Source organism: Mobula hypostoma, chromosome 4 (assembly GCF_963921235.1).
Source record: "Mobula hypostoma chromosome 4, sMobHyp1.1, whole genome shotgun sequence".
Classification (NCBI taxonomy): Eukaryota; Metazoa; Chordata; class Chondrichthyes; order Myliobatiformes; family Myliobatidae; genus Mobula; species Mobula hypostoma.
The window spans coordinates 201,644,797-201,765,912 of NC_086100.1; the positions used below are offsets into that span (position 1 = coordinate 201,644,797).

General features: G+C 44.6%; 1 protein-coding gene and 1 long non-coding RNA gene across 2 annotated transcripts; both read left to right on the top strand.

Moving 5' to 3' along the window:
- Positions 1 to 816: 816 nt before the first annotated feature.
- Positions 817 to 80,205, top strand: mogs (mannosyl-oligosaccharide glucosidase). The gene is made up of 5 exons (XM_063047233.1): positions 817 to 944; positions 35,135 to 35,509; positions 51,924 to 52,144; positions 58,482 to 58,675; positions 75,793 to 80,205. The coding sequence occupies exons 2-5, from the start codon at positions 35,143 to 35,145 to the stop codon at positions 77,534 to 77,536; spliced, it is 2,526 nt and encodes an 841-aa protein (XP_062903303.1). The 5' UTR covers positions 817 to 944; positions 35,135 to 35,142; the 3' UTR covers positions 77,537 to 80,205.
- Positions 80,206 to 83,884: 3,679 nt separating this feature from the next.
- Positions 83,885 to 110,831, top strand: LOC134345035 (uncharacterized). The gene is made up of 3 exons (XR_010017598.1): positions 83,885 to 83,905; positions 108,966 to 109,055; positions 110,793 to 110,831. It is a non-coding gene; the product is annotated as an uncharacterized LOC134345035 (long non-coding RNA).
- Positions 110,832 to 121,116: the final 10,285 nt, after the last annotated feature.

Sequence of the window (121,116 nt, forward strand, 5' to 3'; positions counted from 1 at the left end):
ACCAAGGGAGAGCAAGAGAGCGCAAGAAAGTGTGCGAGAGAGTGAGAGAGAGAGATTGTGAGAGAGAGCAAGAGTGAGTGCAAGAGATAGTGAGAGAAAGAGCGAGAGAGCGAGCAAGAGAGAAAGAGTATGAGAGAGTGCGAAAGAGCAAGGGGCAGTGTGAGAGTGAGAGAGAGAGCGCCATGGCAGAGTGTTCCAAAAAAAGAAATTATAAAACGTATTTTACCCCAGACTACACTAAAGTGTACCCCTGCCTAACAGGGATCAAAAATAATGACGGTGTTGCTCGCTGCACTGTTTGCAACAGTGACTTTTCTATTGCCCATGGTGGGTTAAGACAGTAAAAGACATGTTGAGGTGAGTTTAACAGGTGTCATTCGTTCATTAGCATCGCTAACGTTATTTAAACTAGCTGGCTAGCTGCTAAGGAGCTACTCTATTGCAGACATCCCACCTCTCCCGGAATCTCCCGCAAATTGTTGGTGCTACCTCCCTGAAATGAGTTTCTGCAGGGTGGGATGTCTGAAATCGGAAGTGGCCAGCTGAAGCTGTAGCAGACGACGAGTCGAATGGTCGGGTTTATTGTGCAGGAAAGTGCTGTCGAGCTCCATTCTTCCTGATTTTGTTAAATAGCTTGCTCCTGCTCCTAGTTTGGCCCTACTCCTCGCTGAATGGATTTCACTGCTGCCTCGCGGCTTTCCCGGATCAAGGCTTTCTCTGCATTTCTCCGAACACGCCGCTGCCCTGCCCTCGGCGCTTGACTCGGAGTGCGAGTCCTCCTAACAGCGGCTCTTGCCGACGCTGCTCTTGTCGGCAGTGAAGTGCCACTGGCTGCTTTGTGATTGGTGGAGTGAATGCTGCCTGGCCTGCGCTTACTCCGTGGGTCAGTGGGCTGCGATCCAGGCACCTGTCTGCATGAGGGCAACGCTCCGTCAGGGCAGGGGGTAAGTGCGGCACCAAAAACAGGGGCTCACAGGTCTACTTTACAACGGACGGTGTATGCTTGCAGTCCTTGGCCATCGCTGGGCTTTAGTCATCTCATCTGACATTTCACTTACTCGTAGATTACATTCCGGATACCTGTACCTATCAATCCCTTATTGAAAAAGGTGCTGGGAACATCTACAACACATGGATTTCTGTATCCATTGTCAGATAGTTTCCATTCTTTGGAGTACAGTCGTTGCATACCAATTCACATGGACTTTGATAAAGCTTTCGAGAAGGTCCCTCAAGGTAGGCTGTACCAAGACACCAAGACAGATTTTAAATTGGCATGGTCAGGGTAGTGGTTATGTCTGTGCCCACTGGTGTTCTGCAAGGATTGGTACTGGGCCCTTTAAACGAAAATGTACTGTGCTAATCAAAACCCACCTTATTTTCACTGACTTACAGTGCAAAGGCAGAATTACTGTAAATTGCAAAATAATTATTGCAAAAAAAAGGATGAATCATTCAGAAATCTGGAGGAATGAAGCTGTTCCTAAATTGTTGAGAATGGGTCAACAACTTAGCCTGCTGTACCTCCTGCCTGATGGTCATAACAAGAGTAAGGACACAAACATTGGTGGAGTTGTTGACAGTGAGTTGAGGAAGTTGTCAAACAATTCAATGAGATAGAGACCAGTTGGAAATATCAGCAGTTAAAAATAGCAGGTGCTGTTTAAGAACGGTACAGCACAGGAACAAGTACTTCAACCCACGATGTTATACTGAATTAGTTAAAGCAATAACTCCTGACGAGCTCATGCCACTTCCCTGCACATTGACCATATGCTTCCCTTGTCTGCTTATTCATGTGCCCGTCTAAGAGTCTCTTAATCACCCTGATATTAGCAGCCTCTTCCACTACTCCATCAGGGTGGGGGCATTCCAGGCCCCCATCACTCACTGAGTAAAATAATCACCTTCATACTTTTTCCCCCTCTCACCTTAAACACATGCCCTCCAATACGAGACATTTCAACCCTTGAGGAAAACTGGCAGTCTTCTCTATCTATGCCTTGCATAACTTTATAAATTTCCATCAAACCTCCCCTCTCCTTGGCCTCTGCCACTCTCAAAAAAAAACAGCCCAGCTTGTCCAACCTCTCATAGCACAGCATCCTGGTTAACCTCCAAAACCTCCATGAGGCCACCAAAACTCAATACAATAGCCTAACCAGAGCTTTATAAAGCAGTGATATAATTTTCCATCTCTTGAACTTAATCCCTCAACTAATAAAGGGAAGAATCCTGTCAACCTGTGCAGCCACTTTTATGGAGCTACCTACCTGGACACATGATGCCTCTGTTCAGGATCCTGACATTAACTGTGTACTCTTCCTTTATGTTTGACCTCCTGAAGTGTAGCACATCACAGTTGCCTGGATTAAACTCCATCTGTCATTCTCCACCCATACCTGCAAATACCTGCTGAATCGCTTAGCGATTCTTTAATCCACAAATTTTTGTGTCATCTAAACTTTCTGAGCCACCTTACCATATTTTCATATGACAAACAAGAGGCCCCAATACAAATCCCTGCAGAACACCTCTAGTCACAGACCACTATCCAGAACACCTCTGTTTTCCATGGAAAAAATACCAATATTGAATCCAATCAACCGAGTCACTATAGATCCTATGCATCCTAATGTCCTGGATGAGCCTACCGTGTGAGACCCTATCATATGCCTTACAAAAATCTATGTAGACAACATCCACTGCTCTGTCTTCATCAATCACCTTTGTCATGTCTTTGATGAAATGTCTCAGATTGGTCAGGCATGATCTGTCCTGCACAAAGTCATGCCAACTGTCCTTAATTACACCATGCTTTTACAAATGTCTATAAACCTGATCCCTAAGAATCCTCTCAGTTGTGGGAAAGTTATTGGAAGGCAGTCTAAGGGACCAGATACAAATATATATTTGGATAGATATGGACTGATTAAGGATGGTCAGCATGGCTTTGTGAGTGTTAGGTCAAGTCCAACCAATCTTCAAAAGTTATTCTGGGGAAGTTACCAGGAAAGTAGATGAAGGCAAGGCAGTGGATGTTGTCTACATGGACCTTTGTAAGACATTTGACAAGGTCACACATGGGAGGTTGGTCAACAAGGTTCAGCTGCTTGGCATTTAAGGTGAGTTAGTAAGTTGGATTAGACATTGGCTTTGGGGGAGAAGCCAGATTGTAGTAGATGGTTGCCTGTCTGAGTGGAGGCCTGTGATTAGTGGAGTGCCACAGGAATTGATGCTGGCTCCGTTTAGTGTATCATCTGTATCAATGATCTGGATGGTAATGTGGTTAACTGGATCAGCAAATTTGCAGATGACACCAAGATTGGAGGTGTAGTGAACAGTGAGGAAGGCTATCCTGCCTTGCGGAGGCATCTGGACCAGCTGGGAAAATGGGCTGAAAAATGACAGATGGAAATTAATACAGACGAGTGCAAGGTGTTCACTTTGGTCTTGTGCAGTGAATGGTAGAGCACTGAGGGATGTGGTAGAACAAAGGCATCTGGGAATACAGGTCCATAGTTCAGTGGCATCACAGTTAGGAGGGTCGCAAAGAAAGCTTTTGGAACATTGACCCTCATAAATCCAAGTATTGGATACAGGAGACGGGATGTTATGTTGAAGTTGTATAAGATGTTGGTCTATCCTAATTTAGATTATTGTGTGCAGATTTTGGTCACCTGCCTACAGAAAAGATGTAAACAAGGTTGACAGTGCAGAAAAAAATTACAAGGATGTTGCCGGGTCTGGAGGACCTGAGTTATTAGATTAGATTCAACTTTATTGTCATTGTGCCGAGTACAGATACAAAGCCAATAAGATGCAGTTAGCATCTAACTAGAAATGCAAAGAATAGTGTTATTTACAAAATAACTGCGAATAAAAAGTAAGTGCTACAGCACACAAATATAAAAGTACTGATTCAGTACAATACAGATGCAATACTGCTTAGCGCTGTGATGTGAGGTTCAGCAGCGTCACAGCCTCAGGGAAGAAACTCTTCCTTTGCCTGCTGGTGTGGGAGCGGAGGCTCCTGTAGCACCTACTGGATGGGAGGAGAGTAAAAAGTCCATGGTTAGGGTGAGATGCATCCTTGATAATGCTTTTCGCCCTGCCCAGGCAGCGTTTATGGTAAATGTTCTCAATGGTGGGCAGTTGGGTGCCAATAATCCGCTGGGCAGTTTTCACCACACGCTGGAGTGCTTTGTGGTCCGATACGGGACAATTGCCGTACCACACTGAGATGCAGTTGGTGAGTATGCTCTCAGTGGTACAGCAGTAAAAGTCCGTCAGTATCCTGGGACAGAGGTGAGCTTTTTTTTGATCAGGATGGAGGAGTTCGGGGACCAGGCCTCGGAAATGTGGACACTAAGGAATTTGAAGCTTGATACACGCTCCACTACAGCTCTGTTGATGTAGATGGGGACGTGAGTGTGGCTCCTAGCATGCCTGAAGTCCACAATGATCTCCTCGGTCTTCTGGGTGTTAAAGGCCAGGTTGTTGTCAGCACACTACGTGGCTAGGTGCTGGACCTCGTCCCTGTAGGCCGTCTCGTCATCCCCTCTGATCAGGCCAACCACTGTGGTGTTGTCTGCGAACTTGATTATGGAGTTAGAACCGTCTACAGGAACGCAGTCATAAGTGAAAAGGGAGTACAGAAGAGGGCTCAGCACACAGCCTTGAAGCACACTGGTGTTCACGGTGAGAGTGGAGGAGGAGAGGTTGTCTAACTTAACTGATTGGGGTCTGTTGGTCAGAAAGTCCAAGGTCCAATTGCAGAGGGAAGAGCTGATACCAAGCTGGTGAAGTTTGGCGATCACAGTATTGAATGCCGAACTAAAGTCAATGAACAACATTCTGATGTAAGAGTTGGGGCTGTCCAGGTGGGTCAGGGCAGAGTGAAGTGCCGTGGAGATGGCATCCTCTGATGACCTGTTGGTGCAATAGGCAAATTGATGGGGGTCCAGGGTGGTGGACAGACAGGATTTCAGATGTCATAGAACCAGTCTCTCAAAGCACTTTGCAATGATTGGGGTAAGTGCAACTGGACGTAAGTCATTCAGGCCCGTGGCAATTAAAAGGAAATATTGAATAGGTTGGGACTATTCTTTAGAAGTAGAAGATTGAGAGGCGATTTGATAGAGGTATACAAAATTATGAGGGGTATATGTAAGGTAAATGCAAACAGGCTTTTTCCACTGAGGTTGGGTCATGGGTTAAGAGTGAAAGGTGAAATGTTTAAGGGGAACATGAGGGGAAACTTGTTTTCTCGGGGTGTGAGTGTGAAATGACCTGCCAGCACAAGTGTTCCATGCAAGCTCGATTTCAACATTTATGAGAAGTTTAGATAGCTACATGGATAGTAGGGACATGGAGAGCTATGGTCCAGGTGCAGGTCATTGGGAGCAGGCAGTTTAAATAGTTTTGGCGTGGACTAAAGGGGCCGAAGGGCCTATTTTTGTGCTGTACTTCTCTATGACTCTCAATTAGTCTCCCTACCACTGACGTGTCATTCACTAGTCTATAAAACATAGCGCACTACCACACTGAAACAGTCCCTGCTGAACTCATACTTTGCCTTGTCCCATCAACCACACCTGGACTATAGCCATCCATTCCCTACCCATCCAAATATTTATCCAAATATCTCTTATATTTTCATAGAACATAGAAAATCTACAGCACATTACAGGCCCTCAGCCCACAATGTTGTGCCGACTATGTAACCTACTCTCGAAACTGCCTAGGATTTTCCTACTGCATAGCCCTCTATTTTTCTAAGCTCCATGTACCTATCTAAGAGTCTCTTAAAAGACCCTATTGTATCCACCTCTACCGTCTTCGGTGGCAGTGCATTCCACACACCTACCACTCTCTCTATAGCATTCACATAATTCCCGTAATGTGACCAGAACTGAATAAGTTTATCCCTATTTCCCTTGAGCGAGAAAACAATAAAAACAATATTAGTGACCAACCAGTCTTCCAGCACCATCCATTAGTGGTGAAGATGTGAAGAAGTTTGTCAAGGGCCCAGCAGTCTCACCTCTCACCTCTCTTAATAACCTGAGGTATCTCCCATGGGGATGTAGCCATCTTAATATTTTTCAAAACATCCAACACTATCAGAATCAAGTTTATTATCACCGGCGTGTGATGTGAAATTTGTTAATTTGCGGCAGCAGTTCAATGCAATACATAATCTAGCAGAGAGAGAAAATAATAATAATAAAATAAAACCTAATAAATAAACAAGTAAATCAATCACATATATTGAATAGATTTTTTAAAAATGTGCAAAAACAGAAATACTGTATATTTAAAAAAAGTGAGATAGTGTCCAAAACTTCAATGTCCATTTAGGAATCAGATGGCAGAGGGGAAGAAGCTGTTCCTGAATGGCTGAGTGTGTGCCTTCAGGCTTCTGTATCTCCTACCTGATGGTAACGGTGAGAAAAGGGCATGGCCTGGGTGCTGGAGGTCCTTAATAATGGACGCTGCCTTTCTGAGACCCTGCTCCCTAAAGATGTCCTGGGTACTTTGTAGGCTAGTGCCCAAGATGGAGCTGACTAGCTTTACAACCTTCTTTCTTTATCTTGTAATGCCCTAGCATCAACGTTCCCTCTAATTTTTTTTTACAGCTGGCATGGACCAACCATTGCTCTGAGCAGGAAATTTTTACATGGTCCAAAAACTGCGCAGCTGACTTTTTTTGTAATATGCATACTATGGATAGATGAGGAGCAGAGTTAGAAGGTGGGAGAAGGAAGGGAGAAACATAAGGTGATAGGTGAAACTGGGAGGGAGAGATGAAATAGAGCTTTGAGAAGTTGACTGGTATAAGAGATACCGGGCTCTAATAGGAGAGGAAGAAGGAAAGGGGGGGGGGGGGGAAGGAGCACCAGAGAGCGGCAACAGGTCCTATACTCAATACGTTGGTTTATGAAAGCCAGTGTACCAAAAGCTTTCTTTACAACTATCTACCTATTTCATGACTTTCAAGGAATTATGGATCTGTATCCCCAGATCCCACTGCAGTGTCTTACTAATCACTGTATAAGTCCTTCCTTGGTTTATCCTCCCAAAGTGCAATGCCTCATTTGTGAGACCATTTTTCCATTTGGTCCAGATCCCACTGCAAGCTTTGATAGTCTTCCTCATTGTCTACAACATTCTGAATCTTATCATCATCTGCAAATTTGCTGGTCCTGTTTACCACATTATGATCTAAATCATTAATATCGGATGACAAACAACAATGGACCTTGTACTGACACCTATGGCACACCACTAATCACCGACTTCAAGTCAGTGGGGCAACCAACTGCTACAACTCTGGCTGATCCCACTAAGCCAGGGTTGCATCAAGTTCACTACTTCACCCTGAATGCCATGCGACTTAACCTTCCGGAGCAGTCTCCCATGACTAGGGGTCATGGGTTAAGGATGAAAAGTGAAATGTTTAAAGGAAACATGAAGGGGTAACTTCACTCTGAGGGTGTTGTGAATGTGGAACGAACTGCCAGCGGTAATGGTGGATGCAGTTTCAATTTCAACATTTTAAGAGGATTGGATAGGTAAGTGGATGGGAGGGTTGTGGAGGGCTATGGTCAAGGAGCAGGTTGATGGAACTAGACAGTTTAATAGTTCGCTGCTTTAGTGCTCTATGACTCTTGTGACTTTTTGCATAAATGTAGAAATCGTCCACCACCTTTTCTTCATCAACTTTCCTGGTGACCTCCTTGAAAAACTACATAAGTATTGTTTAGACTCAACCTACCACGCACAGAGCCATAAACAAGGGAAAATCTGCAGATGCTGGAAATCTGAGCAACACAGACAAAATGCTGGAGGAGCTCAGCAGGCCAGGCAGCATCTATGGAAAAAAGTACAGTCGACGTTTTGGGCCAAAACCCTCCAACAGGACCAGAGAAAAAAAGCTGAGGAGTAGATTTAAAAGGTGGGGAGGGGGAGAGAGAAAGAGAGAAACAGCAGGGGTCAGGTGAAGGGATGAAGCAAAGAGCTGGGAAGTTGATTGGTGAAAGAGACAGAAGGCCATAGAGGAAAGAAAAAAGGGGAGAAGCACCAGAGTGAGGTGATTGGCAGGCAAGAAGATAAGGTGAGAGAGGGAAAGGGGGATGTGAAATGTTTAAGGGGTGGGGTGGGGGGCATTACTGGAAGTTTGAGAAACCGATGTTCATGCCGTCAGGTTGGAGGCTACCCAAACGGAATATAAAGTGTTGTTCCTTCAGCCTAAGTGTGGTCTCATCACGACAGTGGAGGAGGCCAAGGATTGACATATCGGAATGGGAATGGAAAGTGGAATTAAAATGGGTGGCCACTGGGAGATCCCACTTGTTCTGGCGAATGGAGTGATCTCCCACAAAACAATGTTGACTATCCCTCATCAGGTCCTGTCTATCCAATACTTACACATATATCTTGTCCCTTAAAATGCTTTCCAATAATCTACCTATTGCAATAACAGGCTCACCAGCCTAAAATTTCCCAGTTTATTCTTAGAACCTTTCTTGAGCAATGGAACAACATTTGCTACCCTCCAGTCTTCTGGCAACCCACTCATGACTAAGTATGTTCAAAATATCTTTGCAATTTCTGCACTAGCCTCTCAAGGTCTGAGGGGACATCTTGTCAGGCCTTAGGGAGTTATCCACCCTAATTCACTTCAAGACAGCCAGCACCACCTCTTCTGTAATCTGGATATGGTCTGTGACCTCACTATTCCTTTTCCTCAGTTCAATTGTCTGTGTCTAGCTCTAGAGTAAATACAAATGTAAAAAAAATAATTTAAAATCTTTCCCATTTCTTTTGGCTCTAAGCTAGGTGACTACACTGATCTTCAAGATGAACTTTGTCCCTTGCAATGCTTTTGCTTTTAATATTACATTAGAAACCCTTGGGATTCTCTTTGATTTATTGAGTCAATGGTAAGGAAGGCAAATGCAATATTAGCATTCATTTCAAGAGGGACAGAATATAAGAGGTTTATAAGACATTGGTCAGACTGCACTTGGAGTATTGTGGGCAATTTTGTGCCCCTTGTCTAAGAAAAGATGTACTGCCGTTGAGAGGGTCCAAAGAAAGTTCACAATAATGATTCTTTGTACGTGGCCTACCAGCGGCGTCAACAGAGCTTTACCAAGAGGGATTTCTCGCAGATCGGCGGCGGTTATTTAAAGGGAGCTTCGAGAGCATTTGTCCATTGTACGTGACCTATCAGCAGCTATAACCGGAGCACCAATCGTGAGTTAGTTAGCAGGGAAGGTTCAGGCATAAAAGGGAGACACGGCCAAGCGGAGTGGTCATCGACGGAGTGATCTGAGGCAGAGTGGTAGGGCTTTGGCTCATTCGGACTTTGCAGATAACGGTTTGAGGTGAGGTAAGTTACCTGTGAGTAATAGAAACAGGAATAATGTCTGTGAGGCCGGTGTTTTGTACTGGGTGTCAGATGTGGGATGTCCGGGAGACTCCCAGCCTTCCCGATGGCCACCTCTGCGCCAGGTGCGTAGAGCTGCAGCTCCTTCAGGACCGGGTTAGGGAATTGGAGCTGCAGTTTGATGACCTTCCTCTGGTCAGGGAAAGTGAGGAGGTGATAGAAAGGAGCTATAGGAAAGTAGTCACACCGGGGACTTGGGAGACAGATAAGTGGGTAACAGTCAGGAGAGGGAAGGGCAGGAGTCAGGTACTAGAGAGTACCCCTGTGGCTGTCCCCTTTAACAATAGGTACTCCTGTTTGAGTACTTTTGGGGGGGACGGCCTACTTAGGGAAAGCAACAGTGGCCGCGACTCTGGCACAGAGTCTGGCCCTGAGGCTCAGAAGGGTAGGGAAAGGAAGAGGAAGGCAGTAGTGAAAGGGACTCTATGGTTAGGGGGTCAGACAGGCGATTCTGTGGACGCAGGAAAGGAACACAGATGGTAGTTTGCATCCTAGGTGCCAGGGTCTAGGACGTTTCTGATCACATCCACGATATCCTGAAGTGGAAAGGTGAACAGCCAGAGGTTGGTACATGTTGGTACCAATGACATAGGTAGGAAAAGGGAGGAGGTTCTGAAAACAGACTACAGGGAGTTAGGAAGGAAGTTGAGAAGCAGGACCTCAAAGATAGTAATCTCTGGATTACTGCCTGTGCCACGCAACAGTGAGTATAGGAATAGAGTGAAATGGAGGATAAGTGCGTGGCTGAGGGATTAGAGCAGGGGACAGGGATTCAGATTTCTGGATCATTGGGACCTCCGTTGGGGTTGACATGACGTGTACAAAAAGAACGGGTTGCACTTGAATCCGAGGGGGACCAATATACTACCAGGGAGGTTTGCTAAGTCAATTGGGGAGAGTTTAAACTAGAATCGCTGGGGGGTGAGAATCGAACTGAAGAGACAGAGGAAGGGGCAGTTGGCTCACAATTAAAGAAAGCTTGGAGGCAGTGTGAGAGAGAAGATAGGCAGGTGATAGAAAAGGGATACACTCAGACTGATGGTTTGAGATGTGTATTTTAACACAAGAAGCACCTTGAACAAAACGGATGAGCGTAGAGCGTGGATCAGCACTTGGAGCTATGATGTTGTGGTCATTACTGAGACTTGGATGGTTCGGGGCAGTAATGGTTACTGAGAGTGCCAGGCTTTAGATGTTTCAGAAAAGACAGGGAGGGAGGCAAAAGAGGTGGGGGCATGGCACTGCTGATCAAAGATAGTGTCACAGCTGTAGAAAAGGAGGAAGTCATGGAGGAGTTATCTTCGGAGTCTCTGTGGGTAGAAGTTAGAAACAGGAGGGGGTCAATAACTCTACTAAGTGTTTTTTATAGGCCACCCAATAGAAACAGGGGCATCAAGGAGCAGATTGGGAGACAGATTCTGGAAAGGTGCAATAATAACAGGGTTGTCGTGGTGGGAGGTTTTAATTTCCCAAATATTGATTGGCATTTCCCTAGAGCAAGGGCTTAGACGGGGTGGAGTTTGTTAGGTGTATTCAGGAAGGTTTCCTGACAAAATATGTAGATAAGCCTACAAGAGGAAAGGCCATACTTGATCTGGTATTGGGAAATGAACCTGGTCAGGTGTCAGGTCTCTCAGTGAGAGAGCATTTTGGAGATAGTGATCACAATTCTATCTTTAATTGGGGTAAGAGGGTTTATGAGGCTATCAGGCAGGAACTTGGAAGCATAAATTGGGAACAGATATTCTCAGGAAAATGTATGGCAGAAATGTGGCAAGTGTTCAGGGATTGTTTGCGTGGCGTTTTGCATAGCTACATTCCAATGAAACAGAAAGAATGGTAGGGTACAGGAACCATCGTGTACTTCAGTATTCACTGCTGAAAAGGATCTTGGCGATTGTAGGGATGATTTACAGCGGACTGAAAAGCTTGAGCATGTAGACATTAAGATAGAGTATGTGCTGGAGTTTTTGGAAAACATCAAGTGGGATAAGTCTTCTGAACCGGAGGGGATGTACCCCAGGCAACTGTGGGAGGCAAGGGAGGAGATTGCTGAGCCTCTGGCAATGATCCTTGTATCATCAATGGGGACGGGAGAGGTTCCAGAGGATTGGAGGGTTGCAGATATTGTTCCCTTGTTCAAGAAAGGGAGTATAGATAGCCCAAGAAATTATAGACCAGTGAGTCTTGGTAAGTTGATGGAGAAGATTCTGAAAGACAGGATTTATGAGCATTTGGAGAGGCATAATATGATTAGGAACTGTCAGCATGGCTTTGTCAAAGGCAGGTCGTGCCTTTTGAGACTGATTGAATTTTTTGAGCATGTGAGCAAATACATTGATGAAGGAAGAGCAGTAGATGTAGTGTGTATGGATTTCAGCAAGGCATTTGATAAGGTACCCCATACAAGGCTTATTGAGAAAGTAAGGAGGCATGGGATCCAAGGGGATATTGTTTTGTGAATCCAGAACTGGCTTGTTCACAGAAGGCAAAGAGTGGTTGTAGATGTGTCATATTCTGCATGGAGTTCAGTGACCAGTGGTGTGCCTCAGGGATCTGTTCTGGGACCCCTACTCTTCGTGATTTTTATAAATGACCTGGATGAGGAAGTGGAGGGATGGGTTAGTAAATTTGCTGATGACACCAAGGTTGGGGGTGTTGTGGATAGTGTGGAGGGCTGTCAGAGGTTACAGCAGGACATTGATAGGATGCAAAACTGGGCAGAGAACTGGGAGATGGAGTTCAACCCAGATAAGTGTGAGGTGGTTCATTTTGGGAGGTCAAATATGGCAGAATATAGTATTAATGGTAAGACTTTTGTCAGTGTGGTGGATCAGAGGGATCTTGGGGTCTAAGTCCATAGGACACTCAAAGCTGCTACACAGGTTGATTCTATGGTTAAGAAGGCATACAGTGCATTGGCCTTCATCGACCTTGGGATTGAGTTTAAGAGCTGAGATGTAATGTTACAGCTACATAGGGCCCTTGTCGGAACCCACTTGGATTACTGTGCTCAGTTCTGGTCACCTCACTACAGGAAGGATGTAGAAACCATAGAGAGGGTGCAGAGGAGATTTACAAGGATATTGTCTGGATTGGGGAGCATGCCTTCTGAGAATAGGTTGAGTGAACTCGGCCTTTTCTCCTTGGAGTGGCAGAGGATGACAGGTGACCTGATAGAGGTGTATAAGATGATGAGAGGCATTGATCGTGTGGATAGTCAGAGGCTTTTTCCTGGGGCTGAAACGGCTAACGTGAGAGGGCACAGTTTTAAGGTGCTTGGAAGTAGGTACAGAGGAGATGTCGGGGGTAGGTTTTTTACTCAGAGAGTGGTGAGTGCTTGGAATGCACTTGCCTTCCTTACTCAAGCTGCAAGTTAACCTTTAGGGAATCCTGCAAAAGGACTCCCAAGTCCCTTTGCAGTTCTGATTTTTGAATTTTCTATGACTGTTTAGAAAACAGTCATAGAACATGACAGCACAGAAATAAGTCATTCAGCTCATCTAGTCTGTGCCAAACCACTAATCTGCCTCTTCCCATCGGTCTGCACCTGGGCCATAGCTTCTATAACCCTCCTCCCCGTGTGCTTGCCCAAACCTCTCTTAGATGTTGAAATTGAACCAGCACTTGGTCTGGCAGCTCGTTTCACACTCTCACTTCCTCCTGAGTAAAGAAGTTCCTCCTCATGTTTCCCTTAAACATTTCACCTTTTACCCTTAACCCATAACTTCTTGTTGTAGTCTCACCCAACTTCAGAGGGAAAATGCAAGCAGGGTTTTTCCAATCTATACCCCTCATAATTTTGTAGACCTCTATCAAATCTCTCATCAATCTTCTACATCCTAGGGAATAAAGTCCTGATCTATTCAGCCTTTCCCTATAACTCAGGTCCTCCAGTCCTGGCAACATCCACGTAAATTTTCTCTGTAATCTTTCAGCCTTATTGACATCTTTCCTCTAGGTAGGAGACAATATTGCAAATTAGGCCTCATATATAACTTCAACATAACAACCCAACTCCTGCTCTCCTTTTGACACCCTTTTCAAGGAATTATGGATCTATATTCCCAGATCCCTCTATTCTACTACAGTCTTCAGTGCCCTACCACTCACTGTGTAAGACTTACCCTGGTTGGTCTTCCCAAAGTACAACACCTCTCACCTGTTTACATTAAATCCCATCTATTATTTTTCAGCCCATTTTTCCAGCTGGTCCAGATCTTGCTGCAAGAATTGGTAGTCTTTCTTGCAGTCTACTATACCCCCAGTCTTGGTGCCATCTGCAAATTTGCTGATCCAATTTACCTCATTATGATGCAGATCGTTGATGTACGTTTGTAGATGACAAACTACAACAGACCCAGCACTGACCCCTGTGGTATATCACTAGTCACAGCCCTCCAGTCAGAGAGGCAACCATCTTACTACCCCTCTCTGGCTTCTACCGCAAAGCCAAAGTATAATTCAATTTGCTACCTTATCTTGAGTGCCAAGCAACTAAGCCACCTTGACCAGCCTCCCATGCGGGACTTTATCAAAGGCCTTACTAAAGTCCATGAAGACAACATCCATGCCTTGCCTTCATCTTATTTTGGCAATTTCCTCATAAAAGTTTATAAGATTGGTTAGATGCGACTTACCATGGACAAAGTCATGTTGACTATCCTGAATCAGTCCGTGCCTCTATCCAAATACTTACATATTGGGTCCCTTGGAATACCTTCCAATAGCTTTCAAAGTTCAAAGTACATTTATTATCAAAATATGTATACTATATACAATCAATGCACACAGAACGCTGGAGGAACTCAGCAGGCCAGGCAGCATCTATGGAAAAGAGTACAGTCAACATTTCAGGCAGACACCCTTCAGCAGGACTGGAGAAAAAAAGATGAGGAGTCAGAGTAAGAAAGTGGGGAAAGGAAAGGAAGAACCACAAGGTGATACGTAAACTGGGAAGTGGGGAGTGAAGTAAAGAGCTGGGAAGTTGATTGGTGAAAGAGATACCGGGCTGGAGAATGGGGAAACTGGTACAGGTGTCTCCCGCTGTACAAACATTCGCTTTTACGAAACATTAGTACCTGTTTTTGCTAGCTGAAAGAGGATTTTCACATTTACAAAAAGAGATGCCAGCTTTAAACTTATGTTTACCCCAAGAAAGACTACCATGACCATGAAGCCTTGCCCGGGCAGGTGTGTACGCATGTGTGCACGTGCCGATTTTTTTCTGTAAATCGGTTTTGGCTAACTCTTCCCAATTCTGTTAAGTGAAACTACACTGCACATACATTATTTCTACTTTGTATAGGTTGTGTATTTATCGTATCATTCCTGCTTTTACTATATGTTAGTGTTATCTTAGGTTTTATGTGCCATTTGGTAGGTTTTTTTTGGGTCTGGGAACACTCAAAAATTTTTCCCATATAAATTAATGGTAATTGCTTCTTTGCTTTACGCCATTTCGGCTTACGAACGGTTTCATAGGAACGCTCTACCTTTGGATAGCGGGGGAAACCTGTAGAGGATATAAGGCCATGGAAGAAAGAAAAGGGGAGGAGCTCCAGAGTGAGGTGATAAGGTGAGAGAGGGAAATTATAATGGAGAAGGGGGGAGGGGCATTACCAGTAGTTTAAGAAATCGAAGTTCATGCCATATGGCTGGAAGCTACCCAGACAGGATATAGGTGTTGCTCCTCCAACTTGAGTGTAGTCTCATCATGACAGTAGAGGGGGCCATGGTCTGACATGTCGGAATGGGAAGTGGAATTAAATGGATGATCACTGGGAGCTCCCTCTGTTTCAGGCGGACAGCGTAGGTGCTCAGCGGATTTGTATTCCAGTCTATGTCGAGTCTCACTGATATATAGGAAGCCACAACGGGAGCATTGGACACAGTATATGACCCCAGCAGACTCACAGGTGAAGTGTCACCTCACCTAGGAGGTCTGTTCAGGGCCCTGAATGGTGGTAAGGGAGGAGGTGTAGGGGCAGGTGTAGCACTTCATCTGCTTGCAAGAATAAGTGCTGTGAAGGAAATCAGTGGGGAGGGATGAATGGACAAGGAGCGATCCCTGCGGAAAGCAGAATGTGGGGAGGGGGGAAGGAAAGATGTGCTTGGTGGTGGGATCCCTCTGGAGATGGTGGAAAGTTATGGAGAATTATGTGTTAGACGTGGAGGCTGATGCGATATAGGTGAGGTCAAGAGGAACACTATCCCTGGTGGGATGGCAGAAGGATGGGGTGAGGGCAGACGCGCGAAATGGAAGGGATACAGTTGAGGACATCATTGATGGTGGAGGGAAGTCCCTTTCTTTGAAGAAGAACATCTCCTTAGTTCTGCAATGAAACACCCCATCCTGAAAGCAGATGCGGCAAAGACGGAGGAGTTGCGAGAAGGGGACAGTGTTTTTACAAGTAACAGGGTGGGAAGAGATATTGTCCAGGTAGCTGAGAGTGTCGGTGTGTTTATTATAGATTAGTAAACAGAGAGATCAAGAAAGGTGGTGTCGGAAATGGACCAGGTAAGTTTGAGGGCAAGGTGAAAGTTGGAGGCAAAATTGATGAAGTCGACGAGATCCGCATGTATGCAGGTCGCAGCACCAATGCAGTCATCGAAGTAGCATAGGAAAAGTTGGGGAACGATACCAGTGTAGGTTTGGAACATAGACTGTTCCACGTAGCCGAAAACAGGCAGGCATAGCTGGGACCCATGCGAGTGTCCATGGCTACACCTTTTGTTTGAAGGAAGTGGGAGGAGCCGAAGGAGAAATGAATAAGAGTGAGGACAAGTTCCATCAGACAGAGGAGAGTGGAGGAGAACTGGTTGGATCTGGTGTCCAGAGAGCTTTGTGACCTTTCTGGTGAGGGATGGAGGTGTATTGGGACTGGATGTCCACAGTAAAAATAAGATGATTGGGGCCAAGGAACTTGAAATCATTGAAAAGATAAGGAGCATGTGAAGTGTCATGGACGTAGGTGGGAAGCGACTGGATGGGGGGTGGGGGGGGAGATATGCAGAAGTGAGTTCAGAGGGGCAGGAACAACAGAAACAATGAGTCTTAAGTGGACAGGCAGGTTTGTGGATCTTGGGTAGGAGGTAGAAACGGGAGGTGCGGGAACCATGAGGTTGGTGACAGTGGATGGGAGATCTCCAGAGTTAATAAGGTCACTGATGGTGTGGGAGACAATGGCCTGGTGCTCCTCAGTGGGGTCCTGTTTGAGGGGTAAGAAAGAGGAGGTGTCTGACAGTTCTTGCCAGTCCACAGCAAGTTAGAGGTCTGTCCTCCAGACTACTACAGTACCCCTTTATCTGTGTGTTTGATGGTGAGGTTAGGATTATTGTGGAGAGAGTAGAGGCAAGTGCTTTTGAAAGGAGTGAGGTTGGAATTGGAGAGTTGAGATGGTTAATGTCCCATCGGCAGTTGGCAATGAAAAGATCCAGAGCAGGTAAAAGACCAGAACAGGGTGTCCAGGAAGAGGAGGAGGGCTAAAGGTGGGAGAAGAGGTCATCAGTGCAGGGTGGAGATTGTACCATATGGAATCTTGGGATTCATCTCCTTACAGGCAGCCACAAAACAAAGAAACCCAACAGAAGCAACACACATCAAAGTTGCTGGTGAACACAGCAGGCCAGGCAGCATCTCTAGGAAGAGGTACAGTCGACATTTCGGGCCGAGACCCTTCGTCAGGACTAACTGAAAGAAGAGATAGTAAGAGATTTGGAAGTGGGAGGGGGAGGGGGAGATCCAAAATGATAGGAGAAGACAGGAGGGGGAGGGATGGAGCCAAGAGCTGGATAATTGATTGGCAAAAGGGATACGAGAGGATCATGGGACAGGAGGCCCAGGGAGAAAGAAAAGGGGGAGGGAGGAAAACCCAGAGGATGGGCAAGGGGTACAGTGAGAGGGACAGAGGGAGAAAAAGGAGAGAGAGAGAAAGAATGTGTGTATATAAATAAATAACGGATGGGGTATGAGGGGGAGGTGGGGCATTAGCGGAAGTTTGAGAAGTCAATGTTCATGCCATCAGGTTGGAGGCTGCCCAGACGGAATATAAGGTGTTGTTCCTCCAATTTGAATGTGGCTTCATCTTTACAGTAGAGGAGGCCGTGGATTGACGTATCAGAATGGGAATGGGATGTGGAATTAAAATATGTGGCCACTGGGAGATCCTGCTTTCTCTGGTGGACAGAGCGTAGGTGTTTGGCGAAACGATCTCGCAGTCTGCATCGGGTCTCGCCAATATATAGAAGGCCACATCGGGAGCACCGAACGCAGTATATCACCCCAGCCGACTCACAGGTGAAGTGTCGCCTCACCTGGAAGGACTGTCTGGGGCCCTGAATAGTGGTAAGGGAGGAAGTGTAAGGGCATGTGTAGCACTTGTTCCGCTTACAAGGATAAATGCCAGGAGGGAGATCAGTGGGGAGGGATGGGGGGGGACGAATGGACAAGGGAGTCGCATAGGAAGCGATCCCTGCGGAAAGCGGTGGGGGGGGGAGGGAAAGGTGTGCTTAGTGGTGGAATCCCCCCTTGGAGGTGGCGGAAGTTACGGAGAATAATATGTTGGACCCGGAGGCTGGTGGGGTGGTAGGTGAGGACAAGGGGAACCCTGTTCCTAGTGGGGTGGCGGGAGGATGGAGTGAGAGCAGATGTGCGTGAAATGGGGGAGATTCGTTTGAGAGCAGAGTTGATGGTGGAGGAAGGGAAGCCCCTTTCTTTAAAAAAGGAGGACATCTCCTTCGTCCTGGAATGAAAAGCCTCATCCTGAGAGCAGATGCGGCGGAGACGGAGGAATTGCGAGAAGGGGATGGCATTTTTGCAAGAGACAGGGTGAGAAGAGGAATAGTCCAGATAGCTGTGAGAGTCAGTAGGCTTATAGTAAACATCAGTAGATAAGCTGTCTCCAGAGATAGAGATAGAAAGATCAAGAAAGTGGAGGGAGGTGTCGGAAATGGACCAGGTAAACCTGAGGGCAGGGTGAAAGTTGGAGGCAAAGTTAATGAAGTCAACAAGCTCAGCATGCGTGCAGGAAGCAGCACGAATGCGGTCGTCGATGTAGCGAAGGAAAAGTGGGGGACAGATACCAGAATAGGTTTGGAACATAGATTGTTCCGGGGGGACTTCCGGGTCATCAAGGGAATGGCGGCGTAAGGAAAAGGTCTCTCAACAAAAAAGAAGGTAAACTGCCCCAAAATCGAATTTAGACAAATACTTAATATTGCATAACTATATTAATAAAAGGGGCAAGGATGATGTCTAAGAACAAGAATAAAAAGTCCGCTTCGAAGGCTGATAAACACAAAGAGATGCAGCAAGGCGACGGGCCTAGCTCCCCCACGGCAAGCCAGGACGGAGAGAATGAGGGGGAATCGGTGACTCTGTCTTTGATTCTCGGAGAGATTCGCGAGTTCCGACAAGATAACAGCAAACAGCTGGAAGATATTAAAGGAGAAATAGTAAAAACTAACTCGCGGATAGATGAAGCCGAAGCGAGGATTGTTGGAGTTGAAGAGAAGCTACAAAATGCCGAGGAAGTGATAGCAGAAATGCTGAAGCTACAAGACCAGCTCCAGTGGAAACTAATAGATCAAGAAGGCCGCTTGAGAAGGGAAAATGTGAGGATCTTCGGAGTTCCCAAAGGAACCGAAGGTAAACCCGGATTGATGATTCCCTTCGTGGAGAAGCTGCTTAGAGAGAACCTTGATATACCGGCCGCAAAAGACCTACAGATAGAAAGGGCTCACCGCGCGTTGGCACCACAGCCTCCGGCAGGCGCCCAGCCCAGATCGATTCTGATCAGATTTCTCAGTTACAGAATGAAGGAAGAGGTGCTTAAAAGAGCATGGCAAAAGAAAGGTTTCATGTGGAACAACTGCAAAATCAGTTTAGACCACGACTACGCACCGGGGATTCTTGCCAGACGGAAGGAATATATGGAAACACGGAGAGTCCTGAAGGAAAACAACATCAGATTCCAGACTCTGTATCCAGCTCGGCTGAGAGTCTTTTACGACGAAGAGACAAAAACTTACGCTACGGTGGAGGAGGCAACGTTGGACCTGGCGGACCAGGGACTACCTATTAAAGTTATCACCCAACCGGAGTCGCTACTGGAGAGGATTCGGCAGAAGTCGTGGCAGTTAGTGGGGCGAGGACGCTCCACTCGAACCAGAGTGTCAAACTACAAGGAAAAGCTGCAAATATTCAGACGCGAATGTACAGAGAATACAGATTAATTAAGAGAAATGACTGAAAAGAGTAAATCGGACTTAAAAGTAAAATGAAAACTGGTAACTGAAAATAAACTAGGCGGAATAACTTGAATGATAGCAATATGGTCGAGACATAAATAGGAGAAAATTCTCTATGATTATTCAAACTGCTGAGGGCCCTCTAACACAGGGTGAAGATAGAGGTTATCCCTCTGAACTGAGGCGGGTCGGTGCTCAGGCCTCACTGTGGGAAGTCGGGAAAAATTTTCAAATGTTATACGTTCAGAAATGTCTAGGGTGTGGTTATATGTCTTGGTTTACTGTTGAGAAGGGATTGCTTACTGTTTGGTTAGAAAAGGAGAGTGCTTTTTTTCTACTAGAGAAAAATGCAAACTGAATTGGTAAAAATAATTTCCTATAATGTTAATGGGGTTTTGAATCCAATTAAAAGAAATAAGATTATGTCTAAATTGAAAAAAGAGAGGCCACAAATAGCTTTCCTCCAGGAAACACATATGAGCCAATCTGAACATGGAAAATTAAAAAGAATGGGCTTTAAGCATGTATTTTATTCATCATATAAATTGAGTCACAAAAGAGGGGTAGCTACTTTAATATCAAGTACTCTTAATTATGAACATATTTCAGAGACTAGAGACAAAGAAGGACGGTTTGTAAAAATCACAGGAAGAATAGAAGGTACAGAAATAACATTGCTGAATGTTTATGCTCCTCCAGGTAGTGAATGGTCATTTTATAGACACATTTTTGACCTAATGGTCAGTTCTCGAGGGGTAGTAATTTGTGGAGGGGATTTTAATATTAGATTAAATCCTATATTAGATTCTTCAAGAATAGTTACTCAGAATAAACCTCTGACTCGGAAAGTGAATTTATTGATGGAGGAGTTGGGAATTATAGATGTCTGGAGGGAATTACACCCTACTAGTAAAGATTATACATATTACTCTTTCCCTCATTCAGCCTATTCAAGGATAGACTATTTCTTTATCTTTAATACAGATAGACTCAGGATAAAAAACTGTAATATTGCAACAATTGATCTGTCGGATCATAGCCCAGTCTCTATGTCTCTAATCCTGGAAAGGAAAATGAGGAAAACACTATGGAGGCTAAACTCACATATACTCAATAACCCGAAAGTAATGGAGAGATTAAGGGGAGAAATCAAAGAATATCTAGACCTTAATGACACGGGAGAAACATCACCAGTGATTTTATGGGATACATTGAAAGCTGTACTGAGAGGGAAAATTATTTCCATTACTACTCACATGAAAAAAATCAATGCACAAAAATTAGCAGACCTTCAAGGAAAATTAAAACAACTTCAAGTTGTAGATAGCAACAAAAGTAATTCAAATCGAAAACAGGAAATTAGGAAATTGCAAAGTGAAATTGATGATATTTATACGTTGGAAACTCAAAGAAATTTTCTTTACCCGAGACAAAAGAATTATGAAGTAGGAGGTAAATCAGCTAGATTATTAGCATATAAATTACGAAAACAACAAGCAGACAATACAATTCATAAAATAAAGAATCCAAAGACAAAGCTTGTGGAGAGTACAATAGGGAAAATTCAAGAGAGTTTTGAAACATATTATTGAGAGCTGTACTCCCAACCCCGGGCCCCCAGTGAGCCCTATATAGACAGTGTATTGAATTTTTTTAGATCTACCTAAACTTACAGATTTACAAAATGAAAGTTTATTAGAACCAGTAACTGTCAAAGAACTGAACGTGGCCATCTCTAGGTTAAAGGCTGGAAAGTCCCCGGGTTCTGATGGGTTTACCTCAGAGTGGTACAAGTCCCTGAAGACACAGTTAGCCCCATTACTACTTAACACCTTTAATTGGATCTTGCAGAGAGGAGAAACTCCACCTTCCTGGAGAGAAGCGATTATTTCGGTTATTCCTAAAGAGGGTAAAGATAAACTAGAATGTGGCAATTATTGGCCAATTAGTGTTCTTAATTTAGATTACAAACTATTTACATCTATATTAGCGCGCAGATTGGAAAAGCTTTTACCTGGCCTAATCCATTTAGACCAGACTGGATTTATTCAACAAAGACAAACACAGGACAACATAAGGAGAACTCTGCACATATTAGAACAGGTTAATAAGAACGAGACAGAGACAATGGTAGTAGGATTGGACGCTGAGAAAGCTTTTGATTCGGTTAGTTGGGCATTCCTATACAGAGTGTTAGGAAGATTCGGCTTTCAAGAAAGGTTTATTAAAGTAATTCAGACTCTATATGACAGCCCTACAGCCCGAATTAAGATAAATGGGGACCTCTCTGACTCCTTCATTTTAGAGAGAGGCACTAGACAGGGATGCCCAATTTCTCCTCTCCTTTTTGCGCTATATATTGAACCACTTGCCCAACTAATAAGACAGAGCGAAATCGTAAAAGGTATCAAGGTGGCGGGGATTGAACAGAAAGTGGCGTTATTCGCAGATGATGTTTTGGTCTATCTGAGTGAACCAGAAAAATCATTTATAGGATTGTTTATACTGTTGGATGACTTTGGGAAAATATCAGGTTATAAAATAAATGTAAAGAAAACGCAGGTTATGTCCCTAAATTATACACCATCCAAAAAATTGCAGGATACATACGATCTTAAGTGGGAAGCTAAATCATTAAAATATTTAGGAATAACCCTGCCGAAGGATCTTTCAACACTGTCACAGGTAAATTATGGGCCATTAATCTCAGAGATAAAAGCAGATATGCATAGATGGAATCTTATCCCCTCTTTAAGTTTAAATTCAAGGATAAATACTATAAAAATGAATATTCTTCCTCGGTTATTATATCTTTTCCGCACTTTACCAGTGGAGGTGGATGATAATCAATTCAGGGAATGGGACAAATGGATTTCCCGCTTCATTTGGCAAGGAAGGAAACCTAGAATTCGATATAACACCTTACAGTTAGGGAAGGAAGGAGGAGGTATGGTTCTTCCTTGCCTGAGAAATTATTTTTATGCCTCACAGATAACCCCTCTGTTATATTGGTGTAATAGGGACTATAAGGCTAGATGGAAGGAAATAGAATTTGGATTAGTTGACAGTTTTCCTCTTCAGGCCTCAATAGCTGACAAAGGATTGATGGCCCAGTTGGAAAAATTTAATAATGCTTGGATAAATCTTACATTAAAAGTATGGCAGAAGGTGGTTAATTCATGTGGAATTAATAACATGTTAAAACTCTTTAGATGGTGTGCATATGATACCGAATTCCTTCCCAACAGAGGAGATAAAAGATTTGAGCTATGGATAAAGAAAGGTCTTACAACCTACCTCTCATTTATAGATAAAAGAGTATTACAAAGTTTCCAAATCCTGCAGGACAAACATGGCCTAGAACATAATGACTTTTTTAGGTACCTTCAAATACGAAACTATGTTAACCAGAGTTGTAGATATACAGACCTATCAACGGTAGAATTAGAATTTTTCAAGATTCTGAATTCGGCTTGCAGTTCAATACCTAGTAAATCAGTTTCTCGCCTATATAATGCACTCTCCCATGCTAAAAATGTAAATACACTGTATATTAAAGAGAAGTGGGAGAAAGAAGCGGGGTTGGTACTTTCAGAGGAGGCTTGGGGGAAAATATGCAGCTTTCAATGGTCCTCGACTAATTCTTTGACTTGGAGAGAACATTGTTGGAAGAACATTATAAGATACTTCAAGACCCCATATCAGGAAAAATATAAAGATACAAATGTGATGTGTTGGAGAAGGTGCGGCTCCAAGGAGGCAAATCATTTTCATATTTTCTGGGATTGCCCTAAATTAAGTCTATTTTGGGAAGGTATTCATAGAATATTAGTTAAGGTACTTAGGTCCCAGATACCTCTGAACTTTGAGACGCTCTATTTGGGGCATGTGTTGTTCCTTGAACAGAAGGAAGATATAAAGTTGCTGCAGGCCCTCTTAGCGGCAAGTAAGAAATCAATCACTAGAAAATGGCTAAATCCAATACCACCTACATTAGAAGATTGGTACGAAATTATCTTGGAAATATTTAAAATGGAAAAGTTGACTTACTCCCTGAGAACTCAAAAAGAAACATTTTATCAAATCTGGAATAAATGGATGGAATATATAACCCCAATGTGAGCAGACTTTAGATGACTCTCCTAATGATTTATATTGCTCTTCTCATCAACACAGTAATATTGCTAACGTAAGCACCCCTAGTCTAAATGTTTGGTTTTTTTTTGGAAAATAGAGAATTAACACAAGTTAAGGGAAAGATTTGGGAAAGGGATAAAAAAAAATGAAAAAATTAAGTAAATAAGTACATAGGGATTGGATAATTATGTCTGCGGGCAGGAACAAGCACGAACAAATTGGGATATAAACACCTACAATGGTTGGTATATAGGCTTGTATGCAACCTTTTGGACCAGTGGAAATGGTCCAGAAGGGTTGTATGGAAACTATTATTACCATTTTTCTTAACAACTTATTTCATTACTTAGCCTAATAGGTTAGATTTACCACAGTACATAATTATCTATTTAAATGTTTATTTTCCTTTTATATCATCTCAATGTGTACTTAAGAATGTATAAATAATTGTAGTTTTATACATATAAAAAAATGGAAAAGGTTATATGTGTGAAAAAAGTGCATGTTAATTGTGAATTCCTTATCCAAATAAAAATAAAATTAAAAAAAAAAGGAACATAGATTGTTCCACAAACCCAACTAAAGGGCAGGCATAGCTAGGACCCATACGGGTACCCATGGCTACACCTTTAGATTGGAGGAAGTGGGAGGAGCCAAAGGAGAAATTATTAAGAGTAAGGACTAATTTCGCTAGATGGAGCAGAGTGGTGGTAGAGGGGAACTGGTTAGGTCTGGAATCCAAAAAGAAGCAGAGAGCTTTGAGACCTTCCTGATGGGGGATGGAAGTATATAGCGACTGGACATCCATGGTGAAAATAAAGCAGTGGGGGCCAGGAAACTTAAAATCATCGAAAAGTTTAAGAGCGTGAGAAGTGTCATGAACATAAGTAGGAAGGGATTGAACAAGGGGGGATAAAACCATGTTGAGGTATGCAGAAATGAGTTCGGTGGGGCAGGAGCAAGCTGAGACAATAGGTCTGCCAGGACAGGCAGGTTTGTGGATCTTGGGTAGGAGGTAGAAATGGGAAGTGCAAGGTGTGGGAACTATAAGGTTGGTAGCAGTGGATGGGAGATCCCCTGAGCAGATAAAGTCGGTGATGGTGTGGGAGACAATGGCCTGGTGCTCCTTAGTGGGGTCACGATTGAGGGGTAAATAAGGGGTAAATGAAACCCAACAGAACCCATTTTTAAAAAGACCATTAAAACACCCAATGTGCAGGGGGGAAAAATCCTGCGAGCAATAAAAGCAAGCAAGTACCATTCAGAATTGAAATTCACAAAAGTGAGTCCACAGCCACAAAACCAATCACAGCCGATCCAGGAGCCTGCCACAGCCTCAGTTCAGTGCAGAGATGAGTAAACCCCATGGAGCAATGAGCTAAACACTGGCCCATCCCTCATCTCCTGCCCTGACACCCCGACCTTTTCAATCTGGCCTGGCACTTAAATTGGCTAAACCTAAGTTCGTTCCTTGTTCATGGACCTGGGCCCTGCCACTTCGGTTTGGTCTATACCTGACCTTCCTAATCTGGCCCGGTGCTTAAATCTGTTAAGCCTCTGGTCACCTCTCGCTGTTGGACCTGGGCCCCACTGACTTATAGTCCATACCTGACCTTTCCAATCTGGCCTGGCACTTTAACTGGCCAAACAGCGGGTTGTTCTTGCTCTCAGCCCTGGGCCTCACTGCCTTGGTTTGGCCTGTGCATGCCACACTGCATGCCTCCTGCACATTTGAGACTTCACACTGCAAAAACGCTCGGTCAAACAGTCAGTTCAAAAGCTCAACTCCAAAAGGGAGGTTACAGGCTATTGATTGCAGTGTCAGCAAGTTTTCGCTGTACTTCACCAGCACCACCTTCCCACTACTGATGTCAGGCTCATTGGCCTATAATTTCCTGGCTTATTCTTAGAGCCTTTCTTAAACAATGGAACAATGTTAGCTGTCCTCCGATCCTCTGGTACCTCACCTATGGCTAAGAACATTTTAAATATATCTTCTAGGGACCCTGCGATTTCTGCACTAGCCTCCCACAGGGTGCAAGGGAACATGTGGTCAGGCCTTGGGGTTTACCCATTTACTTTGCCTCAAGACAGCAAACACCTCCTAGACACTAGACACTAGAATACTAGAGCACAGTACAGGCGCTTTGGCCCTCGATGTTGTGCCGACCCATGTATTCCTTAAAAAAGTACTAAACCCACACTACCCCGTAACCCTCTATTTTTCTTTCATCCATGTGCCTGTCCAAGAGGCTTTTAAATACCCCTAATGTTTTAGCCTCCACCACCATCCCTGGCAAGTCATTCCAGGCACCCACAACCCTCTATGTAAAAAAACTTACCCCTGATGTCTCCCCTAAACTTCCCTCCCTTAACTTTGTACATATGCCCTCTGGTGTTTGCTATTCATGCCCTGGGAAACAGGTACCGGCTATCCACCCTATCTATGCCTCTCAATATCTTGTAGACCTCTATCGAGTCCCCTCTCATCCTCCTACGCTCCAAAGAGAAAAGTCCCAGCTCTGCTAATCTTGCCTCATAAGACTTCTTTTCTAATCCAGGCAACATCCTGGTAAATCTCCTCTGCACCCTCTCCATAGCTTCCACATCCTTCCTATAGTGAAGTGACCAGAACTGAACACAATACTCTAAGTGTGGTCTCACCAGAGATTTGTAGAGTTGCAACATGACCTCTCTACTCTTGAACTCAGTCCCCCTATTAATGAAGTCCGACCTTGAGGGATGTATGGATTTGAACCCCATGGCCCCTCTGTTCATCCACACTCTTAAGTAACCGACCATTAACCCTGTACTCAGCCTTCTGGTTTGTCCTTCCAAAATGCATCACCTCACACTTATCCAGATTGAACTCCATCTGCCACTTTTCTGCCCAACTCTGCATCCTGTCTATATCCTGTTGTAACCTTTGACAACCTACAGCTCCATCCACAACTCCTCCAATCTTCGTGTCATCTGCAAACTTACCCGTCCTTCCGCCTCTTCATCCAGGTCATTTATGAAAATCACAAAGAGCAGGGGTCCCAGGACTGATCCTTGCGGCAACTCCACTAGTCACCGACCTCCAGGCAGAATACTTTCCTTCCACTACTACCCTCTGCTTTCTTCCCGTAAGCCAATTTTTTATCCAAACAGTCAAGGTTCCACTGATTCCATGCCTCTTGAGTTTCTGGATGAGTCTCTCCTGAGGGGGACCTTGTCAAATGCCTTGCTAAAATCCATGTAGACCACATCTACCACCCTACCCTCATCAATTTCTTTTGTTACTTCTTCAAAAAACTCACTTAGGCTCGTGAGGCACGACCTTCCCTTCACAAAGCCATGTTGACTATCCTTAAGTAGATTGTACTTATTCAAATGCTTGTAGAATCTACACTTTTCCAGTAGTTTGCAGACCACCGACGTAAGACTGACTGGTCTATATTTCCCAGGATTCTCTCTATTACCTTTTTTAAATGAGGGAACTACATTTGCCATTCTCCAATCCTCCGGCACCTCCCCTGCAGCCAAAGAGGATTCAAAGATCATAGCTACTGCTCCAGTGATCTCTTCCCTCACTTCCCACAGCAACCTGGGGTACATCACGTCCGGCCCTGGGGACTTGTCAATCTTGATGTTTTTAAGAAGATCCAACACTTCTTCTTCCTTAATCTCCACATTGTCCAGCACACAGGCCTGTTCTATTTCGACCTCACCCTGATCAAGGTCCTTTTCACTTGTGAATACTGAAGCAAAGTATTCATTTAGGACCTCCCCCACCTCTGCCTCCAGGCTCAAGTTACCTTCTTTGTCCTTTAGCGGCCCCACCTTCATTCCTGTCATCCTTCTGTTCCTCACATAGGCATAGAATGCCTGGGGTTCTCCTTAATCCTACATGCCAAGGCCTTCTCATGCCCCCTTCGAGCTCTCCTACGTCCTTTCTTAAGCTCCTTCCTGGCTACCCTATATTCCTCATGAGCCCCTCCTGCTTCCTATATCTAACATATGCTTCCTTCTTCCTCTTGACAAGTTGCCTCACGTGTTTCGTCAGCCACAGTTCCCTTTTCCTACCATTTTTTTCCTTATCTCGGTGGGACAAACCTATCCTGAACCCAACACAAGTGGTCCCTAATCTTCCCCCACATTACTTCTGTGCTTCCACCCTTGAACATCTGTTTTCAATTTACTCTTGCTAGTTCCTGCCTCACCCCTTCATAGTTAGCCCTTCCCCAGTTAAGCACTTTCCCATTTTGTCTGTTTTTATCCTTTTCCATAGCTATGCTGAAGCTAAGGGAGTTGTGGTCACTCTCACCAAAATGCACCCCCACCAAGAGGTCTGCCACCTGACCAGGTTCATTACTCAGAACTAGATCCAGTACGGCCTCTCCTCTCGTTGGTCGGTCCACATACTGTGTCAGGAATCCTTCCTGAACACAGCTGACAAATTCAGCCCCATCTATCCCCCTTGCAGTAAGGAGGTGCCAGTCAATATGAGGGAAGTTGAAATCACCCATAACTACAACCCTGCATTTCCTGCACCATTCTAAAATCTGCCTGCTTATCTGCTCTTCGGTGTCCCCAGGGCTATTTGGGGACCTATAGACTACTCCCAGCCAATGTTCCCTCTAATTTTTAGTAGTCAGTGTGTGCAAAAATCTTATGTTGTGCAAATTTTTTTTCCTGTGACAAAAGTATGTGCACACATGGCACAGTTTATGTAGGTTTACAAAATATTTGACACAAAACTGCACAGAATAACAACAAAATAACATATTTAAGTCACTCAGTTATTTTTCTCTCTCCTGTCTTTGGCATTTCAATAAGTATAAATATTAATTACTACATTATTTTAGGTAACTAACCTTTTGTGCGCACATTAATTTCCTTTGTGCGCTGGTTGAAAAATGTGTGTGCACACGCACAGCTTAGAGGGAACATAGCTCCCAGCACAGTGATTGATCCCACCTAAACCCCGGTACCTGCATCAGCCAATCCTGCTCTTCCTCCAGCCAAGTTTCAGTAATGGCCGCAACATCGTAGTTCCACATACTGATCCATGCTCTAAGCTCATCCCCTTTATTCCTAATACTCCTAGCGTTGAAATAGACACATTTCAACCCCTCTAACTGGCTACATTTATGTTTTGTCCCCTGCCTGTCCTTCCTCACCAACTCAGAACACATAGCATCATGCCTTGTCCTTCTACCCTAATCTCTGCACTCACATTCTGATTCCCACCCCCCTGCCAAACTAGTTTAAACCCTCCTCAACAGCTCTAGCAAACCTGCCTGCCAGGATATTGCTCCCTTTCCGGTTCAGGTGCAGCCCGTCCTCTTTGTACAGGTCAGACCTTCCCTCCTCCTGTGTAATCTGTATGAATTTGATGCTGCTTTGCCTCACATCGATGGACTCTGTGTCTGTCTCCCAAGTAACTATTTAAGATTGCCCCCACCCCTTTCTGCTCCATGCATAGATTATCGTTCTGATCTTCCAGAGGGTCAATTTTGTGCCTTACCATCCTTTTGCTCTTAATATATCTGTAGAATCCATTGGATTCTCCTTTACCTTGTCTACTAGAGCAACCTCTTTCTTTTAGCCCTCCCGATTTCCTTATTAAGTGTTTTCTTGTATTTCTTATACTCAAGTACCTCATTTGCCTATACCTACACCTATAATAGTCTATACTTTTACTCCTTCTACCGATTTGTATGACCATACACTTTCTTACACTGTATTCTATTTGCCACTTCTTTGCCCGTTGTCCAAATATGTCTAATTCTTTCAGACTCCCTACTTCTTCAATACTACTTGCCCCTCCGCTGATACTTCTGATTTTTCTCAAGTGTTCTTTTGCATTTTTTCTACCCCTCAAGAGACTCATTTGATTCTAACTGTCTATATCTGTGTAACCCCCTGGTTCAGCTGGCTGCATTAGTCTAGGGGAAGACAGTCTATCCCCACCAAACTAGTGAAATCTCATTTGGGTGGATGCTGTATGATGTGTTCCCCTGTTATAAATCGGTACCACGAAATAACAAACAGTACACCATATGCAATTGAAGGATTTAACTTTATAATTCTTAATTTGACTGGAGGGTTAGTAAAGAAAACAGGCTAGAGACCACCCTATGGGTGATAAGGTGTAGTCCTCGACATCTAGATTCTGAGCATGCTCAATAACTCATGTTTTGACATCTCATCCCTGATCACTGTGTATCTGCCTAGGAGCCCATAATAAATGAAATACTTCTCCCATAACACTTTGGCCACCGTGGACTCCCTCTGGTCCTTGGTAGGGAAAGCCTGCACATATCTGGTGTAGTGATCCGTGATGACTGAGACTTTCACTGTGTTGCTGGCATCTGGCTCTATTGACAGGAACTCCATACACACCATGTCCAGGGGCCCTGCACTCTGCAAGTGGGACAAGGGAGCTGTTCTCATAGGCAGCATCTCCCACTCTTCATCCCTGTCCAGTCCTTCGTGCGCACATTGGGATAGAACACCAGCATCAATGTTCCTACTTCCTGGCCGGTACTTCAGGTTGAAATCATAGGCAGACGATGCCGCCAACCACCGATGGCCTGTGGCATCCAGTTTTGCCAAGTTCAGGATATAAGTTAGGGGATTGTTGTCCATCTTCACCTCAAACTTGGCGCCATAGAAGTGGTCACTCAACTTATCCACCACAGCCCATTTCAGCACCAGAAACTCCAAGTTGTGCATGGGATAGTTTTTCTCAGGGGCGACAGACTCTGGCTGACAGATGCAACAGATCTCAACCCAGTGCCCTGATCCTGATACAGGACACTCCCTAAGCCCTCTCTGCTGGCATCAGTATGCAGTACATCTGGCAATTGGGGGTCTGCAAAAGCCAGTACAGGTGCCTGGGTCAGCATCTCCTTCAGCGACTGGAAAGCCTCTTCGCTTTTCACATCCCACCTCGCTCCAAAAGGCTCTTTACCCTCCTTTCCTTTTATCCTCCTCCCTTTCTTCCCTAAGGGAGGGTAACCACACAGAAGCTGATTTAAAGGGTGACACTTCCGCGTAGCCCTTCATGAACCTCGAATAGTAACCACAGCGCTGACAGTCTGGGGCCTTGGCCAGGTGGTCACCGCCTCTAGCTTAGCTGGATGCGTAGCTACTCCATCCCGTGAGACAAAGTGCCCAGCATAGCTGACAGACGTCTTGCAGAACTGGCACTTGTCCAGGGAAAGTTTTAACTCTACAGCTTTCAGGCAGCCTAGCACCTTCAGTAACATCTCTTCATGCTTTTCCAAGGTGGACCCAAACACTATGAGGTCATCCAGATACACCAATACCTCAAGCAAGTTCATATCCCCCATAGTTTTCTCCATAACATGCTGGAAGGTTGCAGGGGCTCCTGATATGCCCTGGAGCATACTTTTGAACTAGAAGAATCCCAGTGATGTCTTCCCTTTGTTGGCCTCACTCATGGGGATCTGATAATGTCCACTCCTCAAGTCCAGCACGCTGAACCACTTCGCACCACTCAGACAGACCAATCCTCGGGTCAGTATACTGGTCAGGGATGGTACGCCTGTTCAGAGTCCTATAGTCCACACATATCCGTACCTTCCCATTCTTCTTCCTGGCCACTACTGTTGGGGACGCATGGGGCTTCGGGACACAGTGATAGTCCCAGCTTCCTTCAATTTACACAAATGCTGCCGAACATCTGCCACCTCTGCAGGGGCTAGTCACTGTGACCTCTCTGAATGGGGTGTCTGCAGTCACCCGGATAGTGTGACGGGTGCTCTTAGAGCAATCCACACCAAACTCATCAGTGGAAAAGATACCTTCCAGCTTCAACATCTTCTCTATCAACCTCCAACCTGCAGATACCAGGAAGTCCCTGAAGTTGAATGACTCAGTGGTCAACTTTCCCCCTTTTTCCAATAGTTTCTCCCCGGCTTGTTTCACGGGGACACTGGACATTACTGTCACCGGGAAAAGATGTGCCGGGTCATCCCCCGCTTGAAGGTGTCCTCCCTCTTCGTAGTGTTCCTGGCAATCACTGCCATCCTGTTTGCCTGTACAATCAAGGGCTTCTGCAGTTCAGGCCTCACCAGTACCCCAGCAGGTAATCCAGATTCCTCCTCATGGTCTTCTGGAGCATCCACTAAGAGGGCCTTGCCCTAGGGTATTCTGGGAAATCTGGGGTTTCCCATTGCTCTCACTACTTCCCCAGGCTGTAACACGACTGGTTTTGACTGGGTGAACCACAGTTCCTTGTCTAAACTCATTATCTGGCCCAATGCAGCCATGCACTTCCTCAAAAGCAGCTGGAAACACCAGGTGAATGGACAATGATCTCAGGAAGCTTCCTCCTTGTGGGCTCCCATGGGCCTCCTCACAATAGGAGTGATGGTCCCCCATAAGAATTGAAACGCCTCTCTACTCAAAAGGGTCCGGACAAACTAGTGCTAATGTACCAAGGGCTTCGGCCACTCCCACATCAGCCTCCAAAAGCTCCAGCTTCACTGACAAATAACCATCATGTTGATAATCACCTGCACTAAGACCCCGGTTCTCTAGTGCACTGAACGGCATCAATGGTAAATGCGTCAAATACTGTTTGTGAAATGAACGGTACAGCAGAGTGACCTGCGACTCTGTGTCAAGTATGGCTCAAGCATAAATACCCTCTATCTGTAGCGATACTCTGGAGCTTGGCCCCACTAAGCCTTCAGGAATAGGGTTCTTTGATACATTGCTGGGAATAGATCCCCCCAATACGCCAGGCCATCCCCTCCCTGGGTTTCTTTTAAATTTTCTCGACGTCTCTCTTTGTTTAAATGCCCAGAGGCTCACTCTCTGAAGGGTTTCCCATCGTTCACACCCCCGCCTAAAATGTCCCTCTTCACACAGTTATAACAGACAATACCAGCAGCTCCCCTTTTCGCGTGACACTGGCTGCTAGCAGCCCTCCGCATAGTCTGTCGCCTTAGAGGATCCGCCTCCCTATCAGCTGCATCATATGGGGGGGGGGGTCACTCCTGCTGATAACAATCGGGACATCTCAGTTCTCAACTCTGCCACAGTCTCCTTTACCACTGCCGGGGGCAGGCTATCCATGGTCACCTCACTGCAGGGGACCACTACCAAGGACTGTACCCTGCTGACTGAGGCCTCCCGCGCCTCCAGCGCATTCTCCTCGTCTCCTATTCCTCTGATCAGCTCAACAAACGGGGGCGGGAGGTGTCTTACAAGACATTGAGAGACCCCAAGTGATCAGGTCCTGGGACTGGGCGCCCTTTGCTATCTGGTCTATTGTTTACTGATCCACCTTAGCGGTCTGAATGGCCCATCTGTGCCACAAGCAATTTAGCTGCCTCTCGAGCCAAAAGGTATAGGCAGAAAGCTTCTCCCCCTTCTCCTGACGCATGTTCTGAAACCCGTCATGAGCTCCATTGGGCTCCCTGTCATGCCAAATGCATTTTCCAGTGCTCCCATGTAATTGACAGCTTTAGCTAGGGGGTACCGGAACTTCACGGCTTTCACCACGTCGACAGCTTGCCCACTCAAACTTTCAACCAATCTCTGTCACGTTACATCATCAGAGCACTGCCACTCATCTAACAACTGAGAGGTCTACTCCGCCCAGGTCTCATACACCTCCTCCCCTTTAGGGGTGGGTGTTATTCCATTTATTTGCCAGAGAGGTAAGAGCAGATACTAACTCAGAGTCCTCACTCTTCCCTGGGGGGTGGGGACTAATTAGACATTCCAAATCCGACCACTCCTTCCCCTCACTTCTCAGAAATGATAGAACCCTGTCTTTGAAATATCCGACCCTAGCTACGGGAAACTCAACTTATGATTCGGCCCCCTCCACTGCCATTATGTCAGCCTAGTCTGCAGTAAAACGAGGCCTGTGCCCACCATTTAATCAAACCTCCCACCTGCAATCATAACTTTGCCGACAGCTTTAACAGTACTTAACAGGCCAATTAACAATTCATCCGGAGTACAAATAATCTACCCCACTCAACACGCACGCATTAGTTACCAGTAAGCCTCTGTGGATGAACACCACCGCTCCACCCCGGCAGCATCCATACTAGCCCAGACTTAAAACACAACCCACTGGTTCAATGTTCAGGGCAATCACACAGCATCCAACGAAATCAATTCCGGAACGATACCTCCATAATTGTAACCCCCCCAGGTTCGGTGGGCTGATCCCCCGGGTGTCATTGACTCCCTACCCCATTCCACGTCCACTCGGTCCTGCAGTCTGTGACCTCTCCGTTCCAGCATCCTCTCAGGCACACAACAAGAAAAAAAAATACTCCCTTCATTACATGGCAGAATATTCCAAAGCCCCATTATCTCCAGTCATAACCCAAACACTGCTGCTGCAGAACGACCATTACATTAGCAGTCAACACACATAAAAGTTGCTAGTGAACGCAGCAGGCCAGGCAGCATCTCTAGGAAGAGGTACAGTCGATGTTTCGGGCCGAGACCCTTCGTCGGCCCGAAACGTCAACTGTACTTCTTCTTAGAGATGCTGCCTGGCCTGCTGTGTTCACCAGCAACTTTTATGTGTGTTGCTTGAAATTCCAGCATCTGCAGATTTCCTCGTGATTACATTAGCAGTGAAACCTTTCCCAGGGCGTTAAATCTGATATATGCGACCTTCTTTTTCTTTACCAGAGCTCTCTAACCCTGTTTGTCTTGGCTTTTATTCTAACAGAAACAAAGGCCTCCCATTTACTAAGCATTCCTTTGCCAGAAAATAGCCTGCCCCAATCTACACTTGGCAGATCCCTTCTGATGCCATCAAAATTGGCCTTTCTTCAATTTAGAATCTTAACCCAAGGACCAGACTTGTCGTTCTCCATAATTATCTTGAAGCTAGTAGAATTACGATTGCTAGATCCAAAGTGTTCTACACAGACTCCTGTCATCTACCCTGTCTTGCTCTCTTAAGAGAGATCCAGTATAACGCTGTCTATTTGGGATCTCCACACATTGATTAAGGAAATTCGGATTCATTCAATTGTGATTGTTGTTCCCTAAATGTTCTCCCAGTGAATGGCCAGTCACCTGGTCAGGCTTATTCCACAGTACAAGATCTGGTATACTCTCCCCTCCAGATTTAAGAAACCTATACACAATCCCATGAACAGGCAGAAAATGGACCATGTGCTGGCAGATGTGACAGTTTAAATTGTCATTTTTGTTGGCACAGACATGGTGGGCTGAAAGGCCTTTGCTGTACTATTCTATCTTCTATATATTCTATGTTCTCTCTTCCCCCAGAGTAAAGAATGGCACGGCAGAGGCTGAAAAAAGAGAGGCTGCTTGATGCAAAAGTGGATGGTAAAAATGGAAAGAATATAGGAATTCATAAGAAGGCTCCAGCCAAGGAGAAGGAGAAGAAGAAAAAGTCCAACTTGGGGAATATCTTCATCAACATAGCAATCGTTTTGTGTACTGTGAGCTGTGTCTGGTTTTGCTATGCTATTTACATGAGATCGTGGTTTGCTAACAGAATCATAACACCTCACCCTTCATTCAGGATATTGAACAGCAACAGCTCTAGTCCCACATTGTCACCAGAAAAATACTGGGGATCGTACCGACCTCAGGTATACTTTGGAATGAAAACACGGAGTCAGAAATCCATTGTAACAGGTAGAGTGAATTTATTGTATCATGACAGGCAGTTTTTCCAAGTCTGTGTTCTTTTGTGAGTGGCTATGCTTAATTTTAAGTGACATAGGAAAGGCACACGGAAAAGCAATGTTGCGTGATCATGGGAACTTAAATATGTGGGTAGACTGAGAAAATCAGGTAGGGCTCTGAAAAAATGAATTTGTGGTATGTCTACAAGATGAATTTTTAGAGCTTGTGGTAGAGCCCAATAGGGTGGCACGATAGAATAGTGCTTAGTACAATGTAATTGCCAGTCAGGGTTCTGTTTCACTGCAGTCTGAAAGGAGTTTGTACAGTACTTTGCAGAAGTGTTAGAGCCCCTAGCTATATATATATATCGAAGAGTTTTGTACGGTACTATACCTTTCACAGAAGATGCTCCAATGATTGAGAAATCTGAAACCCTGCCCCCTAAAACAATTCCTCAGACTCACGTACATCTGCCAAATCATCCTAAATCAACTTTCAGTGGCACATGGCACACACGGCAATCAAGAGAATACTCCCTGGAGGTTCTGCTTTTCAATTTTCTATGTAACTCCCTATATTCTCTCCTCAGGACTTCCTCCCTTTTCCTACCGATGTCATTGGTGCCAATAAGAACCACAACTTCCCGCCGGTCACCCCTCCCTTTACAATGCTTCTAACCTACTTTGGATCAATCTAATCTTTTCCTCCCGCAGAGCCCTCCATTTTTCTTTCATTCATGTGCCCATAAAAGAGTCCATTAAGTATCCCTAATGTATCTGCCACAACTTCTACCCCTACCCCAGGCAGTGTGTTCCATACATTTACTACTGATGATTATATCAACAAAATACACATTTTTCTGAACTACAGCTTTTTGATACCACCACTGCAACAGATCAAAGAAGAAATGTATCAATAAACAATGGATGATTCAAAATACGTTACAATAATTCATCAACATATTTTATCAAAATAGTATACCTACACCTACCTGGCAAAGACAAATTTCCAAAGTAAATGTCTTAACTCACCAATGAATTGCAGTGTTTCTTGAGCTGAGTTGTAGTTATTCTAAATATTTTCAAGGCCATTCATTAAGCGTAGTGTATGAATATGCTTCTCAGTTACTACTTTCATTACATTAGTAAGAGGTTCCAAAAGTTGTTTTAGTTACATAAAGCATAAAAGAGAGGCTAAGGTGGAAATTGGACTGCCTGTAAATAATGCTGGAGATGTACTAATGAACTTTGAAGTACTTATTTAATTCCCCCACTATTGCTCTTGAGTTCCTCCTTCACATGTCAGAAATTTGAGAGTCAGTGGCAAAGTGCGTATTGTGGCTATTACTAAGGAGATGGTGATGGGGTTGCTGAAATGCTAAAGATGGATAAATCACCTGGACTAGATGGACATGTTACAGTTGTTTAAGATGTTGGTCAGACCTGATTTGGAGTATTGTATGCAATTCTGGTCAACTACCTGCCTGGAAAGATGTCGATAAGATTGGAAGAGTTCAGAGAAAATTTATAAGGATGTTGCTGGGATGTGAGGACCTGAGTTATAGGGAAAAATTGAATAGATTAGGACTTTATTCCCTGACATATAGGAGAATGAGGGGAGATTTGATAGAGGTATACAAAATTGAGGGGTATAGATAGGGTAAATGCAAACAGGCTTTTTCTACTGAGGTTGGGTGAAATTATATATGGAAGTCATAGGTGTGGGGTTAAACCTGAGTTGCTCTGCAAACGATCACCAGCAGGAGTAGATAAAGAGAGCTACCTTTTCAATCTAGATTTAAAAGGCACAGCTTCGCAGCAGTTCCTCAAAGAGTTGCACTGCAACCAATAAGCAAGCGGGATTCATTAGAAAGGGTGAATAAAAATAACACGTGCAAGCAGAGTGTACCGGTGTTTAGAGTTGCTTGGGCAAGGTACAGTATCTGGTCATTTTCTTTTTTCTTATTTGTTCATTCCCCCTCTGTTAGGGCACCATAGTGAAGTGAGAATCCTGGAGCAGTTTGTATTGCGTGTGAGATGTGGGAATTCTGGGAGACGTCCAGTCTCTCAGATAAATACCACTGTACCAGGTGCACTGAGCTGCAGCTCGATGACATTTGGCTCATACGGGAAAATGAGGTGATAGACGGGAGCTACAGCAAGATAGTCACCCCTAGGTTGCAGGAGACAGACAACTGAGTGACTGTCAGGAGAAGGAAGGGAAATGCACAGCCAGTACACCTGTAGCCGTTCCCTCAATAATAAGTATACCACTTTAGATACTGTTGAAGTGGTCGACCTACCAGGGGAGCTACAGTGATCAGGTCTCTAGCACTGAATCTGGTGCTGTGGCTCAGAAGAGCTGAGAATTGAAGAGGATGGCAGTGGTGATAGGAGATTCCATAGTCAGAGAAACAAACGAGATTCTGTGGGCTCGATAGAGACATCTGAATGGTATGTTGCCTTCCAGGTGCCAGGGCCAGGGATGTCTCAGATCAGGTTCATAGCATTCTTGAGGGGGAGGGTGAGCAGCAGGAAGTCTTGGTATATATTGACCCCAACGATATGGGTAGACATGGTGAGGAAATCCTGAAGAGAGATTTTAGGGAGCTAGGTAGAAAGCTGAGAAACAGGACCTTCAGGGTAGTAATTTCTGGTTTGCTGCCTGTGCTACATGCCAGTGAGGCTAAGAATAGGATGATTTGGCAGGTGAATGCATGGCTGAGGAACTGGGGCAGGGGTTCGGATTTATGGATCATTGGGATCTCTTCTGGGGAAGGTGCAACCTGTAGAGGAAGGAACAGATTACACTTGAATCTCAGGGGGACCAATATCCTTGCAGGCAGGTTTGCAAGAGTTGTTTGGGAGGATTTTTAACTATTTGGCAGGGGGGTGGGAACTGGAGTGATAGTGCTGTGGAGGAGGTAGTTGGTTTACAAACCAAGTGTGTAGCGAGGCACTGAGGAAGGGGAGGCTGATGATAGGGCAAAATTGCAGTCAACAGGGTGAGTTCCATCGTAAAAGGCGGACAAAATCAAAAAGGGTGAATATAAGACTGAAGGTGTTATATTCATGCGCAACATACGGAATAAGGTATCTGAACTTGTAGCACAGTTACAGATTGGCATGTATGCTGTTCTGGGCATCACTGAATCATGGTTGAAAGATGATTATATCTCGGAGCTTAACATCCAAGGATACAGATTGTATCGAAAGGACAAGCAGGTCAGCAGAGGGGGGTGGTGTGGCTCTGTTGGTTAAAAAAAAGTGAAATCGAATCATTAGGGGTGATATGGGGTTGCAAGGTGTTGAACTGTGTTGGGTAGATCTGAGGAACTGCAAGGGTAAAAGGACCCTGGGAGTTGTATACAGACCCCCAAACAGTGATAAGGATGTACTGTACAAAAAACAACGATAAATAGAAAATGCATGCCAAAAGGGCAATGTTACAATAGTCACGGGGGATTTCCATACACTGGAAGATTGGGAAATTCAGGTTGGTGCTGGATGCCAAAAGGGGTAATCTCTAGAAGGCCTATGTGATGTCGCTTTAGAGCAGGTTGTGGTTAAACCCACTAAGTGATCATCTATTCTAGATTGGGTCTTGTGCAATGAACCAGAATTGATTAGAAAGCTTAAGGTAAAAGAAACCTTAGGGCCAACTGATCAAAATATGATCGAATTCGCCCTGAACATAGAACATAGAAATTTACAGCACATTACAGGCCCTTCAGCCCACAATGTTGGGCTGACCATGTAACCAACTCTAGAGACTGCCTAGAATTTTCCGAGCACATAGTCCTCTATTTTTCTAAGCTCCATGTACTTATCTAAGAGGCTTCTAAAAGACCCTATTGTATTCGCCTCCACCACCGTCGCTGGCAGTGCATTCCATACACCTGCCACTCTTTGTGTGAAAAACTTAACCCCTGACCTCCCCTCGGTACCTATTTCCAAGCACCTTAATGCTATGCCCTCTCTTGTTAGCCATTTCAGCCCTGGGAAAAAGCCTCTTGCTATCCACACGATCAATGCCCCAGATCATCTTACACACCTCTATCAGGTCACCTCTCATCCTCTGTCGCTCCAAAGAGAAAAGGCCAAGTACACCTATTCTTCTCATCTGAAATTTAAGAAGGACAATTTGAAGTCAGATACATCAGTATTGCAGTGGAGTAAAGGGAATTACAGAGGCATGAGAGAGGAGTTGGCCAAAATTGATAGGAAAAGAACACTAGCAGGGGTGAGAGCGGAGCAGCAGGAATTTCTGGAAGCAATTTGGAAGGTACAGGATATATACACCCCTAAAGGAAAAATGACCCAACCTTGTCTAACAAAAGGTTAAAACCAACATTAAAGCTAAGGAGAGAACATATAATAGAGCAAAATTTAAAGGGAAGTTAGAGGATTGGAAAGCTTTTACAAACCAACAGAAGTCAACTTAAAAAGTCATTAAGAAGGAAAAGATGGGATACCAAAGTAAGCTAGCCAATAATATTAAAGCGGATCCCGTAAGTTTCTTCAGTATAAGTGTAAAAGAGAGGAAAGAGTGGATATTGGACCGCAAGAAAACGATGCTGGAGAAGTAAAGTGGCGGACAAAATGAATAAGTATTTTGCATCAGTCTTCTCTGTGGAAGACACTGGAAGTTCAAGAGTGTCAGGGGTCATGAAGTGTGTGAAATTACTAGGGAGAAGGTTCTTGGGAAACTGAAAAGTCATCTGGACCAGACAGTGTCCACCCCAGTGTTCTAAAAGATGCTGAAGAGATTGTGGAGGCATTAGTAATGATCTTTCAAGAATCACTAGGTTCAGGAATGGTTCCGAAAGACTAGAAAATTGCAAATGTCACTCCACTCTTCAAGAACGGAGAGAGGCAGAAGAAAGGAAATTATAGGCCAGTTAGTCTGACCTCAGTGGTTAGGGAGAGAGTTGGGTGACAGGAGTATCTGGTTGGCAATCAGTGGTGAGTGGTGTGCTGTCGGGGTCGGTGCTGGGCCCGCAACTGTTCATGATATACATTAACGATCTGGAAGAGGGGACTGAATGTAGTGTATCTGAGTTTGCTGATGACACTAAATTGAGTGGAAAAGCATATTGTGCAGAGGATACGGAGAGTCTGCAGAGAGATATCGATAGGTTAAGTGGGCAAGGGTCTGGCAGATGGAGTACAATGTTGGTAATGCAAGGTCATCAACTTTGGAAAGGAAAATGGAAGATCAGATTACTATTTAAATGGTAAAGGTTGCAGCATGCTGCTGTGTGGAAAGACTTAGGAGTGCTTGTGCACGAATCACAAAAGGTTGGTTTGCAGGTGCAGCAGGTTATCAAGAAGGCAAATGGAATGTGGCTAGAGGGATTGAATGTAAGAGCAGGGAGGTCATGCTGCAACTGTACAGGGTACTGGTGAGGCTGCACCTGGAGTACCGCGTGCAGTTCTGGTCTCCTTACTTGAAGGATATACTGGTTTTGGAGGTGGTGCAGAGAAGGTTCACCGGGTTGATTCCAGAGATGAAGGGGTTAGGCTATGAGGAGAGATTGAATCACCTGGGACTGTACTCGCTGGAATTCAGATGGATTCTCGCTGGATGAGAGGCGATCTTATAGAAATATATAAAATTATGAAAGGGATAAATAAGAAAGAGGCAATGCATTCTGGCATTGTACCGGATGACTGGAAAATTGCAAATGTTACTCTGCTATTTAAGAAGGGTGGGAGGCAGCAGAAAGGAAACCATTGACCTGTCAGCCTGACATCAGTGGTTGGGAAGTTGTTGGAATTGATTGTTAGAGATGAGATTATGGAGTACCTGGAGGCACATGACAAAATAGGCCAAAGCCAGCATGGTTTCCTGAAAGGAAAATCCTACCTGACAAACCTACTGCAATTCTTTGAGGAAATTACAAGCGGGGTAGACAAAGGAGATGCAGTAGACATGGTGTATTTGGATTTTCTGAAGGCCTTTGACAAGAAGCTGCGTAGTAAGATAAGAGCCCATGAACTACAGGAAGGTTACTAGCATGGGTGGAATATTGGCTGATCGAAAGAAAACAGAGAGTGGGAATAAAGGGATCCTATTCTGGCTGGCTGCCAGTCAACAGTGGAATTCCACAGGGGTCGGTGTTGGGACCGCTGCTTTTTACGATGTATGTCAATGATTTGGATTACGGTATTAATGGATGATACAAAGATAGTTAGGTAGCATTCAGGAAACAGAGACCCTGCAGAGAGTTTAGGGGAATGGGCAAAGAAGTGGCAAATGAAATACAATATTGTAAAGTGTATGGTCATGCACTTCGGTGGAAGAAATGAACAGGCAGACAATTATTTAAATGTGGAGAGAATTCAAAATGCAGAGATACAAAGGGACGTGGGAGTCCTTGTGCAAGATACCCCAAAAGTTAACCTCCAGCATGAATCGGTTGTGAAGAAAGCGAATGCAATGTTGGCATTCATTTCAAGAGGAATACAATATAAGAGCGGGGGTGTGATGTTGAGGCTCTATAAGGCAGTCTTGAGACCACGCGAGTGCAGTTTTGGGCTTTTTATTTTAGAAAGGATATACTGACATTGAAACATAGAAAACCTACAGCACAATACAGGCCCTTCGGCCCACAAGGTTGTGCCAAACATGTCCCTACCTTAGAAATTACTAGGGTTACCCATAGCCCTCTATTTCTCTAAGCTCCATGTACTTATCCAGAAATCTCTTTAAAGACCTTATCGTATCCGCCTTCACCACCGTTGCTGGCAGCCCATTCCACGCACTCACCACTCTCTGCGAATTAAAAACTTACCCCTGACATCTCCTCTGTGCCTACTCCCCAGCACCTTAAACCTGTCTTCTTGTGGCAGCCATTTCAGCCCTGGGAAAAAGCCTCTGACTATCCACACGATCAATGCCTCTCATCATCTTATACACTTCTATCAGTTCACTTCTCATCCTCCGTCGCTCCAAGAAGAAACGACCGCGTTCACTCAACCTACTTTCATAAGGCATGCCCCCCCAATCCAGGCAATATACTTCACCCTTTCTATGATTTCCACATCCTTCCTGTAGTGAGGCGACCAGAACTGAGCACAGTACTCCAAGTGGGGTCTGACCAGGGTCCTATATAGCTGTAACATTACCTCTCGGCTCCTAAATTCAATTCCACGATTGATGAAGGCCAATACACTATATGCCTTCTTAACCGCAGGGTCAACCTGTGCAGCTGCTTTGAGTGTCCTATGGACTCGGACCCCAAGATCCCTGTGATCCTCCACACTGCCAAGAGTCTTACCATTAATACTATATTCTGCCATCATATTTGACCTACCAAAATGAACCACTTCACACTTATCCGGGTTGAACTCCATCTGCCACTTCTCTGCCCAGTTTTGCATCCTATCACTATCCCGCTGTAACCTCTGACAGTCCTCCACACTATCCACAACACCCCCAACCTTTGTCTCATCAGCAAACTTACGAACCCATCCTTCCACTTCCTCATCCAGGTCATTTATAAAAATTATGAAGAGTAAGGGTCCCAGAACAGATCCCTGAGGCACAGCACTGGTCACTGACCTCCATGTAGAATATGACCCATCCACAATCACTCTTTGCCTTCTGTGGGCAAGCCAGTTCTGGATCCACAAAGCAATGTCCCCTTGGATCCCATGCTTCCTTAATTTCTCAATAAGCCTTGCATGGGGTACCTTATCAAATGCCTTGCTGAAATCGATATACACTACATCTACTGCTCTTCCTTCATCAATGTGTTTAGTCACATCCTCAAAAATTCAATCAGGCTCGTAAGACACGACCTGCCCTTGACAAAGCCATGCTGACTATTCCTAATCATATTATACCTCTCCAAATGTTCATAAATCCTGCCTCTCAGGATCTTCTCCATCAACTTACCAACCACTGAAGTAAGACTCACTGATCTATAATTTCCTGGGCTATCACTATTCCCTTTCTTGAATAATGGAACAACATCTGCAACCCTCCAATCCTCCGGAACCTCTCCCGTCCCCATTGATGATGCAAAGATTATCGCCAGAGGCTCAGCAATCTCCTCCCTCGCCTCCCACAGTAGCCTGGGGTACATCTCATCCGGTCCCGGCGACTTATCCAACTTGATGCTTTCCAAAAGCTCCAGCACATCCTCTTTCTTAATATCTACATGCTCAAGGTCTTCAGTCCGCTGCAAGTCATCACTACAATCACCAAGATCCTTTTCCATAGTGAATACCAAAGTAAAGTATTCATTAAGTACCTCTGCTATTTCCTCCGGTACCATACACACTTTCCCATTGTCACACTTGATAGGTCCTATTCTTTCGCGTCTTATCCTCTTGGTCTTCACATACTTGTAGAATGCTTTCGGGTTTTCCTTAATCTGCCCGCCAAGGCCTTCTCATGGCCCCTTCTGGCTCTCCTAATTTCCTTCTTAAGTTATTGACCCCTTCCTGTTCCTGACCTCCACCCACAGAGATTTACTACTGCCTTTGCACACCACAGTTCCTGTACCCTACCATAACTTCCCTGTCTCATTGGAATGGACCTATGCAGGATTCCACACAAATATCTCCTGTTCCTTTCCCTGAGAACATCTGTTCCCAATTTATACTTCCAAGTTCCTGCCTGATAGCTTCATAACTCCCCTTACTCCAAATAAATGCTTTTCTAACTTGTCTATTCCTACCTCTCTCCAATGCTATTGTAAAGGAGATAGAATTTTGATCACTATCTCCAAAATGCTCTCCCACTGAGAGATCTGACACCTGACCAGGTTCATTTCCCAATACCAGATCAAATCAAGTACAGTCTCTCCTCTTGTAGGCTTATCTACATATTGTGTCAAGAAACCTTTCTGAACACACCTAACAAACTCCACCCCATCTAATCCCCTTGCTGTAGGGAGATGCCAATCGATATTTGGAAAATTAAAATCTCCCAGCACAACTCTTATTATCACACCTTTCCAGGATCTGTTTCCCTATCTGCTCCTCGATATCCCTGTTACTATTGGGCAGCCTATAAAAAACACCCAGAAAAGTCATTGACCCCTTCCTGTTCCTAACCTCCACCCTCCATGATGTCATAGTCATAGTCATACTTTATTGATCTCGGGGGAAATTAGTTTTCATTACAGTTGCACCATAAATAATAAATAGTAATAGAACCATAAATAGTTAAATAGTAATATGTAAATTATGCCAGAAAGTTATGAAATAAGTCCAGGACCAGCCTATCGGCTCAGGGTGTCTGACCCTCCAAGGGAGGAGTTGTAAAGTTTGATGGCCACAGGCAGGAATGACTTCCTATGACGCTCTGTGTTGCATCTCGGTGGAATGAGTCTCTGGCTGAATGTACTCCTGTGCCCACCAAGTACATTATGTAGTGGATGGGAGACATTGACCAAGATGGCATGCAACTTAGACAGCATCCTCTTTGCAGACACCACCGTGAGAGAGTCCAGTTCCATCCCTACAACTTCACTGGCGTTACTAATGAGTTTGTTGATTCTGATGGTGTCTGCTACCCTCAGCCTGCTGCCCCAGCACACGACAGCAAACATGATAGCACTGGCCACCAGAGACTCGTAGAACATCCTCAGCATCGTCTGGCAGATGTTAAAGGACCTCAGTCTCCTCAGGAAATAGAGACGGCTCTGACCCTTCTTGTAGACAGCCTCAGTGTTCTTAGACCAGTCCAGTTTATTGTCAATTCGTATGCCCAGGTATTTGTAATCCTCCACCATGTCCACACTGACCCCCTGGATGGAAACAGGGGTTACCAGTACCTTAGCTCTCCTCAGGTCTACCACCAGATCCTTAGTCTTTTTCACATTAAGCTGCAGATAATTCTGCTCACACCATGACCAAGTTTCCTACCGTAGCCCTGTAGTCAGCCTCATCTCCCTTGCTGATGCACCAACTATGGCAGAGTCATCCGAAAACTTCTGAAGATGACAAGACTCTGTGCAGTAGTTGAAGTCCGAGGTGTAAATGGTGAAGAGAAAGGGCGACAAGACAGTCCCCTGTGGAGCCCCAGTGCTGCTGATCACTCTGTTTGACACACAGTGTTGCAAGCACACATACTGTGGTCTGCCAGTCAGGTAATCAAGAATCCATGATACCAGGGAAGCATCCACCTGCATCGCTGTCAGCTTCTCCCCCAGCAGAGCAGGACGGATGGTGTTGAACGCACTGGAGAAGTCCACCTTTTCTGCAGCCGTGGCACTATCTCTGATCAACAGTGCCATGCCCCCACCTCTTTTAGAACCATAGAACCATAGAAACTACCGCACAGAAACAGGCCTTTTGGCCCTTCTTGGCTGTGCCGAACCATTTTCTGCCTAGTCCCACTGACCTGTACACGGACCATATCCCTCCATACACCTCCCATCCATGTATCTGTCCAATTTATTCCTAAATGTTAAAAAAGAACCCGCATTTACCACCTCGCCTGGCAGCTCATTCCATACTCCCACTACTCTCTGTGTGAAGAAGCCCCCCCTAATGTTCCCTTTAAACTTTTCCCCCCTCACCCTTAACCCATGTCCTCTGGTTTTTCTCTCCTCTTGCCTCAGTGGAAAAAGCCTGCTTGCATTCACTCTATCTATACCCATCATAATTTTATATACCTCTATCAAATCTCCCCTCATTCTTCTACGCTCCAGGGAATAAAGTCCTAACCTATTCAACCTTTTATGTAACTGAGTTTCTCAAGTCCCGGCAACATCCTTGTAAACCTTCTCTGCACTCTTTCAACCTTATTTATATCCTTCCTGTAATTTGGTGACCAAAACTGAACACAATACTCCAGATTCGGCCTCACCAATGCCTTATACAACCTCATCATAACATTCCAGCTCTTATACTCAATACTTCGATTAATAAAGGCCAATGTACTAAAAGCTCTCTTTACGACCCTATCTACCTGTGACGACACTTTTAGGGAATTTTGTATCTGTATTCCCAGATCCCTCTGTTCCACTGCACTCCTCAGTGCCTTACCATTAACCCTGTATGTTCTATGTTGGTTTGTCCTTCCAACGTGCAATACCTCACACTTGTCTGCATTAAACTCCATCTGCCATTTTTCAGCCCATTTTTCCAGCTGGTCCAAGTCCCTCTGCAGGCTCTGAAAACCTTCCTCACTGTCTACTACACCTCCAATCTTTGTATCATCAGCAAATTTGCTGATCCAATTTACCACATTATCATCCAGATCATTGATATAGATGACAAATAACAATGGACCCAGCACTGATCCCTGTGGCACATCACTAGTCACAGGCCTCCACTCGGAGAAGCAATTCTCTATTACCACTCTTTGGCTTTTTCCATTGAGCCAATGTCTGATCCAATTTACCACCTCTCCATGTATACCTAGCAACTGAATTTTCCTAACTAAACTCCCAGGAGGGACCTTGTCAAAGGCCTTACTGAAGTCCATGTAAACAATATCCACTGCCTTCCCTTCATCCACTTTCCTGGTAACCTCCTCGAAAAACTCCAATAAATTGGTCAAACATGACCTGCCACGCACAAAGCCATGTTGACTCTCCCTAATAAGTCCCTGTCTATCCAAATGCTTGTAGATTCTGTCTCTTAGTACTCCCTCCAATAACTTACCTACTACCGACGTTAAACTTACCGGCCTATAATTTCCCGGATTACTTTTCGGTCCTTTTTTAAACAACGGAACAACATAAGCCACTCTCCAATCCTCCGGCACCTCACCTGTAGACAGCGACATTTTAAATATTTCTGCCAGGGCCCCTGCAATTTCAACACCAGTCTCCTTCAAGGTCCGAGGGAACACCCTGTCAGCTCCGGGGGATTTATCCACTTTAATTTTCCTCAAGACAGCAAGGATCTCCGCCTTTTCAATCTGTACAGTTTCCATGATCTCACTACTTGTTTCCCCTAATTCCATAGACTTCATGCCAGTTTCCTTAGTAAATACAGACGCAAAAAACCTATTTAAGATCTCCCCCATTTCCTTTGGTTCCGCACATAGGCGACCACTCTGATCTTCAAGAGGACCAATTTTATCCCTTACAATCCTTTTGCTCTTAATATACCTGTTAAAAACTCGTTGGATTATCCTTCACTTTGACTGCCAATGCAACCTCATGTCTTCTTTTAGCACTCCTGATTTCTTTCTTAAGTATTTTCTTGCACTTCTTATACTCCTCAAGCACCTTATTTACTCCCTGCTTCCTATACATGTCATACAACTCCCTCTTCTTCTTTATCAGAGTTGCAATATCCCTTGAGAACCAAGGTTCCTTATTCCTATTCACTTTGCCTTTAATCCTGACAGGAACATACAAATTCTGCACTCTCAAAATTTCTCCTTTGAAGGCTTCCCACCTACCGATCACATCCTTGCCAGAGAACAACCTGTCCCAATCCACGCATTTTAAATTCTTTCTCATTTCTTCAAATTTGGCCTTCTTCCAGTTAAGAACCTCAACCCTAGGACCAGATCTATCCTTGTCCATGATCAAGTTGAAACTAATGGTGTTATGATCACTGGAACCAAAGTGCTCCCCTACACAGACTTCCGTCACTTGTCCTAACTCGTTTCCTAACAGGAGATCCAATATTGCATCCCCTCTAGTTGGTCCCTCTATATATTGATTTAGAAAACTTTTGCCTCCCTCTCTGTCCTTTCTGAAGCATCTAAAACCCGGCACTTGAAGTAAGCATTCCTGTCCCTGAGCCATCCAAGTCTCTGTAATGGCTACCACATCGTAGCTCCAAGTACTGATCCACACTCTAAGCTCATCTGCATTGTTCACAATACTCATTGCGTTAAAATAGACACATCTCAAACCATCGGTCTGAGTGCATCCCTTCTCTATCACCTGCCCATCCTCCCTCACACACTGTCTCCAAGCTTTCTCTATTTGTGAGCCAACTGCATCTTCCCCTGTCTCTTCAGTAGAGGGAGAGAGTTCAGAGAAGATTCATGAGAATGATTCCAGGAATGAAATAGTTACCGTATGAGGAACGTCTAGAAGCTCTTGGGATGTATCCCTGGAGTTCAGGAGGGTAAGGGGGTTCTCATAGAAACGTTCCGAATGTTAAAAGGCCTGAACAGATTAGATATGGCAAAATTATTTCCCATGGTAGGGGAGTCTAGGACAAGAGGGCACGTCTTTAGGATTGAAGGACGTCCATTTAGAACTGAGATGTGTACAAATTACTTTAGTCAGAGGGTGGTAGATCTGTGGAATTTGTTGCCAGAAGCGGCTGTGGAGGCCAAGTCATTGGGTGTATTTAAGGCAGAGATAGATGGGTTCTTGATTAGCCAGGGCATCAAAGGGTATGGGGAGAAGGCAGGGGAGTGGGAATGACTGGAAGAATTGGATTCATGACTGAATGTCAGAGCAGACTCAATGGGCCGAATGGCCTACTTCTGCTCCTATAGCTTATGGTCTTATAGGAAAGTTGTTTCCACTGGTATGTGAAAGTAGAGCTAGGCGACATAGCCTGAAGGTTTGGGGGAGTTAATTTAGGACACAGATGAGGAGAAACTGCTTTTCCCAAAGAGTGGTGAATCTGGAATGCTCTGCCCAATGAAGCAGTGGAGGCTACCTCAGTAAATATATTTAAGACAAAGTTGGATAGATTTTTGCATAGTAGGGGAATTAAGGTTATGGGTAAAAGTCAGGTCGTTAGACATGAGTCCATGGTCAGATCAGCCACGATCTTATTGAATGGCGGTGCTGCTTGATGGTTCGGATGCCCTACTCCTCCTATTTCTTATGTTCTTATGTTGGAGTCCATCGTTAAGAATGTGGTTTCAGAGTACTGGAGGCACATGATAAAATAGGCCATAGTCAGCATGGCTTCCTCAGGGGAAAATCTTGCCTGACAAATTCGTTTGAATTATTTGGAGAATTAACAAGCAGCATAGACAAAAGAGAATCGGTTAATGTTGTGTACTTGGATTTTCAGAAGGCCTTGGACAAGGTGCCACACATGAGGCTGCTTAACATGCTATGAACCCATGGTATTACAGGAAAGATTCTAGCATGAATAGAGCAGTGGTTGATTGGCAGGAGGGAAAGAGTGTGAATAAAGGAAGCCTTTTCTCGTTGATGCCAGTGACTAGTGGTGTTCCATAGGGGCCTGTGTTGAGAATCAACTATTTTTACGTTACATGTCAATGATTTGGATTTTGGAATTGATGGTTTTGTTGCAAAGTTTGCAGGCGATATGAAGATAGGTGGATGGTCAGATTAGGAGAATGGGCATAGAAGTGGCAAATGGAATACAGTGTCGGGAAGTGTATGGTCATGCACTTTGGTAGAAGAAATAAAAGGGTTGACTGTTTTCTAAATGGAGAGAAAATACAGAAAACTGAGGTGTAAATGGACTTGGAAGTCACTGTCCAGGATACCCTCAAGGCTAACTTGCAGGTCAAAGGAGGTTCACAAATGGTTCTGTGATTGAAAGGCTTGTCATACGAGGATCATTTAATGGCTCTGGGTCTGTATTCACTGGGTGTTCCAAACTCACATTGAAACCTATGGAATGTTGAAAGGCCTCAGAGTGGATGAGGGGAGGATGCTTCCAGTGGTGGGAGAGTCCAGAGGACACAGCCTCAGAATAGAGGGATGCCCATTTAGAACAGAAATGTGGAGAAATTTATTTAGCCAGAGAGTGATGTATCTGTGGAATTCGTTGCCACAGGTGGCTATGGAGGCCAAGTCATTAGGTATATTTAAGGCAGAGTTTGACAGAATCTTTATTAGTCAGAGCTTGAAGAAATATGGGGAGAAGGCAGGAGATTTGGGCTGAGAGGAAATTGGATCTGCCATGATGAAATAGTGGAGCAGACTTGGTGGGCCAAATGGACTAATTCTGTTGCTCCTGTATCTTATGGTCTTATGGATACTGTTTCAGGAGTTGTGGGGGGGCAGGTGTGGATCAACCTACGAGGGGGAAGCTGTGGCAACCATGTACTGGGACTGAGTTTGGCTCTGTGGCTCAGAAGGGAAGAGTGGGAGGAGAGAAGAGCAGTGGTGATAGGACATTCATTATTTAGAAGAGCAGGCAGGAGATTTTGTGGGTGTGAAAGAGACATCCAGATAGTGTGTTGCCTCTCAGGTGCCAGAGTCAGGAACGTCTCAGATCATGTCCACGGCATTCTGAACGGCAGGGTGAACAGCCGGAAGTCATGGTACATATTGGTACTAATGACATAGGTTGGAAAAAGGCTGAGGTCCTGAAGAGAGAATAAAGGGAGCTAGGTAGAAAGGTGTAAAGCAAGACCTCGAGGTCTTATGTGAGGGGAGGGAAGGGTTGGATTGATCGTAGAGTTGGTTGAAATGTCGGTACATAATGATGGGCTGAAGGGCCTGTAGTGTGCTGTAGAGTTCTATGTTCTATTATGGATGTACAAAATGTTGATGGAACTGCACTGTGTAGCTCGGGTTACTGTACTAAAGGAAGGATGTGATTAAGCTAGGGAGGGTGCAAAAAATTTTTCAAAAATGTTGCTGACATGACCTGCTGAGTTCCTCCAGTGTTTTGCATGTGTTGTTGGGATTGAAGGGAATAAATTATGGTTTTATGAATAGGCTGGCACTGTCTTCCTGGAGTGAAGGAGACTGAGGGGTGACCATATAGAGCAATAGATGTAAGAGATTGTTACAGTCTTTTCCCAGAGTTGGGGAATCTGTAACTGGAGACATAGGTTTGGAATGATAAGGGAAAGATTTAAAGGGAACCTGAGGAACAACTACTTCACACAGAGGATGGTGGGTGTCTGGAACAAGATGTCAGAAGAAGTGGTAGAGGTAGAATATAACATTTATGAGACATTTGAAAGATGCATGGTTAAGAAAGGTTTAGAGGAATTTTGGCCAAACACAGTCAAATTGGGTTAGCTTAGGTAGGTACCTTGGTCATGATGGACCTACAGGTAGGGCTGAAGGGCCTGTTTCTGTGCCATATATCTCTATGACTACAAAACTCAAGCATAATATTTGCCGCCTTAATTCCCCATGTGCCTGCATGTTAACTTTCAGTAATTGTGTACAAGGACACTCAGATCAAAACTAATGGATGCCACTGTAGCATAGCAGTAGTGTGACACTATTACATCTCAGGCTGTTCCGGAGTTCAGACTGCAATTCCCATGCCGTTCTGTAATGAATCATTGTGCTCCTCCCTATGGAATGTGTGGGTGCTCCAGTTTCCTCCCACTGTCTAAAGATGTACCGGGTAGGTTAATTTGTCATTGTAAATTGTCCCATGACGTGATTAGGTTAGGGTTAATAGGGTTGTGGGGTTGCTGAGGCAGTGTGGTTCAAAGCACTAGAAGGGCCTACTACTCCACACTGTATGCTAAATTTAAAAAAACGGCCTTTGTTTATAATTGATCAGTGTGAACTTGTTTGTGATTTTAGGATTGATGTGGCTCCAGCAGTTCAAGGCAGAGGTGAACTTGCGCCATACATGTGAACAGGGTGATCGGCTGCCCAGCTATGGCTGGCTAATGCATGATGGCATCAACTTCGGGGTGCAGGAAATTAAAGAGAATGATTTCATTTTAACAACCGAGTTTGTGAAACGTCTTGGTGGGCAACATGGTGGAGATTGGACTTGGAGAATCACTGCCAAACCACAGGTGTGTTCATTGTATAAAGAAATCTAAATCTTACTTTTATTATTCATGTGATAATCTATCTGCACTGAAACATCATACTGAGAAGGTTTCATTAAAAATAGAACGCCACACCGAAGTACTCTTCCACATGTATTGTTCCTTGACTGTCTTGTCTACAAGCCACGTAAAGCACTGCATCTATTCAGATGATCATTTTTCCTGATTTCATCTGCAGCTGTTTTCTTCTCATCATCTCTCTCTGCAAATGTGATCTTTCAGTCAAAGTCATGAAGTCACCAGTACCACGTGAATGTGTGCCTGAAGAGTTAGTTCAGGAGGCAGGGATTAAGATTTTTGATCTCTTCTGGGACACAGGTGACCTGTACCAGAGGGCAGCATGCACCTGAGCTGGAGAGGTCCAATATCTTGGCAGGCAAATGTGCTTGTATTACTCAAGAGAGTTTAAGCTTAATTGGCTGAGAATGAGATCCAAGCAGCAGTGAGGTCGATGGGAGACTGGAAATTGATACAAAATTGAGTGGGAGCCAGAGATCGGGGTCAGAAAGTAAAGTGAAGTGCAGGTTTGCAGGTGCAGCAAGCCATCAGAAGGTAAATGGGATGTTGGCCTTCATTGCTAGAGGGAATGAATTTAAGAGCAGAGAGGTTATGCTGCAACTGTAAAGGGTACTGGTAAGGCTGCACCTGGAGTACTGCGTACAGTTCTGGTCTCCTTACTTAAGGAAGGAAATACTTGCAGTGGAGATAGTGCAGAGGAGGTTCGCCAGATTGATTCCAGAGATGATAGGGTTAGACTATGAGGAGAGTTCGAGTCATCTGGGATTGTATTCACTGGAATTCAGAAGAATGAGGGGATCTTATAGAAACATATAAAATTATGAAAGGAATAGATAAGATAGAGGCAGAAAGTTGTTTCCTCTGATAGGTGAGACTAAAACTAGGGGATTTAGCCTCAAGACTCAAGGGAGTAGATTTAGGACGGAGATGAGGAGGAACTGCTTTTCCCAGAGAGTGGTGAATCTGTGGAATTCCCTGCCAAATGAAGCAGTGGAGCCTACCTCAGTAAATATATTTAAGACAAGGTTGGATAGATTCTTGCATAGTAGGGGAAATAAGGGTTATGGGGAAAAGGCAGGTAGGTGGAGATGAGTCCACGGCCAGATCAGCCAGGATCTTATTGTGTTACGAAGCAGGTTCGATGGGCCAGATGGCCGACTCCTGCTCCTATTTCTTATGTTCTTGACAAGCAGGAGCAGAGTAGTAGACATGATAGAGCAAGGGTGCTTATTTCAATGCAAGGAGAATTAAGGGTAAGGGAGATGAACTTAGAGCATGGAACAATGATGTGTCCATTACAGGGGCTTGTTTGAGAGAGGGATAGGATTAGTTGTTTATTGTTCCAGGAAATGAAAGAGAAATAAGTTAAAAAGGGGAAGGAATTGCACAGTTAATCAGGGACAAAATCACAGCAGCGCTCAGAAGGGGACATAATGGAGGCCTCATCCACAATATGGGCTGAACTCAAAAACAGGAAGTGCAATCCTAACCATCCCTCCCCCTCAAAAACTACTGGCACATTGATCACAGATATGCCAGCAGATTAGGGAAAGGTACAAAACAACTGTTTTTGTAGGTGGTGGCTTACTGTTCCTCGATTTAGATTGGGACCTCCTTAGCACAAGAGGATTAGATGGGATGGAATTTATGAGGTATGTCAAAGAGAGTTCTTCATACTGTATGGGAATAGTCAAGTAATGGAGGGGGCCTGGTACTAGGACATGACCTGGCCAGATGACTTGACGTTTGAGTGGAAGAACATTTACGAAACTGTAATCATAATTCTATCTTAGATTGGGTGTTGTGTAATAACCCAGATCTTATTAGGGAGCTTAATGTAAATGAACCCTTAGGAGGCAGTGATGATAATATGATTGAATTCATACTGCAGTTTGAGAGGGAGAAGCATAAGTCACATGTATCAGTATCGCAATGGAATAAAGGGAATTAAAGAGGCATGAGAGAGAAGCTTGTCCAGGTGGATTGGAGGAGGATACTGGTGGGGATGACAGCGGAGCAGAGGTGGCTGAAGTTTCTGGGAATAGTTCACAAGACACAAGATAGATATGTCCCACAGAGTTTTCAAATGGCAGGGGTAGGCAACCATGGCTGACAAAGGAAGTTAAGGAAAGGGCATACAAGGTTGCAAAAGTGAGTGGGAAGTTGGATGATTAGAAAGCTTTTAAAATCCAACAAAAGGTAACTAAAAAAGCTATAAGAAGGAAAGAAATTAAATATGAGGGCAATCTAGCCAATAATATAAAGCAGGATACTAAAACTTTTCTGAGTTATATAAAGAGTAAAAGGGAGGTGAGAGTTAATATTGGACCACTGGAAAATGATACTCATGAGGTAGTAATGGGGGACAAAGAAATGGCAGATGAACTTAATAGGTACTTTGCATCAATCTTCACTGTGGAAGACACTGGCAATGTGCCAGAGGTCCATGAGTGTCAGGGAACAGGAGTGAGTGCCATTGCTATTACAAAGGAAAAAGTGCTAGGCAAACTCAAAGGTGGATAAGTCACCTGGACCAGTCTCGGCCTGAAACGTCGACTGCACCTCTTCCTATAGATGCTGCTTGGCCTGCTGCGTTCACCAGCAACTTTGATGTATGTTGCATGAAATAGTGGAGCTGACTCAATGGGCCAAATGGCCTAATTCTGCTCCTATATCTATGGTCTTAGATGTACAAAATCATGAGGGACACAGATAGAGTGAATGTGTAGTCTTTTTCCTAGGGTTGAGGAATAAAGTACTAAAAGGCATCGTTTTAGGGTTAGGAAATCCTCTGGAGAGGATTCTTAAGGACAGAATTAAAATCCTCCTCTTACTTACCCCTCGAACAGGATCCCCCTAAGGAGCACCAGGCCATTGTCTCCCACATCATCACTGACCTTATTAGCTCTGGAGATCACCCATCCACTGTCACCAACCTCATAGTTCCCGCACTCCGCAGCTCCTGTTTCTATCTCCTGCCTAAGATGCACAAACCTGCTTGTCCAGGTAGACCCATTGTTTCAGCTTATTCCTGCCCACTGTACTCATGTATCGGCATAGCTCGACTTTGTCTTATCTTCTCTCTCCTCCCCCCCCCCCCGCCCAGTTCAGTCCCTTCATACTTACATCCGTGACACTTCACATGGTCTGGATCTTTTAAATTATTTCAAGTTCCTTGGCCCCCATCATCTTTTCACTATAGATGTACAGTCCCTATACACCTCCATCCCCCACAAGGAAGGCCTCAAACTTCTCTGTTTCTTTCTGGGCACCAAACCCAACCAGTTCCCCTCCGCCACCACACTCCTCCATCTAGCGGGACTTGTCCTCACCCTTGATACTTTCTTCTTTGTCTCCTCCCACTTCCCTCAAACAAAAGATATAGCTATGGGCACTCACATGGGTCTTAGCTATGTCTGTCTTTTTGTCGACTACGTGGAACAGTCTATGGTGACCGTCCCCCACTTTCCCTACGCTACGTTGACGACTGCATTGGTGCTGCTACCTGCACCCATGCAGAGCTTGTCGACTTCATCAACCTTGCCTCCAACTTCCACCCTGCCCTCAAATTTACCTGGTCCATTTCTGACACCTTCCTCCCCTTCCTTGATCTCACTGTCTCTATCTCTGGAGACAGCTAATCTATTGATGTCTATTACAAACGCATAGACTCTCAAAACTATCTGGTCAATTCCTCTTCCCACCCTGTTGTAAAAACGCCATCCCCTTTTCTCAATTCCTCCATCTCCGCCTCATCTGCTCTCAGGATGAGGCTTTTCATTCTAGAACAAAGGAGATGTCCTCTTTTTTCAAAGGAAGGAGGTTTCCTTCCTCTACCATCAATGCATTTCACGCACATCTGCTCTTACCCCAATCATCTCGCCACCCCTCCAGGGATAGGGTTCCTCTTGTCCTTACGTACCACTCCACCACCCTCCGCATCCAACACATACTTCTCCGGAACTTCCACCATCTCCAACAGGTTCTCACAACAAAGCACATCTTTTCCTGCCCCCGCCATCCTTTCTGCTTTCCGCAGGGATTGCTCCATACGTGACTCACTTGTCCATTTGTCGCTCCCCAATGATCTCTTTCCTGACACATATCCTTGCAAGCAGAACAAGTGCTACACCTGCCCCTACACCTCCTCCCTCACTACCATTCAGGACCCCCAATAGTCCTTCCAGTTGAGGCAATACTTCACCTGTGAGTCTGCTAGCGGTGTATACTGTATCTGAAGCTGCTGATATAGATTGGGAGACCATTTTGCTGAGCACCTGTCCACCAGAAGAAGCAGCATCTCCCAGTGGCCACCCATTTTAATTCCACTTCCCATTCCCATTCCAGTAATGCCCCTCACCCCCTCCACCATTCCTCATCACCTTTTCCTTCTCTCACCTCATCTCCTTGCCTGCTCATTGCCTCCTTCTGGTGCTTCTCCCCACTTTTTTTCTTCCATGGCCTTCTGTTCTCTTTTATCCAACTCTCCCTTCTTCAGCCCTGTATCTCTTTTACCAATCAACTTCCAAGCTCTTTACTTCATCCCTCCCCTTCCCAGTTTCACCTGTCACCTTATATTTCTCCCTTCCCTCCCCCACCTTTCAAATCTACTCCTCAGCTTTTTCCTCTGGTCTTGCTGAAGGGTCTTGGCCCAAAAGGTTGACTGTACTTTTTTCCATAGATGCTACCTGCCCTGCTGAGTTTCTTCAGCGTTTTGTGTGTGATGCTCAGATTTCCAGCATCTACAGGTTTTCCCTTGTTGGAGATTAAAATTGTTTTTTTATCAATGTCACATGTCATGAAATTTGTTGCTTTGTGGCAGCAGAAAAGTTCAAGCCATTAAAAAAAAACTGCTATAAGATAGAATAAAAGAGGAATAGTGAGGTAGTGTTCATGGGTTCCCCTGTACCTCACTGTGTTGGTAATAATGTGAAGAGGGCATGCTCCGGATGGTGAGTGTCCTTATGATGGACGTGGAACGCGCTGCGAGGTTTCACTGCTAATGTAATAGTTACTCTGTAGCAATAGCTGGGTATGACTAGAGATAACGGGGCTTTGGAATGAGGGACTATCCAATGAGAGGGATGTTGTTCTTTCTTGTGGGTCTGGGAGAAGGGATTTTGCGGTCTTTTACCGGGGAGAGATGAGAGAAGACGCGAATGGAGAGAGTGGAGAGAGTTGGTAGGCTGCCGAACGGAGCGAGCTTGGAGCGAGGGTCTGAGGGACGGCTTCGCTTGGAGTAGGTTGACAGGAAACCAGTGGACTGAACAGTGAGCTCCAACATTGTGCATTAGACTGTCTCATGAGAATGGGCCCTTTGCTTTGTTTCTTTACTAACCATATAGTCAAATTAAGAATTATAAAGCTCAATCATTTAATCGCATATTGTGTACTGTTTGTTATTTCGTGGTACTGATTTGTAACAGGGGACACATCACGCAGCATCCACCCAAACAAGATTTCTTAAGTTTGGCCGGGCTGAGGACTGCCTTCCCCTAGATCAAGTTGTTAGCTGAACCGAGAGTTGCAGATGCTACTCTGAGGCACTGTCTTTTGAAGATGGGTGATGGAGCTGACTTAGTCTACAACCCTCTGCAGCCTCTTTCAATCCTTTGAAACCTCCATAGCAGCCAGAGATTTATGAGCATTTGGAAAGCCATGGCCTAATTAGTAACAGTCAACTTGACTTGATGTTGGGGCAAGTCATGTCTCCTGAGGAGATGACAAAGTTTATTGATGAAGGTAGATGTATGGATTTATACCACATGGACTTCGGTAAGGTGGTTAATAAGGTCCCTCGTAGGAGGCACATCCAGAAGATTTAAGATGCATGAAATCCGTGGTTGTTTGGCCATTTGGATTCAGAATTGGCTTGCCCATAGAGGGTAATGGTTGATGAAACTGACTATGGTTGGAGGTCTGGACCAGTGGTGGTCTTCAGGCATCTCTGTAATGGGACTTTGCTGTTTGTGATATCAGACTCTGGGAATGATGCTTGTGAACTATCACTGGTAAGCACTTAATCTACATGATCAACCAATCTCACTTCCACACAGTTTAAAATAACTGTCTGCTTTCTTTATTACCACACCGAAGAATACTGGGCATGCTTTTGAGTTAAGTAGATTTGCACAGTGTCCGTCAAAAAACATAACAACTGTACTGTACCAAATGATAAATCTGGACCAAATGGCATGTAAGCAAAATCCTACAACATGTACATTTATAAATTACCACAGGAAGATGTTGATATGATTTTCATAGCCAACCTATTTTATTATAGAGCTCTGCTCCAGAGAACCCAGTGATATCGCTGCTATTTTATGTCGCTGGTGATGGACAGGGAGTTCTACAGCCACACATTGAGGAGAAGAGGAGGTTAGTGGCAGTGTCAGGGTCATCAGAGGATTTGGGAAAATTCACAATTACTTTCCTGACACCAACTGATCGTAAATCCAGGAACTCCAAATACGCCAGGTGAGATTGTCCCTCACTATCAATAAAACTGAAATGCCCATTTCTCTAAACACAATAGAATAAGCTGTTATATCAATCTAGATGTATATTTGCATATGTGTGGGATTGCACATATTTGCATATTTTGAAGCTATTTTCCTTCCTTGCGTTTAGGTTTTATAATGAGGTCAATTTGTGTTGAGATATTTTTGTATGAAAATTTGTTTATAAATATTTTAACTTCCTCAGTATTGACTGGGGCTCTCTTAATGCCAGGAGCACAGTAGAATGACGGATGACCTCATAGAAGTTTATAAAATCATGAGGGGTATGGATGAGGTGATCTCTTATAATCATGATCTGCTTCCTGCACCCATGCTGAGTTCGTCAATTTCAATTTCAGCAACTTTGCCTCCAACTTCCACCCTGCCCTCAAATTTACTTGATAAACATCTCCCCCCCACCCCCACCTGGTCTCAGCTATCACCTGTCAGCTTGTACTATTTCCCTCCCTCCCCCCACCACTTTTATCTGGCTTCTGCCCCCTTTTTTTCCAATCCTGATGAAAGATCTTGGCCCAGATCTGTTTATTCCCCTCCACAGATGCTCCCTCACTTGCTGAATTCCTCCAACATCTTATGTGTGTTGCTCAGTCAGTCATTCTTTCAAGGTTGTGGAGCCTGAAACTAGGGGGCAGTGATACAAGATAATAGGGGAGATATTTAAAAGCCATCTAGCAGGTTATGTGTTTACACAGAGGGTAGCAACTACCTGTATTAAGCTGCCAGAGGAAGTGGTCGAGGCAGGTACAATTGCAAAATATAAGAGAGTTTTTTTGAGGGGAGGGATTGTAGGATTATGAGCTGGATGCAGGCAACTGGGACTAGCATGGAGGATGCTGTGGTCGATATGTACAGTTGGGACTGAAGAGTCTATTTCTAAGTATTACTCTAAGACTCTATGACTAATTCCAATAAGTGCAAGGTCTTGAACTTTGTGAAGTCAAACCAGAGTAGGGTTTTCAAAGTAAAAGGTCAGGCCCTGGGGAGGTACCTAGGAGTACAATTATATGGTTCCCTGAAAGTGGTGTCACAGGTAGACAGGGTAATGAAGAAGGCATTTGCCATTCTGGCCTTCATCAGCTAGGACTCATGCCTTGGAGTGTAGGGGAGGGAGTGGGTGATCGTAATAAGTTGTACAAAATTATGCCCCAGAGAATCTTTTTTTCTTCTGCCCCAGGAAATCAAAACATAATGAGTTTAAGGTGAGAGGAGAAAGGTTTAAGAGGGACCTGTAGGTTACTCTCTATGTGTTCTTAGTGCATAGAATACTGAAAATGGCTCCAGGGCAGTGTTCTGTACTGTGTGTGAGGTGTGGGAAGTCTCAGAGACCTTCAGTCTCCCAGATAAACACATCTGCACCAAGTGCATCGAGCTGCAGCTCCTGAAAGAACATTTTAAGGAACTGGCGCATATGGGAGAATGAGGAGGTGATAGACAGAGGCTACAGGGAGGTAGTTACCTTGTGTTGCAGAAGAAGGGTAACTGGGTGACTGTCTGGAGAAGGTGGGGAAATGCACCCATCCAGAGCAGAGTACACCTGTGGCCATTCCCTCAATAATAAGTATATAACTTTAGATACGATTGAGGGGGATGACCTACCGGAGGGGAAACACATCAAGCAGGTTGCAGGCACTGAGTCAGCGGCTGTGACTCATAAGAGCTGAAGAGGAGTGCAGTGTTGACAGGACATTCTTTAGTCAGAGGAACAGAGACGAGGTTCTATGGGCGTGATAGAGAAACCTGAATGGAATGTTGCCAAGGTCAGGGTTGTCTTCGATCAGTTCTCAAGGGTAAGGGTGACGAGCCAGAAGTCCTGGTACATATTGGTACCAATGACATAGGTAGACAAGGTGAAGAGGTCCTGACAGGAGATTTTAGGGAGCTAGGTAGAAAACTGAGAAACAAGACCTCCAGGGTAGCAATCTCTGGTTTGATGCCTGTGCCATGTACCAGTGAGGGTAAGAATAGGATGGCTTGGCAGGTGAATGCCTGGCTGAGGAACTGGTGCAGGGGCAGGGGTTCAGATTTATGGATCATCAGGATCTTTTCTGGAGAAGGTATGACCAATACAAAAGGGATGGGCTACACCTGAACCCATGGGGGTCCAATATCATTGTGGGCACATTGGTGAGAGTTGTTTGGGTGGGTTTAAGCTAATTTGGCAGGGGGATGAGAACCAGAGTGATAATGCTGAAGATGAGGTAGTTGGTTTACAAACAGAGGCAGTGTGTAGTGAGACTCCTTACAAGGAGAGGCTGGTGATAGGGCAAAATTGCAGTCGACAGGCTGAGTTGCAACGTTACGGGCAAACAAAATCGAAAAAGGTGAATACAGCACATTATGCAAAATAAAGTCAATGAACTTGAAGCACAGTTACAGATTGGCAAGTATGATTTTTGTGGGCATCACTGAATCATGGCTGAAAGAAGATTATAGCTGGGAGCTTAATGTCCAAGGATACACATTATATTGAAAGAATAGCCAGAAAGGCAGAGGAGGTGACATGGCTCTGTTGACAAAAAAAATTAAATTAAATCATTAGAAAGAGGTGACATAGGGTCGGAAGGTGTTGAGTTGTTGTAGATATAGCCAAGGAACTGCAAGGGTACAAAGAGCCAACAACCTGTCTCTGAATGTGAACAAAACAAAAGAGATGGTTGTTGACTTCAGGAGAGCACGGAGCGACCACCCCCCGTTGAACACTGACGGCTCCTCCATTGAGATCGTTAAGAGCACCAAATTTCTTGGTGTTCCCCTGGCGGAGAATCTCACCTGGTCCCTCAACACCAGCTCCATAGCCAAGAAAGCACAGCAGCGTCTCTACTTTTTGCGAAGGCTGAGAAAAGTCCATCTCCCACCCCCCCCCATCCTCACTACATTCTACAGAGGATGTATCAAGAGCATCCGGAGCAACAGCATCACAGCCTGGTTCGGAAATTGCACCATCTTGGATTGCAAGACTCTGCAGCAGATAGTGAAGTCAGCTGAGAAGATCATCGGGGTCTCTCTTCCCACCATTAGAGACATTTACACCACACGCTGCATCCGTAAAGCCAACAGCATTATGAAGGACCCCATGCACCCCTCATACAAACTCTTCTCCCTCCTGCCATCTGGCAAAAGGTACCGAAGCATTCGGGCTCTCACGACCAGACTATGTAACAGTTTCTTCCCCCAAGCCATCAGACTCCTTAGTACCCAGAGTCTAGACTGACATCTACAAACGTTGTACATCATTTATTATTATATTGTAATTTGTCCTCTACTGTGCCTATTGTCTTGTTTATTATTTATCGTACTGCCATAGAACCATAGAACACTACAGCACAGAAAACAGGCCATTCGGCCCTTCTAGTCATTGCCAAAACTTTATTCAGCTAGTCCCATTGACCCGCACCCAGTCCATAACCCTCCAGACCTCTCCCATCCACGTACCTATCCAATTTGTTCTTAAAACCTAAGAGTGAGCCCGCATTTACCATGTCCGATGGCACCTCGTTCCACACTCCCACCACTCTCTGGGTGAAGAGGTTCCCCCTAAATCTTTCCCCTTTCACCCTAAAGCCGTGTCCTCTCATGTTTATCTCTCCTAATCTAAGTGGAAAGAGTCTACTTGCATTTACTCTGTCTGTACCCTGCATTATTTTGTAAACCTCTATCAAATCTCCCCTCATTCTTCTACACTCCAAGGAATAAAGTCCTAACCTGTTCAGTCTTTCCCTGTAACTGAACTCCTGAAGACCCGGCAACATCTTAGTAAATCTTCTCTGCACACTTCCAATCTTACTGATATCCTTCCTATAGTTAGGTGACCAGAACTGCACACAATATTCCAAATTTGGCCTCACCAATGTCTTATACAACCTCGCCATAACATCCCAACTCCTATACTCAATACTTTGATTTATGAATGCCAGGATGCCAAAAGCCTTCTTTACAACCCTGTCCACCTGTGACGCCACTTTCAGGGAATTATGTATCTGAACTCCCAGATCCCTTTGTTCCTCCGCACTCCTCAGTGCCCTACCATTTACTGTGTATGTCCTACTTTGATTTGTCCTTCCAAAATGCAACACCTCACACTTCTCTGCATTAAATTCCATCTGCCATTTTCTAGCCCATTTTTCCAGCTGGTCCAGATCCCTCTGCAAGCTTCGAAAGCTTTCCTCGCCGTCCACAACACCTCCAAACTTGCTGATCCAATTTACCACATTTTCATCTAGATCATTGATATAGACAACAAACAATGGTCCCAGCACAGATCCCTGAGGCACACCACTAGTCACAGGCCATCAGTTTGACCGCTGTTTTGTGCACTTTATGTAGTCCTGTGCAGATCTGTAGTCTAGTGTAGTTTTTGTGCTGTCTTACGTAGTCTAGTGTAACCTTGTGTTGTCTCATTTAGTCTAGTGTAGTTTTGTGTTGTTTCATGTAGCACCATGGACCTGGAGGAACATTGTTTCGTTTTTACTGTGTACTGTACCAGCAATTTATAGTCGAAATGACAATAAAAAGTGATTTGACTTGACTTGAGATTCTGATGGGAGTTATATACAGACCCCCAAGCAGTAGTAAGGATGTGGTCTTCATGTTACAATGGGAGATAGGAAATGCATGCCAAAAGAGCAATGTTACAATAGTCATTTGGGGATTTCAGTATGTTGTGAAATTGGGAAATTCTGGTTGAGGCTGGAGCCCATGAGGGGTAATTTCTAAAACGCCTACGAGATCTCACTTCAGAGCAGGTGGTGGTTAAGCCCACTAAGGGATCATCTATTCTAGATTGGGTGTTGTGCAATGAACCAGAATTGATTAGAAAGCTTAAGGTAAATGAACCCTAAGGGACAAGTGATCATATTATGATACCATACACCCTGGCATTTGATAAGAAGCTATCAAATGTACCAGTATTACAGTGGAGTAAAGGGAGTTACAGAGGCATAAGAGAGAAGTTGGCCAAAATTGATTGGAAAAGGACGTGGAGGGATGACGGCAGAGCCGCAACAGCTGGAATTTTTGGAAGCAATTCGGAAGGCACGGGATATATACATCCCAAAGAGGAAGGAGTATTGTAAAGGCAAGATTACACAACCATGGCTAACAAGGGAGGTCAAAGCCAACATAAAAGCCAAAGAGAGGGCATACAATAGAGCAAAAATGAGTGGGAAGTTAAAGGGTTGGGAAGCTTTTAAATACAAACAGAAGGCAACCAAGAAAGTCATTAAGAAGGGAAAGATGGAATGTGAAAATAAACTGTCCAATAATATTAAAAAGCATATCAAAAGTTTCTTCAGATACATAAAGTGTAAAGAGAGGCGAGAGTGGATATCGGACCGCTGAAAAATGACGTTGGAGAGGTAGTAATGACAAACAAACTAAATAAATATTTTGCATCAGTCTTCACTGTGGAAGACATTAACAGTGTAGTAGAAGTTCCAGGTGGCAGGGGGCGTGAAGTGTGTGAAGTTGCCATTTCTTGAGAGAAGGTTCTTGGGAAACTGAAAGGTCTGAAGTTAGATAAGTAACCTGGACCAGATGGTGTACACCCCAAGATATGAAAGAGGTGCCTGAAGAGATTGTAGAGGAATTAGTAATGTTTTTCAAGAATTACTAGATTCAGGAATGTTTCCAGAAGACTGGGAAATTCCATATGTCTCTCTACTCTTCAAGAAAGGAGAGAGGCAGAAGAAAGGAAATTGTCTGACCTCAGTGGTTAGAATTCTATGAAGAAATAACAAGCAGAATAGACAAAGGAGAATCAGTTGTTGTGTACTTGGATTTTCAGAAGGCCTTTGACAAAGTACCGCACATGAAGTTGCATAACAAGCTATGAGCCTATAGTACTACAGGAAAGATTCTAGCATGCGTAAAGCAGTGGTTGGTTGGCAGGAGGCAAAGAGTGGAAATAAAGGGAGCCTTTTCTGGTTGGCTGCCAGTGACTAGTGGTGTTCCACAGCAGTCTATGTTGGGACTGATTCTTTTTATGTTATGCATCAATGATTTGGATGATGAAATTGATGCCTTTGTTGTAGTTTTGAAGAAATAAGAGAGGCTACAGAAGGATTTAGATTAAGATAATGGGCAAAGAAGTTGCATATGGAATAAAGTGTCAGGAAGTGTATGGTTATGCACCTTGGTAGAAGAAATGAAAGGGTTGACTATTTTCTAAATGGAGAGAAAATACAAAAATCTGAGACACAAAGGCACTTGGGAATCCTTGTGCAGGATTCCCTAGAAGTTAGTTTTCAGGTTGAGTCTGTGGTGAGGAAGGCAAATGCAATCTTAGCATTCATTTCATATAAAAACAGAGATATTGAGACTTTACAAAGCCCTGGTGAGGGCTCACCTGGAGTATTGTGAGCAGTTTTGGGCCCCTTATCTTGGAAAGGATGTGATGAAACTGGAGATGGTTCAAAGGAGATTCAAGGGAAACCTCACCCATTCTGCTTTGCTGTCATCCCCGCCAGTATCTTCCTCCAACCCACCGCGGCAAGCTTCTCTCATGCCTCTATTCTGTTGCGATACTGATACATGTAACTTATGCTTCTCCTTCTGAAATTGCAGGATGAATTCAATCATATTATGATCACTGCCTCCTAAGTGTTCCTTTACGTTAAGCTCCCTAGTAAGATCTGGGTTATTACATAACACCCAATCTGAGATAGCCTTTCCCCGAGAAGGCTCAAGCACGCTGCTCTAAGAAGCCACCTTGTAGGCATTCAACAAACGCCCTTCTTGTGATCCGACACCATACTGATTTTCCCAATCCCCTTGCATATTGAAGCTCCCCATTACAATGGTGTAATTACCCTTATATGCCTTTTGCAGCTCCCTTTGCAATCTCAAACCCACATCTCGGCTACTATTTGGAGACCTATTTACGATACCCAAAATGGTTTTTTTACCCTTGCAGTTTCTTAATTCCACCCAGAAAGATTCAACATTCTCTGACCCTGTGTCACCTCTTTCTAAAGATGTAATTCCATCTCTTACCAACAGAGCCACACCACCGCCTGTGCCTTCTTGCCTCTCCTTTTGTAACAAATTATATCCTTTGATGTTAAGCTCCCAATTATGGCCTTCTTCCAGCCACGACTCAGTGGTGCATACAGTGTCATACCGACCAATCTGTTATTGTGCTACGAGTACATCCACCTTATTCTGAATGCTACACGCATTTAAATACAGCACCTTCAGTCCTGCATTCTTCACGGTTTTGAATTTTGCCTCTGTGGTACAATTTAAGCCTTTGCTCTGTCTGCATTTGTACCCAATTATTGGTTTGTCCTTCCTTATATTCGTGTTACACCCATCATCTACTTGTAAACTGGTTGGCTCATCCTCAGCTCTTTCATACTGGTTCCAATCCCCCTGCCATATCAGTTTAACCACTCCCAACAGCTCTAGTAAACCAGCCCACAAGAATATTGGTCCCCCTCAGACTCAACGGCAACCTGTCCCATTTGTACAGGTCCCATCTGCCCCAGAAGAGGTCCCAATTATCCAGAAATCTGAATCCCTGCCCTTGCTCCAATTCTTTAGCCACGCATTTATCTGCCACCTCATCCTATTCCTATCCTCACTGTCGCATGGTACAGGCAGCAAGATTACGACCCTTGAGGTCCTGCTTCTCAGCTTCCTTCCTAACTCCCTGTATTCTTTTTTCAGGACCTCCTCCCCTTTTCTACCTACATCGTTGGTACCAATATATACCACAACTTCTGGCTGCTCACCCTCCCTTTTTAGGATATTGTGGACACATACAGAAACATCACGGACCCTGGCACCTGGGAGGCAACCTACCATCCGTATTTTCTTTCTGTGTCCACAGAATTGCCTATCTGTCCCCCTGACTAATATAGAGTCCCCTATTACTGCTGCCATCCTCTGCAGTTCCCTACCCTTCTGAGCCACAGAGCCAGACTCAGTGCCAGAGGCATGGCCACTGTTGCACACCCCAGGTAGGTCACCCCTTCCAACAGTACTTAAAATGGAGTACTTACTGTTCAGAGGGGCAGCCACAGATGTGCTCTCCTCTATCTGACCTTCTCCCTCCCCTCTTCTGACAGTCACCCTGTCTCCTGTAGCCTTGTGGTTACCTCTCTGCAGCTCCTGTCTATCACTGCTTCACTTTGGCTAACAAGCCGAAGATCATCAAGCTGCAGCTCCATTTCTCAAACATGGTCTCTAAAGAGCTACATCTCGATGCACCTGGTGCAGATGTAGCCATTGGGAAGGCTAGGAGTTTCCTGGAAATCCCACATCAGACACCCAGAACAGAACACTATCTCTGTGGACATTCTCTTTATTCACTCAAGAATTAAATAAGAAAGTAAGGAATGAACTTACCCACTTACCTTGCCTCCACCTGTTCTCACCGAAGCCTTGTTGACCCAAAGCCTTACTGCTCAGATTACTCCGATGATGACCGTTCTGCAAGACAGTCCCCCTCATTTATGGAGACTGTTTTTAAAGCTCTCCGCTGGACCTGTGCAGCAGAGCTTCTCCTGTGTCTGTGCACTACTCCAATTTTATGGTCTTATGGCAACAACTTCTTGCAGAAAGTGGTCAGTATATGGAACAGACTGCCAGAGGAGGTGATTGAGATACAATAACAATATTTAAATGGACATTTGAACAGGTACATAGCTTTGTAAATGTATTCGACGTCAACCCTTTGGTCACAGAAAACAGTATTACAGCCAGGGATTATCAGATAAGTGTGAGGTGGTTCATTTTGGTAGGTCAAATATGATGGCAGAATATATATGAATGGTAAGACTCTTGGCAGTGAGGAGGATCAGAGGGATCTTGGGGTCGGAGTGCATAGGACACTCAAAGCTGCTGTGCAGGTTGACTCTGTGGTTAAGAAGGCATTCATCAACCGTGGGATTAAGTTTAAGAGCCGAGATGTAATGTTACAGCTATATAGGACCCTGGTCAGACCCCACTTGGAGTACTGTGCTCAGTTCTGGCTACCTCACACTTATCTGGGTTGAACTCCATCTGCCAGTTCTCTGCCCAGTTTTGCATCCTATCAATGTCCCACTGTAATAGTACTGTGCTGTACTATTCTATGTTCTGTGTAACCTCTGACAGCCCTCCACACCCTTCACAATACGCCCAAACTTTGTGTCATCAGTAAATTTACTAACCCATCCCTCCACTTCCTCAACCAGGTCATTTATAAAAATCATGAAGAGTAAGGGTCCCAGAACAGATCCTTGAGGCACACCACTAGTCACTGACCTCCATGCAGAATATGACCTGTCTACAACCACTCTTTGCCTTCTGTAGGCAAGCCAGTTCTGGATCCACAAAGCAATGTCCCTTTGGATCCCATGCCTCCTTACTTTCTGAATAAGCCTTGCATGGGGTACCCTATCAAATGCCTTGCTGAAATCCATATACACTACATCTACTGCTCTTCCTTCATCAGTGTATTTAGTCACATCCTCAAAAAATTCACTCAGGCTTGTAAAGCACGATCTGCCTTTGACAAAGCCATGCTGACTATTCCTAATCATATTATGACTCTCCAAATGTTCATAAATCCTGCCTCTCAGGATCTTCTCCATCAACTTATGAATCACTGAAGTAAGACTCACTGGTCTATAATTTCCCGGGCTATCTCTACTCCCTTTCTTGAATAAGGGAACAAAATCCACAACCCTCCAATCCTCCAGAACCTCTCCCATCCCCGTTGATGATGCAAACATCATCGCCAGAGGGTCAGCAGTCTCCTCCCTTGCCTCCCACAGTAGCCTGGGGTATATCTCGTCCGGTCTTTATCCAACTTGATGCTTTCCAAAAGCTCCAGCATATCCTCTTCCTTAATATCTATATGCTCAAGCTTTTTAATCCGCTGTAAGTCATCCCTAGAATTGCCAAGACCCTTTTCCACAGTGAATACTGAAGCGAAATATTCATTAAGTACTGATACAATCTCCTCCGGCTCCATACACACTTTTCCACTGTCACACTTGATTGGTCATATTCTCTCACGTCTTTTCCTCTTGCTCTGCACATACTTGTAGAATGTCTTGGAGTTTTCCTTAATCATGTCCACGAATGCCTTCTCATGGCCCCGTCTGGGTCTCCTAATTTCATTCTTAAGCTCCTTCCTGCTCGCCTTATAATTTTCAAGATCTCTATCATTACCTAGGTTTTTGAACCTTTCATAAGCTTTTCTTCTTCTTGACTAGATTTACAACAGCCTTTGTACACCACGGTTCACGTACCCTACCATCCTTTCCCTGTTTCATTGGAACATACCTATGCAGAACACCACGCAAATATCCCCCGAACATTTGCCACATTTCTGCCGTACATTTCCCTGAGAACGTGTTCCCAATTTAAGCTTCCAAGTTCCTGCCTGATAGCCTCACATTTCCCCTTACTCGCTTTCCTAACTTGTCTGTTCCATAAGACCATAAGACAAAGGAGCAGAAGTCGGCCATTCGGCCCATCGAGTCTGCTCCGCCATTTTATCATGAGCTGATCCATTCTCCCATTTAGTCCCACTCCCCCGCCTTCTCACCATAACCTTTGATGCCCTGGCTACTCAGATACCTATCAATCTCTGCCTTAAATACACCCAATGACTTGGCCTCCACTGCTGCCCGTGGCAACAAATTCCATAGATTTACCACCCTCTGACTAAAAATATTTCTTCGCATTTCTGTTCTGAATGGGCACCCTTCAATCCTAAGTCATGCCTTCTCATACTAGCCTCCCCCATCATGGGAAACAACTTTGCCATATGCACTCTCTCCATGCCTTTCAACAATTGAAATGTTTCTATGAGGTCCCCCCTCATTCTTCTAAACTCCAAGGAATACAGTCCAAGAGCGGACAAATGTTCCTCATATGTTAACCCTCTCATTCCTGGAATCATTCTGGTGAATCTTCTCTGTACCCTCTCCAACGTCAGCACAACCTTTCTTAAATAAGGAGACCAAAACTGCCCACAGTACTCCAAGAGAGGTCTCACCAGCGCCTTATAGAGCCTCAACATCACATCCCTGCTCCTATACTCTATTCCTCTAGAAATGAATGCCAACATTGCATTCGCCTTCTTCACCACCGACTCAACCTGGAGGTTAACCTTAAGGGTATCCTGTATGAGGACTCCCAAGTCCCATTGCATCTCAGAACTTTGAATTCTTTCCCCATTTAAATAATAGTCTGCCCATTTATTTCTTCTGCCAAAGTGCATAACCATACACTTTCCAACATTGTATTTCATTTGCCACTTCTTTGCCCATTCTTCCAATCTATCCAAGTCTCTCTGCAGACTCTCTGTTTCCTCAGCACTACCTGCCCCTCCACCTATCTTCGTATCGTCAGCAAATTTAGCCACAAAGCCATCTATTCCATAATCCAAATCGTTGATGTACAATGTAAAAAGAAGCGGCCCCAACACGGCCCCCTGTGGAACACCTATCCTTCTCCAATGCTATGGTAAAAGAGATAGAATTGTGGTCACTTTCCCCAAAATGCTCTCCCACTGGGAGATCTGACACTTGACCAGGTTCATTTTCCCAATACCACACCAAGTACAGCCTCTCCTTTTGTAGGCTTATCTACATATTGTGTCAAGAAACCTTCCCGAACACACCTAACAAATTCTGTGCCATCTTTTAACCTTTTGCTCTAGGAAGATGCCAGTCAATATTTGGGAAATTAAAATCCCCACAACTACCCTGTTATTATTATACCTTTCCAGAATCTGTCTCCCTATCTGCTCCTCGATGTCCCTGTTACTATTGGGTGGTCTATAAAAAATACCCAGTAGAGTTATTGACCCCTTCCTTTTCCTAACTTCCACCCACAGAGACTCCGTAGACAATCCCTCCATGACTTCCTCCTTTTCTGCAGCCGTGACTCTATCTCTGATCAACAGTGCCACGCCCCCACCTCTTCTGCCTCCCTCCCTGTCCTTTCTGAAACAACTAAAGCCTGGCACTCTAAGCAACTATTCCTGCCCCTGAGCCACCCAAGTCTCTGTAATGGCCACAGCATCATAGTTCTAAGTACTGATCCATGCTCTAAGCTCATCCTCTTTGTTCATAATGCTCCTTGCATTAAAATAGACACATCTTAAACCTTCGGTCTGAGCATGTCCCTTCTCTATCACCTGTCTATCCTCCCTCTCACACTGTCTACAAGCTTTCTCTATTTGTGAGCCAACCACCTCTTCAGTTCAGTTCCCACCCCCCCCCCGCTATTCTAGTTTAAACTCTCCCCGATAGCCTTAGCAAACCTCCCCACCAGGATATTGATCCCCCTCGGATTTAAGTACAATCCGTCCTTTTTGTACAGGTCACACCTGCCCCAAAAGAGGTCCCAATGATCCAGAAATCTGAATCCCTGCCCCCTGCTCCAATCTCTCAGCATGTATCCTCTACCTCACTCTATTCCTATACTCACTGTCACATGACACAGGCAGTAATCCCGAGATTACTACTTTTGAGGTCCTGCTTCTCAACTTCCTTCCTAACTCCCTGTAGTCTGCTTTCAGGACCTCCTCCCTTTTCCTACCTATGTCGTTGGTACCAATAAGTACCACAACCTCCGGCTGTTCTCCTTCCCACTTCAGGATATTATGGATGTGATCAGAAACATCCCGGACTTGGCACCTGAGAGGCAAACTACCATCCGTGTTTCTTTCTTGCGTCCACAGAATGGCCTGTCTGACCCCCTAACTATAGAGTCCGCTGTCACTGTTGCCATCCTCTTCCTTTCCCTACCCTTCTGAGCCACAGGGCCAGACTCTGTGCCAGAGGCACGGCCACTGTTGCTCCCCCCCCGCCAACAGTACTCAAGCAGGAGTACTTATTGTTAAGAGGGACAGCCGCAGGGGTACTCTCTAGCATCTGACTCTTGCCCTTCCCTCTCCTGATTGTTACCCACCTATCTGTCTCCCAAGGCCCCGGTGTGACTACTTGCTTATAGCACTCATCTATTACCTCCTCACCCTCCCTGACCAGACAAGGGTCATCGAGCTGCATTTCCAGTTCCCTAACGCGGTCCCTAAGGAGCTGCAGCTCGACACATCTGGTGTAGATGTGGCCGTCTGGGAGTCTCCAGGACTTCCCACATCTGACACCGAGCACAGAAAACCGGCCTCACTCACATACTTCCTGTCTGTATTCTACACAGGCAACCTACCTCACCTCGACCTGTTGTTGCCTAAGCCCCATTGAGCCAAAGCCCTCCTACTCTGTCTCCCTCTACTCATTTGCCTGCTCTATAAAGCTATCTTGTTTAAATTCTTCTCGCTGTCTTGACTGGCTGATGTCCACGTGCTTGTGCAGTCGTGCCTCGATCAAACCACTGAAGAAATAACCATCTCCTTTTAAACTCTTCTTGCTGTTCTAACTGGCTGACGTTCACGCGCTTACACAGTCGTGCTTCGAAATTAAAGACATAGAGCAAAAAAAAATGAAGTAATGTCCATTCAGAAATCTGATGGTGGCGGGGAGGAAGATCCTACCCGGATCTGGGCCGTACCTTCCAAATATCCGGACCTGCCTCTCGGTTTTTTTTTTGCACTACCTCACTTTCCATTTTTCTATTTTCTATTTATGATTTATAAATTAAATTTTTAATATTTACTATCGATTTGTAATCCAGGGAGTGGAAGGTGCAGAATCAAATATCGCTGTGATGATTGTACGTTCTAGTATCAATTGTTTGGCGACAATAAAGTAAAGTATAAAGTATAAAGCTGTTCCTAACTTCAGGCTCCTATACCACCTTCCTGATGGTAGTAATGAGGAGAGGTTATGTCCCGGGTCCTGGGGGTCCTTAATGATACATGCCACCTTTATAAGGCATCTCCTTTTGAAGATGTACTTGTGTTGGAGAGGCTACTCCCCTTGATGGAGCTGCCTGAGTTTGCAACTTCCCACAGTTTTTTCTGATCCTGTACAGTGGCCTCTCCACACCAGACAGTGATGCAACCAGTTAGAATGCTCTCCATGTTATATCTGTAGAAATCTTCGTTGACATACCATATCTCTTCAATCTCCTAATGAAATATAGCCACTGTCATGCCACCTTTACATTGAACTCATGAAAGATTATCATAGATGTTGACACCGGGAACCTGAAACTGCTCACCCTTTCCACTGCTGATCCTTCAAACATCAAAATAAGAATCAGAATCAGGTTTATTATCACCTGCATGTGATGTGAAATTAGTTAACTTAGCAGCAGCAGTTTAATGCAATACATAATATAGAATAAATAAATTACAGTATATGTATATTGAATAGATTAGAAGTCGTGCAAAAGCAGAAATAATATATATTAAAAAAGAGAGATAGGGTTCACGGGTTCAATGTCCATTTAGGAATCGGATGGCAGAGGGGAAGAAGCTGTTCCTGAATCACTGAGTGTGTGCCTTCAGACTTCTGTACCTCCTACCTGATGGTAACAATGAGAAAAGGGCATGCCCTGGGTGCTGGAGGTCCTTAATAATGGACTCTGCCTTTCTGAGATACCGCTCCTTGAAGAATTTCTGGGTACCTGGGTACTTTGTAGCCTAGTGCCCAAGATGGAGCCAACTAAAATTACGATCCTCTGCAGCTTCTTTTGGTCCTGTGCAGTAGCCCCCCCCCCCGCCCATACCCCCAAACCAGACAGTGATGCAGTCTGTCAGAATGCTCTCCATGATATACCTATAGAAGTTGAGTGTTTTTGTTGACATACCAAGTCTCTTCAAACTGTGAATGAAGTTTAGTCGCTGTCTTGCCTTCATAATAGCTGCATCAATATGTTGGGACCAGGTTAGGTCCTCAGATATCCTGACACCCAGGAACTTGAAACTGCTCACTCTCTCCACTTCTGATCCCTCTATGAGGATTGGTGTGTGTTCCTTCGTCTTACCCTTCCTGAAGTTCACAATCAGCTCTAACAATAGGTGTGTCATCGGCAAATTTATGGACGGCATTTGAACTGTGCCTAGCCATACAGTCATGGATAAAGAGAAAGTAGAACGGTGTGCTAAACACACATTCTTGAGGTATGCCAGTGTTGATTGTCAGCAAGGAGGAGATGTTGGACCATAAAACATAGGAGTAGAATTAGGCAATTCTGCCCATTGAGTCTGCTGTGCCATTCCATCATGACTGATTTATTATCCTTCTCAACCTCGTTCTCCTGCCCTTTCCCTATAATCTTGGATCTTTCCCTATAATCTCTGACAAATTAAGAGCGCATCAGCCTCTGCTTTAAATATACTTAATGACTTGGCCTCCACAGCCATCAGTGGCAATGGATTCCACAGATTCACCAGCCTCTGGCTAAAGAAAGTTTTGTCATCCCTTTTCTAAGTGACGTCCCTCATTTCTGAGACTGTGCCCTCTGCTCCAAGACTTCCCCACTATAGGAGGCATCCACTCTTACTCAGACTTTTAATATTTGGTAAGTTTCAATGAGATCTCTTTCTCCACAGCCCCCCTCCATTCTTCTAAACACCATAGTACAAAAATCTGAGGTGAAAAGTGACTTGAAGTCCATGCAGGATTTCTAAAGGTTGTAGTTTAAGTCTGTGAAATGCATTGTTAGCATTCATTTTGAGAGGACCAGAGTATAAAAACAAGGATGTGTTACTGATTCTGAGGCTATATAAGGCATTAGTCAGACTGCACCTGGAATATTGAAAGAAGTTTTGGCTCCCTTATCTAAGAATAGATGTGCTGACATTGGATGTGGAGAGGATGTTTCCAATAGTGGGAGTGGGGACTAGGACCAGAGGTCACAGCCTCAGAATAGAACATAGAATAGTACAGCACAGTACAGGCCCTTCGGCCCACAATGTTGTGCCAACCCTCAAACCCTGCCTCCCATATAAGCCCCCACCTTAAATTCCTCCATATACCTGTCTAGTAGTCTCTTAAACTTCACTAGTGTATCTACCTCCACCACTGACTCAGGCAGTGCATTCCACGCACCAACCACTCTCTGAGTAAAAAACCTTCCTCTAATATCCCCCTTGAACTTCCCACCCCTTGCCTTAAAGCCATGTCCTCTTGTATTGAGCAGTGGTGTCCTGGGGAAGAGGCGCTGGCTATCCACTCTATCTATTCCTCTTATTATCTTGTACCTCTGTTATGTCTCCTCTCATCCTCCTTCTCTCCAAAGAGTAAAGCCCTAGCTCCCTTAATCTCTGATCGTAATGCATACTCTCTAAACCAGGCAGCATCCTGGTAAATCTCCTCTGTACCCTTCCCAATGCTTCCACATCCTTCCTATAGTGAGGTGACCAGAACTGGACACAGTCTATAGTGAGGTGACCAGAACAGAACAGAGGGGCATCCACTGAGAACAGAGATGAAAAGGAATTTCTTTAGCCAGGGAGTACTGAATCTGTGGAATTCTTTGCCAAAGATGGCTGCGGAGACCAAGTCATTGAGTATATTTAAAGCAGAAGTTGATTCGTTCCGCTTGATTAACGGAAGGTTCTTGACTAGTTGGGGCATCAAAGGTTATGGGGAGAAGGCAGGAGAATGGGGTTGAGAAGGATAATAAATCAGTCAAGATATAATGGTGGAGCATCTTGATGGGCTGAATGACCTGATTGTGCTCCTATGCCTTATGTTCTTATTATAGGAAGGATGTCAAAGTTGTGGAAAGGGTGCAAGAGAGATTTACTAGAATGCTGCCTGGATTAGAGACCCTGAGGGACAGATTATTTTCTCTGAAGTGATGGAGGCTGAGAGGAGATCTAATAGAGTTTATACGGTTAGCACAACACTATTATAGCACCAGAGTTTATACATTCTCCCCGTGACCGCATGGGTTTCCTCTGGGGCGGGCAAGAAATGGCCAAGTTCCAAAAAAGGAATAAATAAAAGAAAAACGAGAACACACATTGACTCCACGATAAAACCTGAATGTACGGTATCTGTAGATAAAATGTCAACGTATATCATTGCAATTAAAATTAATTCATGGTAGTGCTGCAAGCAGCAGCCAATTCTTTAACTTAATTCCCAGGTCAATTTTGCAGTCTTGTTGTTTTGTTTTGTTGCTCCTTATCTCTCTGTTTTCTTTTCTCTTTAACAGTTACAACCATCTCCAAGCACCTTGTCCAAGTCTGGAGATGGTGACAGACATTGTGAAAAGCAGCTTGAATGGCCGTTTTGTCTACAGTGCAGCCTCTACAAGCAGGCGCTACTACATCGGTGTGGACAGTTACAGACCACCCCCGAAACAAGATGGGAGCACCACATCAAGCGAACTCCTGGTTCATCAAGTGACAGTGCAAGTTCCCTTTGAGGTTGAAGTCCTGTTTGAATCAGCAAGTTTTACACAACGATCAAATCAATTTTCTGGTGAGGTTTTCTCAAATGAACTTGAAAGGTGGAAGCAATCATTTGACGAAAAATTTGACAGCACTTTTCACTTGTCAAATAAAGGCTTTTCTCTGCAACAAATTAAATTTGCTAAAGCAGTTTTCAGTAATACAATTGGTGGAATGGGATATTTCTATGGTCAGTCATATGTTCAATCCAAATACAATGAGTACCCTTTGCCTTACCTGGAGGGCCCACTCTACACTGCAGTTCCATCCCGGTCATTTTTCCCCCGGGGATTTCTTTGGGATGAAGGATTCCATCAACTCCTGATTAGTAAATGGGACCGGTCTATTAGTAAGGAAGTGATTGGACATTGGTTAGATATGATGAACGTAGAAGGTTGGATACCCAGAGAGCAAATCCTGGACAATGAAGCACGGAGTAAAGTGCCAGCAGAGTTCATTGTACAGAGAAATGAAAATGCCAACCCTCCTACGCTCTTCCTGACATTGCAAAAGCTAATAGAAGATTTAAATGGAAAGTTGACTGAAGAAGACAAGTCCTACTTGAAGAAGCTCTTCCCGCGTTTGAAGACTTGGTATGATTGGTACAATTCAACACAGGTTGGACCTCTACCATCGACTTATCGGTGGAGAGGCCGTGACACTGACACCAATCTGTTCCTCAATCCTAAAACTCTGACCTCTGGACTTGATGATTACCCTCGAGCTTCTCACCCTTCTGAGGATGAACGTCATGTGGACCTCCGCTGCTGGATGACATTGGCATCAAAGGTCATGAGGGATATCGCCAAAATCCTCAGTTTACCACATCAGGAGTATCAGGACATGTATGAAACCTTGAGTGACAACACTCTGCTTCAACAACTGCACTGGTCTGAGGATCTGAAGGCATTCTGTGATTATGGGAATCATTCTCAGTCCATTTTTCTGGAGCGAGAGAAGATCTATGTACCCCCTGGTCAGCCTCGACAAACTGGCCACGCAGCCAGGCTTGTACGCTCCGTTCGGAAACAGCCAAAGCTGCAGTATGTGAATGCATTCGGTTACGTAAGTCTGTTCCCGTTCCTGCTACATATCTTGAAACCTGATTCTCCAAAGCTTCAGCACGTCTTAAAGGATATAAAGGATGATGAGAAGCTCTGGACCCCTTATGGCCTACGCTCACTTTCAAAATCTAGCCCTCTCTACTTGAAACGGAACACTGAATATGACCCACCTTATTGGCGGGGGCCTATTTGGATTAATTTGAACTACCTTGTAGTTCGAGCACTATATTACTACTCCACTCAAACTGGACCATATCAGGAAATGGCAGCAGCACTCTATCAGGAGCTGAGGACTAACCTCATATCGAATCTGTATAAGCAGTATGTACAGACTGGTTACCTGTGGGAGCAATATAATGATAGTACTGGCAGAGGGCAGGGTAGTCACCCCTTTACTGGTTGGTCTTCCCTTGTAGTTCTGATAATGGCTGAGCAATATTAAACTTCCTACCACTCGCATCCTGTATAAAGGTTTCAGAGGGATTATTTGCTATTAAATATTTCATTATTTCAATGATTGATTCAGTTATGGTTAAACTCCCCAGCATCCTAATCAGAGAGAAATTCAACCTGCAGGTATTACATGATATTAGCATAAGAGCAGGCATTGACAAGTTTAGTAGTACATCAACCAAACTCTGTGTACACAGTGACTGCTACATTTTCAGGGATTTTTTTTTTCAGGCTGTGAAAGCATTAGTTTCCCTTAAGAAATATTAATTAGGAGCCTGTGTATGTTTAATATCCCATGGAGAATCAGCATTCAACAAAATAGGTAGCAGCTATAGTCCATGCAGGTTTCACTGGACAACAGCCACAACTTTTAAAAATACTTCCTGTATCATGGTCTGCTGTTGACCCTTCAAACTTAGTGTGAGCTGTTGTTGGTCCACAGTTCACCTCCTCATACCCTGTATCCTCCATTCCATCCAGCAGCATTCACAGTGAACCTCATCCTCCCACTTCTCAGTCTTCACTAAAAAGTAAATTAAAGGTGAAGATTTGTAATTGTCTACCAAAATACTCGTCTATAAGATTTAACATCATAGCACCTTTTCTATTCAGCTGAATGTTGGTGTATTCAAATCTCAAGGAGCCAGAAGTATGTAGAGTCCTGTTTGATGTATTCAAACGAGTGAATCTATACAACCTCAGCATGGGATTTAATAGGGCTCTGCATTTCTTCCACTGTTAACAGACCAATTTTTCTATATTTAATTGTACTAGAATCTGAAAGGCTGGACCAATATGTATCACAATAACTGGGCTTTTTTAGGAAGACTTTGGAATTTGCTGTTCAATTCCTTCCAGTGCCTCATGGACCCATTGCTGGTTCTCTCATTTTGTGTGGCATTTGTAAATAAATAAATTGATATGTTAAATAAATCAATTTGTGGCAACTTCAACACAAATAGTCAAAAATATAAGATGTGTACCTCTTTATAGGAACCAAATATGCATTAAACTTAAAATTGTCATGGTTACCTCAGACAAAGTTTCATTTTATAAAGATTATAACAGAAACTGAAAATGCATTTGTCCATTTGATTCTGGTCTATGCATGTTTTCTTGTCATTCATTCCATTCCCATTCCTCCCATTCTTTCCTCATCCCCCTATATTTTCCTGCTTTGACTGCTGTTGTGAAGACTTGCTGATTCTGGTTTGCTTGCCTGACAAATTGGCTATTTATTTGTTACCTAAACTGAGAGTGGCTTGTGGAAAAGAAATTTATCACAAGGGAGAGTCATGATGTAAAGATGCAGTGAAAGTTAAGTTTCATCATTGGCTTCAAATGGAACAGATCCCTTCATAATCACATCTCCTATCAATCTTCTAGTTATTTGAGAAAAGAGTCAATGTTCCATTAGCTATTTTGATGTACTTATTAAGTTTTGCATATATACAGTATCTAGTCAGGTTCAATGTTTGCTCCTCTGCAATTTCCAATCTTTTGCTTTTCCAAAAGAAAGTTTCTGATTGCTTTTTCTTGGATCTGAATGTGATCCGGTAGGATGGCTTGGAGCTGCTGTAGAAACCAAATATTCCAAAGCATAGCTCACAGCTCCAGAGACTTTCATTCAGTCGCAGGCGTCAGTGCTGTTTCCCCCTGACTGCATGGGTTCTCCAATCTACTCTGTTTTCCCCCTCCACAGATGTGTTGGACACCATAAACATGATATTTCTGTCAGTGAGCCTTAGGAGATTCCAGGGGATTATTGAGCATGTGAGAGAAACTGTTACAGGAAATATGGAGCAATTAAGTGCCAGCATAGACTTGATGGTAGAATGATTTCCGATGTCGATGTCATAAGGACTTATGGAATATGAGAACAAAGTCATCTGCTGTTCAGTAATATATCTTTACTCTCGTACAAAATGGTAGGACACAGACTTCTTATATTTAGGTCATTTCTAAACAGGCTGTAAATGTTTCAGGTATTTTTAGATATAACAGGACCTTGAATATTCAAATCTTATTCCAATGTTTTCATCGATTCATGAAAATCTTGCTATCTCCTGTAGTTGCATCAGTATTATTGGTGTCAGTAATTGAAAAGAAAATCATTTGCACCAACGTCTTGTGCTGTGCATAAATAATTATTTGACTGTCTATATATATGTCGTTGAACTTTAAAAAAAACATAGTTTAAATTAGTAAAGTTAGTGCTTGCGTCAAACTGTCTTTGCAGATCTTCACATTGCAACGTGCTCAGTATGTAAATGCATTTCTCAGGAAATTTCAGCCTAACCTGCTAGTAGTGCTGCTTCAGGGAACTGCAGGCCAACAGGCTGGATGGAATAAGGGAAATTAATCTAATTATCTATCATTTAGTGATGTTTATAATGTTTGAAGTGTGTAATGGTTTATATGTAATCTGCCTGCATTTGTAAGCTGCAATTTGTTTTGATCAGTGATCTGGAAAAGCCAAAATTAACAGCTCACCCAAGAGAAATTACAGCTCATTTTGGAAACCAAGTTGTAAATTGATCTACCAGAGTGGTTTTCACAACTTTAGATAAATCCAGGTAAATGTACTTCACAAGTGGATATTCACTGAACATATCTAGGACCATATTGTACCCAGGGAGATAATGCTTGCACAGCAATCAATAAAATCTTTCCTTCTCACAATTTTAGTTAAAAAAAAACAAAAGTTGTTAATTTTGCCTATTTATAGCAAGTGATGTATGGGAACAGACATGCCAATTACACCCGAAATCTAAACATTCTTCCTTGTCTATCTAGTCCAATTCTATGCATTCCGCTTGTTGATAAATATTTACTGCTTGACCCGTACTGGGTATTGTTCCTTGCTAATTGATGCATCCATAGAAACTATAGAAACTACAGCACAGAAACAGGCCATTTGGCCCTTCTTGGCTGTGCCAAACCATTTTCTGCCTAGTCCCACTGACCTGCACACGGACCATATCCCTCCATACACCTCCCATCCATGTATCTGTCCAATTTATTCTTAAATGTTAAAAAAGAACCCGCATTTACCACCTCGTCTGGCAGCTCGTTCCATATTCCCACCACTCTCTGTGTGAAGAAGCCCCCCCTAATGTTCCCTTTAAACTTTTCCCCCCTCACCCTTAACCCATGTCCTCTGGGTTTTTTCTCCCCTTGCCTCAGTGGAAAAAGCCTGCTTGCATTCACTCTATCTATACCCATCATAATTTTATATACCTCTATCAAATCTCCCCTCATTCTTCTATGCTCCAGGGAATAAAGTCCTAACCTATTCAACCTTTCTTTCTCTGTAACTGAGTTTCTCAAGTCCCGGCAACATCCTTGTAAACCTTCTCTGCACTCTTTCAACCTTATTTATATCCTTCCTGTAATTTGGTGACCAAAACTGAACACAATACTCCAGATTTGGCCTCACCAATGCCTTATACAACCTCATCATAACATTCCAGCTCTTACACTCAATACTTCAATTAATAAAGGCCAATGTACCAAAAGCTCTCTTTACGACCCTATCTACCTGTGACGACACTTTTAGGGAATTTTGTATCTGTATTCCCAGATCCCTCTGTTCCACTGCACTCCTCAGTGCCTTACCATTAACCTTGTATGTTCTACCTTGGTTTGTCCTTCCAACGTGCACACACTTGTCAGTATTAAACTCCATCTGCCATTTTTCCAGCTGGACCAAGTCCCTCTGCAGGCTCTGAAAACCTTCCTCACTGTCTACTACACCTCCAATCTTTGTATCATCAGCAAACTTGCTGATCCAATTTACCACATTATCATCCAGATCATTGATATAGATGACAAATAACAATGGACCCAGCACTGATCCCTGTGGCACACCACTAGTCACAGGCCTCCACTCAGAGAAGCAATTCTCTACCACCACTCTCTGGCTTCTTCCATCGAGCCAATGTCTAATCCAATTTACCACCTCTCCATGTATACCTAGCGACTGAATTTTCCTAACTAACCTCCCAGGACCTTGTCAAAGGCCTTACTGAAGTCCATGTAGACAATATCCACTGCCTTCCCTTCATCCACTTTCCTGGTAACCTCCTCGAAAAACTCCAACAGATTGGTCAAACATGACCTACCACGCACAAAGCCATGTTGACTCTCCCTAATAAGCCTCTGTCTATCCAAATGCTTGTAGATTCTGTCTCTTAGTACTCCCTCCAATAACTTACCTACTACTGACGTTAAACTCACCGGCCTATAATTTCCCGGATTACTTTTTGATCCTTTTTTAAACAACGGAACAACGGAGCCACTCTCCAATCCTCCAGCACTTCACCCGTAGACAGCGACATTTTAAATATTTCTGCCAGGGCCCCTGCAATTTCAAAACTAGTCTCCTTCAAGGTCCGAGGGAACTCTCTGTCAGGTCCCGGGGATTTATCCACTTTAATTTTCCTCAAGACAGCAAGCACCTCCTCCTTTTCAATCTGTACAGTTTCCATGGCCTCACTACTTGATTCCCTCAATTCCATGGATTTCATGCCAGTTTCCTTAGTAAATACAGACGCAAAAAACCTATTTAAGATCTCCCCCATTTCCTTTGGTTCCGCACAAATCTGACCACTCTGATCTTCAAGAGGACCAATTTTATCCCTTACAATCCTTTTGCTCTTAATATACTTGTAAAAGCTCTTTGGATTATCCTTCACTTTGACTGCCAAGGCAACCTCGTCTTCTTTTAGCCCTCCTGATATATTTCTTAAGTATTTTCTTGCACTTCTTATACTCCTCAAACACCTGATTTACCCCCTGTTTCCTATACACTTCATACAACTCCCTCTTCTTCCTTATCAGAGTTGCAATATCCCTTGAGAACCAAGGTTCCTTATTCCTATTCAATTTGCCTTTAATCCTGACAGGAACATACAAACTCTGCACTCTCAAAATTTCTCCTTTGAAGGCTTCCCACCTACCAATCACATCTTTGCCAGAGAACAACCTGTCCCAATCCACGCTTTTTAGATCCTTTCTCATTTCTTCAAATTTGGCCTTCTTCCAGTTCAGAACCTCAACCCTAGGACCAGATCTATCCTTGTCCATGATCAAATTGAAACTAATGGTGTTATGATCACTGGAACCAAAGTGCTCCCCTACACAGACTTCTGTCACTTGCCCTAATTCGTTACCTAACAGGAGATCCAATATTGCATCCCCTCTAGTTGGTCCCTCTATATACTGATTTGGAAAACTTTCCTGAACACATTTGACAAACTCTAATTAATCTAGACCCCTAACAGTATGGGAGTCCCAATCAATGTATGGAAAATTAAAATCCCCTACCACCACAACTTTATGTTTCTTGTAGTTACCTGCTATCTCTCTGCAGATTTGCTCTTCCAAGTCTCGTTGACTATTGGGTGGTCTGTAATACAATCCCACTAATGTGGCCATACCTTTCCTGTTTCTCAGCTCCACCCATAAGGACTCAGTAGACAAGCCGTCTAATCTGTCCTGCCTGAGCACTGCTGTAATATTTTCCCTAACAAGCAATGCTACTCATTCCTCTGCCTCGATCACATCTGAAACATCGGAACCCTGGAATATTAAGCTGCCAGTCCTGCCCCTCCTGTAGCCAAGTTTCACTAATTGCTACAACATCATAATTCCACGTGTCAATCCACGCCCTCAACTCATCCTTGCAAAATATCATTGCAAAGCATCATTGCAAAATATTCTATGTTTGAAAAGGAAATCTTGTCATCTGGTTTATTTTTGTAAATACTGAAATCTCCAGCAGGGGGCAGCCCTGACATATGTGCTGGTTAAGACGGGTCATTTGTAAGATAGGGCAGAGGTTGTTATGAGTCAAAGCTGGGTAAAGCACAAACAAGAACTGCCAGCAGCATGGGTGAGGTGTTTCAGAGGGAATGAACAGAGTTTAATAATGATTAAAATTTTTAGTTGGGCCTCATTTCGAGTATTATATCCAGTTCAGATTGCCCCTCCCCCACTACAAAAAGGATGTGACGGCTTTAGAAAATATGTAAAATAGGGTATTTGCTGTATTTAAGGGTCTTAACTGTAAGAAGAAATTGGACAAATCTGGCATGTTTTCTCCGGTGTGTCAAAGGCTGAAGAGCAACCTAATAGAGACTCATCCAGAAACTCACGAGGCATGGAGGCATGGGATCAGCGGAACCTTGGCCGTTTGGATAAAAAAAATTGGCTTACAGGAAGAGAGCAGAGAGTAGTGGAAGGAAAGTATTCTGCCTGGAGGTCGGTGACTAGTGGAGTGCCACAAGGATCTGTCCTGGGACCCCTGCTATTTGTGATTTTTATAAATGACCTGGATGAAGAGGCGGAAGGATGGGTGAGTAAGTTTGCAGATGATGCGAAGATTGGAGGAGTTGTGGATGGAGCTGTAGGTTGTCGAAGGTTACAAGAGGATATAGACAGGATGCAGAGTTGGGCAGAAAAGTGGCAGATGGAGTTCAATCCAGATAAGTGTGAGGTGATGCATTTTGGAAGGACAAACCAGAAGGCTGAGTACAGGGTTAATGGTCGGTTACTTAAGAGTGTGGATGAACAGAGGGGCCATGGGGTTCAAATCCATACATCCCTCAAGGTCGCTGCACAGGTTGATAGGATAGTTAAGAAGGCCTATAGGATCCTAGGCTTCATTAATAGGGGGATTGAGTTCAAGAGTAGAGAGGTCATGTTGCAACTCTACAAATCTCTGCTGAGACCACATTTAGAGTATTGTGTGCAGTTCTGGTCACCTCATTATAGGAAGGATATGGAAGCTATGGAGAGGGTGCAGAGGAGATTTACCAGGATGTTGCCTGGATTAGAAAACAAGTCTTCCGAGGCAAGGTTAACAGAGCCGGGACTTTTCTCTTTGGAGCGTAGAAGGATGAGAGGGGACTTGATAGAGGTCTACAAGATTATGAGAGGCATAGATAGGGTGGATAGCCAGTACCTGTTTCCCAGGGCACAAACAGCAAACACCAGAGGGCATATGTACAAAGTTAAGGGAGAGAAGTTTAGGGGAGACATCAGGGGTAGGTTTTTTTACACAGAGGATTGTGGGTACCTGGAATGACTTGCCAGGGATGGTGGTGGAGGCTGATACATTAGGGGTATTTAAGAGCCTCTTGGACAGGCACATGGATGAAAGAAAAATAGAGGGTTACAGGGTAGTGTGGGTTTGGTACTTTTTTTTTAGGAATATATGGGTCGGCACAACATCGAGGGCTGAAGGGCCTGTACTGTGCTGTAGTATTCTAGTGTCTAGTGAAAGCGAATGCAATAGCAGTGTTAGACAGATGCTTGAACAAACAGGACATGGGCCATACACAAGCTGGCCTTGGTTATTATGGCCTTTGATATTTTTCACATTCACAAATGGTAAAGGACTACAGCCAAAGTTTTATTTGTACCCTTAATCAGCTATTCAAAAGTGTAAAGCAGCGGCCAATAGATAAGTCTCTTTCCCTTCCAGCCCATCTGTATTTAATAATACAGTTGTGATCAACAACTGCTGGAGATGAGCGGAGGGATGGAGTGATCAAAAGCACGGCCCACGCACCACACTTCCAGAATACCAAGAAGTATCAACAGTAAATGCTCAGCAGGTCAGGCAGAGGCAGTGGAGAGAGAATATAGCTAACTTTTTGGGTCCACATGAGTGCAGATTTTTGGAATCTGGATCAACAACCTGTTGCAGGAAGTTGGTGAATCAAGCATGGGTAAAGGGGTCAATGTTTCAGGTTGAAACCCTGCACTGAGAGTGGGAAGGGCAGATGGCCAGCAGAGAGGCGTGAGGGGGAGTGGTGAGGCAGGAGCCCAAGGAGGTTGGTGTACTGAGGAGCAGTGAAGAATTTTGTACAGGTGGAGTTGAGTTGGGGAGTGAAGAGGTGGAATTGGGAGACAAAGTGGGAATACCCAAGTGCTTGAAACTAATAATAAAGCAGGTAACCGAGGGAAGAGATGAAAGACAGATGGAACTAGACATGAATGGGAGATATATGGGCTGAACCTCGTGTTGGACAGGCAGGAGGTGGAAGATAAACAATGGGGACTGATCTATCATCAGAATTAATATAATGCTAGTTTGCAGATGGTCATGAGGATGATATTAATCTGTTGGTAAAATGGGCAGAGCAATAGCAGATGAAATGTAATCCTGATATTTTTGGGGTGCCACGGTAGCAAGCCGCTGTTGCAATTCAGAGTTTAACTCCAGCATCCTTTGTAAGGAGTTTGTATGTCTTCTCTGTGGAATGTGTGGGTTTTTTCCAGGTGCTCCAGTTTCCTTCTACAGTCCAAAGAGCTAGCAGTTAGTAGGTTAACTGGTCTTTGTAAATTGTCCCGTGATTAGGCTAGGGTTGAATTGGGAGATTGCTAAACAGCGTGGCTCAAAGGGCCTATTCTGCGCTGTATCTCTAATTAAATACAAATGTGAGGCGGTACACTGACGAGGGATTAGCAAAGGGGGATATATACAGTGAATAGCAGGGCTACGTGCAGCAGCTCAGTGTACAAGGCCAAGGCTTCCTGAAGATGGCAGCACAGGTAGATAAGGTGGTGGTGAAGGCAGGTGGGTTACAGGTAATGGGAGCCAGGGAGTAGTGGTGTTAGGTGGCCCAACCCAAAACATCTCTACATTGGGAAGCAGGTTCTGGCTGTCCACCTCTTGTCTCATAATTTTATATAGCGCTATGATATCACCTCACAGACTGCTCCACTCTTCTGAAGGCAGGCCCATTCCTGATTATAACTCACATCCTCCAACAGAGCAACTCTTTGTGAATCTTTCCTGCACCCTTTTTAGCTTAATCACATCCTTCCTACAGGGTGCTGTACAGAATACTCAGAGTGAGGCCTAACCAACATTTTGGTCAACGGTAACATGATGTTCCAACTCTTTTACTTAGTGTCTTGGCTGATGATGGCAAACATGCTGAATGCCTTCCTCACCAGTCGTTGCTATTTTCAGGGATCTACAGTAGTGCTAGGAATTTTGTGAACCCTGCAGAATTTTCTCTCTTTCTGCATAAATATGACCTAAATGTGATCAGATCTTCACACAAGTCCTAAAGCTAGATAAAGAGAACCCAATTTATTAAATAACACAAAAATATACTTGTTCATTTATTAAGAAAAAATGATCCATAATTACATGTATTTGTTGGAAGAAATATGAAAACCTCTGGAGTAATGCCTTCTATAAAAGCCATTTGGAGTTAGGTGTTCCAATCAGTGAGATGAGATTGCAGGTGTGGGTTGTGGATGTGCCCTGCCCTATAAAAAAAGATACACAAAGTCAGGTTACTAACACAGCCCGGTCTTCTCAAGAAAGATCTGTTTATGTGCACCATCCTTGACCAAAACAACTTTGAGAGGAGCTCAGAAGAAGAATTGTAGAGATGTATGAAGCCAGAAATGGCGACAAAGGCATTTCTGAAGACCTTAGAGTTCAGTAAGAGAAATTATCTACAAATGGAGGAAACTTAGTACTGTTGCTACTCTCCCTAGGAGTGGGCATCCTGCAAAAATTACATCAAAAGCACAATGTGCAATGCTGAAGGAGGTAAAAAGAACCCAAGGGTAACAGAAAAAGATCTGCAGAAATCTCTAAAACTTGATAAAGTCTCTGTTCATGTGTCCACCGTAAGAAAAACACTGAACAAGAATGGTGCTCATGGAAGGACACCACTGCTCTCCAAAAAAACATTGTTGCACGTCTCAAGTTTGCAAAAGACCACCTCCATGTTCTACTACACAATGTTCTATGAACAAATGAGACAAAAGTAGCAGTAGAGATTGTGGAGGCATTAGTAATGATCTTTCAAAATTCATTGGACTCTGCATGGAGCCAGAGGACTGGAAAATTGCAAATGTCACTCCACTCTTGAAGAAAGGAGGGAGGCAGTAGAAAGAAAATCAGTGGTTGGGAAGACGTTGGAGTCAATTGTTAAGGATGAGGTTATGGAGTACTTGGTGACACAGGACAAAGCCAACATAGTTTTCTTCAGGGAAGATCTTCCCTGGCAGACCTGTTGGAATTACTTGATGAAATTACACATAGAATTGAATTGACTTTGTTTCTTACATCCTTCACATACATGAGGAGTAAAAATCTTTAATTATGTCTCTGTCTAAATGTGCAATCATAGTAATTTATAATAAATGGAGCGGTCAATGTAACATAGAAATATACTCAAATCAGCCTGAGTTAATCAGTCTGATGGCCTGGTGGAAGAAGCTGTCCCAAAACCTGTTGGTCCCGTCTTTTATGCTGCGGTACCATTTCCCGGATGGTGGCAGCTGGAATAGATTATGGTTGGGGTGACTCAGGTCCCCAATGATCCTTCAGGCAATTTTCTCATATTGTCTTTGTAAATATTCTGTATCACAGGAAGTTCACAACTACAGATGCACTGGGCTGTCCACCACTCTCTGCAGAATCCTGCGATTGAGAGAGGTACAGTTCTCATACAGACAGTCAGGATGTTCTCAATTGTGCCCCTGTAGAAAGTTCTTAGGATTTGGGGGTCCATACCAAACTACCTCAACTGTCTGAGGTGAAAGACGCACTGTTGTGCCTTTTTCACCACACAGTTGGTGTGTGGTCTGGGTAATGTGGATGCCGAGGAACTTAAAGCTGTTTACCCTCTCAACCCCATATCCATTGATGTTGATAGGAGTTAGCCTGTCTCCATTCCTCCTGTAATTCACGACGAGCTCCTTTGTTTTTGTGACATTGAGGGAGAGGTTGTTTTCTTGACACCGCTGTGTCAAAGAGATGACTTCTTCCCTGTAGGCCACCTCGTTATTAGGCCAATCAATGTATTGTCGTCGGCAAATTTAATTAGCAGATTAGAGCTGTGGGTGGCAACACAGTCATGAGTATACAGGGAGTAAAGAAGGGGACAGTACACATCCCTGAGGGGTTCCTGTGTTGAGAGTCAGAGGGGTGGAGGTGAGGGAGCCCATTTTTACTACCTGCCGGCGATCTGACAGGAAGTCCAGGATCCAGCTGCACAAGGCAGGGTCAAGGCCGAGGTCTCCGAGCTTCCTGTCGAGCCTGGAGGGAATTATGGTGTTGAATGCTGAATTGTAGTCCAAGAATAGCATGCTCACATAAGTGTAGCCCCCCCCCCCCCGGCCACCCTCAGGGTCGCTCAGCTCGCTGTCATCTAGGGAAACAGCCCTCGGCCCCGCCAAACTGGGTAATTCGTTTGTGTGGATGCTGTGTGATGTACCCCACCCCGCCCAAATAACAGACAATACACCAGATACGATTAAATGATTTACAGTTTATAGATATTACTGGAACTATATAATTAAGATAGAATAAAATATAAAAGGAAAATAAAAGGCGCCACACTTATCAAAGTTCAATCCTTCTCCGGATGTGTAAGGACGGTACGTAGAGCTGTGGCTATTGCATCATCTGTCAATGGGTTGTGTCGGTAGGCGAATTGTAGGGGGCCCAGTTTGGGTGGAAGGATGCTGCAGATGTAATCCTTGACCAATGTCTCAAAGCATTTGCTTATTATTAAGGTGAGTGTGACAGTACGCCAGTCGTTTAGACATGTTACCTTTGGCTTTTTGGTACAGGGGCAATGCTGGATAATTTGAAGCAGGAGGGCACTCTACACTGAAAGAGGGAGAGATTAAAAATATCTGTAAACACACCTGCCATGTGTGCTGCACACATCCTGAATACTGGCCCTGGGATGATTGGTTAGGTACAGAAGGTTAGTTAGGAATGTTCAATCGTTAGGTATTACTATTGAAGTAGTAAAATGGATTCAGCAGTGGCTGGATGGGAGATGCCAGAGAGTAGTGGTGGATAACTATTTGTCAGATTGGAGGCCGGTGACTAGTGATGTGCCTCAGGGGTCTGTACTGGATCCAATGTTATTTGTCATATACATTAATGATCTGGATGATGGGGTGGTAAATTGGATCAGTAAGTATGCAGATGATACTAAGATAGGTGGTGTTGTGGATGATGAGGTAGGTTTTCAGGGCTTGCAGAGAGATTTAGGCCAGTTAGAAGAGTGGGCTGAAAGATGGCAGATGGAGTTTAATGCTGATAAATGTGAGGTGCTACATTTTGGTAGGACTAATCAAAATAGGACATACATGGTAAATGGTAGGGCATTGAAGAGTGCAGTAGAACAGAGGGATCTAGGAATAATGGTGCATAGTTCCCTGAAGGTGGAATCTCATGTGGATAGGGTGGTGAAGAAAGCTTTTCGTATGCTGGCCTTTATAAATCAGACAATTGGGTACAGGAGTTGGGATGTAATTTTGAAATTGTACAAGGCATTGGTGAGGCCAAATTTGGAGTATTGTGTGCAGTTTTGGTCACAGGATAGGAAAGATGTCAACAAAATAGAAAGAGTACAGAGAAGATTTACTAGAATGTTGCCTGGGTTTCATCACCTAAGTTACAGAGAAAGGTTGAAGAAGTTGGGTCGTTTTTCCGTGGAACGTAGAAGGTTGAGGGGGGGACTTGATAGAGGTATATAAAATTATGAGGGGGATAAATAGAGTTGACATGGATAGGCTTTTTCCATTGAGAGTAGGGGAGATTCAAACAAGAGGACATGAGTTGAGAGCTAAAGGGCAAAAGTTTAGGGGTAACATGAGGGGGTACTTCTTTACTCAGAGAGTGGTAGCTGTGTGGAACGAGCTTCCAGCAGAAGTGGTTGAGGCAGGTTCGATGTTGTCGTTTAAAGTTAAGTTGGATAGATATATGGACAGGAAGGGAATGGAGGGTTATGGGCTGAGTGCAGGTCGGTGGGACTAGGTGAGAGTAAGAGTTCGGCACGGACTAGAAGGGCCGAGATGGCCCGTTTCTGTGCTGTAGTTGTTATATGGTTATATGATGTCTGGTCCCAGAGCCTTCTGATTCGTTGGAAACATCTGCATACCTCAGCCTCAGAGATGACCAGGTTGCAGATTGTAGCGGTGGCTTTCCTCGGAGGTTCAGAGTTAGTGACATTGAACCAAGCGTAAGAGCGATTGAATTCATCTGGGAGAGAGGCTGCGATGTTGTCGGCACCACAATGTTTGGCTTTGAAGTCTGCGATGGTATGCAACCTCGCCACAAGTCGATAGATAAAAGGGATGCAGTGGATGTTGTATATTTGGACTTTCAGAAGGCTTTGACAATGTGCCACATGTGAGGTTGCTTACCAAGCTAAGAGCCCCTGGTATTACAGGAAAGTTACTAACATGGTTAGAGCATTGCTGATTGGTAGGAGGCAGTGAGTGGGAATAAAAGGATCCTTTTCTGGTTGGCTGCCAGTGAGAAGTGGTGTTCCGCAGGGGTCAGTGTTGGGACCACTTCTTTGTATGCTATATACCAATGATTTAGATGATAAAATAGATGACCTAAAATTGCTCCAAGTTATGTGCAGGACTGACCAACAGTTACCGGAAACGTTTGGTTGAAGTTATTGCTGAACAAGTGGGGGGCGCACACCAGTTACTGAAAGCAAAGGTTCACATACTTTTTTTGAACAAATATATGTAATATTGGATCATTTTTCTCAAAAACTAAATGAACAAATATAATGTTTTTGTGTTATTTATTTAATTGGGTTCTCTTTATCTAGTTTTAGGACTTGTGTGAAGATCTGATTACATTTCAGGTCATACTAATGCAGAAATAGAGAAAATTCTACAGGGTTCACAAACTCTCTAGCACCACTACATACCCTGAGGTCTCTGTTCAATAATACTCCAGACAGCTCTATCATTCACTATGCATTATCCTGCCCTCGTTCAACTCGCCAAAACACAAAATTTCACACTTGATTGACTTGAGTTCTGCTATCATTTTGTCCCACTTTACACAGTGATCTCGCTCTTGTAGCCTTAGACAACCTCCTTTACCGCCAATTTTGGTGTCATAAGCAAATTAACTCATCATTGCCACCTACATTCTCATCCAAATCATTAACATGTATGACAAACTGCAGGGTCCTAACACTGATCCCTGCAGCACATCACTGGTCTCAATCCTTAAATCTGTAATACAGCCCTCGAATACCACTTTTTATCTACTGTCACCAAGCCAATTTTGGATTATGTTTGCCAACTCAACTTGGATCAATGTGCTTTAATATTCCAGACCAGCCAACCTAGCAAGACCTATTAGAAGCCTTCCTAAGATCGATGTAATTCATGTCTACTGTTCTCCTTTCATCGATTTTCATGTTTCCTCCTCAATTATATTTGCAAGGCAGGATACTCTCTGCACAAGGCCATACTGGCTCCCCCAAAATGCTGGAGGAAATCAGCGGACCAGGCAGCATCTATGGAAAAAAGTACAATCGACGTTGCAGGCTGAAAGGTCAGCTGAACTTTTTTCCATAGTGCTGCCTGGCCTGCTGAGTTCCTCCAGCATTTGGTGTGTGTTGCTCTGATTCCCAGCATCTGCAGATTTTCTTTTATTTGCATACTGACTCCCAAATCAGTCCCTACCTTTCCAAGTGAACAGAAATCTTATCCATTAAAATTCATTCCAGTCATTTCCTACTGATAAATGGCTCATTGTCCTGTAATTTTCTGGTTATGCCTGTGATCCTTTCTAGTTTAGAGACCAACTTCTGCTGTCTTTCAGTCTTCAGGTATATCAGCCAACAATAATAGAGACACAAAAGCCTTTCTCAGAGCTCTGGCAACTGAAAAATATCAGGCTGACCTTCTCCCCATCAGCAATGCAAGCTGTTTTTGTGTCATCTGCATGCTTAATGATCACACCCCTCTGCATTCATATCAAAAGGATCCCAGCACTAAAATATTGAGTTTCTCTTTCTATCAATTCAACCTGACCCGCCTAAATTCTGCAGAATTTGGGGTTTTTATTTCTAATGTGCAGCACCTTTTTAACTTTCAATAATAATTTAGAAGGATTATTAAACTGAATTAGTACCTCTATTTCTATTAACTCTAATGCTATCAACTTGCTAGTTATTTCCAGAATTTCCTGACTTAATTTTCTCCTTCATGGCAAGCACAGATAAAAACACTTTGCTGCTGTAATTCCAAGTGTTTCCCTTGTCTCTTGCATCTGTGTACATACATCTATTGATGCTTCTGGACACACCTTCAGTGATGTTCCTGGAATCATCGGGTGTTTCGGGTCTTTCAACGTCATACAACCTCCTCCAGGTGACCCAGCCGGGGCTGATCAGACCCCAGCTTGTGTCCAGATGGCTAGCTACTTATGACTCCATGGCTCCCCTCTTTTGAGCCACAGCCATCTTGAGGCCCTCTCTGCCACATCGGTGATACTGCGGATGGCTCTCCTCTTCCTCTCTCCCTCGATGCCCAAAATGCTGAAGGCTCTAACTAAGGAACGGGCTACGAATCCCCTACAGCCAACCTCCACTGGGAGACACCTCGCTCTCCATCCAGCCTGCTGACAGTTGCTGACCAGTCCTGCGTACTTGGAGAGCTTCCTTTCAAAGGCCTCTTCCAAGCTATCTTCCCATAGGACTGTCAGCTCCAGCAGCCCCACTTGCTTAGTCGGCTCAGACACTAGGACAATGCCTGGTCGCAGGGTGGTGGCTGCGATATGGTGGGGAATTACATACCTTTTATTCGTCAAAGAGAAGGCCATTGTTTTGCGCTGTTTTCCAAGAACAAGAGCCACCATTTCTTCAGCCAAGAAAAATTTTTTTTTAAACTGCAGATATCAGAAATTTGAAGTGAAATCAAAAGATGCAACTCAGCAGATCAGGAGGTACGTGTGGAAAGAAGAGTTAACATTTCATGTCTGAGACCCAAGGGAGTGGCTGAAATATGAGAGATCAGACCCCAATTCTCAGATATGTGCCCTGGGCTGCATCTCCTCCTCATCTTGTGTATGAGACTTTATAATATAATGGAAATAAACACATTGATATGCACATTACAACACCCATCCGTCTGTAATTAATGTACAATGCCACCATTTTATATCTCTGGTGAACTGGTCCAGCCTGTGCTCACATTAAGTCACACCTTATTGGTTTGAGTCTTCAACATGGACAGAACATTTAGACTTCCATGGTCCTGCTGTAGAAAGTGGGGACAGAGGCTTCAGCATGATATTCAAGATTGTTTAATGTCATTTCCAGTACATGTGTAAAGGAGAACAAATTAATTGTTACTCTGGATCTGACGCAGCTCAAAAAATAAGATAAAGTGCACAATAATAGTTTTTTAAAACTTTAAATATAACCACAGAACCATAGAAACTACAGCACAGAAACAAGCCTTTTGGCCCTTCTTGGCTGTGCCGAACCATTTTCTGCCTAGTCCCACTGACCTGCACACGGACCATATCCCTCCATACACCTCCCATCCATGTATCTGTCCAATTTATTCTTAAATGTTAAAAAAGAACCCGCATTTACCACCTCGTCTGGCAGCTCATTCCATACTCCCACCACTCTCTGTGTGAAGAAGCCCCCCACTAATGTTCCCTTTAAACTTTTCCCCCCTCACCCTTAACCCATGTCCTCTGGTTTTTTTCTCCCCTTGCCTCAGTGGAAAAAGCCTACTTGCATTCACTCTATCTATACCCATCATAATTTTATATACCTCTATCAAATCTCCCCTCATTCTTCTATGCTCCAGGGAATAAAGTCCTAACCTATTCAACCTTTCTCTGTAACTGAATTTCTCAAGTCCCGGCAACATCCTTGTAAACCTTCTCTGCACTCTTTCAACCTTATTTATATCCTTCCTGTAATTTGGTGACCAAAACTGAACACAATACTCCAGATTCGGCCTCACCAATGCCTTATACAACCTCATCATAACATTCCAGCTCTTATACTCAATACTTTGATTAATAAAGGCCAATGTACCAAAAGCTCTCTTTACGACCCTATCTACCTGTGACGCCACTTTTAGGGAATTTTGTATCTGTATTCCCAGATCCCTCTGTTCCACTGCACTCCTCAGTGCCTTACCATTAACCCTGTATGTTCTACCTTGGTTTGTCCTTCCAACATGCAATACCTCACACTTGTCTGTATTAAACTCCATCTGCCATTTTTCAGCCCATTTTTCCAGCTGGTCCAAGTCCCTCTGCAGGCTCTGAAAACCTTCCTCACTGTCTACTACACCTCCAATCTTTGTATCATCAGCAAACTTGCTGATCCAATTTACCACATTATCATCCAGATCACTGATATAGATGACAAATAACAATGGACCCAGCACTGATCCCTGTGGCACACCACTAGTCACAGGTACATAAATACATATGATAGTTTATAATAATTGTATGTCCATAAAGTGACGCTAGGCACAGGAGTGTCTCTACACACGATGACTCTGAGAGGAAATGGTAAAGTCGTGGTGTTTGGGGGCTTGGAGGGTTTTGATCAGCTGTGCATTTAGCACTGATCCACTCTCAGCAAGATTACAAGTCATTATTGCAAATGACTTTCCTTGTAAAGCTAACATATTGGCTTGATTCACAAATTAACAATACGAAACATGAAGGGGTTAGTGACGCAGCTTCTCAGATTTCAATCTTATCCACTACTATAAGACACCAGTGAGCTGATACTGGCATCATGCCACAGGCATCAAGTAAAATCAACAATTCTCCAGCTGCTCTTTCAACCTCAACTTGCTGACTCACAACAATTTCAAAACTACATTTAGCACAGATTACAGAAAGAAGGGTAGAGAATAAAGACTGACGTTCACAGTTCCAAGAAAAGTTTCCCTGTTGGTGCAATTCCCAAAGGAATTGCAAACAATTTATTTCCGGAGAAGAGTCTACAGGGCACTGTAACACAGAAACGAGCCCTTACATCTACACAATCCGTGCCGAATTGTTATCCTGCCCACAACTGGGCTGGAGTCCTCCACAGCCCTCCCATCCATATACCCATCCAATTTTCTTATGGAAAAGTATGGAAACTGAACTCGCATCCACCCAACCCCCGTGGAAAAGTCCTCACCTATTCAGTCTTTTCTTCTTACTCAGGTCCTACACACCTGACGACATCCATGTGAGTTTTCTCTGTACTCTTTCAGCCTTGTATCTCTCCTTCAGGTAGGTGACCAAAACTGCACACAATATTCCAAATGAAGCCTCAGCGATGTCTTATACAACTTCAACAAAATAGCCCATTTTCTGTACTCCATACATGAGGAAGACAGCAGATGCTGGAAATTCAAAGCAGCTCACATAAAATACTGGAGGGAGGAACTCAGCAGATCGGGCAGCATCCATAGAAACAGGCAATGTTTTCGACACAACCCTGTACTCAATACTTTGATTTGTAAAGGCCAACGTGCCAAAAGCTTTTTTTATAACTATCTACCCACTTTGAATGAATTATGGGTCTGTATTCCCAGATCTCTGTGTTCTACCACACTCCTCAGTGCCCTCCCATTCATTGTGTAAGACCTACCTGGTTGGTCCAACTGAAGCGCAACACCTCACACTTGTCTGCATTAAATTCCATCTGCCATTTTTCAGCCCATTTTCCCAGCTGGTGTAGATCCTTCTGCAAGCCAAAATAGATTTCCTTACTGTCCACTGCACCCCCGACCTTGGTGTCACCTGCAGATTTGTGATCCAGTTAACCACATTCTCATCAAATCACTGATATAGATGACAAACGACAAAGCACCCAGCATCGATCCCTGTGGCACTCCACTAATCACAGACCCCGAGTCAGAGAGGCAACCATCTACTACCGCTCTCTGGCTTCTCCCACAAAGCCAACATCTAATCCAGTTTACTACTTCATCATGAATGCCAAGCAACTGAACCTTTTTACCAGCCTCCCATACAGGAACTTGTCAAATGCATTACTAAAGTCCATATAGACAACATCCACTGCCTTATCTTCATCCACTTTCCTGGTAATGTCCTCGAAAAGCTCTATAACATTGGTTAGACGTCACCTACCACGCACAAAGCCATGCTGACTCTCCCAATGCCTATCCAAATACTCATATATCTGGTCCCGACGAATACCTTCCAATAACTTTCCCACTACCGTTGTCAGGCTCACCTGCCAATAATTTCCTGATTTATTTTTAGACCACTTCTTAAACAGCAGAACAACAATGACTACCCACCAATCCTCCGGTACCTCCCCTGTCACTAAGGATGATTTCAATATCTCTGCTAGGGCCCTGCAGTCCCCGCACTTGCCTCCCGCAGGGTCCAGGGGAATAAGTTGTCAGGACCTAAGCATTTATCCACCCTAATTTGCCTCAAATCAGCAAACACGTCCTCCTCTGTAATCTGTACCGGGTCCACGAAGTCGATGCTGCTTTACCTCACTCTGTGTCTGTCTCCTGAGTAAGTACAGATGCAAAAAAATTCATTTAAGATCTCCTCCATTTCTTTCTGCTCCACGCATGGATTACCATTCTGATCTTCCAGAGGATGGATTTTGCCCCTTGCAATCATTGTGCTCTTAACATATATGTAGAATCTGTGAGTATTCTCCTTCACCTTGTCTGCTAGAGCAACTTTGTGTCTTCTTTTAGCCCTTCTGATTTCTTTCATAAGTGTTCTCTTGCATTTCTTATACTCCATAAATACCTAATTTGTTCCTACTTGCCTATACCTGCCATTCACATCCATTTTTACTTAACCAGGTCCCCAATATCTCTTAAAAACCAAGCTACCCCAGATATTCTGTTTTATTCCGACAGGCCTGCCAGATGCCAGGGTCCGGGATGTTTCAGATTGGGTCCACAATACCCTGCAGTGGGAGGGAGAACAGCCAGAGGTCGTGGTACATATTGGTACCAATGACATAGGTAGGAAAAGGGAGGAGGTCCTGAAAACAGACTACAGGGAGTTAGGAAGGAAGTTGAGAAGCAGGACCGCTAAAGTAGTAATCTCGGGATTGCTGCCTGTGCCACGTGACAGTGAGTATAGGAATAGAGTGAGGTGGAGGATAAATGCGTGGCTGAGGGATTGGAGCAGGGGGCAGGGATTCAGATTTCTGAATCATTGGGACTTCTTTTGGCACAGGTGTGACCTGTACAAAAAGGACGGGCTACACTTGAATCCCAGGGGACCAATATCCTGGTGGGGAGGCTATTGGGGAGGGTTTAAACCAGAATTGCTGAGGGGTGGGAACCGAACTAAAGAGACGGAGCAAGAGGCAGTTGGCTTACAAATGTATATATATATATATATATATATAGAGCCACCCTCAGACTAAACACAAAAGAAAACTAACCTCAAAGCCCTGGCAACCTGAGGCTTATAACTGCTAAGCCCCTCCCCCTAGATATATATATATATCGTTTTTTTTCCAGTCTTTGTTTTGTTTTGAGGTAAATAAAAGCACCTCAATCTGTCTTTGTGACTCAAGCCATCTGGTTATTTTTCTGAAACAATTGACCTACAGTTTTTTTGTGACAGGCTTTCAGACAGGAACTTGGAAGCATAAATTGGGAACAGATGTTCTCAGGGAAATGTACAGAAGAAATGTGGCAAATGTTCAGGGAATATTTGTGTGGAGTTCTGCATACATACGTTCCAATGAGACATGGAAAGGATGGTAGGGTACAGGAACCATGGTGTACAAAGGCTGTGAAAATCTAGTCAAGAAGAAACGAAAAGCTTGTGAAAGGTTCAAAAAACTAGGTAATGATAGAGATCCAGAAGATTATAAGGCTAGCAGAAAGGAGCTTAAGAATGAAATTAGGAGAGCCAGAAGGGACCATGAGAGGGCCTTGGCGGACAGGATTAAAGAAAACCCCAAGGCATTCTACAAGTACGTGAAGAGCAAGAGGATAAGACGTGAAAGAATAGGACCAATCAAGTGTGACAGTGGAAAACTGTGTATAGAACCAGAAGAAATAGCAGAGGTACTTAATAAATACTTTGCTCCAGTATTCACTACAGAAAAGGATCTTGGCAATTGTAGGGATGACTTACAGTGAACTGAAAAGCTTGAGCATATAGACATCAAGAAAGAGGTTGTGCTGGAGCTTTTGGAAAGCATCAAGTTGGATAAGTGTCTGGGACCGGACAAGATGTACCCCAGGCTATTGTGGGAAGCGAGGGGGTAGAGATAGCCCAAGAAATTATAGACCAGTGAGTCTTACTTCAGTGGTTGGTAAGTTGATGGAGAAGATCCTGAGAGGCAGGATTTATGAACATTTGGAGAGGTATAATATGATTAGGAATAGTCAGCATGGCTTTGTCAAGGGCAGGTCGTGTCTTACGAGCCTGATTGAATTTTTGAGGATGTGACTAAACACATTGATGAAGGAAGAGCAGTAGATGTAGTGTATATCGATTTCAGCAAGGCATTTGATAAGATACCCCATGCAAGGCTTATTGAGAAAGTAAGGAGGCATGAGATCCAAGGGCACATTGCCTTGTGGATCCAGAACTGGCTTGTCCACTGAAGGCAAAGAGTGGTTGTAGACAGGTCATATTCTGCATGGAGGTCGGTGACCAGTGGTGTGCCTCAGGGATCTGTTCTGGGACCCTTACTCTTCGTGATTTTTATAAATGACCTGGATGAGGAAGTGGAGGGATGGGTTAGTAAGTTTGCTGATGACACAAAGGTTGGGGGTGTTGTGGATAGTGTGGAGGGCTGTCAGAGGTTACAGTGGGACATTGATAGGATGCAAAACTGGGCTGAGAAGTGGCAGATGGATTTCAACCCAGGTAAGTGTGAGGTGGTTCATTTTGGTAGGTCAAATATGATGACAGAATATAGTATTAATGGTAAGATTCTTAGCAGTGTGGAGGATCAGAGGGATCTTGGGGTCCAAGTCCATAGGACATACAAAGCAGCTGCGCAGGTTGACTCTGTGGTTAAGAAAGCATACGGTGTATTGGCCTTCATCAATCGTGGTTTTGAGTTTAAGAGCCAAGAGGTAATGTTACAGCTATATAGGACCCTGGTCAGACCCCACTTGGAGTACTGTGCTCAGTTCTGGTCGCCTCACTACAGGAAGGATGTGGAAACCATAGAAAGGGTGCAGAGGAGATTTATAAGGATGTTGCCTGGTTTGGGGAGCATGCCTTATGAGAATAGGTTGAGTGAACTCGGCCTTTTCTCCTTGGAGTGACAGAGGATGAAAGGTGACCTGATAGAGGTGTATAAGATGATGAGAGGCATTGACCGTGTGGATAGTCAGAGGCTGTTTCCCCAGGGCGCAGTTTTAATGTGCTTGGAAGCAGGTACAGAGGAGATATCAGGGTTAAGTTTTTTACACAGAGAGTGGTGAGTGCGTGGAATGGGCTGCCGGCGACAATAGTGGAGGCAGATACCATAGGGTATTTTAACAGACTCCTGGATAGGTACATGGAGCTTAGAAAAATAGAGGGCTATGGGTAACCCTAGGTAATTTGTAAGGTAAGGACATGTTTGGCACATCTTTGTGGGCCGAAGTGCCTGTATTGTGCTGCAGGTTTTCTTTATTTCTATGTTTCTACATACAAACTTCATATTCTCAAAACTTCACTTTTGAAGGCCTCTCACTTACCAAGTATACTTTGGCCAGAAAACAGCCTGTCCCATCCACACTTGCCAGTTCCTTTGTGATACAATCAAAACTGGCCTTTCTCCAACTTTAAATCTCAACCCCCGGAGTAGAGTTCTCTTTTTCCATATTTACTTTGAAAATAGCGGCATTGTGGCCACTGGATGCAAAGTGTTCCCCTGCACAAACCTCTGTCACCAGCCCTGTCTCACTCCCTAAAAGCAGTATTGCACAGTCTCTCATTGGGACTTCTACAAACTGATTAAGAAAACCTGCCTGAACATATTTGATAAACTTTATCCCATCTAGTCCTTTTACAGTATGGGACTCTCAGTCAATTTGCGGACATTTTTAAATCATCTATTATAACAACCTTATGTTTCTTGCAACAGTCTGCAATTTCTCTACAAATTTGTTCCTCTAATCCCTAGGACTGTTGGGTGATCTGTATTGTAACCCCATCAACATGGTCATACCTTTCTTATGTCTCAGTTCCACCCATAACGCCTCAGTAGATGAGTTCTGCAGCCTGTCCTGACTGAGCAGTGCTGTGACATTTCCCCTGACTCGTAACACCACCCCTCCCTGTCTGTACACCGAAAACTACGGAACCCCAGAATTCCGGGTGTTGATCCACGCCCTGAGCTCATCCGCCTCTCCTACGGTACTTCTTGCATTGAAATATACGCAGCTCAGGACATTAGTCACCCCATGCTCAATCTTTTATTCCTGACTTTGTCTGAAGTCTTACCAATATATGTCTCCACAATCTTTCCACTAACTGTTCTGACACTCTGGTTCCCATTCCCCAGCAACTCTAGTTTAAACCCCACAATGCAGCATTAACAAACCTCCCCGCTACGATATCGGTCCCCCTCCAGTTCTGGTGCAAAACGTCCTTTCTGTACAAGTCCCATCTCCCCTGGATGGGAACACAGTGATCCAGAAACCTCATGCCCTTTCTCCTTCCCCACCTCCTTAGCCACGTGTTTAACTGTGTGATCTTCCTAATTCTGGCCTCACCCGTTTACATGGCATGGGTAGCAATCCTGAGATCAGAACCCTGCAGATTCTGCCCTTTGACTTAGCCCCGAATTCCTTGAATTCCCTATCATCACTCGTCCTACCCATGTCATTGGTACCTACGTAGACCTCAACTTCTGGCTGTTCACCCTCCCACTTAAGAATGCTGAGGCCTCGATCTCGGACCCTAGCACCCCAGGAGGCAATGTAATATCCAGTACCTTTCTGACCCCTTCACTAATGAATCCCTATTACCACAGCGTGCCTCTTCTCCCTGCTTCCCTTCTTCGTCACAGAGTTAGGCTCAGAGCCAGTGACCCAACCACTGTGACTTTCCTCTGTTAGGTCACCCCCTGACAGTGTCCAAAGTGTTATTAGAAACATAGAAAACCTACAGCACAATACAGGCCTTTTGGCCCACAGAGTTGTGCAGAACATGTCTCTACCTTAGAAATTACTAGGCTTACATATAGCACTCAATTTTACGAAGCTTCATGTACCTATCCAAAAGTCTCTTAAAAGACCCTATCGTATCTGCCTCCACCACTGTTGCCGGCAGCCCATTCCATGCACTCACCACTCTCTGAGTAAAAAACTTACCTCTGACATTTCCTCTGTACCTACTCCCCAGCACCTTAAACCTGTGTCCTCTTGTGGCAACCATTTCAGCCCTGGGAAAAAGCCTCTGACTATCCACACGATCAATGCCTGTTATCATCTTATACACCTCTATCACGTCACCTCTCATCCTCCGTCGCTCCAAGGAGAAAAGGCCGGGTTCACTCAACCTATTTTCATAAGGCATGCTCCCCAATCCAGGCAACATCCTTGTAAATCTCCTCTGCACCCTTTCTATGGTTTCCACATCCTTCCTGTAGTGAGGCAACCAGAACTGAGCACAGTACTCCAAGTGGGGTCTGACCAGGGTCCTATATAGCTGCAACATTACCTCTCGGCTCTTAAACTCAATTCCACGATTGATGAAGGCCAGTACACCATATGCCTTCTTAACCACAGAGTCAACCTGCACAGCAGGTTTTGAGGGGGATGGCCACAGGTGTACTGTACTCTGCACTGACTCCTTAACTCCGTTCCCCTTCCTGACTGTCTTTCAGTTTCCTGTGTCCTGCACCTTGGGTGTAACTATCTCTCTATATGTCCCATCCATCACCCCTTCAGCCTCCTGAATGATCCAGAGTTCATCCAGTTCCAGCTCCAACTCCTTAAGCTGGATTGTTAGAGGCTGCAGCTGGATGCTCTTCTCACAGTTGAAGTCATCAGGGGACATTGCTTTCCAACATCTGCAAGAGCAGCATTTCTCTATCCTGCCAGGTGCCTCTACTGTCCTCACTGAGCAGATATAAAGAAGGAAAAATAATAAATCAATTGTGGGAAAAAATTTACCTCCAGCTTTTCGCTTTCTCTCACTCAAGCCTTTCCTTGCTGAGGCCTGAAAGAGCTAGAATTCCCATCCAACAAAGGCTGTTACACTTGCCCCGCCTTACTTTAATTTACTCTTGCCAATGAATCCCCATCACTGATTGGCCGCTGCTCATCACACCGAACTGCCACGAGTCAAAGGCTTGATACTCACTCAGCAAACCTGAGTGACTGACATCTTCTCACGCTTTGGATCTCCAGTCGGCCACCACTCAAAACTGGTCCTGAGTGAATCACATCCTGTCACTTCCACTGTCCCAACAGCACAAATCAGTATACCTTCCCAGGTTCTCAACTCCCCAGTTCTGGGATAAAGACTATGTATTCACCTTGCCTTGGCCTTCATGATCTAAGACAGTCTGCAGGATCAGCCCTCGTCCTCCTACACACCGAAGGAAAAGTTCTGACGTGCTCAGCATCTCTCTAAAACACAGTCTCCCAAGGCCCAACATCACCCTGTAAACCTCTGACAGTAGATTAACCCAAACTAAACACAATATTGAAAATGTGGCCTTACCAAAATGGTGTACAATTCCAACAACCCAAATTCTAAATTCTTCAAAATCAGTGAAACAATGGCAAATAAGTCTGGACCCTTCAAACACACCAACCCCTGTGGGACAACCTCAGGGGCCTGCCACCATCTCCCTCTACTCCGTCCTGCCAAACCAATTGTCCTGCTTTCCCTGGATACCCTGTGATCTTACCACCATGAGCAGCCAAACATGTGAAAGCTTATCAAAATGCAATAAGCAGAGCCTAGACAGGCCAGAGTGACACTTCCCCTTCCCTCCATCACCTCTCTCCATCAATTCCCCCTTCACTCACCAACACCTTCTCTCCATCACCTCCCCCTACACTCCCCTTCCCTCCGTCATATCCCAACAATCCCTGCTGTCATAACCATGGACTCAGCAATTGCGCTGGTGTATGTGAACGTGTCTCCAATCATCTCATTCTGATGGTATTTAACTCCATTCTTTTCGTTTATGCGGTTGTCTAGACTTGAGCAAAGCACAGCAATCTTTCGTTGCCTGTTTGCATTCGGCCTTGCCTGAGAAAATTGGACTGTCGAGTCAGCTGACTCTGAAGACTAGCGGTATTCGTTTTATATTTAACTTTTCCTTGCAGGCACATTGTTGGCTTCGTTTTCCATTTGAAAGTTTTAGTTAACAGTCATGTTTGGCCAGAGTTTATTGTTTTCTTTTCCCTCTAACTCTGTTCGTATTAAAGTCTGTGAATTATTGACCTGCTTCAGTGTCTCTTGCTCCACACTTGGGCCATATCTGACGTAGTGGCAGCAACAGTTGACCACACAAAGATGGACCCAGCAGAGAGACAGCAGCTGAGCTTGGCTGAGAGATCCTTTGGTCAGGTAAGGAACAAGCTACAGGCAATGGAATCTGTTCTGAGTGAAGTTATGGAGGCAATGAGGCAGATAACCTCATGCTGACAAGCCCAGTCTCATTTGGAGGAACGGGTATCATCCCTAGCTGCAACGGTTGAACAGCTCACCGCAAACAGTCGGACTTGGGTGTCTGCGATTTCCGCTCTCACGGCCGCCGTCCACGAGCTCACTGTGGACATCCAACGTCAACTGACAACCGTTAACGTTCTCGCCAATGCAATTCAGCAGCCTCGGGCTGCGTCAGTCCCACTCACAGCACCTCACAGGTCCTCCTTTTCTACGGCCCTGACCATCTTTGCGACTAATGCTCCCACTCCCACTCCTCGACCAGAACTAACTCCCGCCTTCAGACCCCCACAGACTCCTGCATCTGTACAGGACCCGAGTATTCCACCACCAGGCAGATATTCTGGTGATCCCAATGGTTGCAGGAATTTTATTACCCAGTGTGAGCTGACATCCAGGCCCTGACTGGTCGATCTGATGATGATGTGCAAAAACTGATGTACATAGCTAATCTTCTTAACGAACCTCCACTCAGCCTGTCCAACGCTTTACGGGAGCAAGGATACCCCGCAGCCCAGTGGTTCCAACATTTTGTGGCGGAGTTAAGGAGCATTTTTGATCTTCCAGTACAGGGTCAGGAGGGCTGCCCACCAACTCTTGGACCTGCACCAAGGAAGAGGAATGGCGAGAGATCCCCCCTCATCCTTCTGAATTCCAGTGGGTACAGACGCAGAGCCATCAAATGTTCCTCATATGATAACCCTTTCATTCCTGGAATCATCCTTGTGAACCTCCCCTGGACCCTCTCCAATGCCAGCACATCTTTTCCAAGATGAGGGGCCCAAAACTGTTGACAATACTCAAGGTGAAGCCTCACCAGTGCCTTATAAAGCCTCAGCATCACATCCCTGCTCTGGTATTCTCGATCTCTTGAAATGAAACCTACAAGTTGACCTTCAGGGTGTCCTACACAAGGTCTCCCAACTCCCTCTGCGTCTCAGATTCCTGGATTTTCTCTCTATTTAGAAAATAGTCCCCATATTTATTTCTACTATGAAAGTGCACGACCATGAATTTTACAACATTGTGTTTCATTTACCACTTTCTTGCCCATTCCCCCAATCTGTCTAAGTCATAATATGATTAGGAATAGTCAGCATGGCTTTGTCAAAGGCAGGTCGTGCCTTACGAGCCTGATTGAATTTTTTGAGGATGTGTCTAAACACATTGATGAAGGAAGAGCAGTAGATGTAGTGTATATCGATTTCAGCAAGGCATTTGATAAGGTACCCCATGCAAGGCTTATTGAGAAATTAAGGAGACATGGGATCCAAGGGGACATTGCTTTGTGAATCCAGAACTCGCTTGTCCACAGAAGGCAAAGAGTGATTATGGATGGGTCATATTCTACATGGAGGCCGGTGACCAGTGGTGTGCCTCAGGGATCTGTTCTGGGACCCCTACTCTTTGTGATTCTTATAAATGACCTGGATGAGGAAGTGGAGGGTTGAGTTAGTAAATTTGCTGATGACACAAATGTTGGGTGTGTTGTGGATAGTGTTGAGGGCTGTCAGAGGTTACAGCGGGACATTGATAGGATGCAAAACTGGGCTGAGAAGTGGCAGATGGAGTTCAACCCAGATAAGTGTGAGGTGGTTCATTTTGGTAGGTCAAATATGATGGCAGAATATAGTATTAATATAGTAGTGTGGAGGATCAGAGGGATCTTGGGGTCCGAGTCCATAGGACACTCAAACCTGCTACGCAGGTTGATTCTGTGGTTAAGAAGGCATACGGTGTATTGGCCTTTATCAAATGTGGGATTGAGTTCAAGAACCAAGAAGTAATGTTGCAGCTATATAGGACCCTGGTCAGACCCCACTTGGAGTACTGTGCTCAGTTCTGGTCGCCTCACAAGGGAAGGATGTGGAAAGCATAGAAATGGTGCAGAGGAGATTTACAAGGATGTTGCCTGGATTGGGGAGCATGCCTTATGAGAATAGGTTGAGTGAACCCGGCCTTTTCTCCTTGGAGTGATGGAGGATGAGAGGTGACCTGATAGAGGTGTATAAGATAATGAGAGGCATTGATCGTGTGGATAGTCAGAGGCTTTTTCTCAGGGCTGAAATGACTAGCACGAGAGGGCACAAGTTTAAGGTGCTTGGAAGTAGGTACAGAGGAGATGTCAGAGGTAAGTTTTTTACACAGAGAGTGGTGAGTGCGTGGAATGGGCTGTCTGCGGCAGTGGTGGAGGCGGAAACGATAGGGTTTTTTAAGAGACTCCTGGATAGATACATGGAGCTTAGAAAAATAGAGGGCTACGGGAACCCTAGGTACTTCTAAAGTAAGGACATGTTTGGTACAGCTTTGTGGGCCGAAGGGCCTGTATTGTGCTGTAGGTTTTCTATGTTTCTAAGTCCCTCTGCATCCTACCTGTTTCCTCAATACTACCTGCCCCTCCACCAATCTTTGTATCATCCACAAACCTGGCAACAAAGTGATCTATTCCATCATCTAAATCATTTATATACAGTAGTGGTCACCAACCTTTTAAAGCCCAAGATCCCCTACCTCGACCTCAGTGAAAGGCAAGATCTACCTACTAAATTGTTTAGAGATAAAACAGCTCAGATTGTACTTCTAATTTGAGGCCTTTTATTTGGGCTAATTGTATTTGAATTACACAAAATACTTTTGTCAAACTTTCAAATTAATTCAAAGAAGAAAACACTGTAACTAGCATATCAAACAGGCCATAGCTGTATTTCTTTAAGAATATTACAATACTTCACACCTTTAATTCTAAGTTTCATTATTTAATTTTATTTCAACATGAAAAATATACGAATAAAAATTGACTGTTGCAGTCAGTGTGATGACTGGGGCTGAATACTTATTGCTAGTTCCCTGAAATTTGGCTCATAACTACAGACAGCCAGTCTGAGACAGTCTGTGAGGTGTCTGTCAGTAAGTCTGCTCCTGTACTTAGATTTAATAATTTTCATCTGTGAAAATGCAATTTCACACAGATAAGTTGGCCCGAAGTAGGCACTGACTTTTAGTGCTATAAAACCAACGCGCACACCGTGCATTGCTCAGCCCCATCAGTAGTAATTGCCACCAGTTTATGAATGGGGTTGTCACTTTCACGGACATATTTTTTAAACTCATTGTAAATATCCTCACCTCTCATTCTCTCCTTTAATTGCAAAAGAGTGAGGAAGTCCTCCTTTGTTGTAAAATCCTGGAAAGCCATTCTGACAAATACAACAAGCTGAGCTGTTTGCATTACATCCAGGGATTCATCGAATTGTAGTGAAAAATATTCACGTCCTCTGATAGTGACTCTACCCTCCTTGTCACTGTTGCAGGGCCAAGCGGGATATTATATATCAAAGTTACTGGTGAACGCAGCAGTAACTTTGATGTGTGTTGCTTGAATTTCCAGCATCTGCAGTATTCCTGTTGTTTGCGGGATACTATATATTGCAGTTGTAGTGCCGTTTTTGTTTTTAAAGTCATTAAAACAGTCTCTGTGGTAATGGCCATTGCTTCCTTGAATAAATCACCATCTGTAAAAGGCTTCTTGTGTTTAGCCAAAAGGTGACTTACACGAAATGATGCTTCAAAGCAACCTTATTTTGAGCAGCATGTTTTGTGAAAAACGATCGCTGGGCCTTCAACCCCGATTTCAGCTCCTCAACTTTCCAGGCACGAATTGCGCTCTTTGGGGGGTGGGTGTCTTTAAATTTCTGGTGGTTGATGTTGTGGTGCTGCTCCAGATTCCCTCTTTTAGTCAGTGCTTGTGTTTGGTGGCACAACTTACATACACACTTGTCTTTCACCAAGGTAAATAGAAATTCCTCTTCCCATTCTAAATAAACCAGAATCTGCTGTATTGGATGGACAGGGCTTATTTACTGTAAACCAAAGTGGCTTCTTGCATGGTAGGTCATGTCTAACCAATCTTAAAGCTTTTTGAAGATTAAACAAGAAATTTGTGTCTAGATGCCTGTGACTGGTGTCACAGGGATCAGTGCTGTGTCTGTTATTGTTTGACATCTATACCAATAATCTGGGTGATAATTGATCAGCAAATTTGTGGATGACACCAAGATTGGGAACAGAGTGGACAGCGAGGAAGAATATCAAAGGTTGCATCACAGGAACTGGTAAGTTGGTGAGGCTGAACCTGGAGTAATGTGAGTAGTTCTGCTCATCTACCCACGGGAAAGAAAATTGACATGGATGTTGCCGGGACTTGAGTACCTGAGTTATAGGGGAAGGTTGAAAAGAATCACAGACCAACACGTCCATGTGATTCTGCTCCTGTGTCCCATGAAATATTTTAGGAGAATCTGAGAGCATGGCCTGGATGGTGGGGGTCCTTGATGATGGATGCTTATTTCTTACAACAGTACTCCATGTAGATGTGCTCAGTGTTGGGGAGGGCTTTAACTATGATGGACTGGGCTGTACCCATTGATTTTGTTGGCGTTTCTTTTCATTGTTTTTCCATACCAGGCCGTGCTGCAGCCAGTCGATATACGCTGTATCACATATCAATAAGCCTGTCAAAGTTTTAGATGATATGCCAAATCTTAGCAAACATTGAGAAAGTAAAACTATTGGCATGCTTTTTTTGTAATGGTACTTAATTGTGAGACCCGGGACAGATCGTCTGAAATGTCCAGGAATTGAAATTTTCTGACCCTCTCCAACTCTGATCACCGATGAGTACTGGCTCATAGCTTCCCCCACTTGTAGTCAAAAATTCGTTCTAGGAGACTTAATGGGCTGATTGGTCTGATTCTGCTCCTGTGTCCCATGGTGTTCTGGTCTCAGTCCATGCAGGCTCTGAGGTAATCACATTCCCACACCTATTTCCCTCCAAACTATTCCTGTTCACATTCTCTTTCACTTATTCCCCTGACAACCTGCTGTCAGGGAAGCTCTTCACATTAGCAGTGGGGTCAAGAACAGGAGACTGTAGAATGAAGGGTCTTGGCATGAAACATCAACAGTTTATTCCTCTCCACAGATACTGCCTGACCTGCTGAATTCCTCCAGCATTTTGTCTGTGTTCTTGTAGAATGAAGATGTTTTGTAAATAAACTAGGAGTGATGGAAGGTAATATATTTTTACACTTCAAATATTTAAGGTCTGGATGCAAATGTCTCTTAATAGTGGATGCAGATTGATATCTCATTTTCACCCATGACTGACAGCATTGCCCAGAGTCCCCAGGAGTGTGACACTCACAAATGCTACACTATTTACAATCTGTTCCACTGAAGGGACAAGGTTGGCGAATGTCTCAAACCTTCCAAACACAATTTTAGCACTGAATCTCCCTTAACCAGGACAAGGGGCAGGGACAGTGACATTGTCACATCAGCAGACACATCATAATGAGATGCATCATCACCATAGGATTTAAATTCTGCTCAGCTGGAGACTCGAGACAGATGTAGACGGGCAGATACCATGGATTCTCCCATATCTACACAGATGGTTCAAATATCCAGCAAAAGGTCATTCAGGTATTTCTCTTTATGTTCATTAATTTCATGTCGGACAATGAGTGAGGTTGTGGATGACACCAAAATGAGTGTGTGGTGAACGTGAGGATTGTCTGAGTTTGCAATGGGATGGAGACCATCTGGCAAAGTGGGACAAGAAAGGGCAGGTTGCACGTAACTGGACAAGTGTGATTTTCGGAAGTTAAACCAGAGTAGAACATAGAGAGTAAATGACAGGGCCCAAAGGGGTTTGTAGAACAGACACACCGAGGGGTAGAAGTACACTGTCCTCTAAAAATGGTGACTCATTTGGACAGGATGGTGAAAAATGTGTGGATGAGTTGTCATGCTGTGTAAATTAGACTTTTGTTATTTAACTTGTCCTGAGAACCCCTTTCTATTGCTCTTAGAGATTCTAATACTGTTCAGGGTACAGTATTAAGAGAGGGGACAAACTACACAAGGTTTTGTTATATGCGGATAACCTGTTAGTTTATAGTTCAGATCCAAGGAAATATATTCCTTCTATGTTATCAATATTTTCTGAAATCAGTAGTTTTTCTGGTTATATTACCGTTTCTGCTCAAAGTGTGATTGCCTTTTCGACTTCATTGGCTTGGAGAGCCATTTTACTGAAATGGAAGGATTCTAATCCACCTGCTGTCTTTTTTTGGCTTTCCTCCATTATGTCCTGTTTAAGCTTAGAGAAAATAAGCAGTCAGACATTTGATACAACTTTTAAATTTGAGCAAATATAGCGACCTTTTATTCTATATTTTCATTTGATTTGATTTATTGCTGTTCCAATTATTTTTTTTTCGAAGTTATAGATTTGATCACAAATTCTTTCCTTTTTATTTGGTTGTAACCTCCAAATGGACTGGGCAGTGGGTTTTTTTCCCTTCATTTTAAATTTAAAGCTTTTTTTCCTCTCTTTATGAATTGATAAGAGGACAATTCCTTGTCCGTTTTTATTATATATTGCATATTTGCTTATTACTATGTATGATTATGATCATATCTATTTCATCTTTTGTTTATATTGTTGCTGATATACATATTTGAGATAATTCTCCCCTTGTCTGCATATATGTTTCCTCTAAATCAATAAAAAGATTAATAAAGAAAAGATTTCTCATGCTGTGACTCAAAATATAAATGTTCCTGTCGTTGTCTAGTTGTAAGCCAGTGAATATTTTTCCTCTCTTTTGTTTCCTTTCATGATGAAGGGTCTCAGCCTGAAACGTCGGCTCTGCTCTTTGTCTTAGATGCTGCCTGGCCTGCTGAGTTTCTCCAGCGTTTTCTGTGTGTTGCTTGAATTTACTTTTTCTTTCTTCTCCTTGAGGGGCAAGAGTGCCAGAAACCATGAAACATGATTGTGCACAAGACAACACAGATTTGAACCGTATGAACCAGAGATGAAGCTGAGAGTGACCACTACACAATTCAAGCCCAAGACAGCAAGTCCCGACTGCATTCAGTACTCCTCAGGTTAGTACCTCTGCAACCCTTCCACCTCACTGTGTTCACTCAATTACCACTCCCATTCCACCCCACAAACTGACTGAATCATGGAGACTGTGTGAAACCACCTCTCTTATCACAGGACCATTTCTATCTCGTGCATCCTGGGTCAGAGGGTTCACTCATCCAGTGCTAAATTTGTTTTTACATTGATTTATTTCTCATTTTAAAAGTTTCCCATTTCTGTGTGCTGATGGGTGTTTGTCATCCCGACCAGTTCTGCCTGAAATTCTTTGGTGTGATTGTTTCTTGGTGAAATTTGACAATGGGTTCCCCGGTTGGACCTTCACGCCCAGTCATCATGACCCTGTGTCGGTAACAGGAACCGACCCTGCTCCGGCTCCAGGCTCAGGTCAGCATTGCTCGGGTTACTGTACTGGCACTGGAGAGGGCCCAGTCCATGTGGTCAATTCTGGCCAAAGACAGCTGGGGCTCCACCCTGACACCGAGTCATTTTATGTGATTAGCAAAAGCTGCAGTCCTTTACTTCCACCCTGCCCCTGATGCATGGGGAATAAATATACCAGTAGTGTTGTTTACAAAAGACTCGTTTGGTGTCGGCAAATGCTCTGGTCACGTCTGCTGACCATTCAAACATGTGATTATGGGCATTAAATTAAGGGAGCAAGCATAAGTTCAACAGATCTTGGAATGAAAAGGTGATAGAAATTCACCAAAACAAAAAACACTTGCAGTATTTTTTGGGGAGTGGGGGTGCAGTGGAAAGTCCATCATAACAGCGAACATTGATGGTGGGGTGGCAGACCATCTGCACAGATACAGTGGCTGAGAAAGTCAAGGACAGACAACCTGAACTGGTATTTAATGGGGTTAATAATCAGCCCACGATGGCTGAAGCAATAGAAAAGTATGTGGAGATGTGATAAGTGTTCGGTTTTGGATGCGCTGGTGACAGCTACAGTACTGTGTAAAAGTCTTAGACACATGTATCTGTAGCAATGGTGCTCAGATTCTTGCTCAGTACTGTATATTATGTCTTTCCAGTCACAACTTAATACCACTTCATACACCTGAGCTGGTACAAAGCTAAGCACTCTTATTTCTGTTTCCCAACCACCTCCTATTTTAATGAATTTACAGAATTGTGCAGAAGTTCCAGGCACCCTTGCTACATATATGTGCGTTTTGCACAGTGCTGTGTGTTGTCCAGGAAAACAAAAAGAAAACCTGTCAGTGTCTTATCTCACAGTCCATGAGTTGCTGGGAAGTCTATGCTGCATTTTTCAGCCCATGGGCATGCACAGAAACTCAAACAGCCCAAATGGGGTGATAACAGCATCTTTGGGAATATGGTGAGAGCACCCAGGTACCTGATGATAAACCCTGACCGAATACACTTTACAAATAATGATCTTTCTGGCTAAATTTACCGAAAAGTCTTGAATATGTGGGACTGGGTAATGGCCTATTTAGAGATCGGCAGGGATGACATTATCGGCTTCACTGAGTTCGTTGCTTAAAGATCATCGTCGGGCGCTTCACATCCAAGGATACAGATTGTGTTGAAAGGACAGGCAGAGGGAGTGGGGAGGCATTGTTGTTAAAAATCAAATCAAATCCTTATAGAGAGATGACATAGGAATAGAAGTTGCAGAAACTTTGGGGTGGGGCGCGGTTGTAGAACTAAGAAACTGCCAGGTCTCTGATGGGAGTTTATACAGGCTCCCAAACAGTAGCCAGAACGTGGGATATAAATTGCAATGGGAGATAGAAAAGGAAAGTCTATGATGTAGCGAGCTGGTGTTCAGTGAATGGGAGGGTAATGAGGATTGTGGCAGAACAAAGGAATCTGGCTTTGCAGATAATACAAAGGTAGATGGAAGGGCAAGTATTTGACAGCAAGCAGGGTGCCTGCAGAAGTACTTGGACAGATTGAGAGAAAAGGCAAAGAAGTAGTAGATGGAATATACTGTAGGGAAGTGTATGGTCATGCACTTCAGTAGAAGGAATTAAGGTGTCGTCTATTTTAAAATTTTAAATATTAGAGGGGTAAAGGTCCTTGGAAGCACTTCTGCAGGATTCCGTAAAGGTTAACTTGAAGTTTGAGTCGATTGTTACGAAGGCAACTGCAATGTTGGCATTCATTTCAAATGGACTGGAATATAAAAGGAAAGATGTATACTGAGGCTTTATATGGCATTGGTCAGACCAAATTTGGAGTATTGTGTGCGGATTTGGGCCGCTTATCTGAGAAATGATGTGCTGGCATTAGAGAGTTTCCAGAGAAGGTTGACGAGATTGATCCAGCAGTGAAAGGGTTAACATATGAGGAGCGTTTCATGGCTCTGGACTCGTACTCGCCAGATGATGCTGCATCTCATAGAAACCTATTGAATATCCAAAGGTCTAGATAGAATGGACGTGAAAAGGATATCTTGTATACCTTCTGATCTCGGGCCAGAGGGCATCCATTTAGACTGGAGATAAGGAGGAATTTCTTTAGTAACAGGATGATGAATCTGTGGAATCCATTGCCACGGATGGCTGTGGACACCAAGTAATTGAGGATATTTAAAATGGAAGTTGATTGGTTCTTGCTTAGTCATGGCATGAAAGGTTCCAGGGAGAAGAGAGTACAGTCTGGTTGCCAGGGATACTCAATCAGCCATGATGGAATGACAGAACAGACTCAAGGTGCTGACTTGACTAATTCTGTTCCTGTCTTTTGGTCTTATGGTCTAATTGATGAAGACATTAGTGAGGTCTCACCTGGAATATTGTATTCAGATTTGCTTGCTCTGCTACGGGAAAGATGCCATCCAGCCGCAAAGAGTGCTGAGGAGATTTACGAGACTCTTGTCAGCACTTGAAGGACTGAGTTATGGACAGAGTTTGGGCAGGTTGGGAGTGCACAAGTATAAGGAAAAACAAGAAATTTAATCAGGACACAGGAGAAAATTATTCACACAGCAGACAGTCAGACAGCTACATGAATAAGAATGGTTTCGAGGGATACGGGACAAATGCAGGCAGATGGGACTGGCTCAGAATAGGATGCCACCAACACCACTTCCCCATTCCCTCTGCTCCCTCCCCGTCCATTACCCTGTCCCCTCCAGGCTATTCAAACCAGCTGACGCAATTTGCTCAAAGATAGTGTTGTCTTCAACAGGTCCATCCAGATTAAGTCCCGTGATTGGCCTGGGGAGACTCAGATCATCAACTAACCCTTCCAGACTGGTCTCCTGATCGGCTCCAGCACAATGACAACACTGACAACCGCGCCCTTGGCTGTGATGGGTTCCACCAATGTCCATACTGTCTCCTGGCCTTTCTCCGTGGTGATCGACTCCTCTTCTGCTCTCACCTATCAGTGTTTCTCCAGCAAGAGCATCGTCTACTGGCTGCAGTGGACTGCCATCGTCCATTGGCTCACCTCCAAATCATCAGCCAGTGTCTTCACTGACTGGTCCACATGAGGAACTCCAGTGGGTGACTTCACTGGGAACATCATTGAACTACAGCACAACAACTTCATGGCATCAGGTCTGGGATCTTCACAGATCCAGTGGTCATTGATAGACAACAGAACGTCAAGTCTGATTGGCTTGATGACTAATTTCAGCTCTGTCTCAACCAATCAGCTGAAGAACAGCTCTGGTCTACCCGAGCTGATTTTTTTGTTGTACGATGAGTGGCTGATCAATCCCAGAGCACCTCTCAGTAGCTCCACCAGTGACACCATATTTTTGGCCCCCAGCCTCACCCTACCCTTCCTCCTCACCCCTCCATTCCCTCCCTCAGGTTCATCCTGCCCCATGTCCTGGCTGTCCTCACTGCGACTGCCTGGTTCCTCCAGTGAGGGAGCACCTCCTCCTCCCCGACCTATTCCCCACCCTCCCTTCCATCCCTCCCCCACACATGTCTCCCCTCAACTTTTCCTTCCACCTCCATGCCCCACCTCTTCCCTTCCCTCTCCTATACACATACCCCTCCCTCCCATTTCCTCCCTCCCGCTGCCACACACTTCCCCCATCTACCTCCCCACCTTCCCCCCTAGGACCTTGTCAGGGAGCCCTCCCTTCATCCTCCTCCTGCCCATTCCTCCCCACTCCCCTTCCCTCTCCCCTCCCCAAACCTCTCTCCCCCTCCCTCCCCCATCTCCTCTAACCCTTTCCTCCCTCCTCCTCCCCTTCCCCTCCACTCCACCACTCCCTCCCTATTCCTCCCCCTCCCCATCTCCCACCCCTTCCCCTCCCCTCCCTCACTCTCCCCTTCCCCTCCCATCCTCCTCCTTCCTCTCCCTCTTTCTCCATCCCTCCTGCCCCTGCTTGTCCCTCACCTCAATTCCCTCTTCCCAACCTCTCACCTTCCTTCCCTCCCCTACCCTCCATCCCCTCAACTGTATGTGTTTTTGTGTTTTGTGTGCGTGAGAGAGAGACCTACCCTCCCCGCTTCCCCCTCCTCCCTCCATCTCCACCGCATTCCCCACCCCTCTGATTCCTCCCCATCCCCTCCAGCCTTATCTGCACCCTCCCCTCTCCCTCACACTCCTGCAAACGCACATACAGTTGGGGTGATGGATGGAGGGGGTGGGGTCAGAGTGAGTGGAAGAGGGGGAGTGAGGAGGAGAGAGGAAGTAGTATGTTGAGGGGGAGGGTGGGTGAGGAAACAGGAGGGGAAGGAGTAGGTTGAGGGGGAGGGTGGGTGAGGAAACAGGAGGGGAAGGAGTAGGTTGAGGGGGAGGGTGGGTGAGGAAACAGGAGGGGAAGGGGTAGGTTGAGGGGGAGGGTGGGTGATGGAACAGGAGGGGAAGGGGTAGGTTGAGGGGGAGGGTGGGTGAAGGAACAGGAGGGGTAGGGGTAAGTTGAGGGGGAGGGTGGGAGAGGAAACAGGCAAGTGGGACTGAGTAGGACAATGGTACGAATGGGAGGGAGAAGAAGAGGGTTGAGGAGAGGGTGAGGTAAAGGGCAGGAGTAGGAGTATTGCTGTGGAGGTGGAGTGAGGGAGAAGAAGTAAAGGGAGAGGGGAAGTGGAGGGTTGAGGGGAGATAGAGGGGCAAGGAAGGTGGAAGGATGGGAGTGGGAATGGAGGGAGATGGGGAGGGAGGCAGAGGGGAAGGAGGAAGGGTGGAGGGGATGCCGGAGAATGGGAAGGGGAGGGTTGAGGGTAAGGGAGGGGCAGGGGAATGTGGTGGTGAGGGGGCAGGGGAAGGAATAGGGACGGATGGAGGAGGGGAGGGTGAGGGGTTTGGAGTGGGGGAGGGGAGGGGAGGGGGAGGGGGGGATGGGTGGGCGGGGAGGGGGGAGGGGAGGGTAGAGGGAGGGGGACTGAGGAGGAGTGGGTGGGAGGAAGATGGAGAGAGGGTTCCCCCATGAGGTCCCAGACACCCCCCATACCCCAACCCACCCCCCCCATACCCCCCATAACCTACCCCCCACACCACCGCATACCCCACCCCACCCCCCATAACCCTCCATACCCCACCCCCCACACCCCCCACACGCCACCCCAGCCCAGACCATCCCCTTCTGGAATCGGCCCCATTTTCTGCTCGGGGCTGGGGGTGAACGTTGAGCTGCTGAACCTGCAAGAAAATGGATCGTCTGATAGATTATTGTTCATGTACTTGGAAAATAAATTTACTTTGAAATTCAACTTTGAAATCTGTTGTTTGTAAAACATGTACTGATGAGAAATGGTGTCAATGAATGTCTGAGAGTGGAAAACACTGGTGTTCAGTCCCACTGGCCCTTGCCAGTCAAGAACCCCCACCTGAGTCTGTCCCATCTGCCTGTCTTGACCCATCTCTCTCTGAAGTTTCCTCTCCGCCCTGTCTAACCAAGCACATGTCAACCTCTGTTTTAAATATAGCCAACTGTGCCAATGAATTGCTCAGATTCATCACCCTCTGGGTAAAGAAATTCCACCTCATCTCTATAAATGAATGCCCTCTGTTGTTAGACAGTTTGTCCCTGGGGTGGGGAGGGGTGTGTTGCGGGAAAGATACCAGCTATCAATCTATGCCCCTCGTAATCTTATCACACATTATCATACTCCCCTCAGCTCCACCACTCCTTAGAAAATACCCAAGTTTGTTTGGCCTCTCCTTAAACAGTAACTTATGCCTTTACTCCAGACTGCATCCTGGTGAATCTCTTCTGCACCCTCTCCAATGTATCACTGTTACAGTGGGTCAACGGCAATGACAGGTTCATCCAAGAGGAGCTGGCCAAAGTTGATGGGAATGGGACACTAGGCAGAATGACAGCAGAGCAGCAATGACTGGAGTTTTGGGGGCAATTTAGAAGGTGGAGGGCAGATTCGTCCCAAAGCTGAAGTATTCTAAAGGGAGGATGAGGCAAGCGTGGCTGACAAGGGAAGTCAGAGACAGCATAGAGTCAAAAAGGAGAGCATAGAGTAGTAGCAGAAAAGAGAGGGAAGCTGAATGATTGGGAAGCTTTACAAAGCAACAAAAGCCAGTGGAAAACAATGAGGAGAGAAAAGATGAAATCTGAAGGTAAGCCAGCCAATAATATTAAATAGGGAGCCGAAAGCTTTTCTTCCAGAGGTAGAAAGAGTAAAATTAAGGCAGAGTGGACATTAGAGTGCTGGAAATGACACTGGAGAGGTAGTAATGGGAAAAAAGGAATGGTGAACAAACTGAATAAGAATTTTGCCAGCGAGGGGGAGAAGTGAATGTAATCACTGTTGCCAATGAGAAGCTGAAATGTCGTAGGTAGATAAGTCATCTAGACCAGTTGGTCTACACCCCAGTCAAGTCAAGTCAAATTTATTTATAAAGCAGATTTAGAAACAACCCATGTTGACCAAAGTGCTGTACAAACCATAACAGGTAGCTAAAATCACAAATCAAGAAACACAGATGGAAACAACAAGGCACAAAGCTTATAGGCAGAAAATAAACTACACATGAGCCTTGGCACAAGCCAAAAATCAGCCACGTCAGGACGATTCAAATGTTCGTGGATAAAGGTAAGTTTTGAGCCTGCATTTAAAAGAGTCAATGGAGGGGGCAGATCTGATAGGGAGGGAAATGCTGTTCCACAGTCTAGGGGCTACAACAGCAAAGGCACGGTCACCCCTGAGCTTAAGTTTAGATCGCGGGACATCCAGGAGCCCCAAGTCAGCCGACCTGAGGGAGCTGGAATTAGAATAAGGAGTTTTACTGCTGGCTTTTCCTACTGCATTAACTTGCTTGTCGAACTTAAAGGCAATATCAAATATCACACCAAGGTTTTTGACATGGGGTTTGAAAAGGGTGGACAGGTTACCAAGACTGTTGGCAATCACTTTGATGGAGTCAGGGGGGCCAAATAGGACAACTTCAGACTTGCCTTCATTCAGCTGCAGGAAGTTTTGTGCCATCCAACACTTCATGTTCTCAAGGCCATTCATGAGGCTGACTAGATTTGACTAGACCTTTGTTTCAAGGGGAGATAAAGCTGAGTGTCATCAGCATAACGCTGGAAGGAAATGTCATATTTTTGGATGATTTGGCCGAGGGGAAGCATGTATATGGAGAAAAGAATGGGACCTGGGATGGAAACTTGTGAGAACCCGCAGGAGAAACTAGCTGGAATAGAAGATTTGTCTATGTTGACGGAGAAGCTTCTATTTATGAGGTAGGATGTGAGCCAGTTCAAGGCAGTGCCATCAACACCAACCCCGCACTGGAGACTGTCTATTGACGTGGCAGATCCACACTATCAAATGCTGTGCCGAGGTCAAGAAGAATTATGATGGCAGAGTCACCTGAGTCGGTAGAGAGGAGGAGATCATTGTACACTTTCAGCAGGGCAGACTCTGTGCTATGATAAGCCTTATTCTCTCACTACCCTCTTTCCTTTCCGAGACTCCCAACCTTCCCTCTACCCCTCATCGCCCCTCCATTCCTCTGATCCCCCATCCTCCCCTCACCCCGCTCTCCCTGAACATCCCAACCCTCCTCTCCCTCCTGAGAACTCCCACTCTTCACCCTCCTCCGACCCCAGCCCCAACCCTTGCCATGTCTTCACCATCCCCTCTGACCTTCCCCTCTCTGAGGCAGAACGTTCTGTCCTTAGCAAGGGCCTCACTTTTGTCCCCTCCGTCCACACCTCAGTGAGTTCCATGCCCGCCATGACACTGAACTCTTCTTCCGTCGCCTACATCTCTGAGCCTACTGCTTTGGCAGAAATTCCCGTCCCCCTACTGATGACACCTTCTCCTGTCTTCAACCCTCCTCCTCCTCCTGGACACCCCGCCCGGGCCTTCTACCTGCACTCGATCTCTTCATCTCTAACTGTCGTCGAGACATCAACTGTCTCAACTTCACCACTCCTCTCTCCTGTTCCAACCTCACTCCCTGAGAACACACTGCCCTCCACTCTCTCCGCACTAATCCCAACCTCACCATCAAACCCACTGACAAAGGTGGTGCCGTAGTAGTCTGGCGGACGGACATCTACCTCACTGAGGCCAAAAGGCAGCACTCTGACACCTCCTGTTACTTACCCCTGGAACAGGACCCCACCAAAAAACATCAAACCATTGTCTCCCGTACCATCACCGCTCTTATCAACTCCGGAGACCTTCCATCCTCAGCCGCTAAACTCATTATTCCCACACCCCGCACCGCTCGGTTTTACCTCCTCCCCAAGATCCACAAGCCTGACTGTCCCAGTAGACCCATAGTTTCTGCCTGCTCCTGTCCCACCGAACTTGTATCTGCCTACCTGGACTCCATTTTGTCGCCCATAGTTCAATCCCTCCCCACCTACATCCAGGATACATCCCATGCTCTCCACCTCTTCAATAACTTCCAATTCCCCGGTCCCAACCGCTTCATTTTCACTATGGATGTCCAATCCCTATACACCTCCATTCCCCATCAAGAAGGCCTCAAAGCCCTCCGCTACTTTCTGGATAATAGACCTCACCAGTTCCCCACCACCACTACCCTCCTCTGGTTGGTGGAACTGGTTCTCACACTTAATAACTTCTCTTTTGGCTCTTCCCACTTTCTTCAGACTAAGGGTGTATCTATGGGAACTTGCATGGGCCCCAGCTATGCCTGCCTCTTCTTTGGTTATGTAGAACAGTCTGTGCTCCAAACCTATTCTGGTACTGCTCCCAACTTTTCCTTCGGTACATTGACGACTACATTGGTGCTGCTTCCTGCACCCATGCTGAGCTCGTCAATTTCATCGACTTTACTTCAAACTTCCACCCAGCCCTCAAATTCACTTGGTCTATCTCGGACACTTCTCTCCCCTTTCTCGATCTCTCGGTCTCCATCTCTGGAGACAGACTGTCCACTGACATCTTCTACAAGCCCATTGACTCTCATAACTACCTCAAATATACCTCTTCCCACCCCGCCACATGCAAAAATGCCATTCCCTATTCCCAGTTCCTCCGTCTCCGCCGTATCTGCTCCCAGAATGAGGCTTTCCGCTTAAGAATAACCCAGGCAAAGATTCTGGCAAAAAAACTGTCCTGTCAAAGATTCAGTCTGTCAGGAGGTTTACGCGTGCGCTGTGATCTGCGCACTACCCCCGGTGACCCAGCAGGCACCGCTGGTGAGGGTGTTTTGGGTGGATCTGGTGTTGGGGGCATGAGAGGGGTCTGTGTGTCTGCGTGAGAATGTCCATCCTCCTCAGGGGACCCCGACCCCTCTGCCAGCGTCTCGCCCTCTGGCAAAGTCACTGGTGGACATGCTTCCACCGTAGTCTGACTCACAAATGGAAACTCCATGGAACTGTCTGCCTCTGAGCCAGTATCATGACGCAGGCGCACATGGTCCTGATGTCTGCGGAAAACACTTTCATCAGCCAGCTTAACAACAGAGGAGACGGGACCACTCTGCTTAAGAATAACCCCAGGCAGCCATTGCTGATTGTTTCTCACGTGGACATTGTCATCCGGTTTTAACTGTCTCTCTCGCGCATGTTGATCATGTCCCTCCTTCTGCTTTTCCTACTTTCTCTCCACTTTCGCCTTCATGTCCGGGCGCAGCAGGTCCAATCTTGACTTGGGCCTACGCCCCATCAGCATCTCTGCGGGAGTGCGGGCGGTTGTAGTCTGTGGCGTGAGGCGGTATTTAAACAGGAAACGTGAAAGCCACATGCTAAGAGAGACCCGTCATCCGCTTTAGCCTGCCTTCACTGTCTGAACAGCCC

Coding starts and splice junctions, on each gene's coding strand:
- mogs (XM_063047233.1), top strand. CDS start 35,143: ATGGCACGGCAGAGGCTGAAAAAAGAGAGGCTGCTTGATGCAAAAGTG. Junction 35,510..51,923: donor TCAGAAATCCATTGTAACAG/GTAGAGTGAATT, acceptor TTGTGATTTTAG/GATTGATGTGGCTCCAGCAG. Junction 58,676..75,792: donor AGGAACTCCAAATACGCCAG/GTGAGATTGTCC, acceptor TCTCTTTAACAG/TTACAACCATCTCCAAGCAC.